Raw genomic sequence first — 144,179 nt, forward strand, 5'->3', positions numbered from 1 at the left:
CAATCTTTTTGTAGAATATGCGATTGGAGATTTGGACTGCTTTGAGGCCTACTGTATTAAAGGAAATAACTTCATCTAAAAACCAAACGGAAGCATTCACAGACAATTCTTAGTGATCATTGGATTGAACTAACAGAGCTGAACATTCCTTTAGATGGAGCAGTTTCCAAACACACTTTCTGTAGAATCTGCAAGTGGATATATGGAACTCTCTGAGGATTTCGTTGGAAACGGGATATACTTCCCAGAACTACACCGAAGCATTCTGAGAAACTTCTTTGTGATGTTTGCATTCAACTCACAGAGTTGAACCTTGCTTTCATAGTTCAGCTTTCAAACACTCTTTTTGTAGAATCTGCAAGTGGATATTTGGACCACTTTGTGGCCTTCCTTCGAAACGGGTATATCTTCACATCAAACCTTGACAGAAGCATTCTCGGAATGTTTCCTGTGATGACTGCATTCAACTCACAGAGGTGAACAATCCTGCTGATGGAGCAGTTTTGAAACTCTCTTTCTTTGGATTCTGCAAGTGGATATGTGGACCTCTGTGAAGATTTCATTGGAAACGGGTTCATCTTCACAGAAAAACTAAACAGGAGCATTCTCAGAAACTGCTTTGTGATGTTTGTGTTCCACTTCAGGAATTGAACTTTCCTCTTGACAGAGCAGCTCTAAAACCCTCTTATTCTAGAATCTGCAAGTGGACATTTGGAGGGCTTTGAGGCCTGTGGTGGAAAAGGAAAATCTTCACATAAAAACTAGATGGAAGCATTCTCAGAAACTACTTTGTGATAATTGCATTCGACTCACAGAGTTGAACATTCCTATAGATAGAGCAGGTTGTAAACAATCTTTTTGTAGAATCTGCGATTGGAGATTTGGACTGCTTTGAGGCCTACTGTAGTAAAGGAAATAAATTCATCTAAAAACCAAACGGAAGCATTCACAGACAATTCTTAGTGATCATTGGATTGAACTAACAGAGCTGAACATTCCTTTGGATGGAGCAGTTTCCAAACACACTTTCTGTAGAATCTGCAATTGGATATTTGGACCTCTCTGCGGATTTCGTTGGAAACGGGATAAACTTCCCAGAACTACACGGAAGCATTCTGAGAAACTTCTTTGTGATGTTTGCATTCAACTCACAGAGTTGAACCTTGCTTTCATAGTTCAGCTTTCAAACCCTCTTTTTGTAGAATCTGCAAGTGGATATTTGGACCACTTTGTGGCCTTCCTTCGAAACGGGTATATCTTCACATCAAATCTAGACAGAAGCATTCTCAGAATGTTTCCTGTGATGACTGCATTCAACTCACAGAGGTGAACAATCCTGCTGATGGAGCAGTTTTGAAACTCTCTTTCTTTGGATTCTGCAAGTGGATATGTGGACCTCTGTGAAGATTTCGTTGGAAACGGGTTCATCTTCACAGAAAAACTAAACAGGAGCATTCTCAGAAACTGCTTTGTGATGTTTGTGTTCCACTTCAGGAATTGAACTTTCCTCTTGACAGAGCAGCTCTGAAACCCTCTTTTTCTAGAATCTGCAAGTGGACATTTGGAGGGCTTTGAGGCCTGTGGTGGAAAAGGAAAATCTTCACATAAAAACTAGATGGAAGCATTCTCAGAAACTACTTTGTGATGATTGCATTCGACTCACAGAGTTGAACATTCCTATAGATAGAGCAGGTTGTAAACAATCTTTTTGTAGAATCTGCGATTGGAGATTTGGACTGCTTTGAGGCCTACTGTAGTAAAGGAAATAACTTCATCTAAAAACCAAACGGAAGCATTCACAGACAATTCTTAGTGATCATTGGATTGAAGTAACAGAGCTGAACACTCCTTTAGATGGAGCAGTTTCCAAACACGCTTTCTGTAGAATCTGCAAGTGGATATTTGGACTTCTCTGAGGATTTCGATGGAAACGGGATAAACTTCCCAGAACTACACGGAAACATTCTGAGAAACTTCTTTGTGATGTTTGCATTCAACTCACAGAGTTGAACCCTGCTTTCATAGTTCAGCTTTCAAACACTCTTTTTGTAGAATCTGCAAGTTGATATTTGGACCACTTTGTGGCCTTCCTTGGAAACGGGTATATCTTCACATCAAACCTAGACAGAAGCATTCTCAGAATGTTTCCTGTGATGACTGCATTCAACTCACAGAGGTGAACAATCCTGCTGATGGAGCAGTTTTGAAACTCTCTTTCTTTGGATTCTGCAAGTAGATATGTGGACCTCTGTGAAGATTTCTTTGGAAACGGGTTCATCTTCACAGAAAAACTAAACAGAAGCATTCTCAGAAACTGCTTTGTGATGTTTGTGTTCCACTTCAGGAATTGAACTTTCCTCTTGACAGAGCAGCTCTGAAACCCTCTTATTCTAGAATCTGCAAGTGGACATTTGGAGGGCTTTGAGGCCTGTGGTGGAAAAGGAAAATCTTCACATAAAAACTAGATGGAAGCATTCTCAGAAACTACTTTGTGATGATTGCATTCGACTCACAGAGTTGAACATTCCTATAGGTAGAGCAGGTTGTAAACAATCTTTTTGTAGAATCTGCGATTGGAGATTTGGACTGCTTTGAGGCCTACTGTAGTAAAGGAAATAACTTCATCTAAAAACCAAACGGAAGCATTCACAGACAATTCTTAGTGATCATTGGATTGAACTAACAGAGCTGAACATTCCTTTAGATGGAGCAGTTTCCAAACACACTTTATGTAGAATCTGCAAGTGGATATTTGGACTTCTCTGAGGATTTCGTTGGAAACGGGATAAACTTCTCAGAACTACAGGGAAAGCATTGTGAGAAACTTCTTTGTGATGTTTGCATTCAACTCACAGAGTTGAACCTTGCTTTCATAGTTCAGCTTTCAAACACTCTTTTTGTAGAATCTGCAAGTGGATATTTGGACCACTTTGTAGCCTTCCTTCGAAACGGGTATATCTTCACATCAAACCTAGACAGAAGCATTCTCAGAACGTTTCCTGTGATGACTGCATTCAACTCACAGAGGTGAACAATCCTGCTGATGGAGCAGTTTTGAAACTCTCTTTCTTTGGATTCTGCAAGTGGATATGTGGACCTCTGTGAAGATTTCGTTGGAAACGGGTTCATCTTCACAGAAAAACTAAACAGAAGCATTCTCAGAAACTGCTTTGTTATGTTTGTGTTCCACTTCAGGAATTGAACTTTCCTCTTGACAGAGCAGCTCTGAAATCCTCTTATTCTAGAATCTGCAAGTGGACATTTGGAGGGCTTTGAGGCCTGTGGTGGAAAAGGAAAATCTTCACATAAAAACTAGATGGAAGCATTCTCAGAAACTACTTTGTGATGATTGCATTCGACTCACAGAGTTGAACATTCCTATAGATAGAGCAGGTTGTAAACAATCTTTTTGTAGAATCTGCGATTGGAGATTTGGACTGCTTTGAGGCCTACTGTAGTAAAGGAAATAACTTCATCTAAAAACCAAACGGAAGCATTCACAGACAATTCTTAGTGATCATTGGATTGAACTAACAGAGCTGAACATTCCTTTAGATGGAGCAGTTTCCAAACCCACTTTCTGTAGAATCTGCAAGTGGATATTTGGACCTCTCTGAGGATTTCGTTGGAAAAGGGATATACTTCCCAGAACTACACGGAAGCATTCTGAGAAACTTCTTTGTGATGTTTGCATTCAACTCACAGAGTTGAACCTTGCTTTCATAGTTCAGCTTTCAAACCCTCTTTTTGTAGAATCTGCAAGTGGATATTTGGACCACTTTGTGGCCTTCCTTCGAAACGGGTATATCTTCACATCAAACCTAGACAGAAGCATTCTCAGAATGTTTCCTGTGATGACTGCATTCAACTCACAGAGGTGAACAATCCTGTTGATGGAGCAGTTTTGAAACTCTCTTTCTTTGGATTCTGCAAGTTGATATGTGGACCTCTGTGAAGATTTCGTTGGAAACGGGTTCATCTTCACAGAAAATCTAAACAGAAAGCATTCTCAGTAAACTGCTTTGTGATGTTTGTGTTCCACTTCAGGAATTGAACTTTCCTCTTGACAGAGCAGCTCTGAAACCCTCTTATTCTAGAATCTGCAAGTGGACATTTGGAGGGCGTTGAGGCCTGTGGTGGAAAAGGAAAATCTTCACATAAAAACTAGATGGAAGCATTCTCAGAAACTACTTTGTGATGATTGCATTCGACTCACAGAGTTGAACATTCCTATAGATAGAGCAGGTTGTAAACAATCTTTTTGTAGAATCTGCGATTGGAGATTTGGACTGCTTTGAGGCCTACTGTAGTAAAGGAAATAACTTCATCTAAAAACCAAACGGAAGCATTCACAGACAATTCTTAGTGATCATTGCATTGAACTAACAGAGCTGAACATTCCTTTAGATGGCGCAGTTTCCAAACACACTTTCTGTAGAATCTGCAAGTGGATATTTGGACCTCTCTGAGGATTTCGTTGGACACGGGATAAACTTCCCAGAACTACACGGAAAGCATTGTGAGAAACTTCTCTGTGATGTTAGCATTCAACTCACAGAGTTGAACCTTGCTTTCATAGTTCAGCTTTCAAACACTCTTTTTGTGGAATCTGCAAGTGGATATTTGGACCACTTTGTGGCCTTCCTTCGAAACGGGTATATCTTCACATCAAACCTAGACAGAAGCATTCTCAGAATGTTTCCTGTGATGACTGCATTCAACTCACAGAGGTGAACAATCCTGCTGATGGAGCAGTTTTGAAACTCTCTTTCTTTGGATTCTGCAAGTGGATATGTGGACCTCTGTGAAGATTTCGTTGGAAACGGGTTCATCTTCACAGAAAAACTAAACAGGAGCATTCTCAGAAACTGCTTTGTGATGTTTGTGTTCCACTTCAGGAATTGAACTTTCCTCTTGACAGAGCAGCTCTGAAACCCTCTTTTTCTAGAATCTGCAAGGGGACATTTGGAGGGCTTTGAGGCCTGTGGTGGAAAAGGAAACTCTTCACATAAAAACTAGATGGAAGCATTCTCAGAAACTACTTTGTGATGATTGCATTCGACTCACAGAGTTGAACATTCCTATAGATAGAGCAGGTTGTAAACAATGTTTTTGTAGAATCTGCGATTGGAGATTTGGACTGCTTTGAGGCCTACTGTAGTAAAGGAAATAACTTCATCTAAAAACCAAACGGAAGCATTCACAGTACAATTCTTAGTGATCATTGCATTGAACTAACAGAGCTGAACATTCCTTTAGATGGAGCAGTTTCCAAACACACTTTCTGTAGAATCTGCAAGTGGATATTTGGACTTCTCTGAGGATTTCGTTGGAAACGGGATAAACTTCCCAGAACTACACGGAAGCATTGTGAGAAACTTCTTTGTGATGTTTGCATTCAACTCACAGAGTTGAACCTTGCTTTCATAGTTCAGCTTTCAAACACTCTTTTTGTAGAATCTGCAAGTGGATATTTGGACCACTTTGTGGCCTTCCTTCGAAACGGGTATATCTTCACATCAAACCTAGACAGAAGCATTCTCAGAATGTTTCCTGTGATGACTGCATTCAACTCACAGAGGTGAACAATCCTGCTGATGGAGCAGTTTTGAAACTCTCTTTCTTTGGATTCTGCAAGTGGATATGTGGACCTCTGTGAAGATTTCGTTGGAAACGGGTTCATCTTCACAGAAAAACTAAACAGGAGCATTCTCAGAAACTGCTTTGTGATGTTTGTGTTCCACTTCAGGAATTGAACTTTCCTCTTAACAGAGCAGCTCTGAAACCCTCTTATTCTAGAATCTGCAAGTGGACATTTGGAGGGCTTTGAGGCCTGTGGTGGAAAAGGAAAATCTTCACATAAAAACTAGATGGAAGCATTCTCAGAAACTACTTTGTGATGATTGCATTCGACTCACAGAGTTGAACATTCCTATAGATAGAGCAGGTTGTAAACAATGTTTTTGTAGAATCTGCGATTGGAGATTTGGACTGCTTTGAGGCCTACTGTAGTAAAGGAAATAACTTCATCTAAAAACCAAACGGAATCATTCACAGGCAATTCTTTGTGATGGTTGGTTTGAACTCAGAGAGCTGAACATTCCTTTAGATGGCGCAGTTTCCAAACACACTTTCTGTAGAATCTGCAAGTGGATATTTGGACCTCTCTGAGGATTTCGTTGGAAAGGGTATAAACTTCCCAGAACTACACGGAAGCATTCTGAGAAACTTCTTTTTGATGTTTGCATTCAACTCACAGAGTTGAACCTTGCTTTCATAGTTCAGCTTTCAAACACTCTTTTTGTAGAATCTGCAAGTGGATATTTGGACCACTTTGTGGCCTTCCTTCGAAACGGGTATATCTTCACATCAAACCTAGACAGAAGCATTCTCAGAATGTTTCCTGTGATGACTGCATTCAACTCACAGAGGTGAACAATCCTGTTGATGGAGCAGTTTTGAAACTCTCTTTCTTTGGAATCTGCAAGTGGATGTGTGGACCTCTCTGAAGATTTCGTTGGAAACGGGTTCATCTTCACAGAAAAACTAAACAGAAGCATTCTCAGAAACTGCTTTGTGATGTTTGTGTTCCACTTCAAGAATTGAAGTTTCCTCTTGACAGAGCAGCTCTGAAACCCTCTTTTTCTAGAATCTGCAAGTGGACATTTGGAGGGCTTTGAGGCCTGTGGTGGAAAAGGAAAATCTTCACATAAAAACTAGATGGAAGCATTCTCAGAAACTACTTTGTGATGATTGCATTCGACTCACAGAGTTGAACATTCCCATAGGTAGAGCAGGTTGTAAACAATCTTTTTGTAGAATCTGCGATTGGAGATTTGGACTGCTTTGAGGCCTACTGTAGTAAAGGAAATTACTTCATCTAAAAACCAAACGGAAGCATTCACAGACAATTCTTAGTGATCATTGGATTGAACTAACGGAGCTGAACATTCCTTTAGATGGAGCAGTTTCCAAACACACTTTCTGTAGAATCTGCAAGTGGATATTTGGACTTCTCTGAGGATTTCGTTGGAAACGGGATAAACTTCCCAGAACTACAGGGAAGCATTGTGAGAAACTTCTTTGTGATGTTTGCATTCAACTCACAGAGTTGAACCTTGCTTTCATAGTTCAGCTTTCAAACACTCTTTTTGTAGAATCTGCAAGTGGATATTTGGACCACTTTGTGGCCTTCCTTCGAAACGGGTATATCTTCACATCAAACCTAGACAGAAGCATTCTCAGAATGTTTCCTGTGATGACTGCATTCAACTCACAGAGGTGAACAATCCTGCTGATGGAGCAGTTTTGAAACTCTCCTTCTTTGGATTCTGCAAGTGGATATGTGGACCTCTGTGAAGATTTCGTTGGAAACGGGTTCATCTTCACAGAAAAACTAAACAGGACCATTCTCAGAAACTGCTTTGTGATGTTTGTGTTCCACTTCAAGAATTGAACTTTCCTCTTGACAGAGCAGCTCTGAAACCCTCTTTTTCTAGAATCTGCAAGTGGATATTTGGAGGGCTTTGAGGCCTGTGGTGGAAAAGGAAAATCTTCACATAAAAACTAGATGGAAGCATTCTCAGAAACTACTTTGTGATGATTGCATTCGACTCACAGAGTTGAACATTCCTATAGATAGAGCAGGTTGTAAACAATCTTTTTGTAGAATCTGCGATTGGAGATTTGGACTGCTTTGAGGCCTACTGTAGTAAAGGAAATAACTTCATCTAAAAACCAAACGGAAGCATTCACAGACAATTCTTAGTGATCATTGCATTGAACTAACAGAGCTGAACATTCCTTTAGATGGAGCAGTTTCCAAACACACTTTCTGTAGAATGTGCAAGTGGATATTTGGACTTCTCTGAGGATTTCGTTGGAAACGGGATAAACTTCCCAGAACTACACGGAAGCATTGTGAGAAACTTCTTTGTGATGTTTGCATTCAACTCACAGAGTTGAACCTTGCTTTCATAGTTCAGCTTTCAAACACTCTTTTTGTAGAATCTGCAAGTGGATATTTGGACCACTTTGTGGCCTTCCTTTGAAAAGGGTATATCTTCACATCAAACCTAGACAGAAGCATTCTCAGAATGTTTCCTGTGATGACTGCATTGAACTCACAGAGGTGAACAATCCTGTTGTTGGAGCAGTTTTGAAACTCTCTTTCTTTGGATTCTGCAAGTGGATATGTGGACCTCTGTGAAGATTTCGTTGGAAACGGGTTCATCTTCACAGAAAAACTAAACAGGAGCATTCTCAGAAACTGCTTTGTGATGTTTGTGTTCCACTTCAGGAATTGAACTTTCCTCTTGACAGAGCAGCTCTGAAACCCTCTTATTCTAGAATCTGCAAGTGGACATTTGGAGGGCTTTGAGGCCTGTGGTGGAAAAGGAAAATCTTCACATAAAAACCAGATGGAAGCATTCTCAGAAACTCCTTTGTGATGATTGCATTCGACTCACAGAGTTGAACATTCCTATAGATAGAGCAGGTTGTAAACAATCTTTTTGTAGAATCTGCGATTGGAGATTTGGACTGCTTTGAGGCCTACTGTAGTAAAGGAAATAACTTCATCTAAAAACCAAACGGAAGCATTCACAGACAATTCTTAGTGATCATTGCATTGAACTAACAGAGCTGAACATTCCTGTAGATGGAGCATTTTCCAAACACACTTTCTGTAGAATCTGCAAGTGGATATTTGGACTTCTCTGAGGATTTCGTTGGAAACGGGATAAAATTCCCAGAACTACACGGAAGCCTTCTGAGAAACTTCTTTGTGATGTTTGCATTCAACTCACAGATTTGAACCTTGCTTTCATAGTTCAGCTTTCAAACACTCTTTTTGTAGAATCTGCAAGAGGATATTTGGACCACTTTGTGGCCTTCCTTCGAAACGGGTATATCTTCACATCAAACCTAGACAGAAGCATTCTCAGAATGTTTCCTGTGATGACTGCATTCAACTCACAGAGGTGAACAATCCTGCTGATGGAGCAGTTTTGAAACTCTCTTTCTTTGGATTCTGCAAGTGGATATGTGGACCTCTGTGAAGATTTCGTTGGAAACGGGTTCATCTTCACAGAAAAACTAAACAGAAGCATTCTCAGAAACTGCTTTGTGATGTTTGTGTTCCACTTCAGGAATTGAACTTTCCTCTTGACAGAGCAGCTCTGAATCCCTCTTTTTCTAGAATCTGCAAGGGGACATTTGGAGGGCTTTGAGGCCTGTGGTGGAAAAGGAAAATCTTCACATAAAAACTAGATGGAAGCATTCTCACAAACTACTTTGTGATGATGGCATTCGACTCACAGAGTTGAACATTCCTATAGATAGAGCAGGTTGTAAACAATCTTTTTGTAGAATCTGCGATTGGAGATTTGGACTGCTTTGAGGCCTACTGTAGTAAAGGAAATAACTTCATCTAAAAACCAAACGGAAGCATTCACAGACAATTCTTAGTGATCATTGGATTGAACTAACAGAGCTGAACATTCCTTTAGATGGAGCAGTTTCCAAACACACTTTCTGTAGAATCTGCAAGTGGATATTGGGACTTCTCTGAGGATTTCGTTGGAAACGGGATAAACTTCCCAGAACTACACGGAAGCATTGTGAGAAACTTCTTTGTGATGTTTGCATTCAACTCACAGAGTTGAACCTTGCTTTCATAGTTCAGCTTTCAAACACTCTTTTTGTAGAATCTGCAAGTGAATATTTGGACCACTTTGTGGCCTTCCTTCGAAACGGGTATATCTTCACATCAAACCTAGACAGAAGCATTCTCAGAATGTTTCCTGTGATGACTGCATTCAACTCACAGAGGTGAACAATCCTGCTGATGGAACAGTTTTGAAACTCTCTTTCTTTGGATTCTGCAAGTGGATATGTGGACCTCTGTGAAGATTTCGTTGGAAACGGGTTCATCTTGACAGAAAAACTAAACAGAAGCATTTTCAGAAACTGCTTTGTGATGTTTGTGTTCCACTTCAGGAATTGAACTTTCCTCTTGACAGAGCAGCTCTGAAACCCTCTTTTTCTAGAATCTGCAAGTGGTCATTTGGAGGGCTTTGAGGCCTGTGGTGGAAAAGGAAAATCTTCACATAAAAACTAGATGGAAGCATTCTCAGAAACTACTTTGTGATGATTGCATTCGACTCACAGAGTTGAACATTCCTATAGATAGAGCAGGTTGTAAACAATCTTTTTGTAGAATCTGCGATTGGAGATTTGGACTGCTTTGAGGCCTACTGTAGTAAAGGAAATAACTTCATCTAAAAACCAAACGGAAGCATTCACAGACAATTCTTAGTGATCATTGCATTGAACTAACAGAGCTGAACATTGCTTTAGATGGCGCAGTTTCCAAACACCCTTTCTGTAGAATCTGCAAGTGGATATTTGGACCTCTCTGAGGATATCGTTGGAAAAGGGATAAACTTCCCAGGAACTACACGAGAAGCATTCTGAGAAACTTCTTTGTGATGTTTGCATTCAACTCACAGAGTTGAACCTTGCTTTCATAGTTCAGCTTTCAAACACTCTTTTTGTAGAATCTGCAAGTGGATATTTGGACCACTTTGTGGCCTTCCTTCGAAACGGGTATATCTTCACATCAAACCTAGACAGAAGCCTTCTCAGAATGTTTCCTGTGATGACTGCATTCAACTCACAGAGGTGAACAATCCTGCTGATGGAGCAGTTTTGAAACTCTCTTTCTTTGGATTCTGCAAGTGGATATGTGGACCTCTGTGAAGATTTCGTTGGAAACGGGTTCATCTTCACAGAAAAACTAAACAGAAGCATTCTCAGAAACTGCTTTGTGATGTTTGTGTTCCACTTCAGGAATTGAACTTTCCTCTTGACAGAGCAGCTCTGAAACCCTCTTTTTCTAGAATCTGCAAGTGGACATTTGGAGGGCTTTGAGGCCTGTGGTGGAAAAGGAAAATCTTCACATAAAAACTAGATGGAATCATTCTCAGAAACTACTTTGTGATGATTGCATTCGACTCACAGAGTTGAACATTCCTATAGATAGAGCAGGTTGTAAACAATCTTTTTGTAGAATCTGCGATTGGAGATTTGGACTGCTTTGAGGCCTACTGTAGTAAAGGAAATAACTTCATCTAAAAACCAAACGGAAAGCATTCACAGACAATTCTTAGTGATCATTGGATTGAACTAACAGAGCTGAACATTCCCTTAGATAGCGCAGTTTCCAAACACACTTTCTGTAGAATCTGCAAGTGGATATTTGGACCTCTCTGAGGATTTCGTTGGAAACGGGATAAACTTCCCAGAACTACACGGAAGTATTCTGAGAAACTTCTTTGTGATGTTTGCATTCAACTCACAGAGTTGAAACTTGCTTTCATAGTTCAGCTTTCAAACACTCTTTTTGTAGAATCTGCAAGTGGATATTTGGACCACTTTGTGGCCTTCCTTCGAAACGGGTATATCTTCACATCAAACCTAGACAGAAGCATTCTCAGAATGTTTCCTGTGATGACTGCATTCAACTCACAGAGGTGAACAATCCTGCTGATGGAGCAGTTTTGAAACTCTCTTTCTTTGGATTCTGCAAGTGGATATGTGGACCTCTGTGAAGATTTCGTTGGAAACGGGTTCATCTTCACAGAAAAACTAAACAGAAGCATTCTCAGAAACTGCTTTGTGATGTTTGTGTTCCACTTCAGGAATTGAACTTTCCTCTTGACAGAGCAGCTCTAAAACCCTCTTATTCTAGAATCTGCAAGTGGACATTTGGAGGGCTTTGAGGCCTGTGGTGGAAAAGGAAAATCTTCACATAAAAACTAGATGGAAGCATTCTCAGAAACTACTTTGTGATGATTGCATTCGACTCACAGAGTTGAACATTCCTATAGATAGAGCAGGTTGTAAACAATCTTTTTGTAGAATCTGCGATTGGAGATTTGGACTGCTTTGAGGCCTACTGTAGTAAAGGAAATAACTTCATCTAAAAACCAAACGGAAGCATTCACTGACAATGCTTAGTGATCATTGGATTGAACTAACAGAGCTGAACATTCCTTTAGATGGAGCAGTTTCCAAACCCACTTTCTGTAGAATATGCAAGGTGGATATTTGGACCTCTCTGAGGATTTCGTTGGAAACGGGATATGCTTCCCAGAACTACACGGAAGCATTCTGAGAAACTTCTTTGTGATGTTTGCATTCAACTCACAGAGTTGAACCTTGCTTTCATAGTTCAGCTTTCAAACACTCTTTTTGTAGAATCTGCAAGTGGATATTTGGACCACTTTGTGGCCTTCCTTCGAAACGGGTATATCTTCACATCAAACCTAGACAGAAGCATTCTCAGAATGTTTCCTGTGATGACTGCATTCAACTCACAGAGGTGAACAATCCTGCTGATGGAGCAGTTTTGAAACTCTCTTTCTATGGATTCTGCAAGTGGATATGTGGACCTCTGTGAAGATTTCGTTGGCAACGCGTTCATCTTCACAGAAAAACTAAACAGAAGCATTCTCAGAAACTGCTTTGTGATGTTTGTGTTCCACTTCAAGAATTGAACTTTCCTCTTGACAGAGCAGCTCTGAAACCCTCTTTTTCTAGAATCTGCAGGTGGACATTTGGAGGGCTTTGAGGCCTGTGGTGGAAAAGGAAATATCTTCACATAAAACCTAGATAGAAGCATTCTCAGAAACTACTTTGTGATGATTGCATTCGACTCACAGAGTTGAACATTCCTATACATAGAGCAGGTTGTAAACAATCTTTTTGTAGAATCTGCGATTGGAGATTTGGACTGCTTTGAGGCCTACTGTAGTAAAGGAAATAACTTCATCTAAAAACCAAACGGAAGCATTCCCAGACAATTCTTAGTGATCATTGGATTGAACTAACAGAGCTGAATATTCCTTTAGATGGCGCAGTTTCCAAACACACTTTCTGTAGAATCTGCAAGTGGATATTTGTACCTCTCTGAGGATTTCGTTGGAAACGGGATAAACTTCCCAGAACTACACGGAAGCATTCTGAGAAACTTCTTTGTGATGTTTGCATTCAACTCACAGAGTTGAACCTTGCTTTCATAGTTCAGCTTTCAAACCCTCTTTTTGTAGAATCTGCAAGTGGATATTTGGACCACTTTGTGGCCTTCCTTCGAAACGGGTATATCTTCACATCAAACCTAGACAGAAGCATTCACAGACAATTCTTAGTGATCATTGGATTGAACTAACAGAGCTGAACATTCCTTTAGATGGAGCATTTTCCAAACACACTTTCTGTAGAATCTGCAAGTGGATATTTGGACCTCTCTGAGGATTTCGGTTGGAAACGGGGTAAACTTCCCAGAAATACACGGAAGCATTCTCAGAAACTGCTTTGTGATGTTTGTGTTCCACTTCAAGAATTGAAATTTCCTCTTGACAGAGCAGCTCTGAAACCCTCTTTTTCTAGAATCTGCAAGTGGACATTTGGAGGGATTTGAGGCCTGTGGTGGAAAAGGAAAAATCTTCACATAAAAACTAGATGGAAGCATTCTCAGAAACTACTTTGTGATGATTGCATTCGACTCACAGAGTTGAACATTCCTATAGGTAGAGCAGGTTGTAAACAATCTTTTTGTAGAATCTGCGATTGGAGATTTGGACTGCTTTGAGGCCTACTGTAGTAAAGGAAATAACTTCATCTAAAAACCAAACGGAAGCATTCACAGACAATTCTTAGTGATCATTGCATTGAACTAACAGAGCTGAACATTCCTTTAGATGGCGCAGTTTCCAAACACACTTTCTGTAGAATCTGCAAGTGGATATTTGGACCTCTCTGAGGATTTCGTTGGAAACGGGATAAACTTCCCAGAACTACACGGAAAGCATTCTGAGAAACTTCTTTGTGATGTTTGCATTCAACTCACAGGATTTGCACCTTGCTTTCATAGTTCAGCTTTCAAACACTCTTTTTGTAGAATCTGCAAGTGGATATTTGGACCACTTTGTGGCCTTCCTTCGAAAAGGGTATATCTTCACATCAAACCTAGACAGAAGCATTCTCAGAATGTTTCCTGTGATGACTGCATTCAACTCACAGAGGTGAACAATCCTGCTGATGGAGCAGTTTTGAAACTCTCTTTCTTTGGATTCTGCAAGTGGATATGTGGACCTCTGTGAAGATTTCGTTGGAAACGGGTTCATCTTCACAGAAAAACTAAACAGAAGCATTCTCAGAAACTGCTTTGTGATGTTTGTGTTCCACTTCAGGAATTGAACTTTCCTCTTGACAGAGCAGCTCTAAAACCCTCTTATTCTAGAATCTGCAAGTGGACATTTGGAGGGCTTTGAGGCCTGTGGTGGAAAAGGAAAATCTTCACATAAAAACTAGATGGAAGCATTCTCAGAAACTACTTTGTGATGATTGCATTCGACTCACAGAGTTGAATATTCCTATAGATAGAGCAGGTTGTAAACAATCTTTTTGTAGAATCTGCGATTGGAGATTTGGACTGCTTTGAGGCCTACTGTAGTAAAGGAAATAACTTCATCTAAAAACCAAACGGAAGCATTCACAGACAATTCTTAGTGATCATTGGATTGAACTAACAGCAGCTGAACATTCCTTTAGATGGCGCAGTTTCCAAACACACTTTCTGTAGAATCTGCAAGTGGATATTTGGACCTCTCTGAGGATTTCGTTGGAAACGGGATAAACTTCCCAGAACTACACGGAAGCATTCTGAGAAACTTCTTTGTGATGTTTGCATTCAACTCACAGAGTTGCACCTTGCTTTCATAGTTCAGCTTTCAAACACTCTTTTTGTAGAATCTGCAAGTGGATGTTTGGAACACTTTGTGGCCTTCCTTCGAAACGGGTATATCTTCACATCAAACCTAGACAGAAGCATTCTCAGAATGTTTCCTGTGATGACTGCATTCAACTCACAGAGGTGAACAATCCTTCTGATGGAGCAGTTTTGAAACTCTCTTTCTTTGGATTCTGCAAGTGGATATGTGGACCTCTGTGAAGATTTCGTTGGAAACGGGTTCATCTTCACAGAAAAACTAAACAGGAGCATTCTCAGAAACTGCATTGTGATGTTTGTGTTCCACTTCAAGAATTGAACTTTCCTCTTGACAGAGCAGCTCTGAAACCCTCTTTTTCTAGAATCTGCAAGTGGACATTTGGAGGGCTTTGAGGCCTGTGGTGGAAAAGGAAAATCTTCACATAAGAACTTTATGGAAGCATTCTCAGAAACTACTTTGTGATGATTGCATTCGACTCACAGAGTTGAACATTCCTATAGATAGAGCAGGTTGTAAACAATCTTTTTGTAGAATCTGCGATTGGAGATTTGGACTGCTTTGAGGCCTACTGTAGTAAAGGAAATAACTTCATCTAAAAACCAAACGGAAGCATTCACAGACAATTCTTAATGATCATTGCATTGAACTAACAGAGCTGAACATTCCTTTAGATGGAGCAGTTTCCAAACCCACTTTCTGTAGAATCTGCAAGTGGATATTTGGACTTCTCTGAGGATTTCGTTGGAAACGGGATAAACTTCCCAGAACTACACGGAGCATTGTGAGAAACTTCTTTGTGATGTTTGCATTCAACTCACAGAGTTGAACCTTGCTTTCATAGTTCAGCTTTCAAACACTCTTTTTGTAGAATCTGCAAGTGGATATTTGGACCACTTTGTGGCCTTCCTTCGAAACGGGTATATCTTCACATCAAACCTAGACAGAAGCATTCTCAGAATGTTTCCTGTGATGACTGCATTCAACTCACAGAGGTGAACAATCCTGCTGATGGAGCAGTTTTGAAACTATCTTTCTTTGGATTCTGCAAGTGGATATGTGGACCTCTGTGAAGATTTCGTTGGAAACGGGTTCATCTTCACAGAAAAACTAAACAGGAGCATTCTCAGAATCTGCTTTGGGATGTTTGTGTTCCACTTCAAGAATTGAACTTTCCTCTTGACAGAGCAGCTCTGAAACCCTCTTTTTCTAGAATCTGCAAGTGGACATTTGGAGGGCTTTGAGGCCTGTGGTGGAAAAGGAAAATCTTCACATAAAAACTAGATGGAAGCATTCTCAGAAACTACTTTGTGATGATTGCATTCGACTCACAGAGTTGAACATTCCTATAGATAGAGCAGGTTGTAAACAATCTTTTTGTAGAATCTGCGATTGGAGATTTGGACTGCTTTGAGGCCTACTGTAGTAAAGGAAATAACTTCATCTAAAAACCAAACGGAAAGCATTCACAGACAATTCTTAGTGATCATTGGATTGAACTAACAGAGCTGAACATTCCTTTAGATGGAGCAGTTTCCAAACACACTTTCTGCAGAATCTGCAAGTGGATATTTGGACTTCTCTGAGGATTTCGTTGGAAATGGGATAAACTTCCCAGAACTACACGGAAGCATTCTGAGAAACTTCTTTGTGATGTTTGCATTCAACTCACAGAGTTGAACCTTGCTTTCATAGTTCAGCTTTCAAACACTCTTTTTGTAGAATCTGCAAGTGGATATTTGGACCACTTTCTGGCCTTCCTTCGAAACGGGTATATCTTCACATCAAACCTAGACAGAAGCATTCTCAGAATGTTTCCTGTGATGACTGCATTCAACTCACAGAGGTGAACAATCCTGCTGATGGAGCAGTTTTGAAACTCCCTCTCTTTGGATTCTGCAAGTGGATATGTGGACCTCTGTGAAGATTTCGTTGGAAACGGGTTCATCTTCACAGAAAAACTAAACAGAAGCATTCTCAGAAACTGCTTTGTGATGTTTGTGTTCCACTTCAGGAATTGAACTTTCCTCTTGACAGAGCAGCTCTGAAACCGTCTTATTCTAGAATCTGCAAGTGGACATTTGGAGGGCTTTGAGGCCTGTGGTGGAAAAGGAAAATCTTCACATAAAAACTAGATGGAAGCATTCTCAGAAACTACTTTGTGATGATTGCATTCGACTCACAGAGTTGAACATTCCTATAGATAGAGCAGGTTGTAAACAATCTTTTTGTAGAATCTGCGATTGGAGATTTGGACTGCTTTGAGGCCTACTGTAGTAAAGGAAATAACTTCATCTAAAAACCAAACGGAAAGCATTCACAGACAATTCTTAGTGATCATTGCATTGAACTAACAGAGCTGAACATTCCTTTAGATGGAGCAGTTTCCAAACCCACTTTCTGTAGAATCTGCAAGTGGATATTTGGACTTCTCTGAGGATTTCGTTGGAAACGGGATAAACTTCCCAGAACTACACGGGAAGCATTCTGAGAAACTTCTTTGTGATGCTTGCATTCAACTCACAGAGTTGAACCTTGCTTTCATAGTTCAGCTTTCAAACACTCTTTTTGTAGAATCTGCAAGTGGATATTTGGACCACTTTGTGGCCTTCCTTCGAAACGGGTATATCTTCACATCAAACCTAGACAGAAGCATTCTCAGAATGTTTCCTGTGATGACTGCATTCAACTCACAGAGGTGAACAATCCTGCTGATGGAGCAGTTTTGAAACTCTCTTTCTTTGGATTCTGCAAGTGGATATGTGGACCTCTGTGAAGATTTCGTTGGAAACGGGTTCATCTTCACAGAAAAACTAAACAGAAGCATTCTCAGAAACTGCTTTGTGATGTTTGTGTTCCACTTCAGGAATTGAACTTTCCTCTTGACAGAGCAGCTCTGAAACCCTCTTATTCTAGAATCTGCAAGTGGACATTTGGAGGGCTTTGAGGCCTGTGGTGGAAAAGGAAAATCTTCACATAAAAACTAGATGGAAGCATTCTCAGAAACTACTTTGTGATGATTGCATTCGACTCACAGAGTTGAACATTCCTATAGATAGAGCAGGTTGTAAACAATCTTTTTGTAGAATCTGCGATTGGAGATTAGGACTGCTTTGAGGCCTACTGTAGTAAAGGAAATAACTTCATCTAAAAACCAAACGGAAGCATTCACAGACAATTCTTAGTGATCACTGGATTGAACTAACAGAGCTGAACATTCCTTTAGATGGAGCAGTTTCCAAACACACTTTCTGTAGAATCTGCAAGTGGATATTTGGACTTCTCTGAGGATTTCGTTGGAAACGGGATAAACTTCCCAGAACAACACGGAAGCATTCTGAGAAACTTCTTTGTGATGTTTGCATTCAACTCACAGAGTTGAACCTTGCTTTCATAGTTCAGCTTTCAAACACTCTTTTTGTAGAATCTGCAAGTGGATATTTGGACCACTTTGTGGCCTTCCTTCGAAACGGGTATATCTTCACATCAAACCTAGACAGAAGCATTCTCAGAATGTTTCCTGTAATGACTGCATTCAACTCACAGTGGTGAACAATCCTGCTGATGGAGCAGTTTTGAAACTCTCTTTCTTTGGATTCTGCAAGTGGATATGTGGACCTCTGTGAAGATTTCGTTGGAAACGGGTTCATCTTCACAGAAAAACTAAACAGAAGCATTCTCAGAAACTGCTTTGTGATGTTTGTGTTCCACTTCAGGAATTGAACTTTCCTCTTGACAGAGCAGCTCTGAAACCCTCTTATTCTAGAATCTGCAAGTGGACATTTGGAGGGCTTTGAGGCCTGTGGTGGAAAAGGAAAATCTTCACATAAAAACTAGATGGAAGCATTCTCAGAAACTACTTTGTGATGATGGCTTTCGACTCACAGAGTTGAACATTCCTATAGATAGAGCAGGTTGTAAACAATCTTTTTGTAGAATCTGCGATTGGAGATTTGGACTGCTTTGAGGCCTACTGTAGTAAAGGAAATAACTTCATCTAAAAACCAAACGGAAGCATTCACAGACAATTCTTAGTGATCATTGGATTGAACTAACAGAGCTGAACATTCCTTTAGATGGAGCAGTTTCCAAACCCACTTTCTGTAGAATCTGCAAGTGGATATTTGGACTTCTCTGAGGATTTCGTTGGAAACGGGATAAACTTCCCAGAACTACACGGAAGCATTCTGAGAAACTTCTTTGTGATGTTTGCATTCAACTCACAGAGTTGAATCTTGCTTTCATAGTTCAGCTTTCAAACACTCTTTTTGTAGAATCTGCAAGTGAATATTTGGACCACATTTTGGCCTTCCTTCGAAACGGGTATATCTTCGCATCAAACCTAGACAGAAGCATTCTCAGAATGTTTCCTGTGATGACTGCATTCAACTCACAGAGGTGAACAATCCTGTTGATGGAGCAGTTTTGAAACTCTCTTTCTTTTGATTCTGCAAGTGGATATGTGGACCTCTGTGAAGATTTCGTTGGAAACGGTTTCATCTTCACAGAAAAACTAAACAGAAGCATTCTCAGAAACTGCTTTGTGATGTTTGTGTTCCACTTCAAGAATTGAACTTTCCTCTTGACAGAGCAGCTCTGAAACCCTCTTTTTCTGGAATCTGCAAGTGGACATTTGGAGGGCTTTGAGGCCTGTGGTGGAAAAGGAAAATCTTCCCATAAAAACTAGATGGAAGCATTCTCAGAAACTACTTTGTGATGATTGCATTCGACTCACAGAGTTGAACATTCCTATAGATAGAGCAGGTTGTAAACAATCTTTTTGTAGAATCTGCGATTGGAGATTTGGACTGCATTGAGGCCTACTGTAGTAAAGGAAATAACTTCATCTAAAAACCAAACGGAAGCATTCACAGACAATTCTTAGTTATCATTGGATTGAACTAACAGAGCTGAACATTCCTTTAGATGGCGCAGTTTCCAAACACACTTTCTGTAGAATCTGCAAGTGGATATTTGGACCTCTCTGAGGATTTCGTTGGAAACGGGATAAATTTCCCAGAACTACACGGAAGTATTCTGAGAAACTTCTTTGTGATGTTTGCATTCAACTCACAGAGTTGAACCTTGCTTTCATAGTTCAGCTTTCAAACACTCTTTTTGTAGAATCTGCAAGTGGATATTTGGACCACTTTGTGGCCTTCCTTCGAAACGGGTATATCTTCACATCAAACCTAGACAGAAGCATTCTCAGAATGTTTCCTGTGATGAATGCATTCAACTCACAGAGGTGAACAATCCTGCTGATGGAGCAGTTTTGAAACTCTCTTTCTTTGGATTCTGCAAGTGGATATGTGGACCTCTGTGAAGATTTCGTTTGAAACGGGTTCATCTTCACAGAAAAACTAGACAGAAGCATTCTCAGAAACTGCTTTGTGATGTTTGTGTTCCACTTCAGGAATTGAACTTTCCTCTTGACAGAGCAGCTCTAAAACCCTCTTATTCTAGAATCTGCAAGTGGACATTTGGAGGGCTTTGAGGCCTGTGGTGGAAAAGGAAAATCTTCACATAAAAACTAGATGGAAAGCATTCTCAGAAACTACTTTGTGATGATTGCATTCGACTCACAGAAGTTGAACATTCCTATAGATAGAGAAGGTTGTAAACAATCTTTTTGTAGAATCTGCGATTGGAGATTTGGACTGCTTTGAGGCCTACTGTAGTAAAGGAAATAACTTCACCTAAAAACCAAACGGAAGCATTCACAGACAATTCTTAGTGATCATTGGATTGAACTAACAGAGCTGAACATTCCTTTAGATGGCGCAGTTTAAAAACCCACTTTCTGTGGAATCTGCAAGTGGATATTTGGACCTCTCTGAGGATTTCGTTGGAAACGGGATAAATTTCCCAGAACTACACGGAAGCATTCTGAGAAACTTCTTTGTGATGTTTGCATTCAACTCACAGAGTTGAACCTTGCTTTCATAGTTCAGCTTTCAAACACTCTTTTTGTAGAATCTGCAAGTGGATATTTGGACCACTTTGTGGCCTTCCTTCGAAACGGGTATATCTTCACATCAAACCTAGACAGAAGCATTTTCAGAATGTTTCCTGTGATGACTGCATTCAACTCACAGAGGTGAACAATCCTGCTGAAGGAACAGTTTTGAAACTCTCTTTCTTTGGATTCTGCAAGTAGATATGAGGACCTCTGTGAAGATTTCGTTGGAAACGGGTTCATCTTCACAGAAAAACTAAACAGGAGCATTCTCAGAAACTGCTTTGTGATGTTTGTGTTCCACTTCAGGAATTGAACTTTCCTCTTGACAGAGCAGCTCTAAAACCCTCTTATTCTAGAATCTGCAAGTGGACATTTGGAGGGCTTTGAGGCCTGTGGTGGAAAAGGAAAATCTTCACATAAAAACTAGATGGAAGCATTCTCAGAAAGTACTCTGTGATGATTGCATTCGACTCACAGAGTTGAACATTCCTATAGATAGAGCAGGTTGTAAACAATCTTTTTGTAGAATCTGTGATTGGAGATTTGGACTGCTTTGAGGCCTATTGTAGTAAAGGAAATAACTTCATCTAAAAACCAAACGGAAGCATTCACAGACAATTCTTAGTGATCATTGGATTGAACTAACAGAGCTGAACATTCCTTTAGATGGAGCAGTTTCCAAACACACTTTCTGTAGAATCTGCAAGTGGATATTTGGACTTCTCTGAGGATTTCGTTGGAAACGGGATAAACTTCCCAGAACTACACGGAAGCATTCTGAGAAACTTCTTTGTGATGTTTGCATTCAACTCACAGAGTTGAACCTTGCTTTCATAGTTCAGCTTTCAAAGAGTCTTTTTGTAGAATCTGCAAGTGGATATTTGGACCACTTTGTGGCCTTCCTTCGAAACGGGTATATCTTCACATCAAACCTAGACAGAAGCATTCTCAGAATGTTTCCTGTGATGACTGCATTCAACTCACAGAGGTGAACAATCCTGTAGATGGAGCAGTTTTGAAACTCTCTTTCTTTGGATTCTGCAAGTGGATATGTGGACCTCTGTGAAGATTTGGTTGGAAACAGGTTCATCTTCACAGAAAAACTAAACAGAAGCATTCTCAGAAACTGCTTTGTGATGTTTGTGTTCCACTTCAAGAATTGAACTTTCCTCTTGACAGAGCAGCTCTGAAACCCTCTTTTTCTAGAATCTGCAAGTGGACATTTGGAGGGCTTTGAGGCCTGTGGTGGAAAAGGAAAATCTTCACATAAAAACTAGATGGAAGCATTCTCGGAAACTACTTTGTGATGATTGCATTCGACTCACAGAGTTGAACATTCCTATAGATAGAGCAGGTTGAAAACAATCTTTTTGTAGAATCTGCGATTGGAGATTTGGACTGCTTTGAGGCCTACTGTAGTAAAGGAAATAACTTCATCTAAAAACCAAACGGAAGCATTCACAGACAATCCTTAGTGATCATTGCATTGAACTAACAGAGCTGAACATTCCTTTAGATGGCGCAGTTTCCAAACACACTTTCTGTAGAATCTGCAAGTGGATATTTGGACCTCTCTGAGGATTTCGTTGGAAACGGGATAAACTTCCCAGAACTACACGGAAGCATTGTGAGAAAATTCTTTGTGATGTTTGCATTCAACTCACAGAGTTGAACCTTGGTTTCATAGTTCAGCTTTCAAACACTCTTTTTGTAGAATCTGCAAGTGGATATTTGGACCACTTTGTGGCCTTCCTTCGAAACGGGTATATCTTCACATCAAACCTAGACAGAAGCATTCTCAGAATGTTTCCTGTGATGACTGCATTCAACTCACAGAGGTGAACAATCCTGCTGATGGAGCAGTTTTGAAACTCTCTTTCTTTGGATTCTGCAAGTGGATATGTGGACCTCTGTGAAGATTTCGTTGGAAACGGGTTCATCTTCACAGAAAAACTAAACAGAAGCATTCTCAGAAACTGCTTTGTGATGTTTGTGTTCCACTTCAGGAATTGAACTTTCCTCTTGACAGAGCAGCTCTGAAATCCTCTTATTCTAGAATCTGCAAGTGGACATTTGGAGGGCTTTGAGGCCTGTGGTGGAAAAGGAAAATCTTCACATAAAAACTAGATGGAAGCATTCTCAGAAACTACTTTGTGATGATTGCATTCGACTCACAGAGTTGAACATTCCTATAGATAGAGCAGGTTGTAAACAATCTTTTTCAAGAATCTGCGATTGGAGATTTGGCCTGCTTTGAGGCCTACTGTAGTAAAGGAAATAACTTCATCTAAAACCAAACGGAAGCATTCACAGACAATTCTTAGTGATCATTGGATTGAACTAACAGAGCTGAACATTACTTTAGATGGAGCAGTTTCCAAACACACTTTCTGTAGAATCTGCAAGTGGATATTTGGACTTCTCTGAGGATTTCGTTGGAAACGGGATAAACTTCCCAGAACTACACGGAAGCATTCTGAGAAACTTCTTTGTGATGTTTGCATTCAACTCACAGAGTTGAACCTTGCTTTCATAGTTCAGCTTTCAAACACTCTTTTTGTAGAATCTGCAAGTGGATATTTGGACCACTTTGTGGCCTTCCTTCGAAACGGGTATATCTTCACATCAAACCTAGACAGAAGCATTCTCATAATGTTTCCTGTGATGACTGCATTCAACTCACAGATGTGAACAATCCTGTTGATGGAGCAGTTTTGAAACTCTCTTTCTTTGGATTCTGCAAGTGGATATGTGGACCTCTGTGAAGATTTCATTGGAAACGGGTTCATCTTCACAGAAAAACTAAACAGGAACATTCTCAGATACTGCTTTGTGATGTTTGTGTTCCACTTCAGGAACTGAACTTTCCTCTTGATAGAGCAGCTCTGAAACCCTCTTTTTCTAGAATTTGCAAGTGGACATTTGGAGGGCTTTGAGGCCTGTGGTGGAAAAGGAAAATCTTCACATAAAAACTAGATGGAAGCATTCTCAGAAACTACTATGTGATGATTGCATTCGACTCACAGAGTTGAACATTCCTATAGATAGAGCAGGTTGTAAACAATCTTTTTGTAGAATCTGCGATTGGAGATTTGGACTGCTTTGAGGCCTACTGTAGTAAAGGAAATAACTTCATCTAAAAACCAAACGGAAGCATTCACAGACAATTCTTAGTGATCATTGTATTGAACTAACAGAGCTGAACATTCCTTTAGATGGCGCAGTTTCCAAACACACTTTCTGTAGAATCTGCAAGTGGATATTTGGACCTCTCTGAGGATTTCGTTGGAAACGGGATAAACTTCCCAGAACTACACGGAAGCATTCTGAGAAACTTCTTTGTGATGTTTGCATTCAACTCACAGGGTTGAACCTTGCTTTCATAGTTCACCTTTCAAACACTCTTTTTGTAGAATCTGCAAGTGGATATTTGGACCACTTTGTGGCCTTCCTTCGAAACGGGTATATCTTCACATCAAACCTAGACAGAAGCATTCTCAGAATGTTTCCTGTGATGACTGCATTCAACTCACAGAGGTGAACAATCCTGCTGATGGAGCAGTTTTGAAACTCTCTTTCTTTGGATTCTGCAAGTGGATATGTGGACCTCTGTGAAGATTTCGTTGGAAACGGGTTCATCTTCACAGAAAAACTAAACAGGAACATTCTCAGAAACTGCTTTGTGATGTTTGTGTTCCACTTCAGGAAATTGAACTTTCCTCTTGACAGAGCAGCTCTGAAACCCTCTTATTCTAGAATCTGCAAGTGGACATTTGGAGGGCTTTGAGGCCTGTGGTGGAAAAGGAAAATCTTCACATAAAAACTAGATGGAAGCATTCTCAGAAACTACTTTGTGATGATTGCATTCGACTCACAGAGTTGAACATTCCTATAGATAGAGCAGGTTGTAAACAATCTTTTTGTAGAATCTGCGATTGGAGATTTGGACTGCTTTGAGGCCTACTGTAGTAAAGGAAATAACTTCATCTAAAAACCAAACGGAAGCATTCACAGACAATTCTTAGTGATCATTGGATTGAACTAACAGAGCTGAACATTCCTTTAGATGGAGCAGTTTCCAAACACACTTTCTGTAGAATCTGCAAGTGGATATTTGGACTTCTCTGAGGATTTCGTTGGATAAGGGATAAACTTCCCAGAACTACAGGGAAGCATTCTGAGAAACTTCTTTGTGATGTTTGCATTCAACTCACAGATTTGCACCTTGCTTTCATAGTTCAGCTTTCAAACACTCTTTTTGTAGAATCTGCAAGTGGATATTTGGACCACTTTGTGGCCTTCCTTCGAAAAGGGTATATCTTCACATCAAACCTAGACAGAAGCATTCTCAGAATGTTTCCTGTGATGACTGCATTCAACTCACAGTAGGTGAACAATCCTGTTGATGGAGCACTTTTGAAACTCTCTTTCTTTGGATTCTGCAAGTTGATATGTGGACCTCTGAGAAGATTTCGTTGGAAACGGGTTCATCTTCACAGAAAAACTAAACAGAAGCATTCTCAGAAACTGCTTTGTGATGTTTGTGTTCCACTTCAGGAATTGAACTTTCCTCTTGTCAGAGCAGCTCTGAAACCCTCTTTTTCTAGAATGTGCAAGTGGACATTTGGAGGGATTTGAGGCCTGTGGTGGAAAAGGAAAATCTTCACATAAAAACTAGATGGAAGCATTCTCAGAAACTACTTTGTGATGATTGCATTCGACTCACAGCAGTTGAACATTCCTATAGATAGAGCAGGTTGTAAACAATCTTTTTGTAGAATCTGCGATTGGAGATTTGGACTGCTTTGAGGCCTACTGTAGTAAAGGAAATAACTTCATCTAAAAACCAAACGGAAGCATTCACAGACAATTCTTAGTGATCATTGGATTGAACTAACAGAGCTGAACATTCCTTTAGATGGCGCAGTTTCCAAACACACTTTCTGTAGAATCTGCAAGTGGATATTTGGACCTCTCTGAGGATTTCGTTGGAAACGGGATAAACTTCCCAGAACTACACGGAAGCATTCTGAGAAACTTCTTTGTGATGTTTGCATTCAACTCACAGAGTTGAACCTTGCTTTCATAGTTCAGCTTTCAAACACTCTTTTTGTAGAATCTGCAAGTGGATATTTGGACCACTTTGTGGCCTTCCTTCGAAACGGGTATATCTTCACATCAAACCTAGACAGAAGCATTCTCAGAATGTTTCCTGTGATGACTGCATTCAACTCACAGAGGTGAACAATCCTGCAGATGGAGCAGTTTTGAAACTCTCTTTCTTTGGATTCTGCAAGTGGATATGTGGACCTCTGTGAAGATTTCGTTGGAAACGGGTTCATCTTCACAGAAAAACTAAACAGAAGCATTCTCGGAAACTGCTTTGTGATGTTTGTGTTCCACTTCAGGAATTAAACTTTCCTCTTGACAGAGCAGCTCTGAAACCCTCTTATTCTAGAATCTGCAAGTGGACATTTGGAGGGCTTTGAGGCCTGTGGTGGAAAAGGAATATCTTCACATAAAAACTAGATGGAAGCATTCTCAGAAACTACTTTGTGATGATTGCATTCAACTCACAGAGTTGAACATTCCTATAGATAGAGCAGGTTGTAAACAATCTTTTTGTAGAATCTGCGATTGGAGATTTGGACTGCTTTGAGGCCTACTGTAGTAAAGGAAATAACTTCATCTAAAAACCAAACGGAAGCATTCACAGACAATTCTTAGTGATCATTGCATTGAACTAACAGAGCTGAACATTCCTTTAGATGGAGCAGTTTCCAAACACACTTTCTGTAGAATCTGCAAGTGGATATTTGGACTTCTCTGAGGATTTCGTTGGAAACGGGATAAACTTCCCAGAACTACACGGAAGCATTGTGAGAAACTTCTTTGTGATGTTTGCATTCAACTCACAGAGTTGAACCTTGCTTTCATAGTTCAGCTTTCAAACACTCTTTTTGTAGAATCTGCAAGTGGATATTTGGACCACTTTGTGGCCTTCCTTCGAAACGGGTATATCTTCACATCAAACCTAGACAGAAGCATTCTCAGAATGTTTCCTGTGATGACTGCATTCAACTCACAGAGGTGAACAATCCTGCTGATGGAGCAGTTTTGAAACTCTCTTTCTTTGGATTCTGCAAGTGGATATGTGGACCTCTGTGAAGATTTCGTTGGAAACGGGTTCATCTTCACAGAAAAACTAAACAGAAGCATTCTCAGAAACTGCTTTGTGATGTTTGTGTTCCACATCAAGAATTGAACTTTCCTCTTGACAGAGCAGCTCTGAAACCCTCTTTTTCTAGAATCTGCAAGTGGACATTTGGAGGGCTTTGAGGCCTGTGGTGCAAAAGGAAAATCTTCACATAAAAACTAGATGGAAGCATTCTCAGAAACTACTTTGTGATGATGGCTTTCGACTCACAGAGTTGAACATTCCTATAGATAGAGCAGGTTGTAAACAATCTTTTTGTAGAATCTGCGATTGGAGATTTGGACTGCTTTGAGGCCTACTGTAGTAAAGGAAATAACTTCATCTAAAAACCAAACGGAAGCATTCACAGACAATTCTTAGTGATCATTGCATTGAACTAACAGAGCTGAACATTCCTTTAGATGGCGCAGTTTCCAAACACACTTTCTGTAGAATCTGCAAGTGGATATTTGGACCTCTGTGAGGATTTCGTTGGAAACGGGATAAACTTCCCAGAACTACAGGGAAGCATTCTGAGAAACTTCTTTGTGATGTTTGCATTCAACTCACAGAGTTGAACCTTGCTTTCATAGTTCAGCTTTCAAACACTCTTTTTGTAGAATCTGCAAGTGGATATTTGGACCACTTTGTGGCCTTCCTTCGAAACGGGTATATCTTCACATCAAACCTAGACAGAAGCATTCTCAGAATGTTTCCTGTGATGACTGCATTCAACTCACAGAGGTGAACAATCCTGCTGATGGAGCAGTTTTGAAACTCTCTTTCTTTGGATTCTGCAAGTGGATATGTGGACCTCTGTGAAGATTTCGTTGGAAACGGGTTCATCTTCACAGAAAAATTAAACAGGAGCATTCTCAGAAACTGCTTTGTGATGTTTGTGTTCCACTTCAGGAATTGAACTTTCCTCTTGACAGAGCAGCTCTGAAACCCTCTTATTCTAGAATCTGCAAGTGGACATTTGGAGGGCTTTGAGGCCTGTGGTGGAAAAGGAAAATCTTCACATAAAAACTAGATGGAAGCATTCTCAGAAACTACTTTGTGATGATTGCATTCGACTCACAGAGTTGAACATTCCTATAGATAGAGCAGGTTGTAAACAATCTTTTTGTAGAATCTGCGATTGGAGATTTGGACTGCTTTGAGGCCTACTGTAGTAAAGGAAATAAATTCATCTAAAAACCAAACGGAAGCATTCACAGACAATTCTTAGTGATCATTGGATTGAACCAACAGAGCTGAACATTCCTTTAGATGGAGCAGTTTCCAAACACACTTTCTGTAGAATCTGCAACTGGATATTTGGACCTCTCTGAGGATTTCGTTGGAAACAGGATAAACTTCCCAGAACTACACGGAAGCATTCTGAGAAACTTCTTTGTGATGTTTGCATTCAACTCACAGAGTTGAACCTTGCTTTGATAGTTCAGCTTTCAAACACTCTTTTTGTAGAATCTGCAAGTGGATATTTGGACCACTTTGTGGCCTTCCTTCGAAACGGGTATATCTTCACATCAAACCTAGACAGAAGCATTCTCAGAATGTTTCCTGTGATGACTGCATTCAACTCACAGAGGTGAACAATCCTGCTGATGGAGCAGTTTTGAAACTCTCTTTCTTTGGATTCTGCAAGTGGATATGTGGACCTCTGTGAAGATTTCGTTGGAAACGGGTTCATCTTCACAGAAAAACTAAACAGAAGCATTCTCAGAAACTGCATTATCATGTTTGTGTTCCACTTCAAGAGTTGAACATTCCTCTTGACAGAGCAGCTCTGAAACCCTCTTTTTCTAGAATCTGCAAGTGGACATTTGGAGGGCTTTGAGGCCTGTGGTGGAAAAGGAAAATCTTCACATAAAAACTTTATGGAAGCATTCTCAGAAACTACTTTGTGATGATTGCATTCGACTCACAGAGTTGAACATTCCTATAGATAGAGCAGGTTGTAAACAATCTTTTTGTAAAATCTGCGATTGGAGATTTGGACTGCTTTGAGGCATACTGTAGTAAAGGAAATAACTTCATCTAAAAACCAAACGGAAGCATTCACAGACAATTCTTAGTGATCATTGGATTGAACTAACAGAGCTGAACATTCCTTTAGATGGAGCAGTTTCCAAACACACTTTCTGTAGAATCTGCAAGTGGATATTTGGACTTCTCTGAGGATTTCGTTGGAAACGGCATAAACTTCCCAGAACTACAGGGAAGCATTCTGAGAAACTTCTTTGTGATGTTTGCATTCAACTCACAGAGTTGAACCTTGCTTTCATAGTTCAGCTTTCAAACACTCTTTTTGTAGAATCTGCAAGTGGATATTTGGACCACTTTGTGGCCTTCCTTCGAAACGGGTATATCTTCACATCAAACCTAGACAGAAGCATTCTCAGAATGTTTCCTGTGATGACTGCATTCAACTCACAGAGGTGAACAATCCTGCTGATGGAGCAGTTTTGAAACTCTCTTTCTTTGGATTCTGCAAGTGGATATGTGGACCTCTGTGAAGATTTCGTTGGAAACGGGTTCATCTTCACAGAAAAACTAAACAGGAGCATTCTCAGAAACTGCTTTGTGATGTTTTTGTTCCACTTCAAGAATTGAACTTTCCTCTTGACAGAGCAGCTCTGAAACCCTCTTTTTCTAGAATCTGCAAGTGGACATTTGGAGGGCTTTGAGGCCTGTGGTGCAAAAGGAAAATCTTCACATAAAAACTAGATGGAAGCATTCTCAGAAACTACTTTGTGATGATTGCATTCGACTCACAGAGTTGAACATTCCTATAGATAGAGCAGGTTGTAAACAATCTTTTTGTAGAATCTGCGATTGGAGATTTGGACTGCTTTGAGGCCTACTGTAGTAAAGGAAATAACTTCATCTAAAAACCAAACGGAAGCATTCACAGACAATTCTTAGTGATCATTGGATTGAACTAACAGAGCTGAACATTCCTTTAGATGGAGCAGTTTCCAAACACACTTTCTGTAGAATCTGCAAGTGGATATTTGGACCTCTCTGAGGATTTCGTTGGAAACGGGATAAACTTCCCAGAACTACACGGAAGCATTCTGAGAAACTTCTTTGTGATGTTTGCATTCAACTCACAGAGTTGAACCTTGCTTTCATAGTTCAGCTTTCAAACACTCTTTTTGTAGAATCTGCAAGTGGATATTTGGACCACTTTGTGGCCTTCCTTCGAAACGGGTATATCTTCACATCAAACCTAGACAGAAGCATTCTCAGAATGTTTCCTGTGATGACTGCATTCAACTCACAGAGGTGAACAATCCTGCTGATGGAGCAGTTTTGAAACTCTCTTTCTTTGGATTCTGCAAGTGGATATGTGGACCTCTGTGAAGATTTCGTTGGAAACGGGTTCATCTTCACAGAAAAATTAACAGGAGCATTCTCAGAAACTGCTTTGTGATGTTTGTGTTCCACTTCAAGAATTGAACTTTCCTCTTGACAGAGCAGCTCTGAAACCCTCTTTTTCTAGAATGTGCAAGTGGACATTTGGAGGGCTTTGAGGCCTGTGGTGGAAAAGGAAAATCTTCACATAAAAAGTAGATGGAAGCATTCTCAGAAACTACTTTGTGATGATTGCATTCAACTCACAGAGTTGAACATTCCTATAGATAGAGCAGGTTGTAAACAATCTTTTTGTAGAATCTGCGATTGGAGATTTGGACTGCTTTGAGGCCTACTGTAGTAAAGGAAATAACTTCATCTAAAAACCAAACGGAAGCATTCACAGACAATTCTTAGTGATCATTGGATTGAACTAACAGAGCTGAACATTCCTTTAGATGGGGCAGTTTCCAAACAAACTTTCTGTAGAATCTGCAAGTGGATATTTGGACTTCTCTGAGGATTTCGTTGGAAATGGGATAAACTTCCCAGAACTACACGGAAGCATTGTGAGAAACTTCTTTGTGATGTTTGCATTCAAGTCACAGAGTTGAACCTTGCTTTCATAGTTCAGCTTTCAAACACTCTTTTTGTAGAATCTGCAAGTGGATATTTGGACCACTTTGTGGCCTTCCTTTGAAACGGGTATATCTTCACATCAAACCTAGACAGAAGCCTTCTCAGTAATGTTTCCTGTGATGACTGCATTCAACTCACAGAGGTGAACAATCCTGCTGATGGAGCAGTTTTGAAACTCTCTTTCTTTGGATTCTGCAAGTGGATATGTGGACCTCTGTGAAGATTTCGTTGGAAACGGGTTCATCTTCACAGAAAAACTAAACAGAAGCATTCTCAGAAACTGCTTTGTGATGTTTTTGTTCCACTTCAGGAATTGAACTTTCCTCTTGACGGAGCAGCTCTGAAACCCTCTTATTCTAGAATCTGCAAGTGGACATTTGGAGGGCTTTGAGGCCTGTGGTGGAAAAGGAAAATCTTCACATAAAAACTAGATGGAAGCATTCTCAGAAACTACTTTGTGATGATTGCATTCGACTCACAGAGTTGAACATTCCTATAGATAGAGCAGGTTGTAAACAACCTTTTTGTAGAATCTGCGATTGGAGATTTGGACTGCTTTGAGGCCTACTGTAGTAAAGGAAATAACTTCATCTAAAAACCAAACGGAAGCATTCACAGACAATTCTTAGTGATCATTGGATTGAAGTAACAGAGCTGAACATTCCTTTAGATGGAGCAGTTTCCAAACACACTTTCTGTAGAATCTGCAAGTGGATATTTGGACCTCTCTGAGGATTTCGTTGGAAAAGGGATAAACTTCCCAGAACTACACGGAAGCATTCTGAGAAACTTCTTTGTGATGTTTGCATTCAACTCACAGAGTTGAACCTTGCTTTCATAGTTCAGCTTTCAAACACTCTTTTTGTAGAATCTGCAAGTGGATATTTGGACCACTTTCTGGCCTTCCTTCGAAACGGGTATATCTTCACATCAAACCTAGACAGAAGCATTCTCAGAATGTTTCCTGTGATGACTGCATTCAACTCACAGAGGTGAACAATCCTGTTGATGGAGCAGTTTTGAAACTCTCTTTCTTTGGATTCTGCAAGTTGATATGTGGACCTCTGTGAAGATTTCGTTGGAAACGGGTTCATCTTCACAGAAAAACTAAACAGAAGCACTCTCAGAAACTGCTTTGTGATGTTTGTGTTCCACTTCAAGAATTGAACTTTCCTCTTGACAGAGCAGCTCTGAAACCCTCTTTTTCTAGAATCTGCAAGTGGACATTTGGAGGGCTTTGAGGCCTGTGGTGGAAAAGGAATATCTTCCCATAAAAACTAGATGGAAGCATTCTCAGAAACTACTTTGTGATGATTGCATTCGACTCACAGAGTTGAACATTCCTATAGATAGAGCAGGTTGTAAACAATCTTTTTGTAGAATCTGCGATTGGAGATTTGGACTGCTTTGAGGCCTACTGTAGTAAAGGAAATAACTTCATCTAAAAACCAAACGGAAGCATTCACAGACAATTCTTACTGATCATTGCATTGAACTAACAGAGCTGAACATTCCTGTAGATGGCGCAGTTTCCAAACACACTTTCTGGAGAATCTGCAAGTGGATATTTGGACCTCTCTGAGGATTTCGTTGGAAACGGGATAAACTTCCCAGAACTACACGGAAGCATTCTGAGAAACTTCTTTGTGATGTTTGCATTCAACTCACAGAGTTGAACCTTGCTTTCATAGTCCAGCTTTCAAACACTCTTTTTGTAGAATCTGCAAGTGGATATTTGGACCACTTTGTGGCCTTCCTTCGAAACGGGTATATCTTCACATCAAACCTAGACAGAAGCATTCTCAGAATGTTTCCTGTGATGACTGCATTCAACTCACAGAGGTGAACAATCCTGCTGATGGAGCAGTTTTGAAACTCTCTTTCTTTGGATTCTGCAAGTGGATATGTGGACCTCTGTGAAGATTTCGTTGGAAACGGGTTCATCTTCACAGAAAAACTAAACAGAAGCATTCTCAGAAACTGCTTTGTGATGTTTGTGTTCCACTTCAAGAACTGAACTTTCCTCTTGACAGAGCAGCTCTGAAACCCTCTTTTTCTAGAATCTGCAAGTGGACATTTGGAGGGCTTTGAGGCCTGTGGTGGAAAAGGAAAATCTTCACATAAAAACTAGATGGAAGCATTCTCAGAAACTACTTTGTGATGATTGCATTCGACTCACAGAGTTGAACATTCCTATAGATAGAGCAGGTTGTAAACAATCTTTTTGTAGAATCTGCGATTGCAGATTTGGACTGCTTTGAGGCCTACTGTAGTAAAGGAAATAACTTCATCTAAAAACCAAACGGAAGCATTCACAGACAATTCTTAGTGATCATTGGATTGAACTAACAGAGCTGAACACTCCTTTAGATGGAGCAGTTTCCAAACACACTTTCTGTAGAATCTGCAAGTGGATATTTGGACTTCTCTGAGGATTTCGTTGGAAACGGGATAAACTTCCCAGAACTACACGGAAAGCATTCTGAGAAACTTCTTTGTGATGTTTGCATTCAACTCACAGAGTTGAACCTTGCTTTCATAGTTCAGCTTTCAAACACTCCTTTTGTAGAATCTGCAAGTGGATATTTGGGCCACTTTGTGGCCTTCCTTCGAAACGGGTATATCTTCACATCAAACCTAGACAGAAGCATTCTCAGAATGTTTCCTGTGATGACTGCATTCAACTCACAGAGGTGAACAATCCTGCTGATGGAGCAGTTTTGAAACTCTCTTTCTTTGGATTCTGCAAGTGGATATGTGGACCTCTGTGAAGATTTCGTTGGAAACGGGTTCATCTTCACAGAAAAACTAAACAGGAGCATTCTCAGAAACTGCTTTGTGATGTTTGTGTTCCACTTCAGGAATTGAACTTTCCTCTTGACAGAGCAGCTCTGAAACCCTCTTTTTCTAGAATCTGCAAGTGGACATTTGGAGGGCTTTGAGGCCTGTGGTGGAAAAGGAAAATCTTCACATAAAAACTAGATGGAAGCATTCTCAGAAACTACTTTGTGATGATTGCATTTGACTCACAGAGTTGAACATTCCTATAGATAGAGCAGGTTGTAAACAATCTTTTTGTAGAATCTGCGATTGGAGATTTGGTCTGCTTTGAGGCCTACTGTAGTAAAGGAAATAACTTCATCTAAAAACCAAACGGAAGCATTCACAGACAATTCTTAGTGATCATTGCATTGAACTAACAGAGCTGAACATTGCTTTAGATGGCGCAGTTTCCAAACACACTTTCTGTAGAATCTGCAAGTGGATATTTGGACCTCTCTGAGGATTTCGTTGGAAACGGGATAAACTTCCCAGAACTACACGGAAGCATTCTGAGAAACTTCTTTGTGATGTTTGCATTCAACTCACAGAGTTGAACCTTGCTTTCAAAGTTCAGCTTTCAAACACTCTTTTTGTAGAATCTGCAAGTGGATATTTGGACCACTTTGGGGCCTTCCTTCGAAACGGGTTCATCTTCACAGAAAAACTAAACAGGAGCATTCTCAGAATGTTTCCTGTGATGACTGCATTCAACTCACAGAGGTGAACAATCCTGCTGATGGAGCAGTTTTGAAACTCTCTTTCTTTGGATTCTGCAAGTGGATATGTGGACCTCTGTGAAGATTTCGTTGGAAACGGGTTCATCTTCACAGAAAAACTAAACAGGAGCATTCTCAGAAACTGCTTTGTGATGTTTGTGTTCCACTTCAATAATTGAACTTTCCTCTTGACAGAGCAGCTCTGAAACCCTCTTTTTCTAGAATCTGCAAGTGGACATTTAGAGGGCTTTGAGGCCTGTGGTGGAAAAGGATAATCTTCACATAAAAACTAGATGGAAGCATTCTCAGAAACTACTTTGTGATGATTGCATTCGACTCACAGAGTTGAACATTCCTATAGATAGAGCAGGTTGTAAACAATGTTTTTGTAGAATCTGCGATTGGAGATTTGGATTGCTTTGAGGCCTACTGTAGTAAAGGAAATAACTTCATCTAAAAACCAAACGGAAGCATTCACAGACAATTCTTAGTGATCATTGGATTGAACTAACAGAGCTGAACATTCCTTTAGATGGAGCAGTTTCCAAACACACTTTCTGTAGAATCTGCAAGTGGATATTTGGACTTCTCTGAGGATTTCGGTTGGAAACCGGATAAACTTCCCAGAACTACACGGAAGCATTCTGAGAAACTTCTTTGTGATGTTTGCATTCAACTCACAGAGTTGAACCTTGCTTTCATAGTTCAGCTTTCAAACACTCTTTTTGTAGAATCTGCAAGTGGATATTTGGACCACTTTGTGGCCTTCCTTCGAAACGGGTATATCTTCACATCAAACATAGACAGAAGCATTCTCAGAATGTTTCCTGTGATGACTGCATTCAACTCACAGAGGTGAACAATCCTGCTGATGGAGCAGTTTTGAAACTCTCTTTCTTTGGATTCTGCAAGTGGATATGTGGAACTCTGTGAAGATTTCGTTGGAAACGGGTTCATCTTCACAGAAAAACTAAACAGAAGCATTCTCAGAAACTGCTTTGTGATGTTTGTGTTCCACTTCAAGAATTGAACTTTCCTCTTGACAGAGCAGCTCTGAAACCCTCTTTTTCTAGAGTCTGCAAGTGGACATTTGGAGGGCTTTGAGGCCTGTGGTGGAAAAGGAAAATCTTCACATAAAAACTAGATGGAAGCATTCTCAGAAACTACTTTGTGATGATTGCATTCGACTCACAGAGTTGAACATTCCTATAGATAGAGCAGGTTGTAAACAATCTTTTTGTAGAATCTGCGATTGGAGATTTGGACTGCTTTGAGGCCTACTGTAGTAAAGGAAATAACTTCATCTAAAAACCAAACGGAAGCATTCACAGACAATTCTTAGTGATCATTGGATTGAACTAACAGAGCTGAACATTCCTTTAGATGGAGCAGTTTCCAAACACACTTTCTGTAGAATCTGCAAGTGGATATTTGGACTTCTCTGAGGATTTCGTTGGAAACGGGATAAACTTCCCAGAACTACACGGAAGCATTGTGAGAAACTTCTTTGTGATGTTTGCATTCAACTCACAGAGTTGAACCTTGCTTTCATAGTTCAGCTTTCAAACACTCTTTTTGTAGAATCTGCAAGTGGATATTTGGACCACTTTGTGGCCTTCCTTCGAAACGGGTATATCTTCACATCAAACCTAGACAGAAGCATTCTCAGAATGTTTCCTGTGATGACTGCATTCAACTCACAGAGGTGAACAATCCTGTTGATGGAGCAGTTTTGAAACTCTCTTTCTTTGGATTCTGCAAGTGGATATGTGGACCTCTGTGAAGATTTCGTTGGAAACGGGTTCATCTTCACAGAAAAACTAAACAGGAGCATTCTCAGAAACTGCTTTGTGATGTTTTTGTTCCACTTGAAGAATTGAACTTTCCTCTTGACAGAGCAGCTCTGAAACCCTCTTTTTCTAGAATCTGCAAGTGTACATTTGGAGGGCTTTGAGGCCTGTGGTGGAAAAGGAAAATCTTCACATAAAAACTAGATGGAAGCATTCTCAGAAACTCCTTTGTGATGATTGCATTCGACTCACAGAGTTGAACTTTCCTACAGATAGAGCAGGTTGTAAACAATCTTTTTGTAGAATCTGCGATTGGAGATTTGGACTGCTTTGAGGCCTACTGTAGTAAAGGAAATAACTTCATCTAAAAACCAAACGGAAGCATTCACAGACAATTCTTAGTGATCATTGCATTGAACTAACAGAGCTGAACATTCCTTTAGATGGAGCAGTTTCCAAACCCACTTTCTGTAGAATCTGCAAGTGGATATTTGGACTTCTCTGAGGATTTCGTTGGAAACGGGATATGCTTCCCAGAACTACAGGGAAGCATGCTGAGAAACTTCTTTGTGATGTTTGCATTCAACTCACAGAGTTGAACCTTGCTTTCATAGTTCAGCTTTCAAACACTCTTTTTGTAGAATCTGCAAGTGGATATTTGGACCACTTTGTGGCCTTCCTTCGAAACGGGTATATCTTCACATCAAACCTAGACAGAAGCATTCTCAGAATGTTTCCTGTGATGACTGCATTCAACTCACAGAGGTGAACAATCCTGCTGATGGAGCAGTTTTGAAACTCTCTTTCTTTGGATTCTGCAAGTGGATATGTGGACCTCTGTGAAGATTTCGTTGGAAACGGGTTCAACTTCACAGAAAAACTAAACAGAAGCATTCTCCGAAACTGCTTTGTGATGTTTGTGTTCCACTTCAAGAATTGAACTTTCCTCTTGACCGAGCAGCTCTGAAACCCTCTTATTCTAGAATCTGCAAGTGGACATTTGGAGGGCTTTGAGGCCTGTGGTGGAAAAGGAAAATCTTCACATAAAAACTAGATGGAAGCATTCTCAGAAACTACTTTGTGATGATTGCATTCGACTCACAGAGTTGAACATTCCTATAGATAGAGCAGGTTGTAAACAATCTTTTTGTAGAATCTGCGATTGGAGATTTGGACTGCTTTGAGGCCTACTGTAGTAAAGGAAATAACTTCATCTAAAAACCAAACGGAAGCATTCACAGACAATTCTTAGTGATCATTGGATTGAACTAACAGAGCTGAACATTCCCTTAGATGGCGCAGTTTCCAAACACACTTTCTGTAGAATCTGCAAGTGGATATTTGGACCTCTCTGAGGATTTCGTTGGAAACGGGATAAACTTCCCAGAACTACACGGAAGCATTCTGAGAAACTTCTTTGTGATGGTTGCATTCAACTCACAGGGTTGAACCTTGCTTTCATAGTTCAGCTTTCAAACACTCTTTTTGTAGAATCTGCAAGAGGATATTTCGAACACTTTGTGGCCTTCCTTCGAAACGGGTATATCTTCACATCAAACCTAGACAGAAGCATTCTCAGAATGTTTCCTGTGATGACTGCATTCAACTCACAGAGGTGAACAATCCTGCTGATGGAGCAGTTTTGAAACTCTCTTTCTTTGGATTCTGCAAGTGGATATGTGGACCTCTGTGAAGATTTCGTTGGAAACGGGTTCATCTTCACAGAAAAACTAAACAGGAGCATTCTCAGAAACTGCTTTGTGATGTTTGTGTTCCACTTCAGGAATTGAACTTTCCTCTTGACAGAGCAGCCATGAAACCCTCTTTTTCTAGAATCTGCAAGTGGACATTTGGAGGGCTTTGAGGCCTGTGGTGGAAAAGGAAAATCTTCACATAAAAACTAGATGGAAGCATTCTCAGGAACTACTTTGTGATGATTGCATTCGACTCACAGAGTTGAACATTCCTATAGATAGAGCAGGTTGTAAACAATCTTTTTGTAGAATCTGCGATTGGAGATTTGGACTGCTTTGAGGCCTACTGTAGTAAAGGAAATAAATTCATCTAAAAACCAAATGGGAAGCATTCACAGACAATTCTTAGTGATCATTGGATTGAACTAACAGAGCTGAACATTCCTTTAGATGGAGCATTTTCCAAACACACTTTCTGTAGAATCTGCAAGTGGATATTTGGACTTCTCTGAGGATTTCGTTGGAAACGGGATAAACTTCCCAGAACTACACGGAAGCATTCTGAGAAACTTCTTTGTGATGTTTGCATTCAACTCACAGAGTTGAACCTTGCTTTCATAGTTCAGCTTTCAAACCCTCTTTTTGTAGAATCTGCAAGTGGATATTTGGACCACTTTGTGGCTTTCCTTCGAAACGGGTATATCTTCACATCAAACCTAGACAGAAGCATTCTCAGAATGTTTCCTGTGATGACTGCATTCAACTCACAGAGGTGAACAATCCTGCTGATGGAGCAGTTTTGAAACTCTCTTTCTTTGGATTCTGCAAGTGGATATGTGGACCTCTGTGAAGATTTCGTTGGAAACGGGTTCATCTTCACAGAAAAACTAAACAGAAGCATTCTCAGAAACTGCTTTGTGATGTTTGTGTTCCACTTCAAGAATTGAACTTTCCTCTTGACAGAGCAGCTCTGAAACCCTCTTATTCTAGAATCTGCAAGTGGACATTTGGAGGGCTTTGAGGCCTGTGGTGGAAAAGGAAAATCTTCACATAAAAACTAGATGGAAGCATTCTCAGAAACTACTTTGTGATGATTGCATTCGACTCGCAGAGTTGAACATTCCTATAGATAGAGTAGGTTGTAAACAATCTTTTTGTAGAATCTGAGATTGGAGATTTGGACTGCTTTGAGGCCTACTGTAGTAAAGGAAATAACTTCATCTAAAAACAAAACGGAAGCATTCACAGACAATTCTTAGTGATCATTGGATTGAACTAACAGACCTGTACATTCCTTTAGATGGAGCAGTTTCCAAACACACTTTCTGTAGAATCTTCAAGTGGATATTTGGACTTCTCTGAGGATTTCGTTGGAAACGGGATAAACTTCCCAGAACTACACGGAAGCATTCTGAAAAACTTCTTTGTGATGTTTGCATTCAACTCACAGAGTTGAACCTTGCTTTCATAGTTCAGCTTTCAAACACTCTTTTTGTAGAATCTGCAAGTGGATATTTGGACCACTTTGTGGCCTTCCTTCGAAACGGGTATATCTTCACATCAAACCTAGACAGAAGCATTCTCAGAATGTTTCCTGTGATGACTGCATTCAACTCACAGAGGTGAACAATCCTGTTGATGGAGCAGTTTTGAAACTCTCTTTCTTTGGATTCTGCAAGTGGATATGTGGACCTCTGTGAAGATTTCGTTGGAAACGGGTTCATCTTCACAGAAAAACTAAACAGAAGCATTCTCAGAAACTGCTTTGTGATGTTTGTGTTCCACTTCAGGAATTGAACTTTCCTCTTGACAGAGCAGCTCTGAAACCCTCTTTTTCTAGAATCTGCAAGTGGACATTTGGAGGGCTTTGAGGCCTGTGGTGGAAAAGGAAAATCTTCACATAAAAACTAGATGGAAGCATTCTCAGAAACTACTTTGTGATGATTGCATTCGACTCACAGAGTTGAACATTCCTATAGATAGAGCAGGTTGTAAACAATCTTTTTGTAGAATCTGCGATTGGAGATTTGGACTGCTTTGAGGCCTACTGTAGTAAAGGAAATAACTTCATCTAAAAACCAAACGGAAGCATTCACAGACAATACTTAGTGATCATTGCATTGAACTAACAGAGCTGAACATTCCTGTAGATGGCGCAGTTTCCAAACACACTTTCTGTAGAATCTGCAAGTGGATATTTGGACCTCTCTGAGGATTTCGTTGGAAACGGGATAAACTTCCCAGAACTACACGGAAGCATTGTGAGAAACTTCTTTGTGATGTTTGCATTCAACTCACAGAGTTGAACCTTGCTTTCATAGTTCAGCTTTCAAACACTCTTTTTGTAGAATCTGCAAGTGGATATTTGGACCACTTTGTGGCCTTCCTTCGAAACGGGTATATCTTCACATCAAACCTAGACAGAAGCATTCTCAGAATGTTTCCTGTGATGACTGCATTCAACTCACAGAGGTGAACAATCCTGTTGATGGAGCAGTTTTGAAACTCTCTTTCTTTGGATTCTGCAAGTGGATATGTGGACCTCTATGAAGATTTCATTGGAAACGGGTTCATCTTCACAGAAAAACTAAACAGAAGCATTCTCAGAAACTGCTTTGTGATGTTTGTGTTCCACTTCAAGAATTGAACTTTCCTCTTGACAGAGCAGCTCTGAAACCCTCTTTTTCTAGAATCTGCAAGTGGACATTTGGAGGGCTTTGAGGCCTGTGGTGGAAAAGGAAAATCTTCCCATAAAAACTAGATGGAAGCATTCTCAGAAACTACTTTGTGATGATTGCATTCGACTCACAGAGTTGAACATTCCTATAGATAGAGCAGGTTGTAAACAATCTTTTTGTAGAATCTGCGATTGGAGATTTGGACTGCTTTGAGGCCTACTGTAGTAAAGGAAATAACTTCATCTAAAAACCAAACGGAAGCATTCACAGACAATTCTTAGTGATCATGGCATTGAACTAACAGAGCTGAACATTCCTTTAGATGGAGCAGTTTCCAAACACACTTTCTGTAGAATCTGCAAGTGGATATTTGGACCTCTCTGAGGATTTCGTTGGAAACGGGATAAACTTCCCAGAACTACACGGAAGCATTCTTAGAAACTTCTTTGTGATGTTTGCATTCAACTCACAGAGTTGAACCTTGCTTTCATAGTTCAGCTTTCAAACACTCTTTTTGTAGAATCTGCAAGTGGATATTTGGACCACTTTGTGGCCTTCCTTAGAAACGGGTATATCTTCACATCAAACCTAGACAGAAGCATTCTCAGAATGTTTCCTGTGATGACTGCATTCAACTCACAGAGGTGAACAATCCTGCTGATGGAGCAGTTTTGAAACTCTCTTTCTTTGGATTCTGCAAGTGGATATGTGGACCTCTGTGAAGATTTCGTTGGAAACGGGTTCATCTTCACAGAAAAACTAAACAGAAGCATTCTCAGAAACTGCTTTGTGATGTTTGTGTTCCACTTCAGGAATTGAACTTTCCTCTTGACAGAGCAGCTCTGAAACCCTCTTATTCTAGAATCTGCAAGTGGACATTTGGAGGGCTTTGAGGCCTGTGGTGGAAAAGGAAAATCTTCACATAAAAACTAGATGGAAGCATTCTCAGAAACTACTTTGTGATGATTGCATTCGACTCACAGAGTTGAACATTCCTATAGATAGAGCAGGTTGTAAACAATCTTTTTGTAGAATCTGCGATTGGAGATTTGGACTGCTTTGAGGCCTACTGTAGTAAAGGAAATAACTTCATCTAAAAACCAAACGGAAGCATTCACAGACAATTCTTAGTGATCATTGGATTGAACTAACAGAGCTGAACATTCCTTTAGATGGAGCAGTTTCCAAACCCACTTTCTGTAGAATCTGCAAGTGGATATTTGGACTTCTCTGAGGATTTCGTTGGAAACGGGATAAACGTCCCAGAACTACACGGAAGCATGCTGAGAAACTTCTTTGTGATGTTTGCATTCAACTCACAGAGTTGAACCTTGCTTTCATAGTTCAGCTTTCAAACACTCTTTTTGTAGAATCTGCAAGTGGATATTTGGACCACTTTGTGGCCTTCCTTCGAAACGGGTATATCTTCACATCAAACCTAGACAGAAGCATTCTCAGAATGTTTCCTGTGATGACTGCATTCAACTCACAGAGGTGAACAATCCTGTTGATGGAGCAGTTTTGAAACTCTCTTTCTTTGGATTCTGCAAGTTGATATGTGGACCTCTGTGAAGATTTCGTTGGAAACGGGTTCATCTTCACAGAAAAACTAAACAGAAGCATTCTCAGAAACTGCTTTGTGATGTTTGTGTTCCACTTCAGGAATTGAACTTTCCTCTTGACAGAGCAGCTCTGAAACCCTCTTTTTCTAGAATCTGCAAGTGGACATTTGGAGGGCTTTGAGGCCTGTGGTGGAAAAGGAAAATCTTCACATAAAAACTAGATGGAAGCATTCTCAGAAACTACTTTGTGATGATTGCATTCGACTCACAGAGTTGAACATTCCTATAGATAGAGCAGGTTGTAAACAATCTTTTTGTAGAATCTGCGATTGGAGATTTGGACTGCTTTGAGGCCTACTGTAGTAAAGGAAATAACTTCATCTAAAAACCAAACGGAAGCATTCACAGACAATTCTTAGTGATCATTGGATTGAACTAACAGAGCTGAACATTCCTTTAGATGGAGCAGTTTCCAAACCCACTTTCTGTAGAATCTGCAAGTGGATATTTGGACTTCTCTGAGGATTTCGTTGGAAACGGGATAAACTTCCCAGAACTACACGGAGCATTCTGAGAAACTTCTTTGTGATGTTTGCATTCAACTCACAGAGTTGAACCTTGCTTTCATAGTTCAGCTTTCAAACACTCTTTTTGTAGAATCTGCAAGTGGATATTTGGACCACTTTGTGGCCTTCCTTCGAAACGGGTATATCTTCACATCAAACCTAGACAGAAGCATTCTCAGAATGTTTCCTGTGATGACTGCATTCAACTCACAGATGTGAACAATCCTGCTGATGGAGCAGTTTTGAAACTCTCTTTCTTTGGATTCTGCAAGTGGATATGTGGACCTCTGTGAAGATTTCGTTGGAAACGGGTTCATCTTCACAGAAAAACTAAACAGGAGCATTCTCAGAAACTACTTTGTGATGTTTGTGTTCCACTTCAAGAATTGAACTTTCCTCTTGACAGAGCAGCTCTGAAACCCTCTTTTTCTAGAATCTGCAAGTGGACATTTGGAGGGCTTTGAGGCCTGTGGTGGAAAAGGAAAATCTTCACATAAAAACTAGATGGAAGCATTCTCAGAAACTACTTTTTGATGATTGCATTCGACTCACAGAGTTGAACATTCCTATAGATAGAGCAGGTTGTAAACAATCTTTTTGTAGAATCTGCGATTGGAGATTTGGACTGCTTTGAGGCCTACTGTAGTAAAGGAAATAACTTCATCTAAAAACCAAACGGAAGCATTCACAGACAATTCTTAGTGATCATTGCATTGAACTAACAGAGCTGAACATTCCTTTAGATGGCGCAGTTTCCAAACACACTTTCTGTAGAATCTGAAAGTGGATATTTGGACCTCTCTGAGGATTTCGTTGGAAACGGGATAAACTTCCCAGAACTACACGGAAGCATTGTGAGAAACTTCTTTGTGATGTTTGCATTCAACTCACAGAGTTGAACCTTGCTTTCATAGTTCAGCTTTCAAACACTCTTTTTGTAGAATCTGCAAGTGGATATTTGGACCACTTTGTGGCCTTCCTTCGAAACGGGTATATCTTCACATCAAACCTAGACAGAAACATTCTCAGAATGTTTCCTGTGATGACTGCATTCAACTCACAGAGGTGAACAATCCTGTTGATGGAGCAGTTTTGAAACTCTCTTTCTTTGGATTCTGCAATTGGATATGTGGACCTCTGTGAAGGTTTCGTTGGAAACGGGTTCATCTTCACAGAAAAACTAAACAGGAGCATTCTCCGAAACTGCTTTGTGATGTTTGTGTTCCACTTCAAGAATTGAACTTTCCTCTTCACAGAGCAGCTCTGAAACCCTCTTTTTCTAGAATCTGCAAGTGGACATTTGGAGGGCTTTGAGGTCTGTGGTGGAAAAGGAAAATCTTCACATAAAAACTAGATGGAAGCATTCTCAGAAACTACTTTGTGATGATTGCATTCGACTCACAGAGTTGAACATTCCTATAGATAGAGCAGGTTGTAAACAATCTTTTTGTAGAATCTGCGATTGGAGATTTGGACTGCTTTGAGGCCTACTGTAGTAAAGGAAATAACTTCATCTAAAAACCAAACGGAAGCATTCACAGACAATTCTTAGTGATCATTGGATTGAACTAACAGAGCTGAACATTCCTTTAGATGGAGCAGTTTCCAAACACACTTTCTGTAGAATCTGCAAGTGGATATTTGGACTTCTCTGAGGATTTCGTTGGAAACGGGATAAACTTCCCAGAACTACACGGAAGCATTCTGAGAAACTTCTTTGTGATGTTTGCATTCAACTCACAGAGTTGAACCTTGCTTTCATAGTTCAGCTTTCAAACACTCTTTTTGTAGAATCTACAGAAAGTGGATATTTGGACCACTTTGTGGCCTTCCTTCGAAACGGGTATATCTTCACATCAAACCTAGACAGAAGCATTCTCAGAATGTTTCCTGTGATGACTGCATTCAACTCACAGAGGTGAACAATCCTGCTGATGGAGCAGTTTTGAAACTCTCTTTCTTTGGATTCTGCAAGTGGATATGTGGACCTCTGTGAAGATTTCGTTGGAAACGGGTTCATCTTCACAGAAAAACTAAACAGGAGCATTCTCAGAAACTGCTTTGTGATGTTTGTGTTCCACTTCAGGAATTGAACTTTCCTCTTGACAGAGCAGCTCTAAAACCCTCTTATTCTAGAATCTGCAAGTGGACATTTGGAGGGCTTTGAGGCCTGTGGTGGAAAAGGAAAATCTTCACATAAAAACTAGATGGAAGCATTCTCAGAAACTACTTTGTGATGATTGCATTCGACTCACAGAGTTGAACATTCCTATAGATAGAGCAGGTTGTAAACAATCTTTTTGTAGAATCTGCGATTGGAGATTTGGACTGCTTTGAGGCCTACTGTAGTAAAGGAAATAACTTCATCTAAAAACCAAACGGAAGCATTCACAGACAATTCTTAGTGATCATTGGATTGAACTAACAGAGCTGAACATTCCTTTAGATGGAGCAGTTTCCAAACACACTTTCTGTAGAATCTGCAAGTGGATATTTGGACTTCTCTGAGGATTTCGTTGGAAACGGGATAAACTTCCCAGAACTACACGGAAGCATTGTGAGAAACTTCTTTGTGATGTTTGCATTCAACTCACAGAGTTGAACCTTGCTTTCATAGTTCAGCTTTCAAACACTCTTTTTGTAGAATCTGCAATTGGATATTTGGACCACTTTGTGGCCTTCCTTCGAAACGGGTATATCTTCACATCAAACCTAGACAGAAGCATTCTCAGAATGTTTCCTGTGATGACTGCATTCAACTCACAGAGGTGAACAATCCTGTTGATGGAGCAGTTTTGAAACTCTCTTTCTTTGGATTCTGCAAGTGGATATGTGGACTTCTGTGAAGATTTCGTTGGAAACGGGTTCATCTTCACAGAAAAACTAAACAGAAACATTCTCAGAAACTGCTTTGTGATGTTTGTGTTCCACTTCAAGAATTGAACTTTCCTCTTGACAGAGCAGCTCTGAAACCCTCTTTTTCTAGAATCTGCAAGTGGACATTTGGAGGGCTTTGAGGCCTGTGGTGGAAAAGGAAAATCTTCACATAAAAACTAGATGGAAGCATTCTCAGAAACTACTTTGTGATGATTGCATTCGACTCACAGAGTTGAACATTCCTATAGATAGAGCAGGTTGTAAACAATCTTTTTGTAGAATCTGCGATTGGAGATTTGGACTGCTTTGAGGCCTACTGTAGTAAAGGAAATAACTTCATCTAAAAACCAAACGGAAGCATTCACAGACAATTCTTAGTGATCATTGCATTGAACTAACAGAGCTGAACATTCCTTTAGATGGCGCAGTTTCCAAACACACTTTCTGTAGAATCTGCAAGTGGATATTTGGACTTCTCTGAGGATTTCGTTGGAAACGGGATAAACTTCCCAGAACTACACGGAAGCATTCTGAGAAACTTCTTTGTGATGTTTGCATTCAACTCACAGAGTTGAACCTTGCTTTCATAGTTCAGCTTTCAAACACTCTTTTTGTAGAATCTGCAAGTGGATATTTGGACCACTTTGTGGCCTTCCTTCGAAACGGGTATATCTTCACATCAAACCTAGACAGAAGCATTCTCAGAATGTTTCCTGTGATGACTGCATTCAACTCACAGAGGTGAACAATCCTGCTGACGGAGCAGTTTTGAAACTCTCTTTCTTTGGATTCTGCAAGTGGATATGTGGACCTCTGTGAAGATTTCGTTGGAAACGGGTTCATCTTCAGAGAAAAACTAAACAGAAGCATTCTCAGAAACTGCTTTGTGATGTTTGTGTTCCACTTCAGGAATTGAACTTTCCTCTTGACAGAGCAGCTCTGAAACCCTCTTATTCTACAATCTGCAAGTGGACATTTGGAGGGCTTTGAGGCCTGTGGTGGAAAAGGAAAATCTTCACATAAAAACTAGATGGAAGCATTCTCAGAAACTACTTTGTGATGATTGCATTCGACTCACAGAGTTGAACATTCCTATAGATAGAGCAGGTTGAAAACAATCTTTTTGTAGAATCTGCGATTGGAGATTTGGACTGCTTTGAGGCCTACTGTAGTAAAGGAAATAACTTCATCTAAAAACCAAACGGAAGCATTCACAGACAATTCTTAGTGATCATTGCATTGATCTAACAGAGCTGAACATTCCTTTAGATGGCGTAGTTTCCAAACACACTTTCTGTAGAATCTGCAAGTGGATATTTGGACCTCTCTGAGGATTTCGTTGGAAACGGGATTAACTTCCCAGAACTACACGGAAGCATTCTGAGAAACTTCTTTGTGATGTTTGCATTCAACTCACAGAGTTGAACCTTGCTTTCATAGTTCAGCTTTCAAACACTCTTTTTGTAGAATCTGCAAGTGGATATTTGGACCACTTTGTGGCCTTCCTTCGAAACGGGTATATCTTCACATCAAACCTAGACAGAAGCATTTTCAGAATGTTTCCTGTGATGACTGCATTCAACTCACAGAGGTGAACAATCCTGCTGATGGAGCAGTTTTGAAACTCTCTTTCTTTGGATTCTGCAAGTGGATATGTGGACCTCTGTGAAGATTTCGTTGGAAACGGGTTCATCTTCACAGAAAAACTAAACAGGAGCATTCTCAGAAACTGCTTTGTGATGTTTGTGTTCCACTTCAAGAATTGAACTTTCCTCTTGACAGAGCAGCTCTGAAACCCTCTTTTTCTAGAATCTGCAAGTGGACATTTGGAGGGCTTTGAGGCCTGTGGTGGAAAAGGAAAATCTTCACATAAAAACTAGATGGAAGCATTCTCAGAAACTACTTTGTGATGATTGCATTCGACTCACAGAGTTGAACATTGCTATAGATAGAGCAGGTTGAAAACAATCTTTTTGTAGAATCTGCGATTGGAGATTTGGACTGCTTTGAGGCCTACTGTAGTAAAGGAAATAACTTCATCTAAAAACCAAACGGAAGCATTCACACAAAATTCTTAGTGATCATTGGATTGAACTAACAGAGCTGAAAATTCCTTTAGATGGAGCAGTTTCCAAACCCACTTTCTGTAGAATCTGCAAGTGGATATTTGGACTTCTCTGAGGATTTCGTTGTAAAAGGGATATGCCTCCCAGAAATACAGGGAAGCATTGTGAGAAACTTCTTTGTGATGTTTGCATTCAACTCACAGAGTTGAACCTTGCTTTCATAGTTCAGCTTTCAAACACTCTTTTTGTAGAATCTGCAAGTGGATATTTGGACCACTTTGTGGCCTTCCTTCGAAACGGGTATATCTTCACATCAAACCTAGACAGAAGCATTCTCAGAATGTTTCCTGTGATGACTGCATTCAACTCACAGAGGTGAACAATCCTGCTGATGGAGCAGTTTTGAAACTCTCTTTCTTTGGATTCTGCAAGTGGATATGTGGACCTCTGTGAAGATTTCGTTGGAAACGGGTTCATCTTCACAGAAAAACTAAACAGAAGCATTCTCAGAAACTGCTTTGTGATGTTTGTGTTCCACTTCAAGAATTGAACTTTCCTCTTGACAGAGCAGCTCTGAAACCCTCTTTTTCTAGAATCTGCAAGTGGACATTTGGAGGGCTTTGAGGCCTGTGGTGGAAAAGGAAAATCTTCCCATAAAAACTAGATGGAAGCATTCTCAGAAACTACTTTGTGATGATTGCATTCGAATCACAGAGTTGAACATTCCTATAGATAGAGCAGGTTGTAAACAATCTTTTTGTAGAATCTGCGATTGGAGATTTGGACTGCTTTGAGGCCTACTGCAGTAAAGGAAATAACTTCATCTAAAAACCAAACGGAAGCATTCACAGACAATTCTTAGTGATCATTGGATTGAACTAACAGAGCTGAACATTCCTTTAGATGGAGCAGTTTCCAAACACACTTTCTGTAGAATCTGCAAGTGGATATTTGGACCTCTCTGAGGATTTCGTTGGAAACGGGATAAACTTCCCAGAACTACACGGAAGCATTGTGAGAAACTTCTTTGTGATGTTTGCATTCAACTCACAGAGTTGAACCTTGCTTTCATAGTTCAGCTTTCAAACACTCTTTTTGTAGAATCTGCAAGTGGATATTTGGACCACTTTGTGGCCTTCCTTCGAAACGGGTATATCTTCACATCAAACCTAGACAGAAGCATTCTCAGAATGTTTCCTGTGATGACTGCATTCAACTCACAGAGGTGAACAATCCTGCTGATGGAGCAGTTTTGAAACTCTCTTTCTTTGGATTCTGCAAGTGGATATGTGGACCTCTGTGAAGATTTCGTTGGAAACGGGTTCATCTTCACAGAAAAACTAAACAGGAGCATTCTCAGAAACTGCTTTGTGATGTTTGTGTTCCACTTCAGGAATTGAACTTTCCTCTTGACAGAGCAGCTCTAAAACCCTCTTATTCTAGAATCTGCAAGTGGACATTTGGAGGGCTTTGAGGCCTGTGGTGGAAAAGGAAAATCTTCACATAAAAACTAGATGGAAGCATTCTCACAAACTCCTTTGTGATGATTGCATTCGACTCACAGAGTTGAACATTCGTATAGATAGAGTAGGTTGTAAACATTCTTTTTGTAGAATCTGTGATTGGAGATTTCGACTGCTTTGAGGCCTACTGTAGTAAAGGAAATAACTTCATCTAAAAACCAAACGGAAGCATTCACAGTACAATTCTTAGTGATTATTGGATTGAACTAACAGAGCTGAACATTCCTTTAGATGGCACAGTTTCCAAACACACTTTCTGTAGAATCTGCAAGTGGATATTTGGACCTCTCTGAGGATTTCGTTGGAAACGGGATAAACTTCCCAGAACTACACGGAAGCATTGTGAGAAACTTCTTTGTGATGTTTGCATTCAACTCACAGAGTTGAACCTTGCTTTCATAGTTCAGCTTTCAAACACTCTTTTTGTAGAATCTGCAAGTGGATATTTGGACCACTTTGTGGCCTTCCTTCGAAACGGGTATATCTTCACATCAAACCTAGACAGAAGCATTCTCAGAATGTTTCCTGTGATGACTGCATTCAACTCACAGAGGTGAACAATCCTGTTGATGGAGCACTTTTGAAACTCTCTTTCTTTGGATTCTGCAAGTTGATATGTGGACCTCTGTGAAGATTTCGTTGGAAACGGGTTCATCTTCACAGAAAAACTAAAAAGAAGCATTCTCAGAAACTACTTTGTGATGTTTGTGTTCCACTTCAAGAATTGAACTTTCCTCTTGACAGAGCAGCTCTGAAACCCTCTTTTTCTAGAATCTGCAAGTGGACATTTGGAGGGCTTTGAGGCCTGTGGTGGAAAAGGAAAATCTTCACATAAAAACTAGATGGAAGCATTCTCAGAAACTACTTTGTGATGATTGCATTCGACTCACAGAGTTGAACATTCCTATACATAGAGCAGGTTGTAAACAATCTTTTTGTAGAATCTGCGATTGGAGATTTGGACTGCTTTGAGGCCTACTGTAGTAAAGGAAATAACTTCATCTAAAAACCAAACGGAAGCATTCACAGACAATTCTTAGTGATCATTGCATTGAACTAACAGAGCTGAACATTCCTTTAGATGGCGCAGTTTCCAAACACACTTTCTGTAGAATCTGCAAGTGGATATTTGGACTTCTCTGAGGATTTCGTTGGAAACGGGATAAACTTCCCAGAACTACACGGAAGCATTCTGAGAAACTTCTTTGTGATGTTTGCATTCAACTCACAGGGTTGAACCTTGCTTTCATAGTTCAGCTTTCAAACACTCTTTTTGTAGAATCTGCAAGTGGATATTTGGACCACTTTGTGGCCTTCCTTCGAAACGGGTATATCTTCACATCAAACCTAGACAGAAGCATTCTCAGAATGTTTCCTGTGATGACTGCATTCAACTCACAGAGGTGAACAATCCTGCTGATGGAGCAGTTTTGAAACTCTCTTTCTTTGGATTCTGCAAGTGGATATGTGGACCTCTGTGAAGATTTCGTTGGAAACGGGTTCATCTTCACAGAAAAACTAAACAGAAGCATTCTCAGAAACTGCTTTGTGATATTTGTGTTCCACTTCAAGAATTGAACTTTCCTCTTGACAGAGCAGCTCTGAAACCCTCTTCTTCTAGAATCTGCAAGTGGACATTTGGAGGGCTTTGAGGCCTGTGGTGGAAAAGGAAAATCTTCACATAAAAACTAGATGGAAGCATTCTCAGAAACTACTTTGTGATGATGGCTTTCGACTCACAGAGTTGAACATTCCTATAGATAGAGCAGGTTGTAAACAATCTTTTTGTAGAATCTGCGATTGGAGATTTGGACTGCTTTGAGGCCTACTGTAGTAAAGGAAATAACTTCATCTAAAAACCAAACGGAAGCATTCACAGATAATTCTAAGTGATATTGGATTGAATTAACAGAGCTGAACATTCCTTTAGATGGAGCAGTTTCCAAACACACTTTCTGTAGAATCTGCAAGTGGATATTTGGACTTCTCGGAGGATTTCGTTGGAAACGGGATAAACTTATCAGAACTACACGGAAGCATTCTGAGAAACATCTTTGTGATGTTTGCATTCAACTCACAGAGTTGAAACTTGCTTTCATAGTTCAGCTTTCAAACACTCTTTTTGTAGAATCTGCAAGTGGATATTTGGACCACTTTGTGGCTTTCCTTCGAAACGGGTATATCTTCACATCAAACCTAGACAGAAGCATTCTCAGAATGTTTCCTGTGATGACTGCATTCAACTCACAGAGGTGAACAATCCTGCTGATGGAGCAGTTTTGAAACTCTCTTTCTTTGGATTCTGCAAGTGGATATGTGGACCTCTGTGAAGATTTCGTTGGAAACGGGTTCATCTTCACAGAAAAACTAAACAGGAGCATTCTCAGAAACTGCTTTGTGATGTTTGTGTTCCACTTCAGGAATTGAACTTTCCTCTTGACAGAGCAGCTCTGAAACCCTCTTATTCTAGAATCTGCAAGTGGACATTTGGAGGGCTTTGAGGCCTGTGGTGGAAAAGGAAATTCTTCACATAAAAACTAGATGGAAGCATTCTCAGAAACTACTTTGTGATGATTGCATTCGACTCACAGAGTTGAACATTCCTATAGATAGAGCAGGTTGTAAACAATCTTTTTGTAGAATCTGCGATTGGAGATTTGGACTGCTTTGAGGCCTACTGTAGTAAAGGAAATAACTTCATCTAAAAACCAAACGGAAGCATTCAAAGACAATTCTTAGTGATCATTGGATTGAACTAACAGAGCTGAACATTCCTTTAGATGGCGCAGTTTCCAAACACACTTTCTGTAGAATCTGCAAGTGGATATTTGGACCTCTCTGAGGATTTCGTTGGAAACGGGATAAACTTCCCAGAACTACACGGAAGCATTCTGAGAAACTTCTTTGTGATGTTTGCATTCAACTCACAGAGTTGAACCTTGCTTTCATAATTCAGCTTTCAAACACTCTTTTTGTAGAATCTGCAAGTGGATATTTGGACCACTTTGGGGCCTTCCTTCGAAAGGGGTATATCTTCACATCAAACCTAGACAGAAACATTCTCAGAATGTTTCCTGTGATGACTGCATTCAAATCACAGAGGTGAACAATCCTGTTGATGGAGCAGTTTTGAAACTCTCTTTCTTTGGATTCTGCAAGTGGATATGTGGACCTCTGTGAAGGTTTCGTTGGAAACGGGTTCATCTTCACAGAAAAACTAAACAGGAGCATTCTCAGAAACTGCTTTGTGATGTTTGTGTTCCACTTCAGGAATTGAACTTTCCTCTTGACAGAGCAGCTCTGAAACCCTCTTATTCTAGAATCTGCAAGTGGACATTTGGAGGGCTTTGAGGCCTGTGGTGGAAAAGGAAAATCTTCACATAAAAACTAGATGGAAGCATTCTCAGAAACTACTTTGTGATGATTGCATTCGACTCACAGAGTTGAACATTCCTATAGATAGAGCAGGTTGTAAACAATCTTTTTGTAGAATCTGCGATTGGAGATTTGGACTGCTTTGAGGCCTACTGTAGTAAAGGAAATAACTTCATCTAAAAACCAAACGGAAGCATTCACAGACAATTCTTAGTGATCATTGCATTGAACTAACAGAGCTGAACATTCCTTTAGATGGCGCAGTTTCCAAACACACTTTCTGTAGAAACTGAACGTGGATACTTGGACCTCTCTGAGGATTTCGTTGGAAACGGGATAAACTTCCCAGAACTACACGGAAGCATTGTGAGAAACTTCTTTGTGATGTTTGCATTCAACTCACAGAGTTGAACCTTGCTTTCATAGTTCAGCTTTCAAACACTCTTTTTGTAGAATCTGCAAGTGGATATTTGGACCACTTTGTGGCCTTCCTTCGAAACGGGTATATCTTCACATCAAACCTAGACAGAAGCATTCTCAGAATGTTTCCTGTGATGACTGCATTCAACTCACAGAGGTGAACAATCCTGCTGATGGAGCAGTTTTGAAACTCTCTTTCTTTGGATTGTGCAAGTGGATATGTGGACCTCTGTGTAGATTTCGTTGGAAACGGGTTCATCTTCACAGAAAAACTAAACAGGAGCATTCTCAGAAACTGCTTTGTGATGTTTGTGTTCCACTTCAAGAATTGAACTTTCCTCTTGACAGAGCAGCTCTGAAACCCTCTTTTTCTAGAATCTGCAAGTGGACATTTGGAGGGCTTTGAGGCCTGTGGTGGAAAAGGAAAATCTTCCCATAAAAACTAGATGGAAGCATTCTCAGAAACTACTTTGTGATGATTGCATTCGACTCACAGAGTTGAACATTCCTATAGATAGAGCAGGTTGTAAACAATCTTTTTGTAGAATCTGCGATTGGAGATTTGGACTGCTTTGAGGCCTACTGTAGTAAAGGAAATAACTTCATCTAAAAACCAAACGGAAGCATTCACAGACAATGTTTAGTGATCATTGGATTCAACTAACAGAGCTGAACATTCCTTTAGATGGAGCAGTTTCCAAACCCACTTTCTGTAGAATCTGCAAGTGGATATTTGGACCTGCTCTGAGGATTTCGTTGGAAACGGGTTATATTTCCCAGAACTACACCGAAGCATTGTGAGAAACTTCTTTGTGATGTTTGCATTCAACTCACAGAGTTGAACCTTGCTTTCATAGTTCAGCTTTCAAACACTCTTTTTGTAGAATCTGCAAGTGGATATTTGGACCACTTTGTGGCCTTCCTTCGAAACGGGTATATCTTCACATCAAACCTAGACAGAAGCATTCTCAGAATGTTTCCTGTGATGACTGCATTCAACTCACAGAGGTGAACAATCCTGCTGATGGAGCAGTTTTGAAACTCTCTTTCTTTGGATTCTGCAAGTGGATATGTGGACCTCTGTGAAGATTTCGTTGGAAACGGGTTCATCTTCACAGAAAAACTAAACAGAAGCATTCTCAGAAACTGCTTTGTGATGTTTGTGTTCCACTTCAGGAATTGAACTTTCCTCTTGACAGAGCAGCTCTGAAACCCTCTTATTCTAGAATATGCAAGTGGATATTTGGAGGGCTTTGAGGCCTGTGGTGGAAAAGGAAAATCTTCACATAAAAACTAGACGGAAGTATTCTCAGAAACTACTTTGTGATGATTGCATTCGACTCACAGAGGTGAACATTCCTATACATAGAGCAGGTTGTAAACCATCTTTTTGTAGAATCTGCGATTGGAGATTTGGACTGCTTTGAGGCCTACTGTAGTAAAGGAAATAACTTCATCTAAAAACCAAACGGAAGCATTCACAGACAATTCTTAGTGATCATTGGATTGAACTAACAGAGCTGAACATTCCTTTAGATGGCGCAGTTTCCAAACACACTTTCTGTAGAATCTGCAAGTGGATATTTGGACCTCTCTGAGGATTTCATTGGAAACGGGATAAACTTCCCAGAACTACACGGAAGCATTCTGAGAAACTTCTTTGTGATGTTTGCATTCAACTCACAGAGTTGAACCTTGCTTTCATAGTTCACCTTTCAAACACTCTTTTTGTAGAATCTGCAAGTGGATATTTGGACCACTTTGTGGCCTTCCTTCGAAACGGGTATATCTTCACATCAAACCTAGACAGAAGCATTCTCAGAATGTTTCCTGTGATGACTGCATTCAACTCACAGAGGTAAACAATCCTGCTGATGGAGCAGTTTTGAAACTCTCTTTCTTTGGATTCTGCAAGTGGATATGTGGACCTCTGTGAAGATTTCGTTGGAAACGGGTTCATCTTCACAGAAAAACTAAACAGGAGCATTCTCAGAAACTGCTTTGTGATGTTCGTGTTGCACTTCAAGAATTGAACTTTCCTCTTGACAGAGCAGCTCTGAAACCCTCTTTTTCTAGAATCTGCAAGTGGACATTGGGATTGCTTTGAGGCATGTGGTGGAAAAGGAAAATCTTCACATAAAAACTAGATGGAAGCACTCTCAGAAACTACTTTGTGATGATTGCATTCGACTCACAGAGTTGAACATTCCTATAGATAGAGCAGGTTGTAAACAATCTTTTTGTAGAATCTGCGATTGGAGATTTGGACTGCTTTGAGGCCTACTGTAGTAAAGGAAATAACTTCATCTAAAAACCAAACGGAAGCATTCACAGACAATTCCTAGTGATCATTGGATTGAACTAACAGAGCTGAACATTCCTTTAGATGGAGCAGTTTCCAAACACACTTTCTGTAGAATCTGCAAGTGGATATTTGGACTTCTCTGAGGATTTCGTTGGAAACGGGATAAACTTCCCAGAACTACACGGAAGCATTCTGAGAAACTTCTTTGTGATGTTTGCATTCAACTCACAGAGTTGAACCTTGCTTTCTTAGTTCAGCTTTCAAACACTCTTTTTGTATAATCTGCAAGTGGATATTTGGACCACTTTGTGGCCTTCCTTCGAAACGGGTATATCTTCACATCAAACCTAAACCGAAGCATTCTCAGAATGTTTCCTGTGATGACTGCATTCAACACACAGAGGTGAACAATCCTGCTGATGGAGCAGTTTTGAAACTCTCTTTCTTTGGATTCTGCAAGTGGATATGTGGACCTCTGTGAAGATTTCGTTGGAAACGGGTTCATCTTCACAGAAAAACTAAACAGAAGCATTCTCAGAAACTGCTTTGTGATGTTTGTGTTCCACTTCAGGAACTGAACTTTTCTCTTGACAGAGCAGCTCTGAAACCCTCTTATTCTAGAATCTGCAAGTGGACATTTGGAGGGCTTTGAGGCCTGTGGTGGAAAAGGAAAATCTTCACATAAAAACTAGATGGAAGCATTCTCAGAAACTACTTTGTGATGATTGCATTCGACTCACAGAGTTGAACATTCCTATAGATAGATCAGGTTGTAAACAATCTTTTTGTAGAATCTGCGATTGGAGATTTGGACTGCTTTGAGGCCTACTGTAGTAAAGGAAATAACTTCATCTAAAAACCAAACGGAAGCATTCACAGACAATTCTTAGTGATCATTGCATTGAACTAACAGAGCTGAACATTCCTTTAGATGGCGCAGTTTCCAAACACACTTTCTGTAGAATCTGCAAGTGGATATTTGGACCTCTCTGAGGATTTCGTTGGAAACGGGATAAACTTCCCAGAACTACACGGAAGCATTCTGAGAAACTTCTTTGTGATGGTTGCATTCAACTCACAGGGTTGAACCTTGCTTTCATAGTTCAGCTTTCAAACACTCTTTTTGTAGAATCTGCAAGTGGATATTTGGACCACTTTGTGGCCTTCCTTCGAAACGGGTATATCTTCACATCAAACCTAGACAGAAGCATTCTCAGAATGTTTCCTGTGATGACTGCATTCAACTCACAGAGGTGAACAATCCTGTTGATGGAGCAGTTTTGAAACTCTCTTTCTTTGGATTCTGCAAGTTGATATGTGGACCTCTGTGAAGATTTCGTTGGAAACGGGTTCATCTTCACAGAAAAACTAAACAGAAACATTCTCAGAAACTGCTTTGTGAAGTTTGTGTTCCACTTCAGGAATTGAACTTTCCTCTTGACAGAGCAGCTCTGAAACCCTCTTATTCTAGAATCTGCAAGTGGACATTTGGAGGGCTTTGAGGCCTGTGGTGGAAAAGGAAAATCTTCACATAAAAACTAGATGGAAGCATTCTCAGAAACTACTTTGTGATGATTGCATTCGACTCACAGAGTTGAACATTCCTATAGATAGAGCAGGTTGTAAACAATCTTTTTGAAGAATCTGCGATTGGAGATTTGGACTGCTTTGAGGCCTACTGCAGTAAAGGAAATAACTTCATCTAAAAACCAAACGGAAGCATTCACAGACAATTCTTAGTGATCATTGGATTGAACTAACAGAGCTGAACATTCCTTTAGATGGAGCAGTTTCCAAACCCACTTTCTGTAGAATCTGCAAGTGGATATTTGGACTTCTCTGAGGATTTCGTTGGAAACGGGATAAACTTCCCAGAACTACACGGAAGCATTCTGAGAAACTTCTTTGTGATGTTTGCATTCAACACACAGAGTTGAACCTTGCTTTCATAGTTCAGCTTTCAAACACTCTTTTTGTAGAATCTGCAAGTGGATATTTGGACCACTTTGTGGCCTTCCTTCGAAACGGGTATATCTTCACATCAAACCTAGACAGAAGCATTCTCAGAATGTTTCCTGTGATGACTGCATTCAACTCACAGAGGTGAACCATCCTGTTGATGGAGCAGTTTTGAAACTCTCTTTCTTTGGATTCTGCAAGTGGATATGTGGACCTCTGTGAAGATTTCGTTGGAAACGGGTTCATCTTCACAGAAAAACTAAACAGGAGCATTCTCAGAAACTGCTTTGTGATGTTTGTGTTCCACTTCAAGAATTGAACTTTACTCTTGACAGAGCAGCTCTGAAACCCTCTTTTTCTAGAATCTGCAAGTGGACATTTGGAGGGCTTTGAGGCCTGTGGTGGAAAAGGAAAATCTTCACATAAAAACTAGATGGAAGCATTCTCAGAAACTACTTTGTGATGATTGCATTCGACTCACAGAGTTGAACATTCCTATAGATAGAGCAGGTTGTAAACAATCTTTTTGTAGAATCTGCGATTGGAGATTTGGACTGCTTTGAGGCCTACTTTAGTAAAGGAAATAACTTCATCTAAAAACCAAACGGAAGCATTCACAGACAATTCTTAGTGATCATTGGATTGAACTAACAGAGCTGAACATTCCTTTAGATGGCGCAGTTTCCAAACACACTTTCTGTAGAATCTGCCACTGGATATTTGGAACTCTCTGAGGATTTCTTTGGAAACGGGCTAAACTTCCCAGAACTACACGGAAGCATTCTGAGAAACTTCTTTGTGATGTTTGCATTCAACTCACAGAGTTGAACCTTGCTTTCATAGTTCAGCTTTCAAACACTCTTTTTGTAGAATCTGCAAGTGGATATTTGGACCACTTTGTGGCCTTCCTTCGAAACGGGTATATCTTCACATCAAACCTAGACAGAAGCATTCTCAGAATGTTTCCTGTGATGACTGCATTCAACTCACAGAGGTGAACAATCCTGCTGATGGAGCAGTGTTGAAACTCTCTTTCTTTGGATTCTGCAAGTTGATATGTGGACCTCTGTGAAGATTTCGTTGGAAACGGGTTCATCTTCACAGAAAAACTAAACAGAAGCATTCTCAGAAACTGCTTTGTGATGTTTTTGTTCCACTTCAGGAATTGAACTTTCCTCTTGACGGAGCAGCTCTGAAACCCTCTTATTCTAGAATCTGCAAGTGGACATTTGGAGGGCTTTGAGGCCTGTGGTGGAAAAGGAAAATGTTCACATAAAAACTAGATGGAAGCATTCTCAGAAACTACTTTGTGATGATTGCATTCGACTCAGAGAGTTGAACATTCCTATAGATAGAGCAGGTTGTAAACAATCTTTTTGTAGAATCTGCGATTGGAGATTTGGACTGCTTTGAGGCCTACTGTAGTAAAGGAAATAACTTCATCTAAAAATCAAACGGAAGCATTCACAGTACAATTCTTAGTGATCATTGGATTGAACTAACAGAGCTGAACATTCCTTTAGATGGCGCAGTTTCCAAACACACTTTCTGTAGACTCTGCAACTGGATATTTGGACCTCTCTGAGGATTTCGTTGGAAACGGGATAAACTTCCCAGAACTACACGGAAGCATTCTGAGAAACTTCTTTGTGATGTTTGCATTCAACTCACAGAGTTGAACCTTGCTTTCATAGTTCAGCTTTCAAACACTCTTTTTGTAGAATCTGCAAGTGGATATTTCGACCACTTTGTGGCCTTCCTTCGAAACGGGTATATCTTCACATCAAACCTAGACAGAAGCATTCTCAGAATGTTTCCTGTGATGACTGCATTCAACTGACAGAGGTGAACAATCCTGCTGATGGAGCAGTTTTGAAACTCTCTTTCTTTGGATTCTGCAAGTGGATATGTGGACCTCTGTGAAGATTTCGTTGGAAACGGGTTCATCTTCACAGAAAAACTAAACAGGAGCATTCTCAGAAACTGCTTTGTGATGTTTGTGTTCCACTTCAAGAATTGAACTTTCCTCTTGACAGAGCAGCTCTGAAACCCTCTTTTTCTAGAATCTGCAAGTGGACATTTGGAGGGCTTTGAGGCCTGTGGTGGAAAAGGAAAATCTTCACATAAATACTAGATGGAAGCATTCTCAGAAACTACTTTGTGATGATTGCATTCGACTCACAGCAGTTGAACATTCCTATAGATAGAGCAGGTTGTAAACAATCTTTTTGTAGAATCTGCGATTGGAGATTTGGACTGCTTTGAGGCCTACTGTAGTAAAGGAAATAACTTCATCTAAAAACCAAACGGAAGCATTCACAGACAATTCTTAGTGATCATTGGATTGAACTAACAGAGCTGAACATTCCTTTAGATGGAGCAGTTTCCAAACCCACTTTCTGTAGAATCTGCAAGTGGATATTTGGACTTCTCTGAGGATTTCGTTGGAAACGGGATAAACTTCCCAGAACTACACGGAAGCATTGTGAGAAACTTCTTTGTGATGTTTGCATTCAACTCACAGAGTTGAACCTTGCTTTCATAGTTCAGCTTTCAAACACTCTTTTTGTAGAATCTGCAAGTGGATATTTGGACCACTTTGTGGCCTTCCTTCGAAACGGGTATATCTTCACATCAAACCTAGACAGAAGCATTCTCAGAATGTTTCCTGTGATGACTGCATTCAACTCACAGAGGTGAACAATCCTGCTGATGGAGCAGTTTTGAAACTCTCTTTGTTTGGATTCTGCAAGTAGACATGTGGACCTCTGTGAAGATTTCGTTGGAAACGGGTTCATCTTCACAGAAAAACTAAACAGAAGCATTCTCAGAAACTGCTTTGTGATGTTTCTGTTCCACTTCAGGAATTGAACTTTCCTCTTGACAGAGCAGCTCTGAAACCCTCTTATTCTAGAATCTGCAAGTGGACATTTTGAGGGCTTTGAGGCCTGTGGTGCAAACGGAAAATCTTCACATAAAAACTAGATGGAAGCATTCTCAGAAACTACTTTGTGATGATTGCATTCGACTCACAGAGTTAAACATTCCTATAGATAGAGCAGGTTGTAAACAATCTTTTTGTAGAATCTGCGATTGGAGATTTGGACTGCTTTGAGGCCTACTGTAGTAAAGGAAATAACTTCATCCTAAAAACCAAACGGATGCATTCACAGACAATTCTTAGTGATCATTGGATTGAACTAACAGAGCTGAACATTCCTTTAGATGGAGCAGTTGCCAAACCCACTTTCTGTAGAATCTGCAAGTGGATATTTGGACTTCTCTGAGGAATTCGTTGGAAACGGGATAAACTTCCCAGAACTACACGGAAGCATTGTGAGAAACTTCTTTGTGATGTTTGCATTCAACTCACAGAGTTGAACCTTGCTTTCATAGTTCAGCTTTCAAACACTCTTTTTGTAGAATCTGCAAGTGGATATTTGGACCACTTTGTGGCCTTCCTTCGAAACGGGTATATCTTCACATCAAACCTAGACAGAAGCATTCTCAGAATGTTTCCTGTGATGACTGCATTCAACTCACAGAGGTGAACAATCCTGTTGATGGAGCAGTTTTGAAACTCTCTTTCTTTGGATTCTGCAAGTGGATATGTGGACCTCTGTGAAGATTTCGTTGGAAACGGGTTCATCTTCACAGAAAAACTAAACAGGAGCATTCTCAGAAACTGCTTTGTGATGTTTGTGTTCCACTTCAAGAATTGAACTTTCCTCTTGACAGAGCAGCTCTGAAACCCTCTTTTTCTAGAATCTGCAAGTGGACATTTGGAGGGCTTTGAGGCCTGTGGTGGAAAAGGAAAATCTTCACATAAAAACTAGATGGAAGCATTCTCAGAAACTACTTTGTGATGATTGCATTCGACTCACAGAGTTGAACATTCCTATAGATAGAGCAGGTTGTAAACAATCTTTTTGTAGAATCTGCGATTGGAGATTTGGACGGCTTTGAGGCCTACTGTAGTAAAGGAAATAACTTCATCTAAAAACCAAACGGAAGCATTCACAGACAATTCTTAGTGATCACTGGATTGAACTAACAGAGCTGAACATTCCTTTAGATGGAGCAGTTTCCAAACACACTTTCTGTAGAATCTGCAAGTGGATATTTGGACTTCTCTGAGGATTTCGTTGGAAACGGGATAAACTTCCCAGAACTACACGGAAGCATTGTGAGAAACTTCTTTGTGATGTTTGCATTCAACTCACAGAGTTGAACCTTGCTTTCATAGTTCAGCTTTCAAACACTCTTTTTGTAGAATCTGCAAGTGGATATTTGGACCACTTTGTGGCCTTCCTTCGAAAGGGGTATATCTTCACATCAAACCTAGACAGAAGCATTCTCAGAATGTTTCCTGTGATGACTGCATTCAACTCACAGAGGTGAACAATCCTGTTGATGGAGCAGTTTTGAAACTCTCTTTCTTTGGATTCTGCAAGTTGATATGTGGACCACTGTGAAGATTTCGTTGGAAACGGGTTCATCTTCACAGAAAAACTAAACAGAAGCATTCTCAGAAACTGCTTTGTGATGTTTGTGTTCCACTTCAAGAATTGAACTTTCCTCTTGACAGAGCAGCTCTGAAACCCTCTTTTTCTAGAATCTGCAAGTGGACATTTGGAGGGCTTTGAGGCCTGTGGTGGAAAAGGAAAATCTTCCCATAAAAACTAGATGGAAGCATTCTCAGAAACTACTTTGTGATGATTGCATTCGACTCACAGAGTTGAACATTCCTATAGATAGAGCAGGTTGTAAACAATCTTTTTGTAGAATCTGCGATTGGAGATTTGGACTGCTTTGAGGCCTACTGTAGTAAAGGAAATAACTTCATCTAAAAACCAAACGGAAGCATTCACAGACAATTCTTAGTGATCATTGGATTGAACTAACAGAGCTGAAGATTCCCTTAGATGGCGCAGTTTCCAAACACACTTTCTGTAGAATCTGCAAGTGGATATTTGGACCTCTCTGAGGATTTCGTTGGAAACGGGATAAACTTCCCAGAACTACACGGAAGCATTCTGAGAAACTTCTTTGTGATGTTTGCATTCAACTCACAGAGTTGAACCTTGCTTTCATAGTTCAGCTTTCAAACACTCTTTTTGTAGAATCTGCAAGTGGATATTTGGACCACTTTGTGGCCTTCCTTCGAAACGGGTATATCTTCACATCAAACCTAGACAGAAGCATTCTCAGAATGTTTCCTGTGATGACTGCATTCAACTCACAGGAGGTGAACAATCCTGCTGATGGAGTAGTTTTGAAACTCTCTTTCTTTGGATTCTGCAAGTGGATATGTGGACCTCTGTGAAGATTTCGTTAGAAACGGGTTCATCTTCACAGAAAAACTAAACAGAAGCATTCTCAGAAACTGCTTTGTGATGTTTGTGTTCCACTTCAGGAATTGAACTTTCCTCTTGACAGAGCAGCTCTGAAACCCTCTTATTCTAGAATCTGCAAGTGGACATTTGGAGGGCTTTGAGGCCTGTGGTGGAAAAGGAAAATCTTCACATAAAAACTAGATGGAAGCATTCTCAGAAACTACTTTGTGATGATTGCATTCGACTCACAGAGTTGAACATTCCTATAGATAGAGCAGGTTGTAAACAAAGTTTTTGTAGAATCTGCGATTGGAGATTTGGACTGCTTTGAGGCCTACTGTAGTAAAGGAAATAACTTCATCTAAAAACCAAACGGAAGCATTCACAGACAATTCTTAGTGATCATTGCATTGAACTAACAGAGCTGAACATTCCTTTAGATGGCGCAGTTTCCAAACACACTTTCTGTAGAATCTGCAAGTGGATATTTGGACTTCTCTGAGGATTTCGTTGGAAACGGGATAAACTTCCCAGAACTACACGGAAGCATTGTGAGAAAATTCTTTGTGATGTTTGCATTCAACTCACACAGTTGAACCTTGCTTTCATAGTTCAGCTTTCAAACACTCTTTTTGTAGAATCTGCAAGTGGATATTTGGACCACTTTGTGGCCTTCCTTCGAAACGGGTATATCTTCACATCAAACCTAGACAGAAGCATTCTCAGAATGTTTCATGTGATGACTGCATTCAACTCACAGAGGTGAACAATCCTGTTGATGGAGCAGTTTTGAATCTCTCTTTCTTTGGATTCTGCAAGTGGATATGTGGACCTCTGTGAAGATTTCGTTGGAAACGGGTTCATTTTCACAGAAAAACTAAACAGAAGCATTCTCAGAAACTGCTTTGTGATGTTTGTGTTCCACTTCAGGAATTGAACTTTCCTCTTGACAGAGCAGCTCTGAAACCCTCTTTTTCTAGAATCTGCAAGTGGACATTTGGAGGGCTTTGAGGCCTGTGGTGGAAAAGGAAAATCTTCACATAAAAACTAGATGGAAGCATTCTCAGAAACTACTTTGGGATGATTGCATTCGACTCACAGAGTTGAACATTCCTATAGATAGAGCAGGTTGTAAACAATCTTTTTGTAGAATCTGCGATTGGAGATTTGGACTGCTTTGAGGCCTACTGTAGTAAAGGAAATAACTTCATCTAAAAACCAAACGGAAGCATTCACAGACAATTCTTAGTGATCATTGGATTGAACTAACAGAGCTGAACATTCCTTTAGATGGAGCAGTTTCCAAACACACTTTCTGTAGAATCTGCAAGTGGATATTTGGACTTCTCTGAGGATTTCGTTGGAAACGGGATAAACTTCCCAGAACTACAGGGAAGCATTCTGAGAAACTTCTTTGTGATGTTTGCATTCAACTCACAGAGTTGAACCTTGCTTTCATAGTTCAGCTATCAAACACTCTTTTTGTAGAATCTGCAAGTGGATATTTGGACCACTTTGTGGCCTTCCTTCGAAACGGGTATATCTTCACATCAAACCTAGACAGAAGCATTCTCAGAATGTGTCCTGTGATGACTGCATTCAACTCACAGAGGTGAACAATCCTGTTGATGGAGCAGTTTTGAAACTCTCTTTCTTTGGATTCTGCAAGTGGATATGTGGACCTCTGTGAAGATTTCGTTGGAAACGGGTTCATCTTCACAGAAAAACTAAACAGGAGCATTCTCAGAAACTGCTTTGTGATGTTTGTGTTCCACTTCAGGAATTCAACTTTCCTCTTGACAGAGCAGCTCTGAAACCCTCTTTTTCTAGAATCTGCAAGTGGACATTTGGAGGGCTTTGAGGCCTGTGGTGGAAAAGGAAAATCTTCACATAAAAACTAGATGGAAGCATTCTCAGAAACTACTTTGTGATGATTGCATTCGACTCACAGAGTTGAACATTCCTATAGATAGAGCAGGTTGTAAACAATCTTTTTGTAGAATCTGCGATTGGAGATTTGGACTGCTTTGAGGCCTACTGTAGTAAAGGAAATAACTTCATCTAAAAACCAAACGGAAGCATTCACAGACAATTCTTAGTGATCATTGGATTGAACTAACAGAGCTGAACATTCCTTTAGATGGAGCAGTTTCCAAACCCACTTTCTGTAGAATCTGCAAGTGGATATTTGGACTTCTCTGAGGATTTCGTTGGAAACGGGATAAACTTCCCAGAACTACACGGAAGCATTGTGAGAAACTTCTTTGTGATGTTTGCATTCAACTCACAGAGTTGAACCTTGCTTTCATAGTTCAGCTTTCAAACACTCTTTTTGTGGAATCTGCAAGTGGATATTTGGACCACTTTGTGGCCTTCCTTCGAAACGGGTATATCTTCACATCAAACATAGACAGAAGCATTCTCAGAATGTTTCCTGTGATGACTGCATTCAACTCACAGAGGTGAACAATCCTGCTGATGGAGCAGTTTTGAAACTCTCTTTCTTTGGATTCTGCAAGTGGATATGTGGACCTCTGTGAAGATTTCGTTGGAAACGGGTTCATCTTCACAGAAAAACTAAACAGGAGCATTCTCAGAAACTGCTTTGTGATGTTTGTGTTCCACTTCAAGAATTGAACTTTCCTCTTGACAGAGCAGCTCTGAAACCCTCTTTTTCTAGAATCTGCAAGTGGGCATTTGGAGGGCTTTGAGGCTTGTGGTGGAAAAGGAAAATCTTCACATAAAAACTAGATGGAAGCATTCTCAGAAACTACTTTGTGATGATTGCATTCGACTCACAGAGTTGAACATTCCTATAGATAGAGCAGGTTGTAAACAATCTTTTTGTAGAATCTGCGATTGGAAATTTGGACTGCTTTGAGGCCTACTGTAGTAAAGGAAATAACTTCATCTAAAAACCAAACGGAAGCATTCACAGACAATTCTTAGTGATCATTAGATTGAACTAACAGAGCTGAAAATTCCTTTAGATGGCGCAGTTTCCAAACACACTTTCTGTAGAATCTGCAAGTGGATATTTGGACCTCTCTGAGGATTTCGTAGGAAACGGGATAAACTTCCCAGAACTACACGGAAGCATTCTGAGAAACTTCTTTGTGATGTTTGCATTCAACTCACAGAGTTGAACCTTGCTTTCATAGTTCAGCTTTCAAACACTCTTTTTGTAGAATCTGCAAGTGGATATTTGGACCACTTTGTGGCCTTCCTTCGAAACGGGTATATCTTCACATCAAACCTAGACAGAAGCATTCTCAGAATGTTTCCTGTGATGACTGCATTCAACTCACAGAGGTGAACAATCCTGCTGATGGAGCAGTTTTGAAACTCTCTTTCTTTGGATTCTGCAAGTGGATATGTGGACCTCTGTGAAGATTTCGTTGGAAACGGGTTCATCTTCACAGAAAAACTAAACAGGAGCATTCTCAGAAACTGCTTTGTGATGTTTGTGTTCCACTTGAAGAATTGAACTTTCCTCTTGACAGAGCAGCTCTGAAACCCTCTTTTTCTAGAATCTGCAAGTGGACATTTGGAGGGCTTTGAGGCCTGTGGTGGAAAAGGAAAATCTTCACATAAAAACTAGATGGAAGCATTCTCAGAAACTACTTTGTGATGATTGCATTCGACTCACAGGGTTGAACATTCCTATAGATAGAGCAGGTTGTAAACAATCTTTTTGTAGAATATGCGATTGGAGATTTGGACTGCTTTGAGGCCTACTGTAGTAAAGGAAATAACTTCATCTAAAAACCAAACGGAAGCATTCACAGACAATTCTTAGTGATCATTGGATTGAACTAACAGAGCTGAACATTCCTTTAGATGGAGCAGTTTCCAAACCCACTTTCTGTAGAATCTGCAAGTGGATATTTGGACTTCTCTGAGGATTTCGTTGGAAACGGGATAAACTTCCCAGAACTACACGGAAGCATTGTGAGAAACTTCTTTGTGATGTTTGCATTCAACTCACAGAGTTGAACCTTGCTTTCATAGTTCAGCTTTCAAACACTCTTTTTGTAGAATCTGCAAGTGGATATTTGGACCACTTTGTGGCCTTCCTTCGAAACGGGTATATCTTCACATCAAACCTAGACAGAAGCATTCTCAGAATGTTTCCTGTGATGACTGCATTCAACTCACAGAGGTGAACAATCCTGCTGATGGAGCAGTTTTGAAACTCTCTTTCTTTGGATTCTGCAAGTGGATATGTGGACCTCTGTGAAGATTTCGTTGGAAACGGGTTCATCTTCACAGAAAAACTAAACAGGAGCATTCTCAGAAACTGCTGTGTGATGTCTGTGTTCGACTTCAGGAATTGAACTTTCCTCTTGACAGAGCAGCTCTGAAACCCTCTTATTCTAGAATCTGCAAGTGGACATTTGGAGGGCTTTGAGGCCTGTGGTGGAAAAGGAAAATCTTCACATAAAAACTAGATGGAAGCATTCTCAGAAACTCCTTTGTGATGATTGCATTCGACTCACAGAGTTGAACATTCCTATAGATAGAGCAGGTTGTAAACAATCTTTTTGTAGAATCTGCGATTGGAGATTTGGACTGCTTTGAGGCCTACTGTAGTAAAGGAAATAACTTCATCTAAAAACCAAACGGAAGCATTCACAGACAATACTTTGTGATCATTGGATTGAACTAAGAGAGCTGAACATTCCTTTAGATGGCGCAGTTTCCAAACACACTTTCTGTAGGATATGCAAGTGGATATTTGGACCTCTCTGAGGATTTCGTTGGAAACGGGATAAATTCCCAGAACTACACAGAAGCATTGTGAGAAACTTCTTTGTGATGTTTGCATTCAACTCACAGAGTTGAACCTTGCTTTCATAGTTCAGCTTTCAAACACTCTTATTGTAGAATCTGCAAGTGGATATTTGGACCACTTTGTGGCCTTCCTTCGAAACGGGTATATCTTCACATCAAACCTAGACAGAAGCATTCTCAGAATGTTTCCTGTGATGACTGCATTCAACTCACAGAGGTGAACAATCCTGTTGATGGAGCAGTTTTGAAACTCTCTTTCTTTGGATTCTGCAAGTGGATATGTGGACCTCTGTGAAGATTTCGTTGGAAACGGGTTCATCTTCACAGAAAAACTAAACAGAAGCATTCTCAGAAACTGCTTTGTGATGTTTGTGTTCCACTTAAAGAATTGAACTTTCCTCTTGACAGAGCAGCTCTGAAACCCTCTTTTTCTAGAATCTGCAAGTGGACATTTGGAGGGCTTTGAGGCCTGTGGTGGAAAAGGAAAATCTTCACATAAAAACTAGATGGAAGCATTCTCAGAAACTACTTTGTGATGATTGCATTCGACTCACAGAGTTGAACATTCCCATAGATAGAGCAGGTTGAAAACAATCTTTTTGTAGAATCTGCGATTGGAGATTTGGACTGCTTTGAGGCCTACTGTAGTAAAGGAAATAACTTCATCTAAAAAGCAAACGGAAGCATTCACAGACAATTCTTAGTGATCATTGCATTGAACTAACAGAGCTGAACATTCCTTTAGATGGAGCAGTTTCCAAACCCACTTTCTGTAGAATCTGCAAGTGGATATTTGGACCTCTCTGAGGATTTCGTTGGAAACGGGATAAACTTCCCAGAACTAAACGGAAGCATGCTGAGAAACTTCTTTGTGATGTTTGCATTCAACTCACAGAGTTGAACCTTGCTTTCATAGTTCAGCTTTCAAACACTCTTTTTGTAGAATCTGCAAGTGGATATTTGGACCACTTTGTGGCCTTCCTTCGAAACGGGTATATCTTCACTTCAAACCTAGACAGAAGCATTCTCAGAATGTTTCCTGTGATGACTGCATTCAACTCACAGAGGTGAACAATCCTGTTGATGGAGCAGTTTTGAAACTCTCTTTCTTTGGATTCTGCAAGTTGATATGTGGACCTCTGTGAAGATTTCGTTGGAAACGGGTTCATCTTCACAGAAAAACTAAACAGAAGCATTCTCAGAAACTGCTTTGTGATGTTTGTGTTCCACTTCAGGAATTGAACTTTCCTCTTGACAGAGCAGCTCTAAAACCCTCTTATTCTAGAATCTGCAAGTGGACATTTGGAGGGCTTTGAGGCCTGTGGTGGAAAAGGAAAATCTTCACATAAAAACTAGATGGAAGCATTCTCAGAAACTCCTTTGTGATGATTGCATTCGACTCACAGAGTTGAACATTCCTATAGATAGAGCAGGTTGTAAACAATCTTTTTGTAGAATCTGCGATTGGAGATTTGGACTGCTTTGAGGCCTACTGTAGTAAAGGAAATAACTTCATCTAAAAACCAAACGGAAGCATTCACAGACAATTCTTAGTGATCATTGGATTGAACTAACAGAGCTGAACATTCCTTTAGATGGCGCACTTTCCAAACACACTTTCTGTAGAATCTGCAACTGGATATTTGGACCTCTCTGAGGATTTCGTTGGAAACGGGATAAACTTCCCAGAACTACACGGAAGCATTCTGAGAAACTTCTTTGTGATGTTTGCATTCAACTCACAGAGTTGAACCTTGCTTTCATAGTTCAGCTTTCAAACACTCTTTTTGTAGAATCTGCAAGTGGATATTTGGACCACTTTGTGGCCTTCCTTCGAAACGGGTATATCTTCACATCAAACCTAGACAGAAGCATTCTCAGAATGTTTCCTGTGATGACTGCATTCAACTCACAGAGGTGAACAATCCTGTTGATGGAGCAGTTTTGAAACTCTCTTTCTTTGGATTCTGCGAGTTGATATGTGGACCTTTGTGAAGATTTCGTTGGAAACGGGTTCATCTTCACAGAAAAACTAAACAGAAGCATTCTCAGAAACTGCTTTGTGATGTTTGTGTTCCACTTCAAGAATTGAACTTTCCTCTTGACAGAGCAGCTCTGAAACCCTCTTTTTCTAGAATCTGCAAGTGGACATTTGGAGGGCTTTGAGGCCTGTGGTGGAAAAGGAAAATCTTCACATAAAAACTAGATGGAAGCATTCTCAGAAACTACTTTGTGATGATTGCATTCGACTCACAGAGTTGAACATTCCTATAGATAGAGCAGGTTGTAAACAATGTTTTTGTAGAATCTGCGATTGGAGATTTGGATTGCTTTGAGGCCTACTGTAGTAAAGGAAATAACTTCATCTAAAAACCAAACGGAAGCATTCACAGACAATTCTTAGTGATCATTGGATTGAACTAACAGAGCTGAACATTCCTTTAGATGGAGCAGTTTCCAAACACACTTTCTGTAGAATCTGCAAGTGGATATTTGGACTTCTCTGAGGATTTCGTTGGAAACGGGATAAACTTCCCAGAACTACACGGAAGCATTGTGAGAAACTTCTTTGTGATGTTTGCATTCAACTCACAGAGTTGAACCTTGCTTTCATAGTTCAGCTTTCAAACACTCTTTTTGTAGAATCTGCAAGTGGATATTTGGACCACTTTGTGGCCTTCCTTCGAAACGGGTATATCTTCACATCAAACCTAGACAGAAGCATTCTCAGAATGTTTCCTGTGATGACTGCATTCAACTCACAGAGGTGAACAATCCTGCTGATGGAGCAGTTTTGAAACTCTCTTTCTTTGGATTCTGCAAGTGGATATGTGGACCTCTGTGAAGATTTCGTTGGAAACGGGTTCATCTTCACAGAAAAACTAAACAGAAGCATTCTCAGAAACTACTTTGTGATGTTTGTGTTCCACTTCAAGAATTGAACTTTCCTCTTGACAGAGCAGCTCTGAAACCCTCTTTTTCTAGAATCTGCAAGTGGACATTTGGAGGGCTTTGAGGCCTGTGGTGGAAAAGGAAAATCTTCACATAAAAACTAGATGGAAGCATTCTCAGAAACTACTTTGTGATGATTGCATTCGACTCACAGAGTTGAACATTCCTATAGATAGAGCAGGTTGTAAACAATCTTTTTGTAGAATCTGCGATTGGAGATTTGGACTGCTTTGAGGCCTACTGTAGTAAAGGAAATAACTTCATCTAAAAACCAAACGGAAGCATTCACAGACAATCCTTAGTGATCATTGCATTGAACTAACAGAGCTGAACATTCCTTTAGATGGCGCAGTTTCCAAACACACTTTCTGTAGAATCTGCAAGTGGATATTTGGACCTCTCTGAGGATTTCGTTGGAAACGGGATAAACTTCCCAGAACTACACGGAAGCATGCTGAGAAACTTCTTTGTGATGTTTGCATTCAACTCACAGAGTTGAACCTTGCTTTCATAGTTCAGCTTTCAAACACTCTTTTTGTAGAATCTGCAAGTGGATATTTGGACCACTTTGTGGCCTTCCTTCGAAACGGGTATATCTTCACATCAAACCTAGACAGAAGCATTCTCAGAATGTTTCCTGTGATGACTGCATTCAACTCATAGAGGTGAACAATCCTGCTGATGGAGCAGTTTTGAAACTCTCTTTCTTTGGATTCTGCAAGTGGATATGTGGACCTCTGTGAAGATTTCGTTGGAAACGGGTTCATCTTCACAGAAAAACTAAACAGAAGCATTCTCAGAAACTGCTTTGTGATGTTTCTGTTCCACTTCAAGAATTGAACTTTCCTCTTGACAGAGCAGCTCTGAAACCCTCTTTTTCTAGAATCTGCAAGTGGACATTTGGAGGGCTTTGAGGCCTGTGGTGGAAAAGGAAAATCTTCACATAAAAACTAGATGGAAGCATTCTCAGAAACTACTTTGTGATGATTGCATTCGACTCACAGAGTTGAACATTCCTATAGATAGAGCAGGTTGTAAACAATCTTTTTGTAGAATCTGCGATTGGAGATTTGGACTGCTTTGAGGCCTACTGTAGTAAAGGAAATAACTTCATCTAAAAACCAAACGGAAGCATTCACAGACAATTCTTAGTGATCATTGGATTGAACTAACAGAGCTGAACATTCCTTTAGATGGCACAGTTTTCAAACACACTTTCTGTAGAATCTGCAAGTGGATATTTGGACCTCTCTGAGGATTTCGTTGGAAATGTGATAAACTTCCCAGAACTACACGGAAGCATTCTCAGAAACTTCTTTGTCACGTTTGCATTCAACTCACAGAGTTGAACCTTCCTTTTATAGTTCAGCTTTCAAACACTCTATTTTTAGAATCTGCAAGTGGATATTTGGACCACTTTGAGGCCTTCCTTCGAAACGGGTATATCTTCACATCAAACCTAGACAGAAGCATTCTCAGAATGTTTCCTGTGATGACTGCATTCAACTCACAGAGGTGAACAATCCTGTTGATGGAGCACTTTTGAAACTCTCTTTCTTTGGATTCTGCAAGTTGATATGTGGACCTCTGTGAAGATTTCGTTGGAAACGGGTTCATCTTCACAGAAAAACTAAACAGAAGCATTCTCAGAAACTGCTTTGTGATGTTTGTGTTCCACTTCAGGAATTGAACTTTCCTCTTGACAGAGCAGCTCTGAAACCCTCTTTTTCTAGAATCTGCAAGTGGACATTTGGAGGGCTTTGAGGCCTGTGGTGGAAAAGGAAAATCTTCACATAAGAACTAGATGGAAGCATTCTCAGAAACTCCTTTGTGATGATTGCATTCGACTCACAGAGTTGAACTTCCCTACAGATAGAGCAGGTTGTAAACAATCTTTTTGTAGAATCTGCGATTGGAGATTTGGACTGCTTTGAGGCCTACTGTAGTAAAGGAAATAACTTCATCTAAAAACCAAACGGAAGCATTCACAGACAATTCTTAGTGATCATTGGATTGAACTAACAGAGCTGAACATTCCTTTAGATGGAGCAGATTCCAAACACACTTTCTGTAGAATCTGCAACTGGATATTTGGACCTCTCTGAGGATTTCGTTGGAAACAGGATAAACTTCCCAGAACTACACGGAAGCATTCTGAGAAACTTCTTTGTGATGTTTGCATTCAACTCACAGAGTTGAACCTTGCTTTCATAGTTCAGCTTTCAAACACTCTTTTTGTAGAATCTGCAAGTGGATATTTGGACCACTTTGTGGCCTTCCTTCGAAACGGGTATATCTTCACATCAAACCTAGACAGAAGCATTCTCAGAATGTTTCCTGTGATGACTGCATTCACCTCACAGAGGTGAACCATCCTGTTGATGGAGCAGTTTTGAAACTCTCTTTCTTTGGATTCTGCAAGTGGATATGTGGACCTCTGTGAAGATTTCGTTGGAAACGGGTTCATCTTCACAGAAAAACTAAACAGGAGCATTCTCAGAAACTGCTTTGTGATGTTTGTGTTCCACTTCAGGAATTGAACTTTCCTCTTGACAGAGCAGCTCTGCAACCCTCTTATTCTAGAATCTGCAAGTGGACATTTGGAGGGCTTTGAGGCCTGTGGTGGAAAAGGAAAATCTTCACATAAAAACTAGATGGAAGCATTCTCAGAAACTACTTTGTGATGATTGCAACGACTCACAGAGTTGAACACTCCTATAGATAGAGCAGGTTGTAAACAATCTTTTTGTAGAATCTGCGATTGGAGATTTGGACTGCTTTGAGGCCTACTGTAGTAAAGGAAATAACTTCATCTAAAAACCAAACGGAAGCATTCACAGACAATTCTTAGTGATCATTGCATTGAACTAACAGAGCTGAACATTGCTTTAGACGGCGCAGTTTCCAAACACACTTTCTGTAGAATCTGCAATTGGATATTTGGACTTCTCTGAGGATTTCGTTGGAAACGGGATAAACTTACCAGAACTACACGGAAGCATTCTGAGAAACTTCTTTGTGATGTTTGCATTCAACTCACAGAGTTGAACCTTGCTTTCATAGTTCAGCTTTCAAACACTCTTTTTGTAGAATCTGCAAGTGGATATTTGGACCACTTTGTGGCCTTCCTTCGAAACGGGTATATCTTCACATCAAACCTAGACAGAAGCATTCTCAGAATGTTTCCTGTGATGACTGCATTCAACTCACAGAGGTGAAAAATCCTGCTGATGGAGCAGTTTTGAAACTCTCTTTCTTTGGATTCTGCAAGTGGATATGTGGACCTCTGTGAAGATTTCGTTGGAAACGGGTTCATCTTCACAGAAAAAATAAACAGGAGCATTCTCAGAAACTGCTTTGTGATGTTTGTGTTCCACTTCAAGAATTGAACTTTCCTCTTGACAGAGCAGCTCTGAAACCCTCTTTTTCTAGAATCTGCAAGTGGACATTTGGAGGGCTTTGAGGCCTGTGGTGGAAAAGGAAAATCTTCACATAAAAACTAGATGGAAGCATTCTCAGAAACTACTTTGTGATGATTGCATTCGACTCGCAGAGTTGAACATTCCTATAGATAGAGCAGGTTGTAAACAATCTTTTTGTAGAATCTGAGATTGGAGATTTGGACTGCTTTGAGGCCTACTGTAGTAAAGGAAATAACTTCATCTAAAAACAAAACGGAAGCATTCACAGACAATTCTTAGTGATCATTGGATTGAACTAACAGACCTGTACATTCCTTTAGATGGAGCAGTTTCCAAACACACTTTCTGTAGAATCTTCAAGTGGATATTTGGACTTCTCTGAGGATTTCGTTGGAAACGGGATAAACTTCCCAGAACTACACGGAAGCATTCTGAAAAACTTCTTTGTGATGTTTGCATTCAACTCACAGAGTTGAACCTTGCTTTCATAGTTCAGCTTTCAAACACTCTTTTTGTAGAATCTGCAAGTGGATATTTGGACCACTTTGTGGCCTTCCTTCGAAACGGGTATATCTTCACATCAAACCTAGACAGAAGCATTCTCAGAATGTTTCCTGTGATGACTGCATTCAACGCACAGAGGTGAACAATCCTGTTGATGGAGCAGTTTTGAACCTCTCTTTCTTTGGAATCTGCAAGTGGATATGTGGACCTCTTTGACGATTTCCTTGGAAACGGGTTCATCTTCAAAGAAAAACTAAACAGAAGCATTCTCAGAAACTGCTTTGTGATGTTTGTGTTCCACTTCAGGAATTGAACTTTCCTCTTAACAGAGCAGCTCTGAAACCCTCTTATTCTAGAATCTGCAAGTGGACATTTGGAGGGCTTTGAGGCCTCTGGTGGAAAAGGAAAATCTTCACATAAAAACTAGATGGAAGCATTCTCAGAAACTACTTTGTGATGATTGCATTCGACTCACAGAGTTGAACATTCCTATAGATAGAGCAGGTTGTAAACAATCTTTTTGTAGAATCTGCGATTGGAGATTTGGACTGCTTTGAGGCCTACTGTAGTAAAGGAAATAACTTCATCTAAAAACCAAACGGAAGCATTCACAGACAATTCTTAGTGATCATTGGATTGAACTAACAGAGCTGAACACTCCTTTAGATGGAGCAGTTTCCAAACACAATTTCTGTAGAATCTGCAAGTGGATATTTGGACTTCTCTGAGGATTTCGTTGGAAACGGGATAAACTTCCCAGAACTACACGGAAGCATTCTGAGAAACTTCTTTGTGACGTTTGCATTCAACTCACAGAGTTGAACCTTGCTTTCATAGTTCAGCTTTCAAACACTCTTTTTGTAGAATCTGCAAGTGGATATTTGGACCACTTTGTGGCCTTCCTTCGAAACGGGTATATCTTCACATCAAACCTAGACAGAAGCATTCTCAGAATGTTTCCTGTGATGACTGCATTCAACTCACAGAGGTGAACAATCCTGCTGATGGAGCAGTTTTGAAACTCTCTTTCTTTGGATTCTGCAAGTGGATATGTGGACCTCTGTGAAGATTTCGTTGGAAACGGGTTCATCTTCACAGAAAAACTAAACAGAAGCATTGTCAGAAACTGCTTTGTGATGTTTGTGTTCCACTTCAGCAATTGAACTTTCCTCTTGACAGAGTAGCTCTGAAACCCTCTTTTTCTAGAATCTGCAAGTGGACATTTGGAGGGCTTTGAGGCCTGTGGTGGAAAAGGAAAATCTTCACATAAAAACTAGATGGAAGCATTCTCAGAAACTACTTTGTGATGATTGCATTCGACTCACAGAGTTGAACATTCCTATACATAGAGCAGGTTGTAAACAATCTTTTTGTAGAATCTGCGATTGGAGATTTGGACTGCTTTGAGGCCTACTGTAGTAAAGGAAATAACTTCATCTAAAAACCAAACGGAAGCATTCACAGACAATTCTTAGTGATCATTGCATTGAACTAACAGAGCTGAACATTCCTTTAGATGGAGCAGTTTCCAAACCCACTTTCTGTAGAATCTGCAAGTGGATATTTGGACTTCTCTGAGGATTTCGTTGGAAACGGGATATGCTTCCCAGAACTACAGGGAAGCATTCTGAGAAACTTCTTTGTGATGTTTGCATTCAACTCACAGAGTTGAACCTTGCTTTCATAGTTCAGCTTTCAAACACTCTTTTTGTAGAATCTGCAAGTGGATATTTGGACCACTTTGTGGCCTTCCTTCGAAACGGGTATATCTTCACATCAAACCTAGACAGAAGCATTCTCAGAATGTTTCCTGTGATGACTGCATTCAACTCACAGAGGTGAACAATCCTGCTGATGGAGCAGTTTTGAAACTCTCTTTCTTTGGATTCTGCAAGTGGATATGTTGATCTCTGTGAAGATTTCGTTGGAAACGGATTCATCTTCACAGAAAAACTAAACAGGAGCATTCTCAGAAACTGCTTTGTGATGTTTGTGTTCCACTTCAGGAATTGAACTTTCCTCTTGACAGAGCAGCTCTGAAACCCTCTTTTTCTAGAGTGTGCAAGTGGACATTTGGAGGGCTTTGAGGCCTGTGGTGGAAAAGGAAAATCTTCACATAAAAACTAGATGGAAGCATTCTCAGAAACTAATTTGTGATGATTGCATTCGACTCACAGAGTTGAACATTCCTATAGATAGAGCAGGTTGTAAACAATCTTTTTGTAGAATCTGCGATTGGAGATTTGGACTGCTTTGAGGCCTACTGTAGTAAAGGAAATAACTTCATCTAAAAACCAAACGGAAGCTTTCACAGACAATTCTTAGTGATCATTGGATTGAACTAACAGAGCTGAACATTCCTTTAGATGGAGCAGTTTCCAAACACACTTTCTGTAGAATCTGCAAGTGGATATTTGGACTTCTCTGAGGATTTCGTTGGAAACGGGATAAACTTCCCAGAACTAAACGGAAAGCATTCTGAGAAACTTCTTTGTGATGTTTGCATTCAACTCACAGAGTTGAACCTTGCTTTCATAGTTCAGCTTTCAAACACTCTTTTTGTAGAATCTGCAAGTGGATATTTTGACCACTTTGTGGCCTTCCTTCGAAACGGGTATATCTTCACATCAAACCTAGACAGAAGCATTCTCAGAATGTTTCCTGTGATGACAGCATTCAACTCACAGAGGTGAACAATCCTGTTGATGGAGCAGTTTTGAAACTCTCTTTCTTTGGATTCTGCAAGTGGATATGTGGACCTCTGTGAAGATTTCGTTGGAAACGGGTTCATCTTCACAGAAAAACTAAACAGGAGCATTCTCAGAAACTGCTTTGTGATGTTTGTATTCCACTTCAAGAATTAAACTTTCCTCTTGACAGAGCAGCTCTGAAACCCTCTTTTTCTAGAATCTGCAAGTGGACATTTGGAGGGCTTTGAGGCCTGTGGTGGAAAAGGAAAATCTTCACATAAAAACTAGATGGAAGCATTCTCAGAAACTACTTTGTGATGATTGCATTCGACTCACAGAGTTGAACATTCCTATAGATAGAGCAGGTTGTAAACAATGTTTTTGTAGAATCTGCGATTGGAGATTTGGACTGCTTTGAGGCCTACTGTAGTAAAGGAAATAACTTCATCTAAAAACCAAACGGAAGCATTCACAGACAATTCTTAGTGATCATTGCATTGAACTAACAGAGCTGAACATTCCTTTAGATGGCGCAGTTTTCAAACACACTTTCTGTAGAATCTGCAAGTGGATATTTGGACCTCTCTGAGGATTTCGTTGGAAACGGGATAAACTTCCCAGAACTACACGGAAGCATTGTGAGAAACTTCTTTGTGATGTTTGCATTCAACTCACAGAGTTGAACCTTGCTTTCATAGTTCAGCTTTCAAACACTCTTTTTGTAGAATCTGCAAGTGGATATTTGGACCACTTTGTGGCCTTCCTTCGAAACGGGTATATCTTCACATCAAACCTAGACAGAAGCATTCTCAGAATGTTTCCTGTGATGACTGCATTCAACTCACAGAGGTGAACAATCCTGTTGATGGAGCCGTTTTGAAACTCCCTTTCTTTTGATTCTGCAAGTGGATATGTGGAACACTGTGAAGATTTCGTTGGAAACGGGTTCATCTTCACAGAAAAATTAACAGGAGCATTCTCAGAAACTGCTTTGTGATATTTGTGTTCCACTTCAGGAATTGAACTTTCCTCTTGACAGAGCAGCTCTGAAACCCTCTTTTTCTAGAATCTGCAAGTGGACATTTGGAGGGCTTTGAGGCCTGTGGTGGAAATGGAAAATCTTCACATAAATACTAGATGGAAGCATTCTCAGAAACTACTTTGTGATGATTGCATTCGACTCACAGAGTTGAACATTCCTATAGATAGAGTAGGTTGTAAACAATCTTTTTGTAGAATCTGCGATTGGAGATTTGGACTGCTTTGAGGCCTACTGTAGTAAAGGAAATAACTTTATCTAAAAACCAAACGGAAGCATTCACAGACAATTCTTAGTGATCATTGCATTGAACTAACAGAGCTGAACATTCCTTTAGATGGAGCAGTTTCCAAACACACTTTCTGTAGAATCTGAAAGTGGATATTTGGACTTCTCTGAGGATTTCGTTGGAAACGGGATAAACTTCTCAGAACTACACGGAAGCATTCTGAGAAACTTCTTTGTGATATTTGCATTCAACTCACAGAGTTGAACCTTGCTTTCATAGTTCAGCTTTCAAACACTCTTTTTGTAGAATCTGCAAGTGGATATTTGGACCACTTTGTGGCCTTCCTTCGAAACGTGTATATCTTCACATCAAACCTAGACAGAAGCATTCTCAGAATGTTTCCTGTGATGACTGCATTCAACTCACAGAGGTGAAAAATCCTGTTGATGGAGCAGTTTTGAAACTCTCTTTCTTTGGATTCTGCAAGTGGATATGTGGACCTCTGTGAAGATTTCGTTGGAAACGGGTTCATCTTCACAGAAAAACTAAACAGAAGCATTCTCAGAAACTGCTTTGTGATGTTTTTGTTCCACTTCAGGAATTGAACTTTCCTCTTGACAGAGCAGCTCTGAAACCCTCTTATTCTAGAATCTGCAAGTGGACATTTGGAGGGCTTTGAGGCCTGTGATGGAAAAGGAAAATCTTCACATAAAAACTAGATGGAAGCATTCTCAGAAACTACTTTGTGATGATTGCATTCGACTCACAGAGTTGAACATTCCTATAGATAGAGCAGGTTGTAAACAATCTTTTTGTAGAGTCTGCGATTGGAGATTTGGACTGCTTTGAGGCCTACTGTAGTAAAGGAAATAACTTCATCTAAAAACCAAACGGAAGCATTCACAGACAATTCTTAGTGATCATTGGATTGAACTAACAGAGCTGAACATTCCTTTAGATGGAGCAGTTTCCAAACACACTTTCTGTAGAATCTGCAAGTGGATATTTGGACTTCTCTGAGGATTTCGTTGGAAACGGGATAAACTTCCCAGAACTACAGGGAAGCATGCTGAGAAACTTCTTTGTGATGTTTGCATTCAACTCACAGAGTTGAACCTTGCTTTCATAGTTCAGCTTTCAAACACTCTTTTTGTAGAATCTGCAAGTGGATATTTGGACCACTTTGTGGCCTTCCTTCGAAACGGGTATATCTTCACTTCAAACCTAGACAGAAGCATTCTCAGAATGTTTCCTGTGATGACTGCATTCAACTCACAGAGGTGAACAATCCTGTTGATGGAGCCGTTTTGAAACTCCCTTTCTTTTGATTCTGCAAGTGGATATGTGGAACTCTGTGAAGATTTCGTTGGAAACGGGTTCATCTTCACAGAAAAATTAACAGGAACATTCTCAGAAACTGCTTTGTGATGTTTGTGTTCCACTTCAGGAATTGAACTTTCCTCTTGACAGAGCAGCTATGAAATCCTCTTATTCTAGAATCTGCAAGTGGACATTTGGAGGGCTTTGAGGCCTGTGGTGGAAAAGGAAAATCTTCACATAAAAACTAGATGGAAGCATTCTCAGAAAACTACTTTGTGATGATTGCATTCGACTCACAGAGTTGAACATTCCTATAGATAGAGCAGGTTGTAAACAATCTTTTTGTAGAATCTGCGATTGGAGATTTGGACTGCTTTGAGGCCTACTGTAGTAAAGGAAATTACTTCATCTAAAAACCAAACGGAAGCATTCACAGACAATTCTTAGTGATCATTGCATTGAACTAACAGAGCTGAACATTCCTTTAGATGGCGCAGTTTCCAAACACACTTTCTGTAGAATCTGCAAGTGGATATTTGGACTTCTCTGAGGATTTCGTTGGAAACGGGATAAACTTCCCAGAACTACACGGAAGCATGCTGAGAAACTTCTTTGTGATGTTTGCATTCAACTCACAGAGTTGAACCTTGCTTTCATAGTTCAGCTTTCAAACACTCTTTTTGTAGAATCTGCAAGTGGATATTTGGACCACTTTGTGGCCTTCCTTCGAAAACGGGTATATCTTCACATCAAACCTAGACAGAAACATTCTCAGAATGTTTCCTGAGATGACTGCATTCAACTCACAGAGGTGAACAATCCTACTGATGGAGCAGTTTTGAAACTCTCTTTCTTTGGATTCTGCAAGTGGATATGTGGACCTCTTTGAAGATTTCGTTGGAAACGGGTTCATCTTCACAGAAAAACTAAACAGGAGCATTCTCAGAAACTGCTTTGTGATGTTTGTGTTCCACTTCAGGAATTGAACTTTCCTCTTGACAGAGCAGCTCTGAAACCCTCTTTTTCTAGAATCTGCAAGTGGACATTTGGAGGGCTTTGAGGCCTGTGGTGGAAAAGGGAAATCTTCACATAAAAACTAGATGGAACCATTCTCAGAAACTACTTTGTGATGATTGCATTCGACTCACAGAGTTGAACATTCCTATAGATAGAGCAGGTTGTAAACAATCTTTTTGTAGAATCTGCGATTGGAGATTTGGACTGCTTTGAGGCCTACTGTAGTAAAGGAAATAACTTCATCTAAAAACCAAACGGAAGCATTCACAGACAATTCTTAGTGATCATTGGATTGAACTAACAGAGCTGAACATTCCTTTAGATGGAGCAGTTTCCAAACACACTTTCTGTAGAATCTGCAAGTGGATATTTGGACTTCTCTAAGGATTTCGTTGGAAACGGTATAAACTTCCCAGAACTACACGGAAGCATGCTGAGAAACTTCTTTGTGATGTTTGCATTCAACTCACAGAGTTGAACCTTGCTTTCATAGTTCAGCTTTCAAACACTCTTTTTGTAGAATCTGCAAGTGGATATTTGGACCACTTTGTGGCCTTCCTTCGAAACGGGTATATCTTCACATCAAACCTAGACAGAAGCATTCTCAGAATGTTTCCTGTGATAACTGCATTCAACTCACAGAGGTGAACAATCCTCCTGATGGAGCAGTTTTGAAACTCTCTTTCTTTGGATTCTGCAGCTGGATATGTGGACCTCTGTGAAGATTTCGTTGGAAACGGGTTCATCTTCACAGAAAAACTAAACAGAAGCATTTTCAGAAACTGCTTTGTGATGTTTGTGTTCCACTTCAAGAATTGAACTTTCCTCTTGACAGAGCAGCTCTGAAACCCTCTTTTTCTAGAATCTGCAAGTGGTCATTTGGAGGGCTTTGAGGCCTGTGGTGGAAAAGGAAAATCTTCACATAAAAACTAGATGGAAGCATTCTCAGAAACTACTTTGTGATGATTGCATTCGACTCACAGAGTTGAACATTCCTATAGATAGAGCAGGTTGTAAACAATCTTTTTGTAGAATCTGCGATTGGAGATTTGGACTGCTTTGAGGCCTACTGTAGTAAAGGAAATAACTTCATCTAAAAACCAAACGGAAGCATTCACAGACAATTCTTAGTGATCATTGGATTGAACTAACAGAGCTGAACATTCCCTTAGATGGCGTAGTTTCCAAACACACTTTCTGTAGAATCTGCAAGTGGATATTTGGACCTCTCTGAGGATTTCTTTGGAAACGGGATAAACTTCCCAGAACTACACGGAAGCATTCTGAGAAACTTCTTTGTGATGGTTGCATTCAACACACAGAGTTGAACCTTGATTTCATAGTTCAGCTCTCAAACACTCTTTTTGTAGAATCTGCAAGTGGATATTTGGACCACTTTGTGGCCTTCCTTCGAAACGGGTATATCTTCACATCAAACCTAGACAGAAGCATTCTCAGAATGTTTCCTGTGATGACTGCATTCAACTCACAGAGGTGAACAATCCTGTTGATGGAGCACTTTTGAAACTCTCTTTCTTTGGATTCTGCAAGTTGATATGTGGACCTCTGTGAAGATTTCGTTGGAAACGGGTTCATCTTCAGAGAAAAACTAAACAGAAGCATTCTCAGAAACTACTTTGTGATGTTTGTGTTCCACTTCAAGAATTGAACTTTCCTCTTGACAGAGCAGCTCTGAAACCCTCTTTTTCTAGAATCTGCAAGTGGACATTTGGAGGGCTTTGAGGCCTGTGGTGGAAAAGGAAAATCTTCACATAAAAACTAGATGGAAGCATTCTCAGAAACTACTTTGTGATGATTGCATTCGACTCACAGAGTTGAACATTCCCATAGATAGAGCAGGTTGTAAACAATCTTTTTGTAGAATCTGCGATTGGAGATTTGGACTGCTTTGAGGCCTACTGTAGTAAAGGAAATAACTTCATCTAAAAACCAAACGGAAGCATTCACAGACAATTCTTAGTGATCATTGGATTGAACTAACAGAGCTGAACATTCCTTTAGATGGAGCATTTTCCAAACACACTTTCTGTAGAATCTGCAAGTGGATATTTGGACTTCTCTGAGGATTTCGTTGGAAACGGGATAAACTTCCCAGAACTACACGGAAGCATTCTGAGAAACTTCTTTGTGATGTTTGCATTCAACACACAGAGTTGAACCTTGCTTTCATAGTTCAGCTTTCAAACACTCTTTTTGTAGAATCTGCAAGTGGATATTTGGACCACTTTGTGGCCTTCCTTCGAAACGGGTATATCTTCACATCAAACCTAGACAGAAGCATTCTCAGAATGTTTCCTGTGATGACTGCATTCAACTCACAGAGGTGAACAATCCTGTTGATGGAGCAGTTTTGCAACTCTCTTTCTTTGGATTCTGCAAGTGGATATGTGGACCTCTGTGAAGATTTCGTTGGAAACGGGTTCATCTTCACAGAAAAACTAAACAGGAGCATTCTCAGAAACTGCTTTGTGATGTTTGTGTTCCACTTCAAGAATTGAACTTTGCTCTTGACAAAGCAGCTCTGAAACCCTCTTTTTCTAGAATCTGCAAGTGGACATTTGGAGGGCTTTGAGGACTGTGGTGGAAAAGGAAAATCTTCACATAAAAACTAGATGGAAGCATTCTCAGAAACTACTTTGTGATGATTGCATTCGACTCACAGAGTAGAACATTCCTATAGATAGAGCAGGTTGTAAACAATCTTTTTGTAGAATCTGCGATTGGAGATTTGGACTGCTTTGAGGCCTACTGTAGTAAAGGAAATAACTTCATCTAAAAACCAAACGGAAGCATTCACAGACAATACTTAGTGATCATTGGATTGAACTAACAGAGCTGAACATTCCTTTAGATGGCGCAGTTTCCAAACACACTTTCTGTAGAATCTGCAAGTGGATATTTGGACTTCTACTGAGGATTTCGTTGGAAACGGGATAAACTTCCCAGAACTACACGGAAGCATTCTGAGAAACTTCTTTGTGATGTTTGCATTCAACTCACAGAGTTGAACCTTGCTTTCATAGTTCAGCTTTCAAACACTCTTTTTGTAGAATCTGCAAGTGGATATTTGGACCAGTTTGTGGCCTTCCTTCGAAACGGGTATATCTTCACATCAAACCTAGACAGAAGCATTCTCAGAATGTTTCCTGTGATGACTGCATTCAACTCACAGAGGTGAACAATCCTGCTGATGGAGCAGTTTTGAAACTCTCTTTCTTTGGATTCTGCAAGTGGATATGTGGACCTGTGTGAAGATTTCGTTGGAAACGGGTTCATCTTCACAGAAAAACTAAACAGAAGCATTCTCAGAAACTGCTTTGTGATGTTTGTGTTCCACTTCAGGAATTGAACTTTCCTCTTGACAGAGCAGCTCTGAAACCCTCTTATTCTAGAATCTGCAAGTGGACATTTGGAGGGCTTTGAGGCCTGTGGTGGAAAAGGAAAATCTTCACATAAAAACTAGATGGAAGCATTCTCAGAAACTACTTTGTGATGATTGCATTCGACTCACAGAGTTGAACATTCCTATAGATAGAGCAGGTTGTAAACAATCTTTTTGTAGAATCTGCGATTGGAGATTTGGACTGCTTTGAGGCCTACTGTAGTAAAGGAAATAACTTCATCTAAAAACCAAACGGAAGCATTCACAGACAATTCTTAGTGATCATTGGATTGAACTAACAGAGCTGAACATTCCTTTAGATGGAGCAGTTTCCAAACCCACTTTCTGTAGAATCTGCAAGTGGATATTTGGACTTCTCTGAGGATTTCGTTGGAAACGGGATAAATTTCCCAGAACTACACGGAAGCATGCTGAGAAACTTCTTTGTGATGTTTGCATTCAACTCACAGAGTTGAACCTTGCTTTCATAGTTCAGCTTTCAAACACTCTTTTTGTAGAATCTGCAAGTGGATATTTGGACCACTTTGTGGCCTTCCTTCGAAACGGGTATATCTTCACATCAAACCTAGACAGAAGCATTCTCAGAATGTTTCCTGTGATGACTGCATTCAACTCACAGAGGTGAACAATCCTGTTGATGGAGCAGTTTTGAAACTCTCTCTCTTTGGATTCTGCAAGTGGATATGTGGACCTCTGTGAAGATTTCGTTTTAAACGGGTTCATCTTCACAGAAAAACTAAACAGGAGCATTCTCAGAAACTGCTTTGTGATGTTTGTGTTCCACTTCAGGAATTGAACTTTCCTCTTGACAGAGCAGCTCTGAAACCCTCTTATTCTAGAATCTGCAAGTGGACATTTGGAGGGCTTTGAGGCCTGTGGTGGAAAAGGAAAATCTTCACATAAAAACTAGATGGAAGCATTCTCAGAAACTACTTTGTGATGATTGCATTCGACTCACAGAGTTGAACATTCCTATAGATAGAGCAGGTTGTAAACAATCTTTTTGTAGAATCTGCGATTGGAGATTTGGACTCCTTTGAGGCCTACTGTAGTAAGGGAAATTACTTCATCTAAAAACCAAACGGAAGCATTCACAGACAATTCTTAGTGATCATTGCATTGAACTAACAGAGCTGAACATTCCTTTAGATGGCGCAGTTTCCAAACACACTTTCTGTAGAATCTGCAAGTGGATATTTGGACTTCTCTGAGGATTTCGTTGGAAACGGGATAAACTTCCCAGAACTACACGGAAGCATTCTGAGAAACTTCTTTGTGATGTTTGCATTCAACTCACAGAGTTGAACCTTGCTTTCATAGTTCAGCTTTCAAACACTCTTTTTGTAGAATCTGCAAGTGGATATTTGGACCACTTTCTGGCCTTCCTTCGAAACGGGTATATCTTCACATCAAACCTAGACAGAAGCATTCTCAGAATGTTTCCTGTGATGACTGCATTCAACTCACAGAGGTGAACAATCCTGTTGATGGAACCGTTTTCAAACTCCCTTTCTTTTGATTCTGCAAGTGGATATGTGGACCTCTGTGAAGATTTCGTTGGAAACGGGTTCATCTTCACAGAAAAACTAAACAGGAGCATTCTCAGAAACTGCTTTGTGATGTTTGTGTTCCACTTCAGGAATTGAACTTTCCTCTTGAGAGAGCAGCTCTGAAACCCTCTTTTTCTAGAATCTGCATGTGGACATTTGGAGGGATTTGAGGCCTGTGGTGGAAAAGGAAAATCTTCACATAAAAACTAGATGGAAGCATTCTCAGAAACTACTTTGTGATGATTGCATTCGACTCACAGAGTTGAACATTCCTATAGATAGAGCAGGTTGTAAACAATCTTTTTGTAGAATCTGCGATTGGAGATTTGGACTGCTTTGAGGCCTACTGTAGTAAAGGAAATAACTTCATCTAAAAACCAAACGGAAGCATTCACAGACAATCCTTAGTGATCATTGCATTGAACTAACAGAGCTGAACATTCCTTTAGATGGCGCAGTTTCCAAACACACTTTCTGTAGAATCTGCAAGTGGATATTTGGACCTCTCTGAGGATTTCGTTGGAAACGGGATAAACTTCCCAGAACTACACGGAAGCATTCTGAGAAACTTCTTTGTGATGTTTGCATTCAACTCACAGAGTTGAACCTTGCTTTCTTAGTTCAGCTTTCAAACACTCTTTTTGTAGAATCTGCAAGTGGATATTTGGACCACTTTGTGGCCTTCCTTCGAAACGGGTATATCTTCACATCAAACCTAGACAGAAGCATTCTCAGAATGTTTCCTGTGATGACTGCATTCAACTCACAGAGGTGAACAATCCTGTTGATGGAGCAGTTTTGAAACTCTCTTTCTTTGGATTCTGCAAGTTGATATGTGGACCTCTGTGAAGATTTCGTTGGAAACGGGTTCATCTTCACAGAAAAACTAAGCAGAAGCATTCTCAGAAACTGCTTTGTGATGTTTGTGTTCCACTTCAGGAATTGAACTTTCCTCTTGACAGAGCAGCTCTAAAACCCTCTTATTCTAGAATCTGCAAGTGGACATTTGGAGGGCTTTGAGGCCTGTGGTGGAAAAGGAAAATCTTCACATAAAAACTAGATGGAAGCATTCTCAGAAACTACTTTGTGATGATTGCATTCGACTCACAGAGTTGAACATTCCTATAGATAGAGCAGGTTGTAAACAATCATTTTGTAGAATCTGCGATTGGAGATTTGGACTGCTTTGAGGCCTACTGTAGTAAAGGAAATAACTTCATCTAAAAACCAAACGGAAGCATTCACAGACAATTCTTAGTGATCATTGCATTGATCTAACAGAGCTGAACATTCCTTTAGATGGCGTAGTTTCCAAACACACTTTCTGTAGAATCTGCAAGTGGATATTTGGACCTCTCTGAGGATTTCGTTGGAAACGGGATAAACTTCCCAGAACTACACGGAAGCATTCTCAGAAACTTCTTTGTGATGTTGCATTCAACTCACAGACTTGAACCTTGCTTTCATAGTTCAGCTTCCAAACACTCTTTTTGTAGAATCTGCAAGTGGATATTTGGACCACTTTGTGGCCTTCCTTCGAAACGGGAATATCTTCACATCAAACCTAGACAGAAGCATTCTCAGAATGTTTCCTGTGATGACTGCATTCAACTCACAGAGGTGAACAATCCTGCTGATGGAGCAGTTTTGAAACTCTCTTTCTTTGGATTCTGCAAGTGGATATGTGGACCTCTGTGAAGATTTCGTTGGAAACGGGTTCATCTTCACAGAAAAACTAAACAGAAGCATTCTCAGAAACTGCTTTGTGATGTTTCTGTTCCACTTCAGGAATTGAACTTTCCTCTTGACAGAGCAGCTCTGAAACCCTCTTATTCTAGAATCTGCAAGTGGACATTTGGAGGGCTTTGAGGCCTGTGGTGGAAAAGGAAAACCTTCACATAAAAACTAGATGGAAGCATTCTCAGAAACTACTTTGTGATGATTGCATTCGACTCACAGAGTTGAACATTTCTATAGATAGAGCAGGTTGTAAACAATCTTTTTGTAGAATCTGCGATTGCAGATTTGGACTGCTTTGAGGCCTACTGTAGTAAAGGAAATAACTTCATCTAAAAACCAAACGGAAGCATTCACAGACAATTCTTAGTGATCATTGGATTGAACTAACAGAGCTGAACTTCCTTTAGATGGCGCAGTTTCCAAACACACTTTCTGTAGAATCTGCAAGTGGATATTTGGACTTCTCTGAGGATTTCGTTGGAAACGGGATAAACTTCCCAGAAGTACACGGAAGCATTGTGAGAAACTTCTTTGTGATGTTTGCATTCAACTCACAGAGTTGAACCTTGCTTTCATAGTTCAGCTTTCAAACACTCTTTTTGTAGAATCTGCAAGTGGATATTTGGACCACTTTGTGGCCTTCCTTCGAAACGGGTATATCTTCACATCAAACCTAGACAGAAGCATTCTCAGAATGTTTCCTGTGATGACTGCATTCAACTCACAGAAGGTGAACAATCCTGCTGTTGGAGCAGTTTTGAAACTCTCTTTCTTTGGATTCTGCAAGTGGATATGTGGACCTCTGTGAAGATTTCGTTGGAAACGGGTACATCTTCACAGAAAAACTAAACAGGAGTATTCTAAGAAACTGCTTTGTGATGTTTGTGTTCCACTTCAAGAATTGAACTTTCCTCTTGACAGAGCAGCTCTGAAACCCTCTTTTTCTAGAATCTGCAAGTGGACATTTGGAGGGCTTTGAGGCCTGTGGTGGAAAAGGAAAATCTTCACATAAAAACTAGATGGAAGCATTCTCAGAAACTACTTTGTGATGATTGCATTCGACTCACAGAGTTGAACATTCCTATAGATAGAGCAGGTTGTAAACAATCTTTTTGTAGAATCTGCGATTGGAGATTTGGACTGCTTTGAGGCCTACTGTAGTAAAGGAAATAACTTCATCTAAAAACCAAACGGAAGCATTCACAGACAATTCTTAGTGATCATTGCATTGAACTAACAGAGCTGAACATTCCTTTAGATGGCGCAGTTTCCAAACACACTTTCTGTAGAATCTGCAAGTGGATATTTGGACCTCTCTGAGGATTTCGTTGGAAACGGGATAAACTTCCCAGAACTACACGGAAGCAGCATTGTGAGAAACTTCTTTGTGATGTTTGCATTCAACTCACAGAGTTGAACCTTGCTTTCATAGTTCAGCTTTCAAACACTCCTTTTGTAGAGTCTGCAAGTGGATATTTGGACCACTTTGTGGCCTTCCTTGGAAACGGGTATATCTTCACATCAAACCTAGACAGAAGCATTCTCAGAATGTTTCCTGTGATGACTGCATTCAACTCACAGAGGTGAACAATCCTGCTGATGGAGCAGTTTTGAAACTCTCTTTCTTTGGATTCTGCAAGTGGATATGTGGACCTCTGTGAAGATTTCGTTGGAAACGGGTTCATCTTCACAGAAAAACTAAACAGGAGCATTCTCAGAAACTGCTTTGTGATGTTTGTGTTCCACTTCAGGAATTGTATTTTCCTCTTGACAGAGCAGCTCTGAAACCCTCTTATTCTAGAATCTGCAAGTGGACATTTGGAGGGCTTTGAGGCCTGTGGTGGAAAAGGAAAATCTTCACATAAAAACTAGATGGAAGCATTCTCAGAAACTACTTTGTGATGATTGCATTCGACTCACAGAGTTGAACATTCCTATAGATAGAGCAGGTTGTAAACAATCTTTTTGTAGAATCTGCGATTCGAGATTTGGAATGCTTTGAGGCCTACTGCAGTAAAGGAAATAACTTCATCTAAAAACCAAACGGAAGCATTCACAGACAATTCTTAGTGATCATTGCATTGAACTAACAGAGCTGAACATTCCTTTAGATGGCGCAGTTTCCAAACACACTTTCTGTAGAATCTGCAAGTGGATATTTGGACCTCTGTGAGGATTTCGTTGGAAACGGGATAAACTTCCCAGAACTACAGGGAAGCATTCTGAGAAACTTCTTTGTGATGTTTGCATTCAACTCACAGAGTTGAACCTTGCTTTCATAGTTCAGCTTTCAAACACTCTTTTTGTAGAATCTGCAAGTGGATATTTGGACCACTTTGTGGCCTTCCTTCGAAACGGGTATATCTTCACATCAAACCTAGACAGAAGCATTCTCAGAATGTTTCCTGTGATGACTGCATTCAACTCACAGAGGTGAACAATCCTGCTGATGGAGCAGTTTTGAAACTCTCTTTCTTTGGATTCTGCAAGTGGATATGTGGACCTCTGTGAAGATTTCGTTGGAAACGGGTTCATCTTCACAGAAAAACTAAACAGAAGCATTCTCAGAAACTGCTTTGTGATGTTTGTGTTCCACTTCAGGAATTGAACTTTCCTCTTGACAGAGCAGCTCTGAAACCCTCTTTTTCTAGAATCTGCAAGTGGACATTTGGAGGGCTTTGAGGCCTGTGGTGGAAAAGGGAAATCTTCACATAAATACTAGATGGAAGCATTCTCAGAAACTACTTTGTGATGATGGCTTTCGACTCACAGAGTTGAACATTCCTATAGATAGAGCAGGTTGTAAACAATCTTTTTGTAGAATCTGCGATTGGAGATTTGGACTGCTTTGAGGCCTACTGTAGTAAAGGAAATAACTTCATCTAAAAACCAAACGGAAGGATTCACAGACAATTCTTAGTGATCATTGCATTGAACTAACAGAGCTGAACATTCCTTTAGATGGCGCAGTTTCCAAACACACTTTCTGTAGAATCTGCAAGTGGATATTTGGACCTCTCTGAGGATTTCGTTGGAAACGGGATAAACTTCCCAGAACTACACGGAAGCATTCTGAGAAACTTCTTTGTGATGTTTGCATTCAACTCACAGAGTTGAACCTTGCTTTCATAGTTCAGCTTTCAAACACTCTTTTTGTAGAATCTGCAAGTGGATATTTGGACCACTTTGTGGCCTTCCTTCGAAACGGGTATATCTTCACATCAAACCTAGACAGAAGCATTCTCAGAATGTTTCCTGTGATGACTGCATTCAACTCACAGAGGTGAACAATCCTGTTGATGGAGCAGTTTTGAAACTCTCTTTGTTTGGATTCTGCAAGTTGATATGTGGACCTCTGTGAAGATTTCGTTGGAAACGGGTTCATCTTCACAGAAAAACTAAACAGAAGCATTCTCAGAAACTGCTTTGTGATGTTTGTGTTCCACTTCAAGAATTGAACTTTCCTCTTGACAGAGCAGCTCTGAAACCCTCTTTTTCTAGAATCTGCAAGTGGACATTTGGAGGGCTTTGAGGCCTGTGGTGGAAAAGGAAACTCTTCACATAAAAACTAGATGGAAGCATTCTCAGAAACTACTTTGTGATGATTGCATTCGACTCACAGAGTTGAACATTCCTATAGACAGAGCAGGTTGTAAACAATCTTTTTGTAGAATCTGCGATTGGAGATTTGGACTGCTTTGAGGCCTACTGTAGTAAAGAAAATAACTTCATCTAAAAACCAAACGGAAGCATTCACAGACAATTCTTAGTGATCATTGGATTGAACTAACAGAGCTGAACATTCCTTTAGATGGAGCAGTTTCCAAACCCACTTTCTGTAGAATCTGCAAGTGGATATTTGGACCTCTCTGAGGATTTCTTTGGAAACGGGATAAACTTCCCAGAACTACACGGAAGCATGCTGAGAAACTTCTTTGTGATGTTTGCATTCAACTCACAGAGTTGAACCTTGCTTTCATAGTTCAGCTTTCAAACACTCTTTTTGTTAAGAATCTGCAAGTGGATATTTGGACCACTTTGTGGCCTTCCTTCGAAACGGGTATATCTTCACATCAAACCTAGACGAGAAGCATTCTCAGAATGTTTCCTGTGATGACTGCATTCAACTCACAGAGGTGAACAATCCTGTTGATGGAGCAGTTTTGAAACTCTCTTTCTTTGGATTCTGCAAGTTGATATGTGGACCTCTGTGAAGATTTCGTTGGAAACGGGTTCATCTTCAAAGAAAAACTAAACAGAAGCATTCTCAGAAACTGCTTTGTGATGTTTGTGTTCCACTTAAAGAATTGAACTTTCCTCTTGACAGAGCAGCTCTGAAACCCTCTTTTTCTAGAATCTGCAAGTGGACATTTGGAGGGCTTTGAGGCCTGTGGTGGAAAAGGAAAATCTTCACATAAAAACTAGATGGAAGCATTCACAGAAACTTCTTTGTGATGATTGCATTCGACTCACAGAGTTGAACATTCCTATAGATAGAGCAGGTTGTAAACAATCTTTTTGTAGAATCTGCGATTGGAGATTTGGACTGCTTTGAGGCCTACTGTAGTAAAGGAAATTACTTCATCTAAAAACCAAACGGAAGCATTCACAGACAATCCTTAGTGATCATTGCATTGAACTAACAGAGCTGAACATTCCTTTAGATGGCGCAGTTTCCAAACACACTTTCTGTAGAATCTGCAAGTGGATATTTGGACCTCTCTGAGGATTTCGTTGGAAACGGGATAAACTTCCCAGAACTACACGGAAGCATTCTGAGAAACTTCTTTGTGATGTTTGCATTCAACTCACAGAGTTGAACCTTGCTTTCATAGTTCAGCTTTCAAACACTCTTTTTGTAGAATCTGCAAGTGGATATTTGGACCACTTTGTGGCCTTCCTTCGAAACGGGTATATCTTCACATCAAACCTAGACAGAAGCATTCTCAGAATGTTTCCTGTGATGACTGCATTCAACTCACAGAGGTGAACAATCCTGTTGATGAAGCACTTTTGAAACTCTCTTTCTTTGGATTCTGCAAGTTGATATGTGGACCTCTGTGAAGATTTCGTTGGAAACGGGTTCATCTTCACAGAAAAACTAAACAGAAGCATTCTCAGAAACTGCTTTGTGATGTTTGTGTTCCACTTCAAGAATTGAACTTTCCTCTTGACAGAGCAGCTCTGAAACCCTCTTTTTCTAGAATCTGCAAGTGGACATTTGGAGGGCTTTGAGGCCTGTGGTGGAAAAGGAAAATCTTCACATAAAAACTAGATGGAAGCATTCTCAGCAAACTACTTTGTGATGATTGCATTCGACTCACAGCAGTTGAACATTCCTATAGATAGAGCAGGTTGTAAACAATGTTTTTGTAGAATCTGCGATTGGAGATTTGGATTGCTTTGAGGCCTACTGTAGTAAAGGAAATAACTTCATCTAAAAACCAAACGGAAGCATTCACAGACAATTCTTAGTGATCATTGGATTGAACTAACAGAGCTGAACATTCCTTTAGATGGCGCAGTTTCCAAACACACTTTCTGTAGAATCTGCAAGTGGATATTTGGACTTCTCTGAGGATTTCGTTGGAAACGGGATAAACTTCCCAGAACTACACGGAAGCATTGTGAGAAACTTCTTTGTGATGTTTGCATTCAACTCACAGAGTTGAACCTTGCTTTCATAGTTCAGCTTTCAAACACTCTTTTTGTAGAATCTGCAAGTGGATATTTGGACCACTTTGTGGCCTTCCTTCGAAACGGGTATATCTTCACATCAAACCTAGACAGAAGCATTCTCAGAATGTTTCCTGTGATGACTGCATTCAACTCACAGAGGTGAACAATCCTGCTGATGGAGCAGTTTTGAAACTCTCTTTCTTTGGATTCTGCAAGTGGATATGTGGACCTCTGTGAAGATTTCGTTGGAAACGGGTTCATCTTCACAGAAAAACTAAACAGGAGCATTCTCAGAAACTGCTTTGTGATGTTTGTGTTCCACTTCAGGAATTGAACTTTCCTCTTGACAGAGCAGCTCTGAAATCCTCTTATTCTAGAATCTGCAAGTGGACATTTGGAGGGCTTTGAGGCCTGTGGTGGAAAAGGAAAATCTTCACATAAAAACTAGATGGAAGCATTCTCAGAAACTACTTTGTGATGATTGCATTCGACTCACAGAGTTGAACATTCCTATAGATAGAGCAGGTTGTAAACAATGTTTTTGTAGAATCTGCGATTGGAGATTTGGACTGCTTTGAGGCCTACTGTAGTAAAGGAAATAACTTCATCTAAAAACCAAACGGAAGCATTCACAGACAATTCTTAGTGATCATTGCATTGAACTAACAGAGCTGAACATTCCTTTAGATGGAGCAGTTTCCAAACACACTTTCTGTAGAATCTGCAAGTGGATATTTGGACTTCTCTGAGGATTTCGTTGGAAACGGGATAAACTTCCCAGAACTACACGGAAGCATTCTGAGAATCTTCTTTGTGATGTTTGCATTCAACTCACAGAGTTGAACCTTGCTTTCATAGTTCAGCTTTGAAACACTCTTTTTGTAGAATCTGCAAGTGGATATTTGGACCACTTTGTGGCCTTCCTTCGAAACGGGTATATCTTCACATCAAACCTAGACAGAAGCATTCTCAGAATGTTTCCTGTGATGACTGCATTCAACTCACAGAGGTGAACAATCCTGCTGATGGAGCAGTTTTGAAACTCTCTTTCTTTGGATTCTGCAAGTGGATATGTGGACCTACTGTGAAGATTTCGTTGGAAACGGGTTCATCTTCACAGAAAAACTAAACAGGAGCATTCTCAGAAACTGCTTTGTGATGTTTGTGTTCCACTTCAAGAATTGAACTTTCCTCTTGACAGAGCAGCTCTGAAACCCTCTTTTTCTAGAATCTGCAAGTGGACATTTGGAGGGCTTTGAGGCCTGTGGTGGAAAAGGAAAATCTTCACATAAAAACTAGATGGAAGCATTCTCAGAAAATACTTTGTGATGATTGCATTCGACTCACAGAGTTGAACATTCCTATAGATAGAGCAGGTTGTAAACAATGTTTTTGTAGAATCTGCGATTGGAGATTTGGACTGCTTTGAGGCCTACTGTAGTAAAGGAAATAACTTCATCTAAAAACCAAACGGAAGCATTCACAGACAATTCTTAGTGATCATTGGATTGAACTAACAGAGCTGAACATTCCGTTAGATGGAGAAGTTTCCAAACACACTTTCCGCAGAATCTGCAAGTGGATATTTGGACTTCTCTGAGGATTTCGTTGGAAACGGGATAAACTTCCCAGAACTACACGGAAGCATTCTGAGAAATTTCTTTGTGATGTTTGCATTCAACTCACAGAGTTGAACCTTGCTTTCATAGTTCAGCTTTCAAACACTCTTTTTGTAGAATCTGCAAGAGGATATTTGGACCACTTTGTGGCCTTCCTTCGAAACGGGTATATCTTCACATCAAACCTAGACAGAAGCATTCTCAGAATGTTTCCTGTGATGACTGCATTCAACTCACAGTGGTGAACAATCCTGTTGATGGAGCCGTTTTGAAACTCCCTTTATTTTGATTCTTCAAGTGGATATGTGGAACTCTGTGAAGATTTCGTTGGAAACGGGTTCATCTTCACAGAAAAACTAAACAGGAGCATTCTCAGAAACTGCTTTGTGATGTTTGTGTTCCACTTCAGGAATTGAACTTTCCTCTTGACAGAGCAGCTCTGAAACCCTCTTTTTCTAGAATCTGCAAGTGGACATTTGGAGGGCTTTGAGGCCTGTGGTTGAAAAGGATAATCTTCACATAAAAACTAGATGGAAGCATTCTCAGAAACTACTTTGTGATGATTGCATTCGACTCACAGAGTTGAACATTCCTATAGATAGAGCAGGTTGTAAACAATCTTTTTGTAGAATCTGCGATTCGAGATTTGGAATGCTTTGAGGCCTACTGCAGTAAAGGAAATAACTTCATCTAAAAACCAAACGGAAGCATTCACAGACAATTCTTAGTGATCATTGGATTGAACTAACAGAGCTGAACATTCCTTTAGATGGAGCTGTTTCCAAACACACTTTCTGTAGAATCTGCAAGTGGATATTTGGACTTCTCTGAGGATTTCGTTGGAAACGGGATAAACTTCCCAGAACTACACGGAAGCATTGTGAGAAACTTCTTTGTGATGTTTGCATTCAACTCACAGAGTTGAACCTTGCTTTCATAGTTCAGCTTTCAAACACTCTTTTTGTAGAATCTGCAAGTGGATATTTGGACCACTTTGTGGCCTTCCTTTGAAAAGGGTATATCTTCACATCAAACCTAGACAGAAGCATTCTCAGAATGTTTCCTGTGATGACTGCATTCAACTCACAGAGGTGAACAATCCTGCTGATGGAGCAGTTTTGAAACTCTCTTTCTTTGGATTGTGCAAGTGGATATGTGGATCTCTGTGTAGATTTCGTTGGAAACGGGTTCATCTTCACAGAAAAACTAAACAGGAGCATTCTCAGAAACTACTTTGTGATGTTTGTGTTCCACTTCAAGAATTGAACTTTCCTCTTGACAGAGCAGCTCTGAAACCCTCTTTTTCTAGAATCTGCAAGTGGACATTTGGAGGGCTTTGAGGCCTGTGGTGGAAAAGGAAAATCTTCACATAAAAACTAGATGGAAGCATTCTCAGAAACTACTTTGTGATGATTGCATTCGACTCACAGAGTTGAACATTCCTATACATAGAGCAGGTTGTAAACAATCTTTTTGTAGAATCTGCGATTGGAGATTTGGACTGCTTTGAGGCCTACTGTAGTAAAGGAAATAACTTCATCTAAAAACCAAACGGAAGCATTCACAGACAATTCTTAGTGATCATTGGATTGAACTAACAGAGCTGAACATTCCTTTAGATGGAGCAGTTTCCAAACACACTTTCTGTAGAATCTGCAAGTGGATATTTGGACTTCTCTGAGGATTTCGTTGGAAACGGGATAAACTTCCCAGAACTACACGGAAGCATTGTGAGAAACTTCTTTGTGATGTTTGCATTCAACTCACAGAGTTGAACCTTGCTTTCATAGTTCAGCTTTCAAACACTCTTTTTGTAGAATCTGCAAGTGGATATTTGGACCACTTTGTGGCCTTCCTTTGAAAAGGGTATATCTTCACATCAAACCTAGACAGAAGCATTCTCAGAATGTTTCCTGTGATGACTGCATTCAACTCACAGAGGTGAACAATCCTGTTGATGGAGCAGTTTTGAAACTCTCTTTCTTTGGATTCTGCAAGTTGATATGTGGACCTCTGTGAAGATTTCGTTGGAAACGGGTTCATCTTCACAGAAAAACTAAACAGAAGCATTCTCAGAAACTGCTTTGTGATGTTTGTGTTCCACTTCAGGAATTGAACTTTCCTCTTGACAGAGCAGCTCTGAAACCCTCTTATTCTAGAATCTGCAAGTGGACATTTGGAGGGCTTTGAGGCCTGTGGTGGAAAAGGAAAATCTTCACATAAAAACTAGATGGAAGCATTCTCAGAAACTACTTTGTGATGATTGCATTCGACTCACAGAGTTGAACATTCCTATAGATAGAGCAGGTTGTAAACAATCTTTTTGTAGAATCTGCGATTGGAGATTTGGACTGCTTTGAGGCCTACTGTAGTAAAGGAAATAACTTCATCTAAAAACCAAACGGAAGCATTCACAGACAATTCTTAGTGATCATTGCATTGAACTAAGAGAGCTGAACATTCCTTTAGATGGCGCAGTTTCCAAACACACTTTCTGTAGAATCTGCAAGTGGATATTTGGACCTCTCTGAGGATTTCGTTGGAAACGGGATAAACTTCCCAGAACTACACGGAAGCATTGTGAGAAACTTCTTTGTGATGTTTGCATTCAACTCACAGAGTTGAACCTTGCTTTCATAGTTCAGCTTTCAAACACTCTTTTTGTAGAATCTGCAAGTGGATATTTGGACCACTTTGTGGCCTTCCTTCGAAACGGGTATATCTTCACATCAAACCTAGACAGAAGCATTCTCAGAATGTTTCCTGTGATGACTGCATTCAACTCACAGAGGTGAACAATCCTGCTGATGGAGCAGTTTTGAAACTCTCTTTCTTTGGATTCTGCAAGTGGATATGTGGACCTCTGTGAAGATTTCGTTGGAAACGGGTTCATCTTCACAGAAAAACTAAACAGAAGCATTCTCAGAAACTGCTTTGTGATGTTTGTGTTCCACTTCAGGAATTGAACTTTCCTCTTGACAGAGCAGCTCTAAAACCCTCTTATTCTAGAATCTGCAAGTGGACATTTGGAGGGCTTTGAGGCCTGTGGTGGAAAAGGAAAATCTTCACATAAAAACTAGATGGAAGCATTCTCAGAAACTACTTTGGGATGATTGCATTCGACTCACAGAGTTGAACATTCCTATAGATAGAGCAGGTTGTAAACAATCTTTTTGTACAATCTGCGATTGGAGATTTGGACTGCTTTGAGGCCTACTGTAGTAAAGGAAATAACTTCATCTAAAAACCAAACGGAAGCATTCACAGACAATTCTTAGTGATCATTGGATTGAACTAACAGAGTTGAACATTGCTTTTGATGGAGCAGTTTCCAAACACACTTTCTGTAGAATCTGCAAGTGGATATTTGGACCTCTCTGAGGATTTCGTTGGAAACGGGATAAACTTCCCAGAACTACACGGAAGCATTGTGAGAAACTTCTTTGTGATGTTTGCATTCAACTCACAGAGTTGAAACTTGCTTTCATAGTTCAGCTTTCAAACACTCTTTTTGTAGAATCTGCAAGTGGATATTTGGACCACTTTGTGGCCTTCCTTTGAAACGGGTATATCTTCACATCAAACCTAGACAGAAGCATTCTCAGAATGTTTCCTGTGATGACTGCATTCAACTCACAGAGGTGAACAATCCTGCTGATGGAGCAGTTTTGAAACTCTCTTTCTTTGGATTCTGCAAGTGGATATGTGGACCTCTGTGAAGATTTCGTTGGAAACGGGTTCATCTTCACAGAAAAACTAAACAGAAGCATTCTCAGAAACTGCTTTGTGATGTTTGTGTTCCACTTCAGGAATTGAACTTTCCTCTTGACAGAGCAGCTCTAAAACCCTCTTATTCTAGAATCTGCAAGTGGACATTTGGAGGGCTTTGAGGCCTGTGGTGGAAAAGGAAAATCTTCACATAAAAACTAGATGGAAGCATTCTCAGTAAACTACTTTGTGATGATTGCATTCGACTCACAGAGTTCAACATTCCTATAGATAGAGCAGGTTGTAAACAATCTTTTTGTAGAATCTGCGATTGGAGATTTAGACTGCTTTGAGGCCTACTGTAGTAAATTAAATAACTTCATCTAAAAACCAAACGGAAGCATTCACAGACAATTCTTAGTGATCATTGCATTGATCTAACAGAGCTGAACATTCCTTTAGATGGCGTGGTTTCCAAACACACTTTCTGTAGAATCTGCAAGTGGATATTTGGACCTCTCTGAGGATTTCGTTGGAAACGGGATAAACTTCCCAGAACTACACGGAAGCATTGTGAGAAACTTCTTTGTGATGTTTGCATTCAACTCACAGAGTTGAACCTTGCTTTCATAGTTCAGCTTTCAAACACTCTTTTTGTAGAATCTGCAAGTGGATATTTGGACCACTTTGTGGCCTTCCTTCGAAACGGGTATATCTTCACATCAAACCTAGACAGAAGCATTCTCAGAATGTTTCCTGTGATGACTGCATTCAACTCACAGAGGTGAACAATCCTGCTGATGGAGCAGTTTTGAATCTCTCTTTCTTTGGATTCTGCAAGTGGATATGTGGACCTCTGTGAAGATTTCGTTGGAAACGGGTTCATCTTCACAGAAAAACTAAACAGAAGCATTCTCAGAAACTGCTTTGTGATGTTTGTGTTCCACTTCAGGAATTGAACTTTCCTCTTGACAGAGCAGCTCTGAAACCCTCTTTTTCTAGAATCTGCAAGTGGACATTTGGAGGGCTTTGAGGCCTGTGGTGGAAAAGGAAAATCTTCACATAAAAACTAGATGGAAGCATTCTCAGAAACTACTTTGTGATGATTGCATTCGACTCACAGAGTTGAACATTCCTATAGATAGAGCAGGTTGTAAACAATCTTTTTGTAGAATCTGCGATTGGAGATTTGGACTGCTTTGAGGCCTACTGTAGTAAAGGAAATAACTTCATCTAAAAACCAAACGGAAGCATTCACAGACAATTCTTAGTGATCATTGGATTGAACTAACAGAGCTGAACATTCCTTTAGATGGAGCATTTTCCAAACGCACTTTCTGTAGAATCTGCAAGTGGATATTTGGACCACTTTGTGGCCTTCCTTCGAAACGGGTATATCTTCACATCAAACCTAGACAGAAGCATTGTGAGAAACTTCTTTGTGATGTTTGCATTCAACTCACAGAGTTGAACCTTGCTTTCATAGTTCAGCTTTCAAACACTCTTTTTGTAGAATCTGCAACTGGATATTTGGACCACTTTGTGGCCTTCCTTCGAAACGGGTATATCTTCACATCAAACCTAGACAGAAGCATTCTCAGAATGTTTCCTGTGATGACTGCATTCAACTCACAGAGGTGAACAATCCTGCTGATGGAGCAGTTTTGAAACTCTCTTTCTTTGGATTCTGCAAGTGGATATGTGGACCTCTGTGAAGATTTCGTTGGAAACGGGTTCATCTTCACAGAAAAACTAAGCAGAAGCATTCTCAGAAACTGCTTTGTTATGTTTGTGTTCCACTTCAAGAATAGAACTTTCCTCTTGACAGAGCAGCTCTGAAACCCTCTTATTCTAGAATCTGCAAGTGGACATTTGGAGGGCTTTGAGGCCTGTGGTGGAAAAGGAAAATCTTCACATAAAAACTAGATGGAAGCATTCTCAGAACCTACTTTGTGATGATTGCATTCGACTCACAGAGTTGAACATTCCTATAGATAGAGCAGGTTGTAAACAATCTTTTTGTAGAATCTGCGATTGGAAATTTGGACTGCTTTGAGGCCTACTGTAGTAAAGGAAATAACTTCATCTAAAAACCAAACGGAAGCATTCACAGACAATTCTTAGTCATCATTGGATTGAACTAACAGAGCTGAATATTCCCTTAGATGGCGCAGTTTGCAAACACACTTTCTGTAGAATCTGCAAGTGGATATTTGGACTTCTCTGAGGATTTCGTTGGAAACGGGATAAACTTCCCAGAACTACACGGAAGCATTCTGAGAAACTTCTTTGTGATGTTTGCATTCAACTCACAGAGTTGAACCTTGCTTTCATAGTTCAGCTTTCAAACACTCTTTTTGTAGAATCTGCAAGTGGATATTTGGACCACTTTGTGGCCTTCCTTCGAAACGGGTATATCTTCACATCAAACCTATTCAGAAGCATTCTCAGAATGTTTCCTGTGATGACTGCATTCAACTCACTGAGGTGAACAATCCTGCTGATGGAGCAGTTTTGAAACTCTCTTTCTTTGGATTCTGCAAGTGGATATGTGGACCTCTGTGAAGATTTCGTTGGAAACGGGTTCATCTTCACAGAAAAACTAAACAGGAGCATTCTCAGAAACTGCTTTGTGATGTTTGTCTTCCACTTCAAGAATTGAGCTTTCCTCTTGACAGAGCAGCTCTGAAACCCTCTTTTTCTAGAATCTGCAAGTGGACATTTGGAGGGCTTTGAGGCCTGTGGTGGAAAAGGAAAATCTTCACATAAAAAGTAGATGGAAGCATTCTCAGAAACTACTTTGTGATCATTGCATTCGACTCACAGATTTGAACATTCCTATAGATAGAGCAGGTTGTAAACAATCTTTTTGTAGAATCTGCGATTGGAGATTTGGACTGCTTTGAGGCCTACTGTAGTAAAGGAAATAACTTCATCTAAAAACCAAACGGAAGCATTCACAGACAATTCTTAGTGATCATTGGATTGAACTAACAGAGCTGAACATTCCTTTAGATGGCGCAGTTTCCAAACAAACTTTCTGTAGAATCTGCAAGTGGATATTTGGACCTCTCTGAGGATTTCGTTGGGAACGGGATAAACTTCCCAGAACTACACGGCAAGCATTCTGAGAAACTTCTTTGTGATGTTTGCATTCAACTCACAGAGTTGAACCTTGCTTTCATAGTTCAGCTTTCAAACACTCTTTTTGTAGAATCTGCAAGTGGATATTTGGACCACTTTGTGGCCTTCCTTCGAAACGGGTATATCTTCACATCAACCCTAGACAGAAGCATTCTCAGAATGTTTCCTGTGATGTCTGCATTCAACTCACAGAGGTGAACAATCCTGCTGATGGAGCAGTTTTCAAACTCTCTTTCTTTGGATTCTGCAAGTGGATATGTGGACCTCTGTGAAGATTTCGTTGGAAACGGGTTCATCTTCACAGAAAAACTAAACAGGAGCATTCTCAGAAACTGCTTTGTGATGTTTGTGTTCCACTTCAGGAATTGAACTTTCCTCTTGACATAGCAGCTCTGAAACCCTCTTTTTCTAGAATCTGCAAGTGGACATTTGGAGGGCTTTGAGGCCTGTGGTGGAAAAGGAAAATCTTCACATAAAAACTAGATGGAAGCATTCTCAGAAACTACTTTGGGATGATTGCATTCGACTCACAGAGTTGAACATTCCTATAGATAGAGCAGGTTGTAAACAATCTTTTTGTAGAATCTGCGATTGGAGATTTGGACTGCTTTGAGGCCTACTGTAGTAAATTAAATAACTTCATCTAAAAACCAAACGGAAGCATTCACAGACAATTCTTAGTGATCATTGGATTGAACTAACAGAGCTGAACATTCCTTTAGATGGAGCAGTTTCCAAACACACTTTCTGTAGAATCTGCAAGTGGATATTTGGACTTCTCTGAGGATTTCGTTGGAAACGGGATAAACTTCCCAGAACTACACGGAAGCATTGTGAGAAACTTCTTTGTGATGTTTGCATTCAGCTCACAGAGTTGAACCTTGCTTTCATAGTTCAGCTTTCAAACACTCTTTTTGTGGAATCTGCAAGTGGATATTTGGACCACTTTGTGGCCTTCCTTCGAAACGGGTATATCTTCACATCAAACCTAGACAGAAGCATTCTCAGAATGTTTCCTGTGATGACTGCATTCAACTCACAGAGGTGAACAATCCTGCTGATGGAGCAGTTTTGAAACTCTCTTTCTTTGGATTCTGCAAGTGGATATGTGGACCTCTGTGAAGATTTCGTTGGAAACGGGTTCATCTTCACAGAAAAACTAAACAGAAGCATTCTCAGAACTGCTTTGTGATGTTTGTGTTCCACTTCAGGAATTGAACTTTCCTCTTGACAGAGCAGCTCTGAAACCCTCTTATTCTAGAATCTGCAAGTGGACATTTGGAGGGCTTTGAGGCCTGTGGTGGAAAAGGAAAATCTTCACATAAAAACTAGATGGAAGCATTCTCAGAAACTACTTTGTGATGATTGCATTCGACTCACAGAGTTGAACATTCCTATAGATAGAGCAGGTTGTAAACAATCTTTTTGTAGAATCTGCGATTGGAGATTTGGACTGCTTTGAGGCCTACTGTAGTAAAGGAAATAACTTCATCTGAAAACCAAACGGAAGCATTCACAGACAATTCTTCGTGATCATTGGATTGAACTAACAGAGCTGAACGTTCCCTTAGATGGCGCAGTTTCCAAACACACTTTCTGTAGCATCTGCAAGTGGATATTTGGACCTTTCTGAGGATATCGTTGGAAACGGGCTAAACTTCCCAGAACTACACGGAAGCATTCTGAGAAACTTCTTTGTGATGTTTGCATTCAACTCACAGAGTTGAACCTTGCTTTCATAGTTCAGCTTTCAAACACTCTTTTTGTAGAATCTGCAAGTGGATATTTGGACCACTTTGTGGCCTTCCTTCGAAACGGGTATATCTTCACATCAAACCTAGACAGAAGCATTCTCAGAATGTTTCCTGTGATGACTGCATTCAACTCACAGAGGTGAACAATCCTGCTGATGGAGCAGTTTTGAAACTCTCTTTCTTTGGATTCTGCAAGTGGATATGTGGACCTCTGTGAAGATTTCGTTGGAAACGGGTTCATCTTCACAGAAAAACTAAACAGAAGCATTCTCAGAAACTGCTTTGTGATGTTTGTGTTCCACTTCAGGAATTGAACTTTCCTCTTGACAGAGCAGCTCTGAAACCCTCTTTTTCTAGAATCTGCAAGTGGACATTTGGAGGGCTTTGAGGCCTGTGGTGGAAAAGGAAAATCTTCACATAAAAAATAGATGGAAGCATTCTCAGAAACTACTTTGTGATGATTGCATTCGACTCACAGAGTTGAACATTCCTATAGATAGAGCAGGTTGTAAACAATATTTTTGTAGAATCTGCGATTGGAGATTTGGACTGCTTTGAGGCCTACTGTAGTAAAGGAAGTAACTTCATCTAAAAACCAAACGGAAGCATTCACAGACAATTCTTAGTGATCATTGCATTGAACTAACAGAGCTGAACATTCCTTTAGATGGCGCAGTTTCCAAACACACTTTCTGTAGAATCTGCAAGTGGATATTTGGACCTCTCTGGGGATTTCGTTGAAAACGGGATAAACTTCCCAGAACTACACGGAAGCATTCTGAGAAACTTCTTTGTGATGTTTGCATTCAACTCACAGAGTTGAACCTTGCTTTCATAGTTCAGCTTTCAAACACTCTTTTTGTAGAATCTGCAAGTGGATATTTGGACCACTTTCTGGCCTTCCTTCGAAACGGGTATATCTTCACATCAAACCTAGACAGAAGCATTCTCAGAATGTTTCCTGTGATGACTGCATTCAACTCACAGAGGTGAACCATCCTGCTGATGGAGCAGTTTTGAAACTCTCTTTCTTTGGATTCTGCAAGTGGATATGTGGACCTCTGTGAAGATTTCGTTGGAAACGGGTTCATCTTCACAGAAAAACTAAACAGGAGCATTCTCAGAAACTGCTTTGTGATGTTTGTGTTCCACTTCAGGAATTGAACTTTCCTCTTGACAGAGCAGCTCTGAAACCCTCTTTTTCTAGAATCTGCAAGTGGTCATTTGGAGGGCTTTGAGGCCTGTGGTGGAAAAGGAAAATCTTCACATAAAAATTAGATGGAAGCATTCTCAGAAACTACTTTGTGATGATTGCATTCGACTCACAGAGTTGAACATTCCTATAGATAGAGCAGGTTGTAAACAATCTTTTTGTAGAATCTGCGATTGGAGATTTGGACTGCTTTGAGGCCTACTGTAGTAAAGGAAATAACTTCATCTAAAAACCAAACGGAAGCATTCACAGACAATTCTTAGTGATCATTGGATTGAACTAACAGAGCTGAACATTCCTTTAGATGGAGCATTTTCCAAACGCACTTTCTGTAGAATCTGCAAGTGGATATTTGGACTTCTCTGAGGATTTCGTTGGAAACGGGATAAACTTCCCAGAACTACACGGAAGCATTGTGAGAAACTTCTTTGTGATGTTTGCATTCAACTCACAGAGTTGAACCTTGCTTTCATAGTTCAGCTTTCAAACACTCTTTTTGTAGAATCTGCAAGTGGATATTTGGACCACTTTGTGGCCTTCCTTCGAAACGGGTATATCTTCACATCAAACCTAGACAGAAGCATTCTCAGAATGTTTCCTGTGATGACTGCGTTCAACTCACAGAGGTGAACAATCCTGCTGATGGAGCAGTTTTGAAACTCTCTTTCTTTGGATTCTGCAAGTTGATATGTGGACCTCTGTGAAGATTTCGTTGGAAACGGGTTCATCTTCACAGAAAAACTAAACAGGAACATTCTCAGATACTGCTTTGTGATGTTTGTGTTCCACTTCAGGAACTGAACTTTCCTCTTGATAGAGCAGCTCTGAAACCCTCTTTTTCTAGAATTTGCAAGTGGACATTTGGAGGGCTTTGAGGCCTGTGGTGGAAAAGGAAAATCTTCACATAAAAACTAGATGGAAGCATTCTCAGAAACTACTATGTGATGATTGCATTCGACTCACAGAGTTGAACATTCCTATAGATAGAGCAGGTTGTAAACAATCTTTTTGTAGAATCTGCGATTGGAGATTTGGACTGCTTTGAGGCCTACTGTAGTAAAGGAAATAACTTCATCTAAAAACCAAACGGAAGCATTCACAGACAATTCTTAGTGATCATTGCATTGAACTAACAGAGCTGAACATTCCTTTAGATGGCGCAGTTTCCAAACACACTTTCTTGTCAGAATCTGCAATTGGATATTTGGACCTCTCTGAGGATTTCGTTGGAAACGGGATAAACTTCCCAGAACTACACGGAAGCATGCTGAGAAACTTCTTTGTGATGTTTGCATTCAACTCACAGAGTTGAACCTTGCTTTCATAGTTCAGCTTTCAAACACTCTTTTTGTAGAATCTGCAAGTGGATATTTGGACCACTTTGTGGCCTTCCTTCGAAACGGGTATATCTTCACATCAAACCTAGACAGAAGCATTCTCAGAATGTTTCCTGTGATGACTGCATTCAACTCACAGAGGTGAACAATCCTGTTGATGGAGCAGTTTTGAAACTCTCTTTCTTTGGATTCTGCAAGTTGATATGTGGACCTCTGTGAAGATTTCGTTGGAAACGGGTTCATCTTCACAGAAAAACTAAACAGAAGCATTCTCAGAAACTGCTTTGTGATGTTTGTGTTCCACTTCAAGAATTGAACTTTCCTCTTGACAGAGCAGCTCTGAAACCCTCTTTTTCTAGAATGTGCAAGTGGACATTTGGAGGGCTTTGAGGCCTGTGGTGGAAAAGGAAAATCTTCACATAAAAACTAGATGGAAGCATTCTCAGAAACTACTTTGTGATGATTGCATTCGACTCACAGAGTTGAACATTCCTATACATAGAGCAGGTTGTAAACAATCTTTTTGTAGAATCTGCGATTGGAGATTTGGACTGCTTTGAGGCCTACTGTAGTAAAGGAAATAACTTCATCTAAAAACCAAACGGAAGCATTCACAGACAATTCTTAGTGATCATTGGATTGAACTAACAGAGCTGAACATTCCTTTAGATGGAGCAGTTTCCAAACACACTTTCTGTAGAATCTGCAAGTGGATATTTGGACCTCTCTGAGGATTTCGTTGGAAACGGGATAAACTTCCCAGAACTACACGGAAGCATTGTGAGAAACTTCTTTGTGATGTTTGCATTCAACTCACAGAGTTGAACCTTGCTTTCATAGTTCAGCTTTCAAACACTCTTTTTGTAGAATCTGCAAGTGGATATTTGGACCACTTTGTGGCCTTCCTTCGAAACGGGTATATCTTCACATCAAACCTAGACAGAAGCATTCTCAGAATGTTTCCTGTGATGACTGCATTCAACGCACAGAGGTGAACAATCCTGTTGATGGAGCAGTTTTGAACCTCTCTTTCTTTGGAATCTGCAAGTGGATATGTGGACCTCTTTGACGATTTCCTTGGAAACGGGTTCATGTTCAAAGAAAAACTAAACAGAAGCATTCTCAGAAACTGCTTTGTGATGTTTGTATTCCACTTCAAGAATTGAACTTTCCTCTTGACAGAACAGCTCTGAAACCCTCTTTTTCTAGAATCTGCAAGTGGACATTTGGAGGACTTTGAGGCCTGTGGTGGAAAAGGAAATATCTTCACATAAAACCTAGATAGAAGCATTCTCAGAAACTACTTTGTGATGATTGCATTCGACTCACAGAGTTGAACATTCCTATAGATAGAGCAGGTTGTAAACAATCATTTGTAGAATCTGCGATTGGAGATTTGGACTGCTTTGAGGCCTACAGTAGTAAAGGAAATAACTTCATCTAAAAACCAAGTGGAAGCATTCACAGACAATTCTTAGTGATCATTGGATTGAACTAACAGAGCTGAACATTCCTTTAGATGGAGCAGTTTCCAAACACACTTTCTGTAGAATCTGCAAGTGGATATTTGGACCTCTCTGAGGATTTCGTTGGAAACGGGATAAACTTCCCAGAACTACACGGAAGCATTCTCAGAAACTTCTTTGTGACGTTTGCATTCAACTCACAGAGTTGAATCTTGCTTTCATATTTCAGCTTTCAAACACTCTTTTTGTAGAATCTGCAAGTGGATATTTGGACCACTTTGTGGCCTTCCTTCGAAACGGGTATATCTTCACATCAAACCTAGACAGAAGCATTCTCAGAATGTTTCCTGTGATGACTGCATTCAACTCACAGAGGTGAACAATCCTGTTGGTGGAGCAGTTTTGAAACTCTCCTTCTTTGGATTCTGCAAGTGGATATGTGGACGTCTGTGAAGATTTCTTTGGACACGGGTTCATCTTCAAAGAAAAACTAAACAGAAGCATTCTCAGAAACTGCTTTGTGATGTTTGTGTTCCACTTAAAGAATTGAACTTTCCTCTTGACAGAGCAGCTCTGAAACACTCTTTTTCTAGAATCTGCAAGTGGACATTTGGAGGGCTTTGAGGCCTGTGGTGGAAAAGGAAAATCTTCACATAAAAACTTTATGGAAGCATTCTCAGAAACTACTTTGTGATGATGGCTTTCGACTCACAGAGTTGAACATTCCTATAGATAGAGCAGGTTGTAAACAATCTTTTTGTAGAATCTGCGATTGGAGATTTGGACTGCTTTGAGGCCTACTGTAGTAAAGGAAATAACTTCATCTAAAAACCAAACGGAAGCATTCACAGACAATCCTTAGGATCATTGCATTGAACTAACAGAGCTGAACATTCCTTTAGATGGCGCAGTTTCCAAACACACTTTCTGTAGAATCTGCAAGTGGATATTTGGACCTCTCTGAGGATTTCGTTGGAAACGGGATAAACTTCCCAGAACTACACGGAAGCATTGTGAGAAACTTCTTTGTGATGTTTGCATTCAACTCACAGAGTTGAACCTTGCTTTCATAGTTCAGCTTTCAAACACTGTTTTTGTAGAATCTGCAAGTGGATATTTGGACCACTTTGTGGCCTTCCTTCGAAACGGGTATATCTTCACATCAAACCTAGACAGAAGCATTCTCAGAATGTTTCCTGTGATGACTGCATTCAACTCACAGAGGTGAACAATCCTGTTGATGGAGCAGTTTTGAAACTCTCTTTCTTTGGATTCTGCAAGTGGATATGTGGACCTCTGTGAAGATTTCGTTGGAAACGGGTTCATCTTCACAGAAAAACTAAACAGAAGCATTCTCAGAAACTGCTTTGTGATGTTTGTGTTCCACTTCAAGAATTGAACTTTCCTCTTGACAGAGCAGCTCTGAAACCCTCTTTTTCTAGAATCTGCAAGTGGACATTTGGAGGGCTTTGAGGCCTGTGGTGGAAAAGGAAAATCTTCACATAAAAACTAGATGGAAGCATTCTCAGAAACTACTTTGTGATGATTGCATTCGACTCACAGAGTTGAACATTCCTATAGATAGAGCAGGTTGTAAACAATCTTTTTGTAGAATCTGCGATTGGAGATTTGGACTGCTTTGAGGCCTACTGTAGTAAAGGAAATAACTTCATCTAAAAACCAAACGGAAGCATTCACAGACAATTCTTAGTGATCATGGCATTGAACTAACAGAGCTGAACATTCCTTTAGATGGCGCAGTTTCCAAACACACTTTCTGTAGAATCTGCAAGTGGATATTTGGACCTCTCTGAGGATTTCGTTGGAAACGGGATAAACTTCCCAGAACTACACGGAAGCATTCTGAGAAACTTCTTTGTGATGTTTGCATTCAACTCACAGAGTTGAAACTTGCTTTCATAGTTCAGCTTTCAAACATTCTTTTTGTAGAATCTGCAAGTGGATATTTGGACCACTTTGTGGCCTTCCTTCGAAACGGGTATATCTTCACATCAAACCTAGACAGAAGCATTCTCAGAATGTTTCCTGTGATGACTGCATTCAACTCACCGAGGTGAACAATCCTGCTGATGGAGCAGTTTTGAAACTCTCTTTCTTTCGATTCTGCAAGTGGATATGTGGACCTCCGTGAAGATTTCGTTTTAAACGGGTTCATCTTCACAGAAAAACAAAACAGAAGCATTCTCAGAAACTGCTTTGTGATGTTTGTGTTCCACTTCAAGAATTGAACTTTCCTCTTGACAGAGCAGCTCTGAAACCCTCTTTTTCTAGAATCTGCAAGTGGACATTTGGAGGGCTTTGAGGCCTGTGGTGGAAAAGGAAAATCTTCCCATAAAAACTAGATGGAAGCATTCTCAGAAACTACTTTGTGATGATTGCATTCGACTCACAGAGTTGAACATTGGTATAGATAGAGCAGGTTGAAAACAATCTGTTTGTAGAATCTGCGATTGGAGATTTGGACTGCTTTGAGGCCTACTGTAGTAAAGGAAATAACTTCATCTAAAAACCAAACGGAAGCATTCACAGACAATTCTTAGTGATCATTGGATTGAACTAACTGAGCTGAACATTCCTTTAGATGGCGCAGTTTCCAAACACACTTTCTGTAGAATCTGCAAGTGGATATTTGGACCTCTCTGAGGAATTCGTTGGAAACGGGATAAACTTCCCAGAACTACACGGAAAGCATTGTGAGAAACTTCTTTGTGATGTTTGCATTCAACTCACAGTGTTGAACCTTGCTTTCATAGTTCAGCTTTCAAACACTCTTTCTGTAGAATCTGCAAGTGGATATTTGGACCACTTTGTGGCCTTCCTTCGAAACGGGTATATCTTCACATCAAACCTAGACAGAAGCATTCTCAGAATGTTTCCTGTGATGACTGCATTCAACTCACAGAGGTGAACAATCCTGCTGATGGAGCAGTTTTGAAACTCTCTTTCTTTGGATTCTGCAAGTGGATATGTGGACCTCTGTGAAGATTTCGTTGGAAACGGGTTCATCTTCACAGAAAAACTAAACAGAATCATTATCAGAAACTGCTTTGTGATGTTTGTGTTCCACTTCAGGAATTGAACTTTCCTCTTGACAGAGCAGCTCTGAAAACCTCTTATTCTAGAATCTGCAAGTGGACATTTGGAGGGCTTTGAGGCCTGTGGTGGAAAAGGAAAATCTTCACATAAAAACTAGATGGAAGCATTCTCAGAAACTACTTTGTGATGATTGCATTCGACTCACAGAGTTGAACATTCCTATAGATAGAGCAGGTTGAAAACAATCTTTTTGTAGAATCTGCGATTGGAGATTTGGACTGCTTTGAGGCCTACTGTAGTAAAGGAAATAACTTCATCCAAAAACCAAACGGAAGCATTCACAGACAATTATTAGTGATTATTGCATTGAACTAACAGAGCTGAACATTCCTTTAGATGGCGCAGTTTCCAAACACACTTTCTGTAGAATCTGCAAGTGGATATTTGGACTTCTCTGAGGATTTCGTTGGAAACGGGATAAACTTCCCAGAACTACACGGAAGCATTCTGAGAAACTTCTTTGTGATGTTTGCATTCAACTCACAGAGTTGAACCTTGCTTTCACAGTTCAGCTTTCAAACACTCTTTTTGTAGAATCTGCAAGTGGATATTTGGACCACTTTGTGGCCTTCCTTCGAAACGGGTATATCTTCACATCAAACCTAGACAGAAGCATTCTCAGAATGTTTCCTGTGATGACTGCATTCAACTCACAGAGGTGAACAATCCTGCTGATGGAGCAGTTTTGAAACTGTCTTTCTTTGGATTTTGCAAGTGGATATGTGGACCTCTGTGAAGATTTCGTTGGAAACGGGTTCATCTTCACAGAAAAACTAAACAGAAGCATTCTCAGAAACTGCTTTGTGATATTTGTGTTCCACTTCAGGAATTGAACTTTCCTCTTGAAAGAGCAGCTCTGAAACCCTCTTTTTCCAGAATCTGCAAGTGGACATTTGGAGGGCTTTGAGGCCTGTGGTGGAAAAGGAAAATCTTCACATAAAAACTAGATGGAAGCATTCTCAGAAACTACTTTGTGATGATTGCATTCGACTCACAGAGTTGAACATTCCTATACATAGAGCAGGTTGTAAACAATCTTTTTGTAGAATCTGCGATTGGAGATTTGGACTGCTTTGAGGCCTACTGTAGTAAAGGAAATAACTTCATCTAAAAACCAAACGGAAGCATTCACAGACAATTCTTAGTGATCATTGCATTGAATTAACAGAGCTGAACATTCCTTTAGATGGAGCAGTTTCCAAACACACTTTCTGTAGAATCTGCAAGTGGATATTTGGACTTCTCTGAGGATTTCGTTGGAAACGGGATAAACTTCCCAGAACTACAGGGAAGCATTCTGAGAAACTTCTTTGTGATGTTTGCATTCAACTCACAGAGTTGAACCTTGCTTTCATAGTTCAGCTTTCAAACACTCTTTTTGTAGAATCTGCAAGTGGATATTTGGACCACTTTGTGGCCTTCCTTCGAAACGGGTATATCTTCACATCAAACCTAGACAGAAAGCATTCTCAGAATGTTTCCTGTGATGACTGCATTCAACTCACAGCAGGTGAACAATCCTGCTGATGGAGCTGTTTTGAAACTCTCTTTCTTTGGATTCTGCAAGTGGATATGTGGACCTCTGTGAAGATTTCGTTGGAAACGGGTTCATCTTCACAGAAAAACTAAACAGAAGCATTCTCAGAAACTGCTTTGTGATGTTTGTGTTCCACTTCAAGAATTGAACTTTCCTCTTGACAGAGCAGCTCTGAAACCCTCTTATTCTAGAATCTGCAAGTGGACATTTGGAGGGCTTTGAGGCCTGTGGTGGAAAAGGAAAATCTTCACATAAAAACTAGATGGAAGCATTCTCAGAAACTACTTTGTGATGATTGCATTCGACTCACAGAGTTGAACACTCCTATAGATAGAGCAGGTTGTAAACAATCTTTTTGTAGAATCTGCGATTGGAGATTTGGACTGCTTTGAGGCCTACTGTAGTAAAGGAAATAACTTCATCTAAAAACCAAACGGAAGCATTCAAAGACAATTCTTAGTGATCATTGGATTGAACTAACAGAGCTGAACATTCCTTTAGATGGCGCAGTTTCCAAACACACTTTCTGTAGAATCTGCAAGTGGATATTTGGACCTCTCTGAGGATTTCGTTGGAAACGGGATAAACTTCCTAGAACTACACGGCAGCATTCTGAGAACCTTCTTTGTGATGTTTGCATTCAACACACAGAGTTGAACCTTGCTTTCATAGTTCAGCTTTCAAACACTCTTTTTGTAGAATCTGCAAGTGGATATTTGGACCACTTTGTGGCCTTCCTTCGAAACGGGTATATCTTCACATCAAACCTAGAGAGAAGCATTCTCAGAATGTTTCCTGTGATGACTGCATTCAACTCACAGAGGTGAACAATCCTGCTGATGGAGCAGTTTTGAAACTCTCTTTCTTTGGATTCTGCAAGTGGATATGTGGACCTCTGTGAAGATTTCGTTGGAAACGGGTTCATCTTCACAGAAAAACTAAACAGAAGCATTCTCAGAAACTGCTTTGTGATGTTTGTGTTCCACTTCAAGAATTGAACTTTCCTCTTGACAGAGCAGCTCTGAAACCCTCTTTTTCTAGAGTCTGCAAGTGGACATTTGGAGGGCTTTGAGGCCTGTGGTGGAAAAGGAAAATCTTCACATAAAAACTAGATGGAAGCATTCTCAGAAACTACTTTGTGATGATTGCATTCGACTCACAGAGTTGAACATTCCTATAGATAGAGCAGGTTGTAAACAATCTTTTTGTAGAATCTGCGATTGGAGATTTGGACTGCTTTGAGGCCTACTGTAGTAAAGGAAATAACTTCATCTAAAAACCAAACGGAAGCATTCACAGACAATTCTTAGTGATCATTGCATTGAACTAACAGAGCTGAACATTCCTTTAGATGGAGCAGTTTCCAAACACACTTTCTGTAGAATGTGCAAGTGGATATTTGGACTTCTCTGAGGATTTCGTTGGAAACGGGATAAACTTCCCAGAACTACACGGAAGCATTGTGAGAAACTTCTTTGTGATGTTTGCATTCAACTCACAGAGTTGAACCTTGCTTTCATAGTTCAGCTTTCAAACACTCTTTTTGTAGAATCTGCAAGTGGATATTTGGACCACTTTGTGGCCTTCCTTCGAAACGGGTATATCTTCACATCAAACCTAGACAGAAGCATTCTCGGAATGTTTCCTGTGATGACTGCAATCAACTCACAGAAGTGAACAATCCTGCTGATGGAGCAGTTTTGAAACTCTCATTCTTTGGATTCTGCAAGTGGATATGTGGACCTCTGTGAAGATTTCGTTGGAAACGGGTTCATCTTCACAGAAAAACTAAACAGAAGCATTCTCAGAAACTACTTTGTGATGTTTGTGTTCCACTTCTAGAATTGAAATTTCCTCTTGACAGAGCAGCTCTGAAACCCTCTTTTTCTAGAATCTGCAAGTGGACATTTGGAGGGCTTTGAGGCCTGTGGTGGAAAAGGAAAATCTTCACATAAAAACTAGATGGAAGCATTCTCAGAAACTACTTTGTGATGATTGCATTCGACTCACAGAGTTGAACATTCCTATAGATAGAGCAGGTTGTAAACAATCTTTTTGTAGAATCTGCGATTGGAGATTTGGACTGCTTTGAGGCCTACTGTAGTAAAGGAAATAACTTCATCTAAACACCAAACGGAAGCATTCAAAGACAATTCTTAGTGATCACTGGATTGAACTAACAGAGCTGAACATTCCTTTAGATGGCGCAGTTTCCAAAAGACTTTCTGTAGAATCTGCAAGTGGATATTTGGACTTCTCTGAGGATTTCGTTGGAAACGGGATAAACTTCCGAGAACTACACGGAAGCATTCTGAGAAACTTCTTTGTGATGTTTGCATTCAACTCACAGAGTTGAACCTTGCTTTCATAGTTCAGCTTTCAAACACTCTTTTTGTAGAATCTGCAAGTGGATATTTGGACCACTTTGTGGCCTTCCTTCGAAACGGGTATATCTTCACATCAAACCTAGACAGAAGCATTCTCAGAATGTTTCCTGTGATGACTGCATTCAACTCACAGAGGTGAACAATCCTGTTGATGGAGCACTTTTGAAACTCTCTTTCTTTGGATTCTGCAAGTTGATATGTGGACCTACTGTGAAGATTTCGTTGGAAACGGGTTCATCTTCACAGAAAAACTAAACAGAAGCATTCTCAGAAACTGCTTTGTGATGTTTGTGTTCCACTTCAGGAATTGAACTTTCCTCTTGACAGAGCAGCTCTGAAACCCTCTTTTTCTAGAATCTGCAAGTGGACATTTGGAGGGCTTTGAGGCCTGTGGTGGAAAAGGAAAATCTTCACATAAAAACTAGACGGAAGCATTCTCAGAAACTACTTTGTGATGATTGCATTCGACTCACAGAGTTGAACATTTCCTATAGATAGAGCAGGTTGTAAACAATCTTTTTGTAGAATCTGCGATTGGAGATTTGGACTGCTTTGAGGCCTACTGTAGTAAAGGAAATAACTTCATCTAAAAACCAAACGGAAGCATTCACAGACAATTCTTAGTGATCATTGCATTGAACTAACAGAGCTGAACATTCCTTTAGATGGAGCAGTTTCCAAACCCACTTTCTGTAGAATCTGCAAGTGGATATTTGGACTTCTCTGAGGATTTCGTTGGAAACGGGATAAACTTCCCAGAACTACACGGAAGCATTCTGAGAAACTTCTTTGTGATGTTTGCATTCAACTCACAGAGTTGAACCTTGCTTTCATAGTTCAGCTTTCAAACCCTCTTTTTGTAGAATCTGCAAGTGGATATTTGGACCACTTTGTGGCCTTCCTTCGAAACGGGTATATCTTCACATCAAACCTAGACAGAAGCATTCTCCGAATGTTTCCTGTGATGACTGCATTCAACTCACAGAGGTGAACAATCCTGCTGTTGGAGCAGTTTTGAAACTCTCTTTCTTTGGATTCTGCAAGTGGATATGTGGACCTCTGTGAAGATTTCGTTGGAAACGGGTTCATCTTCACAGAAAAACTAAACAGGAGCATTCTCAGAAACTGCTTTGTGATGTTTGTGTTCCACTTCAAGAATTGAACTTTCCTCTTGACAGAGCAGCTCTGAAACCCTCTTTTTCTAGAATCTGCAAGTGGACATTTCGAGGGCTTTGAGGCCTGTGGTGGAAAAGGAAAATCTTCACATAAAAACTAGATGGAAGCATTCTCAGAAACTACTTTGTGATGATTGCATTCGACTCACAGAGTTGAACATTCCTATAGATAGAGCAGGTTGTAAACAATCTTTTGGTAGAATCTGCGATTGGAGATTTGGATTGCTTTGAGGCCTACTGTAGTAAAGGAAATAACTTCATCTAAAAACCAAACGGAAGCATTCACAGACAATTCTTAGTGATCATTGGATTGAACTAACAGAGCTGAACATTCCTTTAGATGGCGCAGTTTCCAAACACACTTTCTGTAGAATCTGCAAGTGGATATTTGGACCTCTCTGAGGATTTCTTTGGAAACGGGATAAACTTCCCAAACTACACGGAAGCATTGTGAGAATCTTCTTTGTGATGTTTGCATTCAACTCACAGAGTTGAACCTTGCTTTCATAGTTCAGCTTTCAAACACTCTTTTTTAGGATCTGCAAGTGGATATTTGGACCACTTTGTGGCCTTCCTTCGAAACGGGCATATCTTCACATCAAACCTAGACAGAAGCATTCTCAGAATGTTTCCTGTGATGACTCCATTCAACTCACAGAGGTGAACAATCCTGCTGATGGAGCAGTTTTGAAACTCTCTTTCTTTGGATTCTGCAAGTGGATATGTGGACCTCTGTGAAGATTTCGTTGGAAACGGGTTCATCTTCACAGAAAAACTAAACAGAAGCATTCTCAGAAACTGCTTTGTGATGTTTGTGTTCCACTTCAGGAATTGAACTTTCCTCTTGACAGAGCAGCTCTGAAACCCTCTTATTCTAGAATCTGCAAGTGGACATTTGGAGGGCTTTGAGGCCTGTGGTGGAAAAGGAAAATCTTCACATAAAAACTAGATGGAAGCATTCTCAGAAACTACTTTGTGATGATTGCATTCGACTCACAGAGTTGAACATTCCTATAGATAGAGCAGGTTGTAAACAAAGTTTTTGTAGAATCTGCGATTGGAGATTTGGACTGCTTTGAGGCCTACTGTAGTAAAGGAAATAACTTCATCTAAAAACCAAACGGAAGCATACACAGAAAATTCTTTGTGATGATTGGATTGAACTAAGAGAGCTGAACATTCCTTTAGATGGCGCAGTTTGCAAACACACTTTCTGTAGAATCTGCAAGTGGATATTTGGACCTCTCTGAGGATTTCTTTGGAAAAGGGATAAACTTCCCAGAACTACACGGAAGCATTCTCAGAAACTTCTTTGTGATGTGTGCATTCATCCCACAGAGTTGAACCTTGCTTTCATAGTTCAGCTTTCAAACACTCTTTTTGTAGAATCTGCAAGTGGATATTTGGACCACTTTGTGGCCTTCCTTCGAAACGGGTATATCTTCACATCAAACCTAGACAGAAGCATTCTCAGAATGTTTTCCTGTGATGACTGCATTCAACTCACAGAGGTGAACAATCCTGTTGATGGAGCAGTTTTGAAACTCTCTTTCTTTGGATTCTGCAGGTGGATATGTGGACCTCTGTGAAGATTTCGTTGGAAACGGGTTCATCTTCACAGAAAAACTAAACAGGAGCATTCTCAGAAACTGCTTTGTGATGTTTGTGTTCCACTTCAAGAATTGAACTTTCCTCTTGACAGAGCAGCTCTGAAACCCTCTTTTTCTAGAATCTGCAAGTGGACATTTGGAGGGCTTTGAGGCCTGTGGTGGAAAAGGAAAATCTTCACATAAAAACTAGATGGAAGCATTCTCAGAAACTACTTTGTGATGATTGCATTCGACTCACAGAGTTGAACATTCCTATAGATAGAGCAGGTTGTAAACAATCTTTTTGTAGAATCTGCGATTCGAGATTTGGAATGCTTTGAGGCCTACTGCAGTAAAGGAAATAACTTCATCTAAAAACCAAACGGAAGCATTCACAGACAATTCTTAGTGATCATTGGATTGAACTAACAGAGCTGAACATTCCTTTAGATGGAGCAGTTTCCAAACACACTTTCTGTAGAATCTGCAAGTGGATATTTGGACTTCTCTGAGGATTTCGTTGGAAACGGGATAAACTTCCCAGAACTACACGGAAGCATTGTGAGAAACTTCTTTGTGATGTTTGCATTCAACTCACAGAGTTGAACCTTGCTTTCATAGTTCAGCTTTCAAACACTCTTTTTGTAGAATCTGCAAGTGGATATTTGGACCACTTTGTGGCATTCCTTTGAAACGGGTATATCTTCACATCAAACCTAGACAGAAGCATTCTCAGAATGTTTCCTGTGATGACTGCATTCAACTCACAGAGGTGAACAATCCTGTTGATGGAGCAGTTTTGAAACTCTCTTTCTTTGGATTCTGCAAGTTGATATGTGGACCTCTGTGAAGATGTCGTTGGAAACGGGTTCATCTTCACAGAAAATCTAAACAGAAGCATTCTCAGAAACTGCTTTGTGATGTTTGTGTTCCACTTCAGGAATTGAACTTTCCTCTTGACAGAGCAGCTCTGAAACCCTCTTTTTCTAGAATCTGCAAGTGGACATTTGGAGGGCTTTGAGGCCTGTAGTGGAAAAGGAAAATCTTCACATAAAAACTAGATGGAAGCATTCTCAGAAACTACTTTGTGATGATTGCATTCGACTCACAGAGTTGAACATTCCTATAGATAGAGCAGGTTGTAAACAATCTTTTTGTAGAATCTGCGATTGGAGATTTGGACTGCTTTCAGGCCTACTGTAGTAAAGGAAATAACTTCATCTAAAAACCAAACGGAAGCATTCACAGACAATTCTTAGTGATCATTGGATGGAACTAACAGAGCTGAACATTCCTTTAGATGGAGCAGTTTCCAAACCCACTTTCTGTAGAATCTGCAAGTGGATATTTGGACTTCTCTGAGGATATCGTTGGAAACGGGATATGCTTCCCAGAACTACAGGGAAGCATTGTGAGAAACTTCTTTGTGATGTTTGCATTCAACTCACAGAGTTGAACCTTGCTTTCATAGTTCAGCTTTCAAACACTCTTTTTGTAGAATCTGCAAGTGGATATTTGGACCACTTTGTGGCCTTCCTTTGAAAAGGGTATATCTTCACATCAAACCTAGACAGAAGCATTCTCAGAATGTTTCCTGTGATGACTGCATTCAACTCACAGAGGTGAACAATCCTGTTGATGGAGCACTTTTGAAACTCTCTTTCTTTGGATTCTGCAATTTGATATGTGGACCTCTGTGAAGATTTCGTTGGAAACGGGTTCATCTTCACAGAAAAACTAAACAGAAGCATTCTCAGAAACTGCTTTGTGATGTTTGTGTTCCACTTCAGGAATTGAACTTTCCTCTTGACAGAGCAGCTCTGCAACACTCTTATTCTAGAATCTGCAAGTGGACATTTGGAGGGCTTTGAGGCCTGTGGTGGAAAAGGAAAATCTTCACATAAAAACTAGATGGAAGCATTCTCAGAAACTACTTTGTGATGATTGCATTCGACTCACAGAGTTGAACATTCCTATAGATAGAGCAGGTTGTAAACAATCTTTTTGTAGAATCTGCGATTGGAGATTTGGACTGCTTTGAGGCCTACTGTAGTAAAGGAAATAACTTCATCTAAAAACCAAACGGAAGCATTCACAGACAATTCTTAGTGATCATTGGATTGAACTAACAGAGCTGAACATTCCTTTAGATGGAGCAGTTTCCAAACACACTTTCTGTAGAATCTGCAAGTGGATATTTGGACCTCTCTGTGGATTTCGTTGGAAAAGGGATAAACTTCCCAGAACTACACGGAAGCATTGTGAGAAACTTCTTTGTGATGTTTGCATTCAACTCACAGAGTTGAACCTTGCTTTCATAGTTCAGCTTTCAAACACTCTTTTTGTAGAATCTGCAAGTGGATATTTGGACCACTTTGTGGCCTTCCTTTGAAACGGGTATATCTTCACATCAAACCTAGACAGAAGCATTATCAGAATGTTTCCTGTGATGACTGCATTCAACTCACAGAGGTGAACAATCCCGTTGATGGAGCACTTTTGAAACTCTCTTTCTTTGGATTCTGCAAGTTGATATGTGGACCTCCTGTGAAGATTTCGTTGGAAACCGGTTCATCTTCACAGAAAAACTAAACAGAAGCATTCTCAGAAACTGCTTTGTGATGTTTGTGTTCCACTTCAAGAATTGAACTTTCCTCTTGACAGAGCAGCTCTGAAACCCTCTTTTTCTAGAATCTGCAAGTGGACATTTGGAGGGCTTTGAGGCCTGTGGTGGAAAAGGAAAATCTTCCCATAAAAACTAGATGGAAGCATTCTCAGAAACTACTTTGTGATGATTGCATTCGACTCACAGAGTTGAACATTACTATAGATAGAGCAGGTTGTAAACAATGTTTTTGTAGAATCTGCGATTGGAGATTTGGACTGCTTTGAGGCCTACTGTAGTAAAGGAAATAACTTCATCTAAAAACCAAACGGAAGCATTCACAGACAATTCTTAGTGATCATTGGATTGAACTAACAGAGCTGAACATTCCTTTAGATGGAGCAGTTTCCAAACCAACTTTCTGTAGAATCTGCAAGTGGATATTTGGACCTCTCTGAGGATTTCGTTGGAAACGGGATAAACTTCCCAGAACTACACGGAAGCATGCTGAGAAACTTATTTGTGATGTTTGCATTCAACTCACAGAGTTGAACCTTGCTTTCATAGTTCAGCTTTCAAACACTCTTTTTGTAGAATCTGCAAGTGGATATTTGGACAACTTTGTGGCCTTCCTTCGAAACGGGTATATCTCCACATCAAACCTAGACAGAAGCATTCTCAGAATGTTTCCTGTGATGACTGCATTCAACTCACAGAGGTGAACAATCCTGCTGATGGAGCAGTTTTGAAACTCTCTTTCTTTGGATTCTGCAAGTGGATATGTGGACCTCTGTGAAGATTTCGTTGGAAACGGGTTCATCTTCACAGAAAAACTAAACAGAAGCATTCTCAGAAACTGCTTTGTGATGTTTGTGTTCCACTTCAAGAATTGAACTTTCCTCTTGACAGAGCAGCTCTGAAACCCTCTTTTTCTAGAATCTGCAGGTGGACATTTGGAGGGCTTTGAGGCCTGTGGTGGAAAAGGAAATATCTTCACATAAAACCTAGATAGAAGCATTCTCAGAAACTACTTTGTGATGATTGCATTCGACTCACAGAGTTGAACATTCCTATAGATAGAGCAGGTTGTAAACAATCTTTTTGTAGAATCTGCGATTGGAGATTTGGACTGCTTTGAGGCCTACTGTAGTAAAGGAAATAACTTCATCTAAAAACCAAACGGAAGCATTCACAGACAATTCTTAGTGATCATTGGATTGAACTAACAGAGCTGAACATTCCTTTAGATGGAGCATTTTCCAAACACACTTTCTGTAGAATCTGCAAGTGGATATTTGGACCTCTCTGAGGATTTCGTTGGAAACGGGATAAACTTCCCAAAACTACACGGAAGCATTCTGAGAAACTTCTTTGTGATGTTTGCATTCAACTCACAGAGTTGAACCTTGCTTTCATAGTTCAGCTTTCAAACACTCTTTTTGTAGAATCTGCAAGTGGATATTTCGACCACTTTGTGGCCTTCCTTCGAAACGGGTATATCTTCACATGAAACCTAGACAGAAGCATTCTCAGAATGTTTCCTGTGATGACTGCATTCAACTCACAGAGGTGAACAATCCTGCTGATGGAGCAGTTTTGAAACTCTCTTTCTTTGGATTCTGCAAGTGGATATGTGGACCTCTGTGAAGATTTCGTTGGAAACGGGTTCATCTTCACAAAAAAACTAAACAGGAGCATTCTCAGAAACTGCTTTGTGATGTTTGTGTTCCACTTCAAGAATTGAACTTTCCTCTTGATAGAGGAGCTCTGAAACCCTCTTTTTCTAGAATCTGCAAGTGGACATTTGGAGGGCTTTGAGGCCTGTGGTGGAAAAGGAAAATCTTCACATAAAAACTGGATGGAAGCATTCTCAGAAACTACTTTGTGATGATTGCATTCGACTCACAGAGTTGAACATTCCTATAGATAGAGCAGGTTGTAAACAATCTTTTTGTAGAATCTGCGATTGGAGATTTGGACTGCTTTGAGGCCTACTGTAGTAAAGGAAATAACTTCATCTAAAAACCAAACGGAAGCATTCACAGACAATTCTTAGTGATCATTGCATTGAACTAACAGAGCTGAAGATTCTTTTAGATGGAGCAGTTTCCAAACCCACTTTCTGTAGAATCTGCAAGTGGATATTTGGACTTCTCTGAGGATTTCGTTGGAAACGGGATAAACTTCCCAGAACTACACGGAAGCATTCTGAGAAACTTCTTTGTGATGTTTGCATTCAACTCACAGAGTTGAACCTTGCTTTCATAGTTCAGCTTTCAAACACTCTTTTTGTAGAATCTGCAAGTGGATATTTGGACCACTTTGTGGCCTTCCTTCGAAACGGGTATATCTTCACATCAAACCTAGACAGAAGCATTCTCAGAATGTTTCCTGTGATGACTGCATTCAATTCACAGAGGTGAACAATCCTGTTGATGGAGCACTTTTGAAACTCTCTTTCTTTGGATTCTGCAAGTTGATATGTGGACCTCTGTGAAGATTTCGTTGGAAACGGGTTCATCTTCACAGAAAAACTAAACAGAAGCATTCTCAGAAACTGCTTTGTGATGATTGTGTTCCACTTTAGGAATTGAACTTTCCTCTTGACAGAGCAGCTCTGAAACCCTCTTTTTCTAGAATCTGCAAGTGGACCTTTGGAGGGCTTTGAGGCCTGTGGTGGAAAAGGAAAATCTTCACATAAAAACTAGATGGAAGCATTCTCAGAAACTACTTTGTGATGATTGCATTCGACTCACAGAGTTGAACATTCCTATAGATAGAGCAGGTTGTAAACAATCTTTTTGTAGAATCTGCGATTGGAGATTTGGACTGCTTTGAGGCCTACTGTAGTAAAGGAAATAACTTCATCTAAAAACCAAACGGAAGCATTCACAGACAATTCTTAGTGATCATTGCATTGAACTAACAGAGCTGAACATTCCTTTAGATGGCGCAGTTTCCAAACACACTTTCTTTAGAATCTGCAAGTGGATATTTGGACCTCTCTGAGGATTTCGTTGGAAACGGGATAAACTTCCCAGAACTACACGGGAAGCATGCTGAGAAACTTCTTTGTGATGTTTGCATTCAACTCACAGAGTTGAACCTTGCTTTCATAGTTCAGCTTTCAAACACTCTTTTTGTAGAATCTGCAAGTGGATGTTTGGACCACTTTGTGGCCTTCCTTCGAAACGGGTATATCTTCACATCAAACCTAGACAGAAGCATTCTCAGCAATGTTTCCTGTGATGACTGCATTCAACTCACAGAGGTGAACAATCCTGCTGATGGAGCAGTTTTGAAACTCTCTTTCTTTGGATTCTGCAAGTGGATATGTGGACCTCTGTGAAGATTTCGTTGGAAACGGGTTCATCTTCACAGAAAAACTAAACAGAAGCATTCTCAGAAACTGCTTTGTGATGTTTGTGTTCCACTTCAAGAATTGAGCTTTCCTCTTGACAGAGCAGCTCTGAAACCCTCTTTTTGTAGAATCTGCAAGTGGACATTTGGAGGGCTTTGAGGCCTGTGGTGGAAAAGGAAAATCTTCACATAAAAACTAGATGGAAGCGTTCTCAGAAACTACTTTGTGATGATTGCATTCGACTCACAGAGTTAACATTCCTATAGATAGAGCAGGTTGTAAACAATCTTTTTGTAGAATCTGCGATTGGAGATTTGGACTGCTTTGAGGCCTACTGTAGTAAAGGAAATAACTTCATCTAAAAACCAAACGGAAGCATTCACAGACAATTCTTAGTGATCATTGGATTGAACTAACAGAGCTGAACATTCCTTTAGATGGAGCAGTTTCCAAACAAACTTTCTGTAGAATCTGCAAGTGGATATTTGGACTTCTCTGAGGATTTCGTTGGAAACGGGATAAACTTCCCAGAACTACACGGAAGCATTGTGAGAAACTTCTTTGTGATGTTTTCATTCAACTCACAGAGTTGAACCTTGCTTTCATAGTTCAGCTTTCAAACACTCTTTTTGTAGAATCTGCAAGTGGATATTTGGACCACTTTGTGGCCTTCCTTCGAAACGGGTATATCTTCACATCAAACCTAGACAGAAGCATTCTAAGAATGTTTCCTGTGATGACTGCATTCAACTCACAGAGGTGAACAATCCTGTTGATGGAGCAGTTTTGAAACTCTCTTTCTTTGGATTCTGCAAGTGGATATGTGGACCTCTGTGAAGATTTCGTTGGAAACGGGTTTATCTTCACAGAAAAACTAAACAGAAGCATTCTCAGAAACTGCTTTGTGATGTTTGTGTTCCACTTCAGGAATTGAACTTTCCTCTTGACAGAGCAGCTCTGAAACCCTCTTTTTCTAGAATCTGCAAGTGGACATTTGGAGGGCTTTGAGGCCTGTGGTGGAAAAGGAAAATCTTCACATAAAAACTAGATGGAAGCATTCTCAGAAACTACTTTGTGATGATTGCATTCGACTCACAGAGTTGAACATTCCTATACATAGAGCAGGTTGTAAACAATCTTTTTGTAGAATCTGCGATTGGAGATTTGGACTGCTTTGAGGCCTACTGTAGTAAAGGAAATAACTTCATCTAAAAACCAAACGGAAGCATTCACAGACAATTCTTAGTGATCATTGGATTGAACTAACAGAGCTGAACATTCCTTCAGATGGCGCAGTTTCCAAACACATCTGTTCTGTAGAATCCTGCAAGTGGATATTTGGACTCTCTCTGAGGATTTCGTTGGAAACGGGATAAACTTCCCAGAACTACACGGAAGCATTGTGAGAAACTTCTTTCTGATGTTTGCATTCAACTCACAGAGTTGAACCTTGCTTTCATAGTTCAGCTTTCAAACACTCTTTTTGTAGAATCTGCAAGTGGATATTTGGACCACTTTGTGGCCTTCCCTCGAAACGGGTATATCTTCACATCAAACCTAGACAGAAGCATTCGCAGAATGTTTCCTGTGATGACTGCATTCAACTCACAGAGGTGAACAATCCTGCTGATGGAGCAGTTTTGAAACTCCCTTTCTTTGGATTCTGCAAGTGGATATGTGGACCTCTGTGAAGATTTCGTTGGAAACGGGTTCATCTTCACAGAAAAACTAAACAGGAGCATTCCCAGAAACTGCTTTGTGATGTTTGTGTTCCACTTCAGGAATTGAACTTTCCTCTTGACAGAGCAGCTCTGAAACCCTCTTTTTCTAGAATCTGCAAGTGGACATTTGGAGGGCTTTGAGGCCTGTGGTGGAAAAGGAAAATCTTCACATAAAAACTAGATGGAAGCATTCTCAGAAACTACTTTGTGATGATTGCATTCGACTCACATAGTTGAACATTCCTATAGATAGAGCAGGTTGTAAACAATCTTTTTGTAGAATCTGCGATTGGAGATTTGGACTGCTTTGAGGCCTACTGTAGTAAAGGAAATAACTTCATCTAAAAACCAAACGGAAGCATTCACAGACAATTCTTAGTGATCATTGCATTGAACTAACAGAGCTGAACATTCCTTTAGATGGCGCAGTTTCCAAACACACTTTCTGTAAAATCTGCAAGTGGATATTTGGACCTCTCTGAGGATTTCGTTGGAAACGGGATAAACTTCCCAGAACTACACGGAAGCATTGTGAGAAACTTCTTTGTGATGTTTGCATTCAACTCACAGAGTTGAACCTTGCTTTCATAGTTCAGCTTTCAAACACTCTTTTTGTAGAATCTGCAAGTGGATATTTGGACCACTTTGTGGCCTTCCTTCGAAACGGGTATATCTTCACATCAAACCTAGACAGAAGCATTCTCAGAATGTTTCCTGTGATGACTGAATTCAACTCACAGAGGTGAACAATCCTGCTGATGGAGCAGTTTTGACACTCTCTTTCTTTGGATTCTGCAAGTGGATATGTGGACCTCTGTGAAGATTTCGTTGGAAACGGGCTCATCTTCACAGAAAAACTAAACAGGAGAATTCTCAGAAACTGCTTTGTGATGTTTGTGTTCCACTTCAGGAATTGAACTTTCCTCTTGACAGAGCAGCTCTGAAACCCTCTTTTTCTAGAATCTGCAAGTGGACATTTGAAGGGCTTTGAGGCCTGTGGTGGAAAAGGAAAATCTTCACATAAAAACTAGATGGAAGCATTCTCAGAAACTACCTTGTGATGATTTCATTCGACTCACAGAGTTGAACATTACTATAGATAGAGCAGGTTGTAAACAATCTTTTTGTAGAATCTGCGATTGGAGATTTGGACTGCTTTGAGGCCTACTGTAGTAAAGGAAATAACTTCATCTAAAAACCAAACGGAAGCATTCACAGACAATTCTTAGTGATCATTGGATTGAACTAACAGAGCTGAACATTCCCTTAGATGGCGCAGTTTCCAAACACACTTTCTGTAGAATCTGCAAGTGGATATTTGGACCTCTCTGAGGATTTCGTTGGAAACGGGATAAACTTCCCTGAACTACACGGAAGCATTCTGAGAAACTTCTTTGTGATGTTTGCATGCAACTCACAGAGTTGAACCTTGCTTTCATAGTTCAGCTATCAAACACTCTTTTTGTAGAATCTGCAAGTGGATATTTGGACCACTTTGTGGCCTTCCTTCGAAACGGGTATATCTTCACATCAAACCTAGACAGAAGCATTCTCAGAATGTTTCCTGTGATGACTGCATTCAACTCACAGCAGGTGAACAATCCTGCTGATGGAGCAGTTTTGAAACTCTCTTTCTTTGGATTCTGCAAGTGGATATGTGGACCTCTGTGTAGATTTCGTTGGAAACGGGTTCATCTTCACAGAAAAACTAAACAGGAGCATTCTCAGAAACTGCTTTGTGATGTTTGTGTTCCACTTCAAGAATTGAACTTTCCTCTTGACAGAGCAGCTCTGAAACCCTCTTTTTCTAGAATCTGCAAGTGGACATTTGGAGGGCTTTGAGGCCTGTGGTGGAAAAGGAAAATCTTCACATAAAAACTAGATGGAAGCATTCTCAGAAACTACTTTGTGATGATTGCATTCGACTCACAGAGTTGAACATTCCTATAGATAGAGCAGGTTGTAAACAATCTTTTTGTAGAATCTGCGATTGGACATTTGGACTGCTTTGAGGCCTACTGTAGTAAAGGAAATAACTTCATCTAAAAACCAAACGGAAGCATTCACAGACAATTCTTAGTGATCATTGGATTGAACTAACAGAGCTGAACATTCCTTTAGATGGAGCAGTTTCCAAACACACTTTCTGTAGAATCTGCAAGTGGATATTTGGACCTCTCTGAGGATTTCGTTGGAAACGGGATAAACTTCCCAGAACTACACGGAAGCATTCTGAGAAACTTCTTTGTGATGTTTGCATTCAACTCACAGAGTTGAACCTTGCTTTCATAGTTCAGCTTTCAAACACTCTTTTTGTAGAATCTGCAAGTGGATATTTGGACCACTTTGTGGCCTTCCTTCGAAACGGGTATATCTTCACATCAAACCTAGACAGAAGCATTCTCAGAATGTTTCCTGTGATGACTGCATTCAACTCACAGAGGTGAACAATCCTGCTGATGGAGCAGTTTTGAAACTCTCTTTCTTTGGATTCTGCAAGTGGATATGTGGACCTCTGTGAAGATTTCGTTGGAAACGGGTTCATCTTCACAGAAAAACTAAACAGGAACATTCTCAGAAACTGCTTTGTGATGTTTGTGTTCCACTTCAAGAATTGAACTTTCCTCTTGACAGAGCAGCTCTGAAACCCTCTTTTTCTAGAATCTGCAAGTGGACATTTGGAGGGCTTTGAGGCCTGTGGTGGAAAAGGAAAATCTTCACATAAAAACTAGATGGAAGCATTCTCAGAAACTACTTTGTGATGATTGCATTCGACTCACAGAGTTGAACATTCCTATAGATAGAGCAGGTTGTAAACAATCTTTTTGTAGAATCTGCGATTGGAGATTTGGACTGCTTTGAGGCCTACTGTAGTAAAGGAAATAACTTCATCTAAAAACCAAACGGAAGCTTTCACAGACAATTCTTAGTGATCATTGCATTGAACTAACAGAGCTGAACATTCCTTTAGATGGCGCAGTTTCCAAACACACTTTCTGTAGAATCTGCAAGTGGATATTTGGACCTCTCTGAGGATTTCGTTGGAAACGGGATAAACTTCCCAGAACTACACGGAAGCATTCTGAGAAACTTCTTTGTGATGTTTGCATTAAACTCACAGAGTTGAACCTTGCTTTGATAGTTCAGCTTTCAAACACTCTTTTTGTAGAATCTGCAAGTGGATATTTGGACCACTTTGTGGCCTTCCTTCGAAATGGGTATATCTTCACATCAAACCTAGACAGATAAGCATTCTCAGAATGTTTCCTGTGATGACTGCATTCAACTCACAGAGGTGAACAATCCTGGTGATGGAGCAGTTTTGAAACTCTCTTTCTTTGGATTCTGCAAGTGGATATGTGGACCTCTGTGAAGATTTGGTTGGAAACGGGTTCATCTTCCCAGAAAAACTAAAAAGAAGCATTCCCAGAAACTGCTTTGTGATGTTTCTGTTCCACTTCAAGAATTGAACTTTCCTCTTGACAGAGCAGCTCTGAAACCCTCTTTTTCTAGAATCTGCAAGTGGACATTTGGAGGGCTTTGAGGCCTGTGGTGGAAAAGGAAAATCTTCACATAAAAACTAGATGGAAGCATTCTCAGAAACTACTTTGTGATGATTGCATTCGACCCACAGAGTTGAACATTCCTATAGATAGAGCATGTTGTAAACAATCTTTTTGTAGAATCTGCGATTGGAGATTTGGACTGCTTTGAGGCCTACTGTAGTAAAGGAAATAACTTCATCTAAAAACCAAACGGAAGCATTCACAGACAATTCTTAGTGATCATTGCATTGAACTAACAGAGCTGAACATTCCTTTAGATGGAGCAGTTTCCAAACACACTTTCTGTAGAATCTGCAAGTGGATATTTGGACTTCTACTGAGGATTTCGTTGGAAACGGGATAAACTTCCCAGAACTACACGGAAGCATTGTGAGAAACTTCTTTGTGATGTTTGCATTCAACTCACAGAGTTGAACCTTGCTTTCATAGTTCAGCTTTCAAACACTCTTTTTGTAGAATCTTCAAGTGGATATTTGGACCACTTTGTGGCCTTCCTTCGAAACGGGTATATCTTCACATCAAACCTAGACAGAAGCATTCTCAGGATGTTTCCTGTGATGACTGCATTCAACTCACAGAGGTGAACAATCCTGCTGATGGAGCAGTTTTGAAACTCTCTTTCTTTGGATTCTGCAAGTGGATATGTGGACCTCTGTGAAGGTTTCGTTGGAAACGGGTTCATCTTCACAGAAAAACTAAACAGAAGCATTCTCAGAAACTGCTTTGTGATGTTTGTGTTCCACTTCAGGAATTGAACTTTCCTCTTGACAGAGCAGCTCTAAAACCCTCTTATTCTAGAATCTGCAAGTGGACATTTGGAGGGCTTTGAGGCCTGTGGTGGAAAAGGAAAATCTTCACATAAAAACTAGATGGAAGCATTCTCAGAAACTACTTTGTGATGATTGCATTCGACTCACAGAGTTGAACATTCCTATAGGTAGAGCAGGTTGTAAACAATCTTTTTGTAGAATCTGCGATTGGAGATTTGGACTGCTTTGAGGCCTACTGTAGTAAAGGAAATAACTTCATCTAAAAACCAAACGGAAGCATTCACAGTACAATTCTTAGTGATCATTGGATTGAACTAACAGAGCTGAACATTCCCTTAGATGGCGCAGTTTCCAAACACACTTTCTGTAGAATCTGCAAGTGGATATTTGGACCTCTCTGAGGATTTCGTTGGAAACGGGATAAACTTCCCAGAACTACACGGAAGCATTCTGAGAAACTTCTTTGTGATGTTTGCATTCAACTCACAGAGTTGAACCTTGCTTTCATAGTTCAGCTTTCAAACACTCTTTTTGTAGAATCTGCAAGTGGATATTTGGACCACTTTGTGGCCTTCCTTGGAAACGGGTATATCTTCACATCAAACCTAGACAGATAAGCATTCTCAGAATGTTTCCTGTGATGACTGCATTCAACTCACAGAGGTGAACAATCCTGCTGATGGAGCAGTTTTGAAACTCTCTTTCTTTGGATTCTGCAAGTGGATATGTGGACCTCTGTGAAGATTTCGTTGGAAACGGGTTCATCTTCACAGAAAAACTAAACAGAAACATTCTCAGAAACTGCTTTGTGATGTTTGTGTTCCACTTCAAGAATTGAACTTTCCTCTTGACAGAGCAGCTCTGAAACCCTCTTTTTCTAGAATCTGCAAGTGGACATTTGGAGGGCTTTGAGGCCTGTGGTGGAAAAGGAAAATCTTCACATAAAAACTAGATGGAAGCATTCTCAGAAATTACTTTGTGATGATTGCATTCGACTCACAGAGTTGAACATTCCTATAGATAGAGCAGGTTGTAAACAATCTTTTTGTAGAATCTGCGATTGGAGATTTGGACTGCTTTGAGGCCTACTGTAGTAAAGGAAATAACTTCATCTAAAAACCAAACGGAAGCATTCACAGACAATTCTTAGTGATCATTGCATTGAACTAACAGAGTTGAACATTCCTTTAGGTGGCGCAGTTTCCAAACACACTTTCTGTTGAATCTGCAAGTGGATATTTGGACCTCTCTGAGGATTTCGTTGGAAACGGGATAAACTTCCCAGAACTACACGGAAGCATTGTGAGAAACTTCTTTGTGATGTTTGCATTCAACTCACAGAGTTGAACCTTGCTTTCATAGTTCAGCTTTCAAACACTCTTTTTGTAGAATCTGCAAGTGGATATTTGGACCACTTTGTGGCCTTCCTTTGAAAAGGGTATATCTTCACATCAAACCTAGACAGAAGCATTCTCAGAATGTTTCCTGTGATGACTGCATTCAACTCACAGAGGTGAACAATCCTGCTGATGGAGGAGTTTTGAAACTCTCTTTCTTTGGATTCTGCAAGTGGATATGTGGACCTCTGTGAAGATTTCGTTGGAAACGGGTTCATCTTCACAGAAAAATTAAACAGGAGCATTCTCAGAAACTGCTTTGTGATGTTTGTGTTCCACTTCAGGAATTGAACTTTCCTCTTGACAGAGCAGCTCTGAAACCCTCTTATTCTAGAATCTGCAAGTGGACATTTGGAGGGCTTTGAGGCCTGTGGTGGAAAAGGAAAATCTTCACATAAAAACTAGATGGAAGCATTCTCAGAAACTACTTTGTGATGATTGCATTCGACTCACAGAGTTGAACATTCCTATAGATAGACCAGGTTGTAAACAATCTTTTTGTAGAATCTGCGATTGGAGATTTGGACTGCTTTGAGGCCTACTGTAGTAAAGGAAATAACTTCATCTAAAAACCAAACGGAAGCATTCACAGACAATTCTTAGTGATCATTGGATTGAACTAACAGAGCTGAACATTCCTTTAGATGGAGCAGTTTCCAAACCCACTTTCTGTAGAATCTGCAAGTGGATATTTGGACTTCTCTGAGGATTTCGTTGGAAACGGGATAAACTTCCCAGAACTACACGGAAGCATTGTGAGAAACTTCTTTGTGATGTTTGCATTCAACTCACAGAGTTGAACCTTGCTTTCATAGTTCAGCTTTCAAACACTCTTTTTGTAGAATCTGCAAGTGGATATTTGGACCACTTTGTGGCCTTCCTTCGAAACGGGTATATCTTCACATCAAACCTAGACAGAAGCATTCTCAGAATGTTTCCTGTGATGACTGCATTCAACTCACAGAGGTGAACAATCCTGCTGATGGAGCAGTTTTGAAACTCTCTTTCTTTGGATTCTGCAAGTGGATATGTGGACCTCTGTGAAGATTTCGTTGGAAACGGGTTCATCTTCACAGAAAAACTAAACAGAAGCATTCTCAGAAACTGCTTTGTGATGTTTGTGTTCCACTTCAGGAATTGAACTTTCCTCTTGACAGAGCAGCTCTGAAACCCTCTTATTCTAGAATCTGCAAGTGGACATTTGGAGGGCTTTGAGGCCTGTGGTGGAAAAGGAAAATCTTCACATAAAAACTAGATGGAAGCATTCTCAGAAACTACTTTGTGATGATGGCATTCGACTCACAGAGTTGAACATTCCTATAGATAGAGCAGGTTGTAAACAATCTTTTTGTAGAATCTGCGATTGGAGATTTGGACTGCTTTGAGGCCTACTGTAGTAAAGGAAATAACTTCATCTAAAAACCAAACGGAAGCATTCACAGACAATTCTTAGTGATCATTGCATTGAACTAACAGAGCTGAACATTCCTTTAGATGGCGCAGTTTCCAAACACACCTTCTGTAGAATCTGCAAGTGGATATTTGGACCTCTCTGAGGATTTCGTTGGAAACGGGATAAACTTCCCAGAACTACACGGAAGCATGCTGAGAAACTTCTTTGTGATGTTTGCATTCAACTCACAGAGTTGAACCTTGCTTTCATAGTTCAGCTTTCAAACACTCTATTTGTAGAATCTGCAAGTGGATATTTGGACCACTTTGTGGCCTTCCTTCGAAACGGGTATATCTTCACTTCAAACCTAGAAAGAAGCATTCTCAGAATGTTTCCTGTGATGACTGCATTCAACTCACAGAGGTGAACAATCCTGCTGATGGAGCAGTTTTGAAACTCTCTTTCTTTGGATTCTGCAAGTGGATATGTGGACCTCTGTGAAGATTTCGTTGGAAACGGGTTCATCTTCACAGAAAAACTAAACAGGAGCACTCTCAGAAACTGCTTTGTGATGTTTGTGTTCCACTTCAAGAATTGAACTTTCCTCTTGACAGAGCAGCTCTGAAACCCTCTTTTTCTAGAATCTGCAAGTGGACATTTGGAGGGCTTTGAGGCCTGTGGTGGAAAAGGAATATCTTCCCATAAAAACTAGATGGAAGCATTCTCAGCAAACTACTTTGTGATGATTGCATTCGACTCACAGCAGTTGAACATTCCTATAGATAGAGCAGGTTGTAAACAATGTTTTTGTAGAATCTGCGATTGGAGATTTGGATTGCTTTGAGGCCTACTGTAGTAAAGGAAATAACTTCATCTAAAAACCAAACGGAAGCATTCACAGACAATTCTTAGTGATCATTGCATTGAACTAACAGAGCTGAACATTGCTTTAGATGGAGCAGTTTCCAAACACACTTTCTGTAGAATCTGCAAGTGGATATTTGGACCTCTCTGAGGATTTCGTTGGAAACGGGATAAAATTCCCAGAACTACACGGAAGCATTCTGAGAAACTTCTTTGTGATGTTTGCATTCAACTCACAGAGTTGAACCTTGCTTTCATAGTTCAGCTTTCAAACACTCTTTTTGTAGAATCTGCAAGTGGATATTTGGACCACTTTGTGGCCTTCCTTCGAAAGGGGTATATCTTCACATCAAACCTAGACAGAAGCATTCTCAGAATGTTTCCTGTGATGACTGCATTCAACTCACAGAGGTGAAGAATCCTGCTGATGGAGCAGTTTTGAAACTCTCTTTCTTTGGATTCTGCAAGTGGATATGTGGACCTCTGTGAAGATTTCGTTGGAAAAGGGTTCATCTTCACAGAAAAACTAAACAGAAGCATTCTCAGAAACTGCTTTGTGATGTTTGTGTTCCACTTCAGGAATTGAACTTTCCTCTTGACAGAGCAGCTCTAAAACCCTCTTATTCTAGAATCTGCAAGTGGACATTTGGAGGGCTTTGAGGCCTGTGGTGGAAAAGGAAAATCTTCACATAAAAACTAGATGGAAGCATTCTCAGAAACTACTTTGTGATGATGGCTTTCGACTCACAGAGTTGAACATTCCTATAGATAGAGCAGGTTGTAAACAATCTTTTTGTAGAATCTGCGATTGGAGATTTGGACTGCTTTGAGGCCTACTGTAGTAAAGGAAATAACTTCATCTAAAAACCAAACGGAAGCATTCACAGACAATTCTTAGTGATCATTGGATTGAACTAACAGAGCTGAACATTCCTTTAGATGGCGCAGTTTAAAAAACACACTTTCTGTAGAATCTGCAAGTGGATATTTGGACCTCTCTGAGGATTTCGTTGGAAAGGGGATAAACTTCCCAGAACTACACGGAAGCATTCTGAGAAACTTCTTTGTCATGTTTGCATTCAACTCACAGAGTTGAACCTTGCTTTCATAGTTCAGCTTTCAAACACTCTTTTTGTAGAATCTGCAAGTGGATATTTGGACCACTTTGTGGCCTTCCTTCGAAACGGGTATATCTTCACATCAAACCTAGACAGAAGCATTCTCAGAATGTTTCCTGTGATGACTGCATTCAACTCACAGACGTGAACAATCCTGCTGATGGAGCAGTTTTGAAACTCTCCTTCTTTGGATTCTGAAAGTGGATATGTGGACCTCTGTGAAGGTTTCGTTGGAAACGGGTTCATCTTCACAGAAAAACTAAACAGAGGAAGCATTCTCGGAAACTGCTTTGTGATGTTTGTGTTCCACTTCAGGAATTGAACTTTCCTCTTGACAGAGCAGCTCTGAAACCCTCTTATTCTAGAATCTGCAAGTGGACATTTGGAGGGCTTTGAGGCCTGTGGTGGAAAAGGAAAATCTTCACATAAAAACTAGATGGAAGCATTCTCAGAAACTACTTTGTGATGATTGCATTCGACTCACAGAGTTGAACATTCCTATAGATAGAGCAGGTTGTAAACAATCTTTTTGTAGAATCTGCGATTGGAGATTTGGACTGCTTTGAGGCCTACTGTAGTAAAGGAAATAACTTCATCTAAAAACCAAACGGAAGCATTCACAGACAATTCTTAGTGATCATTGCATTGATCTAACAGAGCTGAACATTCCTTTAGATGGCGTAGTTTCCAAACACACTTTCTGTAAAATCTGCAAGTGGATATTTGGACCTCTCTGAGGATTTCGTTGGAAACGGGATAAACTTCCCAGAACTACACAGGAAGCATTGTGAGAAACTTCTTTGTGATGTTTGCATTCAACTCACAGAGTTGAACCTTGCTTTCATAGTTCAGCTTTCAAACACTCTTTTTGTAGAATCTGCAAGTGGATATTTGGACCACTTTGTGGCCTTCCTTTGAAAAGGGTATATCTTCACATCAAACCTAGACAGAAGCATTCTCAGAATGTTTCCTGTGATGACTGCATTCAACTCACAGAGGTGAACAATCCTGCTGTTGGAGCAGTTTTGAAACTCTCTTTCTTTGGATTCTGCAAGTGGATATGTGGACCTCTGTGAAGATTTCATTGGAAACGGGTTCATCTTCACAGAAAAACTAAACAGAAGCATTCTCAGAAACTACTTTGTGATGTTTGTGTTCCACTTCAAGAATTGAACTTTCCTCTTGACAGAGCAGCTCTGAAACCCTCTTTTTCTAGAATCTGCAAGTGGACATTTGGAGGGCTTTGAGGCCTGTGGTGCAAAAGGAAAATCTTCACATAAAAACTAGATGGAAGCATTCTCACAAACTACTTTGTGATGATTGCATTCGACTCACAGAGTTGAACATTCCTATAGATAGAGCAGGTTGTAAACAATCTTTTTGTAGAATCTGCGATTGGAGATTTCGACTGCTTTGAGGCCTACTGTAGTAAAGGAAATAACTTCATCTAAAAACCAAACGGGAAGCATTCACAGACAATTCTTAGTGATCATTGGAATGAACTAACAGAGCTGAACATTCCTTTAGATGGAGCAGTTTCCAAACACACTTTCTGTAGAATCTGCAAGTGGATATTTGGACCTCTCTGAGGATTTCGTTGGAAACGGGATAAATTTCCCAGAACTACACGGAAGCATTCTGAGAAACTTCTTTGTGATGTTTGCATTCAACTCACAGAGTTGAACCTTGCTTTCATAGTTCAGCTTTCAAACACTCTTTTTGTAGAATCTGCAAGTGGATATTTGGACCACTTTGTGGCCTTCCTTCGAAACGGGTATATCTTCACATCAAACCTAGACAGAAGCATTCTCAGAATGTTTCCTGCGATGACTGCATTCAACTCACAGAGGTGAAAAATCCTGTTGATGGAGCAGTTTTGAAGCTCCCTTTCTTTGGATTCTGCAAGTGGATATGTGGACCTCTTTGAAGATTTCGTTGGAAAAGTGTTCATCTTCACATAAAAAATAACAGAAGCATTCTCAGAAACTGCTTTGTGATGTTTGTGTTCCACTTCAAGAATTGAACTTTCCTCTTGACAGAGCAGCTCTGAAACCCTCTTTTTCTAGATTCTGCAAGTGGACATTTGGAGGGCTTTGAGGCCTGTGTGGAAAACGAAAATCTTCACATAAAAACTAGATGGAAGCATTCTCAGAAACTACTTTGTGATGATTGCATTCGACTCACAGAGTTGAACATTCCTATAGATAGAGCAGGTTGTAAACAATCTTTTTGTAGAATCTGCGATTGGAGATTTGGACTGCTTTGAGGCCTACTGTAGTAAAGGAAATAACTTCATCTAAAAACCAAACGCAAGCATTCACAGACAATTCTTAATGATCATTGCATTGAACTAACAGAGCTGAACATTCCTTTAGATGGAGCAGTTTCCAAACACACTTTCTGTAGAATCTGCAAGTGGATATTTGGACCTCTCTGAGGATTTCGTTGGAAACGGGATATGCTTCCCAGAACTACAGGGAAGCATTGTGAGAAACTTCTTTGTGATGTTTTCATTCAACTCACAGAGTTGAACCTTGCTTTCATAGTTCAGCTTTCAAACACTCTTTTTGTAGAATCTGCAACTGGATATTTGGACCACTTTGTGGCCTTCCTTCGAAACGGGTATATCTTCACATCAAACCTAGACAGAAGCATTCTCAGAATGTTTCCTGTGATGACTGCATTCAACTCACAGAGGTGAACAATCCTGTTGATGGAGCAGTTTTGAAACTCTCTTTCTTTGGATTCTGCAAGTGGATATGTGGACCTCTGTGAAGATTTCGTTGGAAACGGGTTCATCTTCACAGAAAAACTAAACAGAAGCATTCTCAGAAACTGCTTTGTGATGTTTGTGGTCCACTTCAGGAATTGAACTTTCCTCTTGACAGAGCAGCTCTGAAACCCTCTTTTTCTAGAATCTGCAAGTGGACATTTGGAGGGCTTTGAGGCCTGTGGTGGAAAAGGAAACTCTTCACATAAAAACTAGATGGAAGCATTCTCAGAAACTACTTTGTGATGATTGCATTCGACTCACAGAGTTGAACATTCCTATAGATAGAGCAGGTTGTAAACAATGTTTTTGTAGAATCTGCGATTGGAGATTTGGACTGCTTTGAGGCCTACTGTAGTAAAGGAAATAACTTCATCTAAAAACCAAACGGAAGCATTCACAGACAATTCTTAGTGATCATTGGATTGAACTAACAGAGCTGAACATTCCTTTAGATGGCGCAGTTTCCAAACACACTTTCTGTAGAATCTGCAAGTGGATATTTGGACTTCTCTGAGGATTTCGTTGGAAACGGGATAAACTTCCCAGAACTACACGGAAGCATTCTGAGAAACTTCTTTGGATGTTTGCATTCAACTCACAGAGTTGAACCTTGCTTTCATAGTTCAGCTTTCAAACACTCTTTTTGTAGAATCTGCAAGTGGATATTTGGACCACTTTGTGGCCTTCCTTCGAAACGGGTATATCTTCCCATCAAAGCTAGACAGAAGCATTCTCAGAATGTTTCCTGTGATGACTGCATTCAACTCACAGAGGTGAACAATCCTTCTGATGGAGAAGTTTTGAAACTCTCTTTCTTTGGATTCTGCAAGTGGATATGTGGACCTCTGTGAAGATTTCGTTGGAAACGGGTTCATCTTCACAGAAAAACTAAACAGGAGCATTCCCAGAAACTGCTTTGTGATGTTTCTGTTCCACTTCAAGAATTGAACTTTCCTCTTGACAGAGCAGCTCTGAAACCCTCTTTTTCTAGAATCTGCAAGTGGACATTTGGAGGGCTTTGAGGCCTGTGGTGGAAAAGGAAAATCTTCACATAAAAACTAGATGGAAGCATTCTCAGAAACTACTTTGTGATGATTGCATTCGACTCACAGAGTTGAACATTCCTATAGATAGAGCAGGTTGTAAACAATGTTTTTGTAGAATCTGCGATTGGAGATTTGGACTGCTTTGAGGCCTACTGTAGTAAAGGAAATAACTTCATCTAAAAACCAAACGGAAGCATTCACAGACAATTCTTAGTGATCATTGGATTGAACTAACAGAGCTGAACATTCCTTTAGATGGAGCAGTTTCCAAACACACTTTCTGTAGAATCTGCAAGTGGATATTTGGACCTCTCTGAGGATTTCTTTGGAAACGGGCTAAACTTCCCAGAACTACACGGAAGCATTGTGAGAAACTTCTTTGTGATGTTTGCATTCAACTCACAGAGTTGAACCTTGCTTTCATAGTTCAGCTTTCAAACACTCTTTTTGTAGAATCTGCAAGTGGATATTTGGACCACTTTGTGGCCTTCCTTCGAAACGGGTATATCTTCACATCAAACCTAGACAGAAGCATTCTCAGAATGTTTCCTGTGATGACTGCATTCAACTCACAGAGGTGAACAATCCTGCTGATGGAGCACTTTTGAAACTCTCCTTCTTTGGATTCTGCAAGTGAATATGTGGTCCTCTGTGAAGATTTCGTTGGAAACGGGTTCATCTTCACAGAAAAACTAAACAGAAGCATTCTCAGAAACTGCTTTGTGATGTTTGTGTTCCACTTCAAGAATTGAACTTTCCTCTTGACAGAGCAGCTCTGAAACCCTCTTTTTCTAGAATCTGCAAGTGGACATTTGGAGGGCTTTGAGGCCTGTGGTGGAAAAGGAAAATCTTCACATAAAAACTAGATGGAAGCATTCTCAGAAACTACTTTGTGATGATTGCATTCGACTCACAGAGTTGAGCATTCCTATAGATAGAGCAGGTTGTAAACAATCTTTTTGTAGAATATGCGATTGGAGATTTGGACTGCTTTGAGGCCTACTGTAGTAAAGGAAATAACTTCATCTAAAAACCAAACGGAAGCATTCACAGACAATTCTTAGTGATCATTGGATTGAACTAACAGAGCTGAACATTCCTTTAGATGGAGCAGTTTCCAAACACACTTTCTGTAGAATCTGCAAGTGGATATTTGGACCTCTCTGAGGATTTCGTTGGAAACGGGATAAACTTCCCAGAACTACACGGAAGCATTCTGAGAAACTTCTTTGTGATGTTTGCATTCAACTCACAGAGTTGAACCTTGCTTTCATAGTTCAGCTTTCAAACACTCTTTTTGTAGAATCTGCAAGTGGATATTTGGACCACTTTGTGGCCTTCCTTCGAAACGGGTATATCTTCACATCAAACCTAGACAGAAGCATTCTCAGAATGTTTCCTGTGATGACTGCATTCAACTCACAGAGGTGAACAATCCTGCTGATGGAGCAGTTTTGAAACTCTCTTTCTTTGGATTCTGCAAGTGGATATGTGGACCTCTGTGAAGATTTCGTTGGAAACGGGTTCATCTTCACAGAGAAACTAAACAGAAGCATTCTCAGAAACTGCTTTGTGATGTTTGTGTTCCACTTCAGGAATTGAACTTTCCTCTTGACAGAGCAGCTCTGAAATCCTCTTATTCTAGAATCTGCAAGTGCACATTTGGAGGGCTTTGAGGCCTGTGGTGGAAAAGGAAAATCTTCACATAAAAACTAGATGGAAGCATTCTCAGAAACTACTTTGTGATGATTGCATTCGACTCACAGAGTTGAACATTCCTATAGGTAGAGCAGGTTGTAAACAATCTTTTTGTAGAATCTGCGATTGGAGATTTGGAGTGCTTTGGGGCCTACTGTAGTAAAGGAAAAAACTTCATCTAAAAACCAAACGGGAAGCATTCACAGACAATTCTTAGTGATCATTGCATTGAACTAACAGAGCTGAACATTCCTTTAGATGGCGCAGTTTCCAAACACACTTTCTGTAGAATCTGCAAGTGGATATTTGGACTTCTCTGAGGATTTCGTTGGAAACGGGATAAACTTCCCAGAACTACACGGAAGCATTCTGAGAAACTTCTTTGTGATGTTTGCATTCAACTCACAGAGTTGAACCTTGCTTTCATAGTTCAGCTTTCAAACACTCTTTTTGTAGAATCTGCAAGTGGATATTTGGACCACTTTGTGGCCTTCCTTCAAAACGGGTATATCTTCACATCAAACCTAGACAGAAGCATTCTCAGAATGTTTCCTGTGATGACTGCATTCAACTCACAGAGGTGAACAATCCTGCTGATGGAGCAGTTTTGAAACTCTCTTTCTTTGGATTCTGCAAGTGGATATGTGGACCTCTGTGAAGATTTCGTTGGAAACGGGTTCATCTTCACAGAAAAACTAAACAGGAGCATTCTCAGAAACTGCTTTGTGATGTTTGTGTTCCACTTCAGGAATTGAACTTTCCTCTTGACAGAGCAGCTCTGAAACCCTCTTATTCTAGAATCTGCAAGTGGACATTTGGAGGGCTTTGAGGCCTGTGGTGGAAAAGGAAAATCTTCACATAAAAACTAGATGGAAGCATTCTCAGAAACTGCTTTGTGATGATTGCATTCGACTCACAGAGTTGAACATTCGTATAGATAGAGCAGGTTGTATACAATCTTTTTGTAGAATCTGCGATTGGAGATTTGGACTGCTTTGAGGCCTACTGTAGTAAAGGAAATAACTTCATCTAAAAACCAAACGGAAGCATTCACAGACAATTCTTAGTGATCATTGGATTGAACTAACAGAGCTGAACATTCCTTTAGATGGAGCAGTTTCCAAACACACTTTCTGCAGAATCTGCAAGTGGATATTTGGACTTCTCTGAGGATTTCGTTGGAAACGGGATAAACTTCCCAGAACTACACGGACATTCGTGAGAAACTTCTTTGTGATGTTTGCATTCAACTCACAGAGTTGAACCTTGCTTTCATAGTTCAGCTTTCAAACACTCTTTTTGTAGAATCTGCAAGTGGATATTTGGACCACTTTGTGGCCTTCCTTCGAAACGGGTATATCTTCACATCAAACCTAGACAGAAGCATTCTCAGAATATTTCCTGTGATGACTGCATTCAACCCACAGAGGTGAACAATCCTGCTGATGGAGCAGTTTTGAAACTCTCTTTCTTTGGATTCTGCAAGTGGATATGTGGACCTCTGTGAAGATTTCGTTGGAAACGGGTTCATCTTCACAGAAAAACTGAAAAGAAGCATTCTCAGAAACTGCTTTGTGATGTTTGTGTTCCACTTCAAGAATTGAAGTTTCCTCTTGACAGAGCAGCTCTGAAACCCTCTTATTCTAGAATCTGCAAGTGGACATTTGGAGGGCTTTGAGGCCTGTGGTGGAAAAGGAAAATCTTCACATAAAAACTAGATGGAAGCATTCTCAGAAACTACTTTGTGATGATTGCATTCGACTCACAGCGTTGAACATTCCTATAGATAGAGCAGGTTGTAAACAATCTTTTTGTAGAATCTGCGATTGGAGATTTGGACTGCTTTGAGGCCTACTGTAGTAAAGGAAATAACTTCATCTAAAAACCGAACGGAAGCATTCACAGACAATTCTTAGTGATCATTGCATTGAACTAACAGAGCTGAACATTCCTTTAGATGGCGCAGTTTCCAAACACACTTTCTGTAGAATCTGCAAGTGGATATTTGGACCTCTCTGAGGATTTCGTTGGAAACGGGATAAACTTCCCAGAACTACACGGAAGCATTCTGAGAAACTTCTTTGTGATGTTTGCATTCAACTCACAAAGTTGAACCTTGCTTTCATAGTTCAGCTTTCAAACACTCTTTTTGTAGAATCTGCAAGTGGATATTTGGACCACTTTGAGGCCTTCCTTCGAAACGGGTATATCTTCACATCAAACCTAGACAGAAGCATTCTCAGAATGTTTCCTGTGATGACTGCATTCAACTCACAGAGGTGAACAATCCTGCTGATGGAGCAGTTTTGAAACTCTCTTTCTTTGGATTCTGCAAGTGGATATGTGGACCTCTGTGAAGATTTCGTTGGAAACGGGTTCATCTTCACAGAAAAACTAAACAGGAGCATTCTCAGAAACTGCTTTGTGATGTTTGTGTTCCACTTAAAGAATTGAACTTTCCTCTTGAGAGAGCAGCTCTGAAACCCTCTTTTTCTGGAATCTGCAAGTGGACATTTGGAGGGCTTTGAGGCCTGTTGTGGAAAAGGAAAATCTTCACATAAAAACTAGATGGAAGCATTCTCAGAAACTACTTTGTGATGATTGCATTCGACTCACAGAGTTGAACATTCCTATAGATAGAGCAGGTTGTAAACAATCTTTTTGTAGAATCTGCGATTGGAGATTTGGACTGCTTTGAGGCCTACTGTAGTAAAGGTAATAACTTCATCTAAAAACCAAACGGAAGCATTCACAGACAATTCTTAGTGATCTATTGGATTGAACTAACAGAGCTGAACATTCCTTTAGATGGCGCAGTTTCCAAACCCACTTTCTGTAGAATCTGCAAGTGGATATTTGGACTTCTCTGAGGATTTCGTTGGAAACGGGATAAACTTCCCAGAACTACACGGAAGCATTGTGAGAAACTTCTTTGTGATGTTTGCATTCAACTCACAGAGTTGAACCTTGCTTTCATAGTTCAGCTTTCAAACACTCTTTTTGTAGAATCTGCAAGTGGATATTTGGACCACTTTGTGGCCTTCCTTCGAAACGGGTATATCTTCACATCAAACCTAGACAGAAGCATTCTCGGAATGTTTCCTGTGATGACTGCATTCAACTCACAGAGGTGAACAATCCTGCTGATGGAGCAGTTTTGAAACTCTCTTTCTTTGGATTCTGCAAGTGGATATGTGGACCTCTGTGAAGATTTCGTTGGAAACGGGTTCATCTTCACAGAAAAACTAAACAGGAGCATTCTCAGAAACTGCTTTGTGATGTTTGTGTTCCACTTGAAGAATTGAACTTTCCTTTTGACAGAGCAGCTCTGAAACCCTCTTTTTCTAGAATCTGCAAGTGGACATTTGGAGGGCTTTGAGGCCTGTGGTGGAAAAGGAAAATCTTCCCATAAAAACTAGATGGAAGCATTCTCAGAAACTACTTTGTGATGATTGCATTCGACTCACAGAGTTGAACATTCCTATACATAGAGCAGGTTGTAAACAATCTTTTTGTAGAATCTGCGATTGGAGATTTGGACTGCTTTGAGGCCTACTGTAGTAAAGGAAATAACTTCATCTAAAAACCAAACGGAAGTATTCACAGACAATTCTTAGTGATCATTGGATTGAACTAACAGAGCTGAACATTCCTTTAGATGGCGCAGTTTCCAAACACACTTTCTGTAGAATCTGCAAGTGGATATTTGGACCTCTCTGAGGATTTCGTTGGAAACGGGATAAACTTCCCAGAACTACACGGAAGCATTCTGAGAAACTTCTTTGTGATGTTTGCATTCAACTCACAGAGTTGAACCTTGCTTTCATAGTTCAGCTTTCAAACACTCTTTTTGTAGAATCTGCAAGTGGATATTTGGACCACTTTCTGGCCTTCCTTCGAAACGGGTATATCTTCACATCAAACCTAGACAGAAGCATTCTCAGAATGTTTCCTGTGATGACTGCATTCAACTCACAGAGGTGAACAATCCTGCTGATGGAGCAGTTTTGAAACTCTCTTTCTTTGGATTCTGCAAGTGGATATGTGGACCTCTGTGAAGATTTCGTTGGAAACGGGTTCATCTTCACAGAAAAACTAAACAGAAGCATTCTCAGACACTGCTTTGTGATGTTTGTGTTCCACTTAAAGAATTGAACTTTCCTCTTGACAGAGCAGCTCTGAAACCCTCTTTTTCTAGAATCTGCAAGTGGACATTTGGAGGGCTTTGAGGCCTGTGGTGGAAAAGGAAAATCTTCACATAAAAACTTTATGGAAGCATTCTCAGAAACTACTTTGTGATGATTGCACTCGACTCACAGAGTTGAATATTCCTATAGATAGAGCAGGTTGTAAACAATCTTTTTGCAGAATCTGCGATTGGAGATTTGGACTGCTTTGAGGCCTACTGTAGTAAAGGAAATAACTTCATCTAAAAACTAAACGGAAGCATTCACAGACAATTCTTAGTGATCATTGCATTGAACTAACAGAGCTGAACATTCCTTTAGATGGCGCAGTTTCCAAACACACTTTCTGTAGAATCTGCAAGTGGATATTTGGACCTCTCTGAGGATTTCGTTGGAAACGGGCTAAATTTCCCAGAACTACACGGAAGCATTCTGAGAAACTTCTTTGTGATGTTTGCATTCAACTCACAGAGTTGAACCTTGCTTTCATAGTTCAGCTTTCAAACACTCTTTTTGTAGAATCTGCAAGTGGATATTTGGACCACTTTGTGGCCTTCCTTCGAAACGGGTATATCTTCACATCAAACCTAGACAGAAGCATTCTCAGAATGTTTCCTGTGATGACTGCATTC

General features: G+C 40.1%; 1 annotated feature.

The window, feature by feature from the left end:
- Nucleotides 1-144,179: part of a centromere (Linear centromere model derived predominantly from reads generated in PMID: 17803354. This region does not represent an actual centromere sequence, as long-range ordering of repeats and unmapped WGS contigs is not provided by the model. For details of model production, see http://arxiv.org/abs/1307.0035.) that runs on past both edges of the window.

This window comes from Homo sapiens, chromosome 11 (genome assembly GCF_000001405.40).
Source record: "Homo sapiens chromosome 11, GRCh38.p14 Primary Assembly".
Taxonomy (NCBI): Eukaryota; Metazoa; Chordata; class Mammalia; order Primates; family Hominidae; genus Homo; species Homo sapiens.